The sequence below is a fragment of the Catharus ustulatus genome, chromosome 1, assembly GCF_009819885.2.
Source record: "Catharus ustulatus isolate bCatUst1 chromosome 1, bCatUst1.pri.v2, whole genome shotgun sequence".
NCBI classification, from domain to species: Eukaryota; Metazoa; Chordata; class Aves; order Passeriformes; family Turdidae; genus Catharus; species Catharus ustulatus.
Genome location: NC_046221.1, coordinates 75,249,740 through 75,383,439, shown reverse-complemented (window position 1 = coordinate 75,383,439; position 133,700 = coordinate 75,249,740). Strand labels below are relative to the sequence as shown.

At 39.4% G+C, this 133,700-nt stretch overlaps 1 protein-coding gene across 2 annotated transcripts; it reads left to right on the top strand.

Moving 5' to 3' along the window:
* The first annotated feature begins 29,178 nt into the window (after positions 1 to 29,178).
* LOC117011080 (cadherin-6) lies at positions 29,179 to 132,724 on the top strand. 2 transcript variants are annotated; one of them, XM_033086382.2, is made up of 13 exons: positions 29,179 to 29,388; positions 75,731 to 75,892; positions 81,626 to 81,981; positions 103,125 to 103,419; positions 104,815 to 104,934; positions 106,890 to 107,057; positions 108,539 to 108,726; positions 110,157 to 110,410; positions 116,078 to 116,214; positions 120,657 to 120,778; positions 121,578 to 121,695; positions 121,783 to 122,034; positions 125,581 to 132,724. In XM_033086382.2, the coding sequence occupies exons 3-13, from the start codon at positions 81,754 to 81,756 to the stop codon at positions 126,069 to 126,071; spliced, it is 2,373 nt and encodes a 790-aa protein (XP_032942273.1). In that variant the 5' UTR covers positions 29,179 to 29,388; positions 75,731 to 75,892; positions 81,626 to 81,753; the 3' UTR covers positions 126,072 to 132,724. The 2 variants fall into 2 exon arrangements, with proteins under 2 accessions (XP_032942273.1, XP_032942338.1); XM_033086447.2 differs by lacking the exon at positions 75,731 to 75,892.
* Positions 132,725 to 133,700: the final 976 nt, after the last annotated feature.

Sequence of the window (133,700 nt, the reverse complement as noted above, 5' to 3'; positions counted from 1 at the left end):
AAAAATCACTAAATATGCAATTTCTTACAAATGAGTCACTCAGATCCATTATTAATTGGACTAACTTTGGCTATTTAGTGGTTTTGATTGCTTTTGATATTGTTTATTTTATGATGTTTTAATTATTGTTGTTTATTTATTACAGTAATTGCATTTTAATTGTCTTTGGAGCAGCACCCTGACTGTCTTGGCAGGGAGTCACTAAATAAATAAAAGCATTATTATTATAAACATCATTGATGGTAATAGTTTTTCACTGTTATTGTTAACAATGCATAAAGAAAAAAAATATGTATATAATCTGTAAGAGAAACAGTAATCAGAACCTCAAGGTTATATATCCAACTCTGCCACTGATTATATCTGTGACTTTGAAAAGTCGCTTAGACTCTCTCTTATCTCAATTTATTCATCTGTGGAAGGATTATCATAACACTGTCGAATCTCCCAGGATTAGCGTAAGAATTAGCTAATGTCTTTAAAGGATTTTGATCTCCTCAAATGAAAAGTGAAAAAACCCTTTAATCTTTTAGATTATTATAGTAGAACAGAAAAACTGCTATAATCTACTAAACTGGAAAGTTATTCTAGTATTAACATTTTTATAATTGGTGCATTTATGTTGTCCATACAGTTAAAAATAAATCATTCTACTTCTAGCTACTACTAATAAAGGCAAGAACACATCCAGAAAGAAAACAAAAATGGCTTCCAAAGTTTCCAAGCTGAGGGAAAAAAAAAAAAAAATACAAACCCCTAACAATCCAAACCAAAACACACAACACTATTTTCACTATTTTTCTTAGGATACCCAAAGACAAAATTTATTTATGTAGATTCACAGAAGCAGAATGCAAAGAAATTTAAAAAAATATATATGTATAGAGGGAAAATACTGCACATTATATTTCAGACAACAAATCCAAGCTTTAAAATCAGAGTCACCCAGAAAATTTTAGGAAAAGAAAACTTTTATAAGTTGTGCAGGAGAGGGAGATTTAAAGATTTTATTGAATTTTTTTAAAGTTTCAAATATTTGAATTTAATTTTATCTGAGTAGTATTGTCCTAGGCTCTGAATCATTATGCTGGGCTCTCATTGAATTAACTGTTGTTTTTTTGGTTTTTTCCCAAGTAGCTTTTCAGAAAGTGCTGCAATTAGCGAAAGTAGCAGAAACTACAGCAGCTTACCCCCTACTTGATGGGTATTTAGCCTGTGGTGATCTATCTACTCTTCTTTCTCCATATTCCAAATTCTTACATGCCATCTTATTGTTGCAATTAACAGAGGGTTCTGCAGAAATGCAGTAAAATCTCAAAAAAAATGTATTCACTTCTGCTACGACAACGTTTGCTTGACCTCACCAAGATTCACTTTTCTTCTCACTCTAGAGGGCTGTACCCTATGATGTGATTTGTCCATGAGAGGTTTTTTTTTTAGTCCAGAAAATGCTGACCTATCTTTCACAGCTGCATGGTTTGTGTTATCCTCCCCACAACGATCTTTTCCTTGCCATGCTTCACTCGCACATCAATACTGATGCCTGTTGACAGTCAAATCCCTGTTCATACTCCTATTAATTAAAAATTTATACAGCTGATAATTTGTTAACATTGAGAATATTGCAGATATTATTAATGATATTTGGCTTCCCGTCCTTTTCTCCCTCCAGTGCTATTTGCAGTGTTATTGATGACTGCAACAGGACATCATTGAAACACTTACCAAATGAAATTCTGTTCTTTAGTAAACTGTCTTACTTGTGGCAAAAAATTACCTAAAATCTGTAAAGAATAAATTCATGCTTAGACTGTGAGCAAGAAATTAGTACTTGACACATATAGCATCTCCAATGCAAGGATTTAATATTTTTTATGTTTCATATTGAGACACCTGTGTTTGGCAGATATCACAATCGCGACTGATTTTGTACAATGAGCATAGTCACTGTAAGATGATGACAAAATTTTTAGAGAGGGCTCAGAGTACATCAGGTGAGCCAGATAAGCCTCATATGCCAGAAGTGCCAAGCCCTAGGTATCAGTCAGGGTCAATCAAAACTGCTATATCAAAGCACCTGTGAAAGTCAGACCCCAGATTATTTGAGCTGGGCATTCAAAAACCTAGGGACCCAAAATTGATGACAGTTTTCAGCAACTTGCCTGAGGTAATGGAGCAAAATCCTGGCAGAGCTAGGAATGAATCCCAGTTCCTTGCTGCTTGAATTGCTACTGTAGCTACTGTGACATCTCTCCTAAGAAAAGCCATGCTTAATGTCTCGAGCTTGTCCACCAAAGCCAGGGTCAGAGCTCTGCACACATAGAGGGATCTCACACAGAAATCCCTGCATTTGACTACTACTGATTTTCAACAACAGCTTAAGTGTGTCAGAATTCAGAGCCAGCCAAAGGATGCTACATGCAGCTACATGCAGCTGCCCAGGGTCCCATCTTGGTTCCTGTGTGTCAGCACCCTTTCTGGACAGTATCCATGGACCCCTGGTTAACCTCTCATTGCAAGATGAATTGAAAAACTCAGTTCTCCAAGATCCTACAATCACAGCATCCACATCAGTTTCCTTAATGCTTTCATGATGACAGCACACTTATTTTCCAGTCACTAGAGAGTCTGTAATCACATTTTGATATCTATGAGCTGCTGAAACTTCATACCCTCAAAAAATGGGTCTCCCTATCACATAATCAAACCCTTTACCAAACACTCCTTCCATCTCACTTGCTTACCTGAGTCTGCCCAGGTCCCTTCTCAGTCCATAGACACCTAAAGAGTTTTGCAGGGCAAGTTAAAGTATAAATTTGCAGTACATTGACCTTCTTTCTCCACATTCTTAAACTTAGACTAATGCATTGTGTTTTATGCTTTCTCTTCTTTCACAGGAGGATGAAATACCTCAGGTTACTTTACAATTACCATGGCACAAGGGTATACATGCAAAAATGTTACCATGGAGCTGCTGAAACACTGCAAATTCACAGCTTCACTTCCTCTTTAGAAACTTATTTGGGTGTCCCTACCCACAGCTTATTTGCACAAGTTCTCAGAGAGACCTGAGTCTGGCACTGAGAGAATCAAACCTCCCTGCTTATTATGGTGAATGGGAGTTGCATATGTTGGAGTCTGTGGGGCTCTTCTTGTGTGTGAATAGTTGCCATTAACATTTATGGGGGTATGCATATTGAGGAAAGAAGAGAATGGGCACCCACTGAGAAGAGAGCAGACTCCAGCAATTCTATTCTTATCACATTGTGTGCTTTAGTCTTCACTAATCTCAGCAAAGTATCCTCATGCAAGTCTTCTGAATTTATTTTTTTTCTTTTTATCTCCATGGAAATTGTATTTTTTTTAATAAGAAAGGTGACGAAGGGTTAGCTTATGCTCCAGTAAATCCACAGAGTGAAATTATCTCATTTAAATATCTATTCAACTCTCAAAACAAATATCAAAGTTCAGACTTTGCAGATTCATTCTTTGCCAGAATAAGTAGCAAACTCTCCTTTATACCTGTTCAGGCTACTTCAGAGTCTGCTTATTCCCTCATAGATACACCTGTGTTCTCTTGTAAACATTTTAACCTGTCAAAAGAAGGTCTCTTCCTTTGTCACAGGGCCAAGAGACTTTCACAATATGAGCTGTTTCTCAAAACCTCTGTGGCACTACAGCCAACAGCAGAGTTTCACCACAGGGAGGATAAGCACAGGCTAGGCAGTGACAGGATTTTTACTCTTGCTGCTCTGAGCAAGATTAAAATGCCAGCAGCTAGTCCCAGTTAGCCCCTCTGACTGTTGTTATCACCAAGAGAGGTGAATCAGTGCTGTGCAAACGCTGAGAAATCTAATGAAAAATGTTAGTGCCAGCAGAAGCACAGAGGCTTAACTGAAGTGCTGATAGAGAACACTTTGGACAGCAAGAACTGATAGTTGCATACAGAGAGAAAAAGCCTTCAGAGCTTGTCTTTTCTTCTTCAAAAGCATGTATGAAAATTTTCATTTAGCTAAGATTTAAATTAAGGTTTTGATTTTTAAAAGTTTTACTGTTCTTTCTAGTCTGCAACCAAGGAACGCTAGTGTGACTACATCAATATCAAATGAAAAAGCAAATAGTTTCTTCTCTCTACTTCACACTCACAAATGATGAAAAAAACCCTGCCTAGACTAGAACAGACTTTTCACCCTTTAATTCACAAATCCCATGTTCCTTCCCAATAATACCAACTATCAAATGGAAAAACATTTAGTGTCTCCTCAGATTTAGCTGACATTTGCATTCTTACAAACTTGGGAAACAAGTAAATCTGCAAGATTACTGTCATCTAGAAACTATTCAGCTTTCTATGAGGTTACACTAGAAAGTGTTAGCACCACATAACAAGTAATAATTGACATAGGACAAAGGACAAGGTTGAACTTCAACCATTCTTCTATAATATTCCCCCAAAATAAGTAACTGAAAGTGAGGTCCAGGAGCTTACAGAAAGTGAAAGAGATCCAACCTGGTAGGACAATATCAGTTTCTCATTTGCCTGGACCCTTGGAAGAAGTCTTCAGGAGAACAGGAAGGAGACCATTCCCTACCAAAGAACAGTCCCATAGAGATAATTTTGAGCAATGAATTGCAGCTCAAACACGCACAGTTTGGTTAGGTGGTGTGTTTAATGAGAAGACATCCAAGCACACAGAAGTGCTTGCGATGATGCAGGTGCTGCAAGGTATTGCGGATTAAGTTAACTACACTTGTGCTATTGGGTTGTTAAATCATATTCATTCTTCAGAGATCTTTCCTGCCTACCAGTCAGTGCTGCAGAAATGAGAATGAAAAGCTCTTATGGCACAGCAGTACCCTGCTCAGCAGAACAGGTGATGATGCCTAAAGCTATGACGGAGCAAAACAGAACGAAGTTTTGGAAGGAGCATTTAGTACAGTCTTCTCATTAGCAACATTTAGTCTCTTGAGAGAGTTGAGTGATATTTTTTTTCCTTTATTTTAGAATGTTAATTGTATCACAAACCACAGAACTTTAGAGGTATAGGTAAAAATTTGTAACTACTGGTTTCCTGATCCACTGTCCCCTCTAGATGAGGAAAAGCCCAAAATGGGACTTTGTATCCAGGTAATAGGAATATTGCAACCAGTTAGGGACATAAACAATTTTATCAAGCAACTTGCTCCAGCCTGTGATAAACAATGATTTTCTGTCACAGTAAGTGTTCTCTATTGTCCAGGCTCTATTGCCTGTTTCTCTTTTTATGAGTGCTGTCAATGGCTACTGCAGTCTTGCAAACCAACCAGGCACCTATGCCAAATGACACCAACTTTCTTCCACGTGTCTCATTTCCCTTCAAAATACAGGCTTTCTCCCCAGCCTACCACTGTCCTGATAGGTCCTTTTCTTTATGAAGCCCCCAAAGTGTTGTAGGTTACTGCATCTCCTCATTTCTGTACTATGCAGTTTAGTATGCAGAGCAGTTCAATACTGGCACGTCACTATAACTGAAAGCAGCTCCAGGACCTTTTTCTCAGCAGCCAAGGGCCTTAACCAGTAAGTGGCAAATAGAAGTTGCCATGCAGAAGGAACTGTAATTAGACCCAAAACAGACTGGTAACACCGACAGAGACAGATGACCTTGAGATGGATAGGTGATCAATAGATAGATAGTCTGGCTCTTTTGTTTTTAAATCATTATTGATAGTACATCTTAAATTAATCCATCATTCTGTAAATCTTCAACTCTTTTAGAACAAAAGCATTCTGGAAGTTTAATTTATCTTTTTTTTCCTCTTTTGTTTTTTTTTTTTTTTTTCAAACTAACACATACACTAAGCAGAAACTGAAAGGCAGGAAAAATCAAGTCCAGAGCAAACTAGTTGTACTCAAACATTTGTAATTAAGCATGATAGCCAATTACAGAAATACCTGGAATAGCTCCTGATTCACTCTCATATCAGAGGTTTCCTAATCAATTTGAAATAACTAGACACTGCTACAGAAAATAAGCAAGATCACAGCATTTGCTAATGAGACCCAAAAATGGATTTCACTGCATGAAAATCTTCATTGTCAGGAGAAAGCCTGTGTTCTGTGAATCTTTAGGGTCATTTCCATTTGCATTCAACTGGAGAAAAGTCCTTTGTTCTTTTCTTCCTTCTCACATCCTCTACAACTCCACACTTTTTTTCCCCTCCCTCCCTCTGTGGGTTGGTGTTTTGCATCAATGTGCTACACTAACTGCTAAAAATAAATCCTTTGTGCTGAAGTAGTTTAAATCCACTTCAATTATTACCTAATTTCTCTATGTTGCTCTGATTACCATGAATATAAATTTGGAGATGTGTGATTTCTGGAAAATTATATGGCAGCACCAGCATAACTCTGAAGCACACACCACGGTAGTGTATTATGTTATGAATAATACCACTTAAAGATTTGCAAAACGTAAAGCTTTTCTGAGCTCTTCTCCTTCCCCTGAGACTTGAACTCTTGTTGAACAAGCTGTTCAAAGCTCACCACTCTAATAAAATCCTACCCCAACAAAAGAGTGACAGTGATGGCTTTTTTCCATTCTTTTTATTATTAAATCACTGTTTCAGGTTGCCAGTTGCTTGGTCTTCCTGCAACAAAAAAAAACTCAACAGGTATCCATTTGACCTACTTGTCCCTAACCAAACAATGTTTGGAACAAGATGAAATCTGATGATAATGAACTTTTCTCGAAGAAGGAATTGCAAACTATGTCCCAGACCCTGCAATCAATTATTCATGTGAGCAACTTTGAACTCAGCAGGAGCACCCACAGGCATAAACCTTCTTACAGGGGAACAGTTGGCAGGATCAAGACCCACCTCAGGAGGAAGACACAACACAACATTTGAACCCTTTGTGACTCTTTTTATTTTATTATTTTTTCCCCTTTTTGTCCTTGTTATTGTTCAATTTCATTTTCTAGTAAATTTCCCACTTCCAGCTGGGAGTAGAAGTGAAAGATGCCAAAATAAAAAGACAAAAGCAGCTGTTATGCTCAGCTGGAAGAGAAAGTCCTAGAAATCTCTCTCAAAAAAAAAAAAATAAAAATAGGCATAGAGATTTTCAGACTAATTTTTAACTCCCCGAGAGCACCATGACAGTTCAAAGAAATTTTGTAAAATTTGTAATGGAAAGCAAAGGAAGAGAGGCAAGTACTGGCATGCTGCAATTGTCCTGCCTAACTTCCATGACCATAATTTTCTTCATCAAGACATTAACAGTCCCTACCCAGATGATGCTGCAGAGCCCTCTAGATGCAGAAAGATCCAGGTCCACATGCCATGTAACCCTCAGCCCTACAACAACAAGAGAAAAGACATCTCTTATGATCCTACTCCCAAAGAAAAGGGGCTCAAACACCCCTGGGCAGGGAACATGTCACCCTTAGAAAAATTCTCTGCTTTAAAACAAGCACTTCCTTGTCTTTGAGCTCAACAAACTCAGAGAGGGAATGAGATTATTTGCTATTGATAAAACAAAGCTTAAGTGCATAAGAGCCGTTTTTGTAAACCCAAGTCTCTTATTCCCAAATGCAGAAACTTGGACTTATAGAGTAAATTATTGAGTCAGAGGAATTAATGTCTCACTTTCAGGTTAAAGCTGGTAAGGGGAAAATTCTAAAGAAATGAAGACTTTGTGTGACAAGGTTATCAAACAAATTAGGAACAGGTAATGTTAGGATTGTTGGTGTTCCTGAAGAGTAGCAAGCATAAGACATCTCAAGCTTAAAGCCCTTGAAGTAGACATTGCATTTAATGCCACAGAGGGGGAAGCAGGACAGTACCTGCCAGATTCTGCAAGGTAATTGATCTACTAAAATACTTAAGTGCATGACTGTATGAGAATTGCTCAGAAGAGTTGGAATATGTGGTAAACTAGAAAGGGAAGACATATTCCTGTGCAGAGCTGTTTTAGGAGTGTTGGAAAACAAATATACACTATTCATGGCACTAGCCACATGTTTTTACAAGCCATGAAATGCCTCATGAAACACGTAAGCACTCTATTCAAGCTGTGTGATAGTCACTAACAGGTTCCAGTACTCAGCTCTGTCAAAATCCTCTGCTAAACAAAATCCATTATTCATACTGCTGTGGGTAAATAAGCAAGAGGATTCTATCTGAGATTAAGGTATAGGATATAGGTGTTTTGCATTGTGTGAGACCACACAATACTGTCTTGCCCAAATATCCATACTGCAGACGGATGACGCTGAATTGACAGAGGCTATGAGAAAACCTGCTTGGGTGTTTATATTCACTGAAACATGCCCTATAGTGACATGTCTTAGCCTTATAACAAGGGGATACAGGCATGATTTGATCAAAAGCAGGGGAGAACTACATGAGTTCTCTTCATAAATGCCTCTTCATTATCTAAACTTAGCAAACAAAAGCAGAAGAAAAGTCAAAGCCTTAAAGTCAAAACTAGACAAAATCCAAGCCAGCTATAAGGCAGGCTTTTTTAACAGTAAGGATAATTAACTACCAGAGTGTTGGAAATATTAGAGTGGAATCTTCATCACTGGAAGTTTCAGAGTAAGGCGGGATGTCTTTTTTTTTCTGACAAGCTCAGATGATAAGTCAATTAGGAAATTCCTGTGGCCTGCATGATTACTGAGGTCAGAAGAAATGGCTGACAGTGTTTCTTCTGGCTGTGCATTTTGCATGCTGAATGCAAGAAAAAACTCCTCCTGCAAAAGTCCACAAAGTGTATGGCTGAATGCCATCTGCAACTCTGGGTTTGTTTTCTTTTCATCCATTGTTTTCCTTTCATCTGCTGAGCATGTCCTAAAGACTGCCAGTGTTTAGGCTTTATATGATGCTTAACAGCAGTATTCCCACCATGTCCTAATTATTAGAGCTTTAGAAAATATGAAGGAGATCAGTCATTCCCACCAGCATATAGAAGTTTTGAAAAGTACTCATAACTGTACATTATTCTCATTTTAGCTCTTACGCTGGATCAAAGCAAAAAGAAACACTCAATGTCACTCTGCATCTTTGGTGCTGTGGTATCAATGGGTGTCTTTGAGATCACAACATCAGGGAGAAACCAACTCAAAAATTAGCTTGAACATTTATGGTTATATACGAGCCAAATAGAGCCATAGTCACTCCTGACAAACAAAGCATATAGACACAAGGAGGCTTACACATTCCACTAGCAGCAAGAAAACCTTTTCACTTTGGGGCCTCATTTCAACCTCTGAGAGGAGATTATCTTCTAACATATCACTAGTTACCTGAAATTGCAAATGATGTAGCAATGAAGATAATTTCAAAACCAGACTTCAAGAACAATACTGTCACTTTCTCTTATTTGGGAGGTGAGTCTCCCAGGCAGCAAGGGAAGCTAAGGCCCTGATGGTTGTGACCTGTGTGACTTTCAGCATTGATGAATGAGGGACTAAAGAAATATATAGTTTTGCATCCCTGACAACTGTTGTATTCTAAGATATTGCAAATGCTTATATGGCAGAAATATAGCATACTCTGCAGTAGCAGAAAAAAAATCTTCATAAAGGCTAGTAAAAAGTTGGCATCTGTATGTGAAACATTTAAATTTATACCAAGATCATGCCATAACAGTATCAAGAGAAAATCCTGAATCAAATGAAGTAATAGCTTAGAAAATTAATAAATTACTTTTCATTTTGCTTTAACCAAAAATTATAGAAAGCACAGAAAAGCAGATATATAAACTCATAGCATATAGATTAAAACAAAAAACCTATGTTCAGCTTTGATTTAGCCCTTCATGGCTATCCATATAAAAAACCTGCAAAGAACACCTGAGAGCATGACTACATTTCACAGAGATAGACCTAACTGTGAGAAAAATGGTAAGTCCCAAAGCAGCAATGGCTTTCCAGTGGAGTTTTATTTAAACTCTAACTAAATAACCCCCAGGCTCTCCGATGAGCTCAATGAGGCCAAAAGAGCAGTATCTCACCTCTGACCGAGCAAGAAGTAACAATGTGTGTTACTCAGGCTAAGGAAGAGAACCTGCTGACTCTGCAGGCTGGAAGCCCATTTCATTGATAAATTATGACATGATCATTCTTGCCAGAGTCTTAGTCGTCAGTTGGAAGAAGTTATGACTCAAATTATTCACGTAAATCAGGTCAGATTCATTTTATGTCGGGTTTGGACAGACCACTCCAGGCCATCCATTGAAACAAGTACAATTTCACAGCACTCACAAGAGCCTTTGGGAGCGTTTTTGTTAGATTCTTTCCTTAGATTTGGCTGGGATGTTCCCATAATTTCTTAATGGCATACAGTTTGGTGACTAGTGTTGATTAGAGTGGATGAGGCTGCTTCACACCCACTCCTCCTGCCTCTGTGCTTCCTTGCCTCGTTACAAAGGCAGGACCACTTCATCCCAACTGGTTGAGTCAGCACTGGTACCACTAAAATGAGCAGCTGTGGGGATTGGAGAGAGCAATGTAGAGGTAAAACTGACCATATAAAATGACAGCAGCAACAGACTGCTTATTTGGACCCAGCACAGACTCAATTCTTGAGCTCAGAAAGCTTAGTGCTCAAACTGTTGAACAGCTTGGCTTCTTTCCTGGATATGGGATTAAAAACAACAAGACATTTGTGGGATTTCCAATAGCTGTTTGGACTGCCAGGTGAATTTATATATCTAGGAATTACGATTTCTGGAAATTTAAAACAAATGCTTCAGCTATCATACCAATCACAGATAAATGAGCTCTATCTCCATAACATTTCATAAAATCCTACTTCAGTGAAATGGTTGCCCAGACAGATCACATGTTCAAGCAACTCCATGACTATGCTCCACAAACCACACAAACCAAAGCAGCTTTTTCTATTATAGCATGGTATTATTTTCAAATCTGTTTTCTAAAGTGCTTCTGCTGTTTTTGTGGATATTCATGTCTCCAAGAGCTTGTTCTTAGCATGACTTTTGAACTCATTGGCCAAATTTAGACAAACTGAACAAAAGGGCAGAGGCTGTGACAGTCTTAAATTCCTGTGAGTTTGATGAAAAGAGATGACAGGGTAAGAAGATCCTACTACTGAATGGATCACTGAAAGGGTGTGACCTATCCATAAGATACAATTCTCCAACCTCAAATCATCCACTTCTAAGAAAGAAGCCATGCCTCCAATGCTCATGGGCTACCTTTGTTCCCCAGAAGTCCATGTATTTGTTTTAAAGAGACTGTACCTACCAGTTGAGAATTAGCAGCTAAGATACCCAGATCTGAGACAGTATTATGGCGCCTTTGTAACTAGTTCAAAACATAGCCTTCTGAACTACTCTTAATAAAACAAAAACAATACTAGAGAGAAAAAGCTTTGTAGAATTTTGTAGATGCCAAAAATTTTGGTGAGTGTTGGGCCCTGACACTGCTCACTGCACAGAAAGCACTTGTTCCACTGAAGTCCTTCCATTGGCATTAGCAGATTTCCAAGTATGGCTTGACATTTGCAGCTTCACCCATGGCTTCAGCACAGTGTGGAGATACTTAACCAAGTCTCCCAACCCAATCAGTGTGAATACCAGGCACAATAAACTTAACACAGCATGGAGGTCAGCATGGGTTATTCATTCATCCACACTGAATTTACTCCAATCCACACTAGTCCTTTCACAATAATTTTTCAGATGTAATCAGTGCAGCAGAACTAGTAGACTAGAAGTCTTGAATAAAGTTTGAATATAAACCCACATGCTTCTATTCTCTTTCTCTGTCATCCATTATCTCTAATTCCCGAGTTTGGCAATACTGAGATGCACAACTGCAGCAAACATACCCCCACATGGGCCAACCTGCACATAATGAGCTAGCATAACCTAGAAAGGCTTCAGCAAAGCACACTTCCCACCTGTCTGGGATTAGAATACTCAGTTCATCTCAGGTGGCAACACTCTATTTTAAGCATATCTGAAAACACTCAAAATCTGCACATCTGTAGCACCATTGCAGACACACCAATGGTGCAGTCTAACCTACAGTGTCACTGCTAGACTGTTCACTGCATCCTTCTATCTCTGTCACCTGTTCTTTTTCCCTTTCCCTTTTAACTGCTAACTGCTTCTGCATTTGAAATCACTGGAAACAATGAAAATCCAAGCACTGTACAAATACATTTTACCCTTCCTCCTTTCTAATGCATAATACTTTTGTACACAAAATATGCATGTTTTGGAGTACTTAACACATAATGTAAGGAAAAAGCACAAAAATAGAAAGGAAATTGCTCCTTGGCTAAAAGTCCAGCAGTTTGTGAAACACTGAAAACTGACAGACATATATTGAAGTAACACAGTTTGCACAGAATAATTTCACAAAATCACACAACGGGTCAAGTTGAAAGGGACCACAGTGGGTCATCTGGTCAAGCAGGGTCAAGCACATGGCACAGAATCGTGTCAAGATTTTTCTTGAATATCTCCAGTAAGGGAGACAGCAAAATAGCTCTGGACAATCTGTTCAGTGCATGGTCACCCACACAGTAAAGAAGTTCTGCCTCGTGTGGTGGTGGACCTTTCTGTGTGTCAGTGCCTGCCCACTGGTTCTTTGCTTGGCACCACCGAGAAGAGCCTGGACACCCTCCCTTAGATACTGATAGACACTGATGAGCTTTCTTCCCAGTTGTGTCTTCTCAAGATTGAACAGGCTCAGCTCTCTTAGCCTTGCCTGGCAAGAGAGAGGGTCCAGTCCCTAAATCACCTTTGTCATCCTCCTCTGGACCCGCGCCCAGAGCTCCCTGTCTCTCTTGTACTGAGGAGCCCAGAACTGGACACAGCACCTCACCAGCACCTCACACTGCTGGCTCATGGACAGCTTGTTTTCCAGCAAGACCTTCAGGTCCTTCTCTGCAGAGCTGCTCCCCAGCAGGTCAGACCATGCTGGTGCATGGGATTATTGTCCTGCTGGGGCAGGACCCTACCTGTGTTGAATTTCAGAAGGTTCCACTCTGCCCATCTCTCCAACATACTGAGGTCCTTCTAAAGGCCTGCACAACCCTCTGGGGTGTCAGCCACTCTTCCCAGATTTGTGTCATCAGTGAACTTGCTTATCCAGAAGCAGTTTCTCTCATTAGAGGAGAGCTCATAAACTTTATATCATACCTATGCAATTTCCTTGAGACTTTTTCTTTTCTTCTGATTTTGTCCACACTACTGTAGTTTAAGGAAGAGTTTGTTTTAAATACTTCTAGTGTGAAAAAAATGGGAGGAAATCCATATGAGCAAGACATTTCAGGGTGTTTTACCTATATCTTTAACTGAAGAAATCTTCTAAAATCAAAATGCTCTGTAGACTTTAAACTTAATTTTGATTAGAACATAAACTAAGACAAATAACTTTCTAACATACTTGTGTAAATTTGAACCTTTTAAGGGGCAGTTACCAAAAGAAATAGTTCCATGGCAGAAGTGTTGCACACTTTCAGTGAGTCCCACTTCAGAGCAGAACACGAACTTTTCTGATGAAGTTACAGTGAACTGAGGAAATTCATAATACCTCTAAAGTGCTCAGATATTATATTAACCATGCAAATAATTAAATAGATAGATTAATTTTCTTTTTTGCAATTGAGATCCCTGTTTAGTTCACAATTCTTTTTACTTCAGTCAATAACTTTTAAACCATTTCACTTTTAGTAGTCTCTTATCCTTAAAATTTCCAATTAAATTTATAGTTGGAAATTATAGACCTGTATAAAAAAAAAGATTGTATTGTTCAGCTCACTCTACAGTATAATTCAACTGGCAGCCTCCAGCCTGATTCCTCAGAGATCCTTGGACAGGGAAACAGCTGAAGTGTTTCTCTATTCCCTGTGAATAGGTAAAGCAGAGAGATAATGGCATCTGCTGGAGTATTTTGCACTGCATTCTTTGGGCAGATGCCACTCCTGCCACTCATTCATTTTCCTACTGTGGAGCAGCACTGTCAGCTGGAAAGGGACCTGAGTAACCTTGTTGCCACTCCACCACTCTACATGCAGGAGCATGTAAAACTGCATATTCTCGACAAGAAATATTACTGCTTAAATGTGCAACTTCACCCTTTGTTCATGCACCTTGATTACTGGCAATGGCCTGAACTGGAACTAGTAAGGGCCCATGGAACTAGAGAAGTCTTGACATTCATTTAAACCTTGTTGCACAGTTGAAGTGCCCTTGATATGAATGCAGTGGCAGGGCAGGAGTGAAAACAGAGTCGTCCATGCAAATGATGGAAACCTTTCTTTGGTGATCGCTTTTCAAGGTTTTGAAACGTTTGCAATGTTTTGGAATGGGTTATTTTGCATAATTACAGATTGTTCATCCTGGTTAAATAGGAGAATAACCAAATCAGAGAATCACACAATGATAGAATGGTTGAGGCTGGAAGGGACCTCTGGAGGTTATCTACTAAAAGTCTCCTGCTTAAGCAGGATCGCCTGGACACAGTTGTTCAGGGCCACATCCACAGTACTCCTGTGTGGTCTCACAAGCACTGAAAAAAGGGGAAGGATCACATCCCTCTAAACACTGGCAATATTTTGCTGACTGTAGCCCAGCATAACATTAGTCTTCTTAGCTACTAGAGCAAATTGCTGGATCATGCACAACTTGGTGTTCAGCAGAACCTTTTGTTTTCTGAAAAGCTGCCTGCCAGCTGGGTGGCATACAGCATATATTGGTGCACAGGGTTGTTTCTCCCTAGGTCCAGGATTTTAAACTTCTCCTTGTTGAACTTTCTAAGATTTCTGTCAGCCCATTTCTCCAGCCTGTCAGGCTCCCTCTGGCTGGCAACATGACCCCCTGACCTATCAGTCACTCTTGCACTCAGTCATACCAATATCAGAAAAACACACTGGTACACTTGAACTTTCATTTAATTCATAGGTAGAGATGAAAAAAAGCAAAGTAAAATACTGTACAGATAGACTGTCATGAGCATATTATGGGGCAGAGTCAAAAATGGGATTGATAATAACTGATGCAAGTGATAATCTTTCAAACTATAATAAAAATTGCTAATAAAGAAAGCATGGTGATTATTTTACAAAGCAAGGTAGGGTTTGAGTTATGTTTTCTTGTTTGGATTTTTTTTTCTTTTAAAGACAAATCAGTTATAATATCAGTTATAATATCAGTTGGAATTAATTGACACATAGCAGGGAGATGGATTTGCACCTTATTAGTGAGTCTGTTCCAGAGAATGCACATTTCTGCAAACAGAATGTGGTGAGGTAATACAGAAAGACATACAGAAAAGGTTTTGTTCTTCACTACTAAATAGTCATGACAAGCTTTTGTTTTCTGTCATTATAAAGGCAGTAACATTAAAAAAGTGCCTAAAAAGTGCCTTGCAGCCCAAGAACACCTTGGTGGCAACAATGGATCATGGGTATGGATAGGTAGCAATGTATCTACTGCACACATAGTAACAGGGAATAAAGCACTGAAAAGGAGAGATACAGAAAGTTTGTCTACTTCCCAACTTTCTAGTCATCCAAATAAACAAGTAGAAAACATCACATTTGTGTTTCTCAGCTTTTGTCTGCTCCACACCATATCTTTCATCCCACTTCTTGGATAACTCAGTGTTTGAAAATGAAGTCTAAAAACTTGATGAGTTTCTCCTGATTAAAGGACCATGAAGATCCAACTTCAAAGCTTCATGCAAACAAAATAAAAGGAGTCACTGTGTGAGGCAACTGCCACCATGCTGGGCTTATGATCCTGGCAGCTACTTTCAGTATTAAGGAGCAGGAAACAGGATGACAGGGGCCTTTCTCTACATACCAGACAGATACTTCAAGCCTTTTGTTAACATTCAGAAGAGTTTCTCTGTGGTCTCAGAGGAGAGAACAAACAAGAATAGTATCATTCCTGTTGCAACTTACATCAGTTGATGATGATGACAGGGAAAGAGGAAGGGAAGAGTGACCTTACCTCCTCTGCCTTCTGCTCATCAGCAGTACAAAGGCCTAGAAAGGCAGAGGCAAGTATAACATGAGAAATTCACATAACGACAGTCAGATATGAAGAAATAGAGGTATCTTTTTAGTCTGTGCTCCATCAGGCAAAGTTTTATTAAGTGCTATTCATATGCACTGTATCTGAATTGTAGTATGCTAAAACAGACCAGCAAGTATGAGTACATTTATTATTCCAATTAGTTTCTGTGTCTCCCCTGGAAGATATTAATTTGAGATCTAATGAAAAAATGGGACAAACAATTCTTTTGTTGAAAAGACAATTGAAAAGACAATGAACAAGACTGGTACAAAGTTGATTAAAATAAGTAGAAACCACTGCTTTTTAGTCTGGGATTTTGGCTAATTCAGTGGGACACTGAACACCCACTTTACAATCTTTTTAGCCCCAAGCAGGAGACATGAGAGAGAAAATCCCCAGCAGGGGGTAATGTAATGTGACCTCATTGGGACGTTCCTACAGAGATGATAACAGAAGGTTTTGATCATGAGAGGGCACCCTGCAAATGTACTGGTTAGCTAGGATTTGGTAAAAATTTCATGTGGGTGGCTTTTTTTGTTATGGAAGTGCCAATATTTTATGGAGTTGTTATTGCAATACTAATGAGAGAATCATATATTTACTTGATCCCTATAATAAAAGAAACATTCATGAAATAAAAAGGGAAAAAAATCTGCCTGTAATCCTGTAATTAATTTTAAAGTAAGAAATAAGAGTTTACCACCCAAATGCCACTGAAAAGTACAAGCAGTTGGGCATCTGAGCCTTAATGTTGGCTCAATCTGACTAGGCTAAATGTTTACGTGTAGTTATATGCTCTTTTAATTGAAGAGAAACTGGAAGAGTCATGGATGAGCCTGAATCACAAATTAAATACCACAGGGATAATTTGCTCCATCTAGAGCCTTTGTTTTATTGTAAACAAACATCTTTTAGCCTACTCTATTTTAAGATGAATACTGTTCAGTGAGAAGAGGCTATTCCTAAGATACTCATACCTCTGGGAGTAGTGCTGCAAAATATACACCATATTCTTCAACTCTGACACGAAGGGATTGCCAGAGAGCTCAGAGTGGTTGGGTCAGTGCAGTTATCTGCTCTGCCTCCCACTTCACACAGCAGCCTTACCCTTCCTGATGAGCCACAGTGGCTGTTTATCTGACTGCTCTGTAAACCAGATCACTCAAACGCTTGGGGTTAAAAGTAACCCCGAGAAGTTACAGTAAAATAACTTCAGTGACCCAGCTCACTGGTTCAGCTCTCATCGAGCTGTGTCAGCAGAGTTGGAGGAGTTGGGACGGGGAACTGCAATGCAGCCTTCAGCATTTCCCAAGCATCCTTCCCAAGCATAACGTGTAATTACACCCTCCTCAGCCTCTGCAGCCCTAGAAGCTGGATGCCTCTCACCAAAAAATCCAAGAATAACAAGGCTGTGCTTTGGCAATATAGCACATTTGGCTTCAGAGTCCATCATAGATTGTGTATGTAACGTACTAATTCACTCTGCCAGTGGTGACAGGTGAATTTTTACCAGCTGGCTGTACCAGCAGTTGCCTATTGCACTATAGCCAGCATGCAACCACTGTACCAACATATCATCATTCATTACATGAATCTATCCTCTGTTCAACAACCAAAGAAAAAGCAACTGTGAGCTGGTTCTTGATCCAGGCCAGATGTCTGTTTTGCACAACCTAGCCCACAGATCCACTGCTTGGGAGTGCAGAATTACAGGGTGGGCAGACTGGTGTGAAGGCAGCCTCACTCCCACCCTGTGCCTCACGCCTGGCTTGCCCCAGCTCTGTGCTAGCAGGATGAGCCCATGCAAGGAAGCCCAGCAGCTTTCAACTGATGTCACATCAGCTCGGCCACAGGAGCTCTCAGTACTGCTATGGCAATAGATACTCTGTCATGCAAGCTTGGAAATTATTTTCATCCAGCCCTAACAACTTTAAAAATTTGCCTGCTGTGTAAGACAGTGAAAGCAGTGATGGATTGCTTTCTACCTGGCAGCTGACACAGTCGGCGACGGCCAACTGGAAAGGCCTTCTTGAGGAGGGAGAGCTGCTGTGCCATTCCAAAAGCCATTCTGGAAGGGGAACTCTTCCATAAAAGGCAATGCCGCAGCTTGGAGATTTTGCAGGGAGATGTTGCAATGTGTCTGGGGCAGCTCCTGTGACAATCAGTTCCCATTTCCAAACCAACACTGGTAACAAGCACAGCTTAAGTTCAGATGACTGGTTCAGAAGTAACAGGACAACAAATCACCTCCAAAGCCCTTTGATCATCTTGTGACACAAACTGCACTTTTGTGAGATTACTTTGTGCTTTCAGAAGCAGTATTCATTCACCTCCTTCGCGGATATGGAGCCTTTGTACATATCACTTTTCATTTCAAGATTCTGGATCTCTGAATAAAGCTCACCTGTCTTTTCTGTATGAATTTTTTTTGGTTTTTTTCTGTTGACTATGCCCCTACTCCTTGCAGATTTCAGAGAATCAAGTTTTCTCTTGCAAACTACACAAGAAAAGAAATGGAAGTGTCTTGTAAATTCCAAACCAAGCTAGCATAACCTGGTGAGTGCAAAAGACAGAAAGAACCATAGTATTCTGAAGATGAAATGCAAGAGTAAGAAAGGATTCTGTGTGTGTTCTTGCCTCCTTATGTGCATTAGAAGCTCATTGCAGCCTTTAATTGCCAGTGAGGGTGGACAAAATAGAAGGGTCGAAGAAGAAAGCCAAGGAAAAAATAATGGAAACCTGACCAGTGATAGGAGCTGATTGCTGTTGGCAGACTGTATAGGTTTCAAATTCATGCTGTGACTTAGGAAATAAGTCCTGGCTGGGATGCATTTTTCTGGAATATCCCTAAGGAATATCTATCAGTGATTCATCTAAGCAGCCACTGGATATCATTACCACTCTACCAAAAATGAGGATAAAATAACAATCTGGAAGAAATGAAAGAAACAAGTGCCCCAGATTTTCTCTCCAGCTGTAGTAAAGAGATCACAAGGGTGGGTAAAGAAAGGAGGGGGAATGAGAAAAGGGCTGAACTTTTCATCTGCATGTCCTCAGTTTGCCTTTAAGCTGTGCACATCTAGTTTACTCTTGTTAGAAGTTACCACCACTGTACTTTGTAGATCTCAAAGAAAGAGATAATTGCCTTTTTTTACAGTCACATGCTTACTAATACAGATCTCTATTTCTTTTTCCCCAGCCATACACAGTAGGCCCTCCATCACTCAAAATAGCATAAGCTTTGCTAAAGATGTTAATGCACCATCCAGAGCACATACAATGCACAGGCTTTGACAGGTTCACATTTTGAAGTTCCTTTTGAACTCACAGTTTCTCTCTTTTTTTGTCAGATGAACAGTGGCCAATTATAAATTAATGCTCTTTCCTAAAGCCCCATCCCAACAGTTCCTATGAGTTATGTTCCGACTGAGTGTGTGTTACATGATTTTATGTCTCCAGACAGTTGTTGGGCATATTCCCTGCTGTGGTGGTTAGCTAATATATAACTCCCATAATCATATGGGAGAAAATAGAAGGAAAAATTAATTCTAGTAAGAAAGAGCCTTATAAACTTTTTTTTTTTTTTTTGGTCAAGGACATGCCAAGAAACTTATTTTTATCCATAGCATCAGATACTCAGCTGGACCTCGAACAACAGTTCACTAATTTACGTCAGATGCCCATAGGGTCTATTTGATTTGCAAGTTTAAGTAGAAAACTGTTATTGAAAGTAGTGCTCTTATATATAAATATATAGCTGATCCAAAGAGAATGTAAATATCTACCACAAACCAAATTCACCCTAGATTCTCTGAGCCTTGCAGAAATTAACTGTAAGAATTACACTTTGGAGCTTTTAAAACAAGAGATAATTGCCTCTTTTTTCTATCATGGGTTTACTAATACAGAACTCTAGATTTTCCCAATCCTCCACAGTGGGACTTCCATAAGTCAAAGTAATGTAAACTGTGTGAGAGATGCTAATGTTAAGCACTACAAAAATATTCAAATAGGCTATACAGTATTTCAAGTGTGAAACAAAGCCTGTGGGTTCAGGAAATATTTCCTCACCCAGTTCAAGGAGAACATGTAAACAGGATTTTTTAACTCTTCATAGTCTGCAGTGAAGCTTTACTGTAGTGCTAATCCCCATAGTACCTTGAGCCCTGATTCAACAAAGATGGAAGGTGAACGCTCCAGACTTGGGTGGAATACTCTGGTGCCCAAAGTTTAGTCTGTTTCTATTAACTTGCAGAACTACAACCTAGGTCAATAAATTAGGATTTTCAACAAGAATCCTAAAGCAGCTACTATCTTCCCCTGCATTACCATGGGTCCCTTCTAGTATATTTGTTTTCATTCAGCTACAAGATGGCGTTTTCCTACAAGACTCCACCTGCAACATTCTAATTCCTGCTAAAAGTTTTCCTACCCTAATAGAAGGCCAGTATAATAAAAGGTTAGAAGAAAAATCTAGTAGAGTATGTTCAGGTTTTTCCTTTTCAGTATAGTACCTATTAACAGGATCTAGGTGTATCCCACAGTGTTGCAGTTCCTGAAATAGCTACAGGAAAAGGAGACAGTGAAATGCAGAAGGCAATGTATTAATTCTCTTGTGAATTGCTATCACAGTTTGGTACTAATTGAGAAAGTAAATAAAAAAGGTCCGGACAATATGTTCTTTCCTAGTGGGGACTATTCTCATTAAATGCAAAATAAAAGGCTGCTGCTTCTCTTTCTGACTGGAAATCCTTAACAGAGGCAAGAATACTTCTCTTAAGGAAAAATGGCCCAAAATTACATTAATACCAGGTTGAGTAGCCAGCTGCATTATGCAGTTTCAATATTTCCTTTACATTTCATAGCAACCATTAGTGAGCTGCCTCATCCTTAGGGACTTTACTTCTAATGTCCCACATAGGGTAGTTGTGCAACTCCATTTGAAGAAAGTCATTAAAAATTCTGCCAAGAGTTTGGCTCCTGGTTTCTACAAGTTCCTTAGAAATGCCAGGGCTTGAGGATCCCGGATACAGGATAACTGGGCAACTATGTAAATAACCCTGGAGGATTAGGATAAGGGGTTACAAGTTACCAGCATGGAAGCAGATGAGGTGGAAATCTTCTAAATTTTGCAGACTTCTAAGAAAAGTTTATGTATTTACAGGAACTGTAAATGGACATTTGTACATTTTCAGCTGCAATCACACCTTCATTTGAAATTCAGGCATCCACTTAAATGCAAAATACCCCTGCCTTCTTATGATGCACACTGAGATTAGCGTCACTCTCCTACAGTAACAAGTGTTAAAGTCACAAGAGACAGGGACAAAAGTTACGAAAATATCCTGGTCACTGGATTTCATAAACTGAAATCACAAAGTTTATCAGGTGGCTTCAAAGAAAGGCATAAGGAGCTGCAATTTCCACTCTTCAGATGAAGGCTTTTGTGACAAAGCAGATGCGAGGAATTCCAAAAAGAAAAGGGAAGGGGATAAAAAATACCTTTTGTAGGGAAGAATAAAATGGTCCATGTGGAATGTCATTTAAAAAATTCTCTAGGCCCCTGCCTTTAGCCAAACATCAGAAAGAGCAAATTATGTTCTTAGGTAAAGCAAATAGCATAAAAATAACCCACAAAGATGTGGTGCAAAGAGTGTTTGCTTCTTCTGGGATGACAATATCAGTTGTCAAGTCGAAAGGCATCAGCAGATTCACTGATTAGCTCAAGTAAATGCTAATACAAAACTCTAGATCACTTCAAATTCTGTATACAGCTACAGAAAGATCTTTCACAAGTGTCCTGGGGATTTTTCATCATTTTTATTACTCTGCTGCTACACAACTTCTCCTGAAAAGGGAATGTATCTCTTAATGTGCAGTATGACAGTACATTTTTTCCAGTGACACAGCCATTTAAGAAATTTCCTCCAACCACCACTCTCCTACAACCACACTCTCCCACAAACACAGAGGTACAGTAGTTCATGATCCACTCAGATTTACCACTGCAACAGGTGACTCAAATAGTCCAAATTACAAAACTAACTTTGTCAAGAATCATTTGTAACCATATTGATTTCTGTGACCAGGTTACAGCACATCCCATTGATGGCTTTGATGACAAATTTGGAGAGAGGTGAGTGGGGGCAGAGGCAGGAGTGATGAGCCCACAGGTAGAGGAAGGGGAAATTACTTAAACTGCTTTGTCAAGAAAAATGCAATGTGCATTTGCAGCCTTAGTGTAAGGGAGGTTTGTGGGTGGGTGTCGGTGTGCGGCAGAATTCAGTGCTGGTGAAACCCCACAGGTCACTGGAGCCACACAAGGAACATACTTGGGACTATACGAATCAAAAAGTGGAGGAGATGGGGGAGAGAAAAGCACCACTTTTTAGAACACTACTCAAAAATTATCTACTATTCATTGTGTAAATGACCTAGCCTAACAGATAGAAAAGTGTATGTGTCAACATTGTTATCAGGAAAGATGAAGATTTGGACTAAATCCTAATCCTGAGAAGGAGGAGCTGATCAGCCTGGGGGGAAAGAGTGACCGGTGGTTCTCAGCAATACTTATGTGAAAAATTAGAAAGATAGACCTGGACTCTGAATAAGAGGACAAAACATTGGTTTGTGCTAGAGCAGAGTAGGAGCCAGGTTTGATTTTTACCCCCCGATCTAAACTGACCCACTGCATGAATCCTAACTCACTTCATCTCTGCATTTTCCTTTTTAGCATTTGCCTTTCATCTCTATTTAGGTGACAAATCCTTTGGGCCAGGAAATCTGCAAATGGATGTGCGTATGTGTGCACTACTGAAAAATACACTGTGATTTTGATGTATTAATTATTTGCATGACTTTTTTAGTGCTTTATCTCCCATTGCAGTAGGTACTGTGCAAACTGACATGAATAGACAGTTATTTCTCCAGAAGTTATTAAAATACGAAGTATGCTCATGTCAGACTCACAAGCAAGTTATTACTGCACAGTGAGTAGCCTACATCAGATGAGGCATAGTACCTGTTCATAGAGGCACTCTTCGCCAGGAATAAATGGAAGATAATTCTTTTTAGCCCAGTCCACAGTGAAAAGGGATTGACAAAATCAAATTATATGGTGTTCTCTACCATCTGAGAGTACATACAGACAGTCACTGTGGCTCAGGTAGTGAGAAGTAACTGGTTAAACCATGGTAAATTACACAGAAACTCTGAGCCCTTAGAGAAGAGAGAATCGATGGATACAAGCAGACAGGGGACTGGCAAGAATGTTAGCTTCACACAAATAAATAATAGGTTTCATGGCCAAAGTTAGGCTTTGTGACAATAAATGCAATCACCTAGAAGATTTCTGCAGGTTATACAATAAATTAAAGGATATTTTTAACAGAAAATTAAGTATTTCTTGTAAAATGTTTATATGCATCTTGTAAAATATTCCCAAAGCATCCAAAACTTTGACCAATATGGAAAGATGCATTACCTTCTACTTATGCCACAATAACATTGGATGTGGAAAAGGGTAATATCTCTAGATGCTGACTAGGGCTTATGACTAACAACTCCTACAACAGTGGCATCAGATTATCACTGATAACCTTTTGTATCAGTTCCAGGGAAGCTATCAAGATTCTGACAGAAGCTGGATGATGTAGAGTGAAATTTGGTCATGAAGTTATTCTATTGTATAATGATTATTCAGCTAGAGGGATAGAATCTGATTTTTCATTTGCTGCCATCCCATGTATGCAGATGTATGTTGGCTCCTCATTTATCCTAATGATGTAAGCTTTCATTTTTAAAGACTATACTGGTTAAGGTTTAGTTGATCTCCATGGTGTTTTGTATAGAAGAAGTCTCTGTCCTTTCAGACCATTTCTATGGCAAGTTGAAGTGCTGGCTGCTTGTAGGAATGCTGATTAGTGCAATTATAACTTCATGTACCTGTTGAGGCAATGAAACTCCCCAGGCATTAGCTGCTATTTACCCATCTTATTTGTTGCGCTGACATTTTTATGCTTCTGTCAGGAATGATCAATCCGACATATCAGGAATGCAAAAGGTGAAGGAAGCTGTTACATTATTTTTTAACAGCACAGTTTCTTGTTTGCTTGCCATGAGTGAGGGGTGAACCCTGAAATACAAAGGTTTGTTTCAGCTGAACCTGTTTAAAGTACCTGTGTGTGAAACTTACCTGCCACCCTTCAGCTTGTTACCTTCATAACACAATTCTGTAATTACTGACTCCACAAGCAACATAACAACAGCTGTTCTTATGATATTTTAATATCACTGGAATTAGGAGAGCTAAGATATTCAGAGGTGTATGACAGTTTTGAAAATAGCTGTTTCAGTATGAGTTCAATCCAAAATGAAATTGTTTTTGCCATACCTAGGCAAAAAAGGCATGGACAAAACACTGAAGGAAAAACTGGTGAGGGACCATGATGGTCAGGTTTATTCAACTCAGAAATAAAGGTAGTCACTAAAGAAAATCTGTGTTTCTTTGAAACAGTTTACATGTACCCAGAGAAGTAGAGGAATAGCTACCATGGTAGTTGACTGGAAAATCTAATTTCTGGAATAGTTTTGAAAATAAATTTTCATCTTCAACTTAGACAAGAAGACTGAAGTTCCAGTTTGTTCAGAGGAACTGCACTATTAATGAATAAATTCAACTACTTCAAGGAAAAACCAAAAATGTTATAATTACTATTTTCTGATTCCCATAATTCCCTGGCTTTCACCACTGACATGAGGAAAGACACTCAAGAAACCATGAAACTGCAAGAATTTGCAGTATCAGGTTCCCTACTTGGGAAGCAGCTGAGAAGTTCGTAGAGCAAGCTAAGAAAAAACAGGCAGATTTCATAATGTTTCCACAAAATCAGCAAGCTCTGATTCACGTTTTGCTTCTTTGTTCTTTTGTATCTCGCAGTAGGAGTCTTTTTCACCCTAAAAAACCTATGGAATAGGCAGAAATGGAGTAGTTCCTCATGTGGTTTAAGAAGGAGCAAATCAAACCATCTGCTGCTTTTCTTCATCACTTCTAGAAGAGGCTAAAACATGTAACAAACTGAATTTAGAACAAGGCATTCAGATTCATTGGAATAACCTCCTTCTACAATTTTGGCAGCCTCAGTGGGAGAAGACATGGACAAAGAACAAAACTATTTAGAGATTGAGAACAAATATACTATGCAGGGCTACATGAAATCACTGGGATCCATTGGGCAAACCATTAGTATTCCAGTGGTCAAATGGACCAGGAGGAATTGACAGAAGATGGGAAAGTGTTTCATGCTACCCTGTTTCTTAGGTATTCGCAAGAGACTAGGACTAGGAAGACTCCAGGGCTGTTTCAGTGCTATGAGAAGTACATCTTGCTCAAAGAATGGTAAAATGTGACGTTATCTCAGCCCTCACAATTGCCTGGCTAATCTTTGATCACTATGTATAGATCTACAGGACTGGGTTTAAAGACTTGAAAGATGTGCCATTCAACCATTCAAACTTAAGAAAACAAAGATCCCCACCTTTAGGGAAAAAAAAAAAAAAGCAGGAAAGAGTGAAGAGAAATTCTCTTAGACTGAGTTTTCCCCTTTATAAATTCAGAGTAAGGTCCCTCTTTATTTTTGGAAGAGGTTGAGCAAACTCTGAAGTATGGAGTTACAAAGTGAGACATTCAGATTGTTTCATAGATACTGCAGCTTGTAGTGAAACATAAGTGGCTGTTTAGTCTTTAAATCCCACATACGCATTTTCTATTGTTTGGAAATAGTATTTCACCTAAATAGCTTAGAGAATATTGCCATATATTCCTAGCTCACAGTGTATTTCGGTTTTTTGATGGTTCATGGACATTTGAGGCACAGTCGGAAAAGTTTGGGCATTCCACAGAGACGGCAGAGGCAGAAGTTGCCACTTGGGATCTTTGTTCTTTGCTAATTCTTGCCAGTCCACGGGCAGGAATGCTTGCTTAAGAGAAAAGGCACAGACAAGATAGGTGTTGAGATAAGTATGTTTTACCTTGAGTAGTCATTCTGATTTCCAAATATGAGATTGGTTCAAGAGTTGCAAACAATGTTTGTCTCCTTTCTAGTCTTGGAGTCTTAGACCTTCTTACATTCTCCACCTCATGGTAGGGAAGTTGTTTTCAGCAATCTTGATAAATTTTCACAATCCTAGCTGAGCCTTTCACTCAGCTAATGCATCAGGTATACAGGACTCTTCATTGGTTAATGATGCGATCTAATCTGCTAATTCTATTATCATTATAGCTGCCAATAGAAGAGGGCTGAGGAAGAAGAGTGTCATCCTGACAATATCTCTCAAAAATGAAAGAAGTCTTCTTCACACAGCTATGGACTTCAAATTGTAAACCACTAATTCATATAATTGATTAGAAGATAAATATCGTATGCACGTATTATGGAGAACACAACAGTTCCTGCACTAACTTTTCCTTTTTAACAAAAATACAGAACTCCTTGGATATTACAAATTCCATTCTGGTTGAAATTAAAATTTAAATTTAAAAATGAATAAATAAATAAAATAAAATAAAATAATAAAAGTAGCCTTACTAAAGCTAATCAGAGTATGATACATCTAGGAATGAATAATGCCCAAGGAGACCTCAGGGTTAGAGTGGGCAGTGAATTGACAATGCAATATGGCAGGGAACAAGAAAGCCTGCAAATGTGATCTGTCATAAAGAGAGATAGACTGTGTCCAGAAAGCTCCTGTGGGAATGCTCTGCAAATAGTCACTGAGTTCCTGACCTGTCATTGCTGAAAAAAAAAGAAAATAATGAGGAAGCTAGGGGAAGTTCAAAGAAGAGCAACCAGAATGATCTGCAGGCTGGGACAACTCAGCTGTGGAAAGACTAAAATGGTCAGATAATGGCAGTGGTACCTAAGCGGGTTTTCAGGGTGATTTGCTTGAGTTCACAAATATATGCAAAGCAGAATCCAGCTTCTTTACATTGTTTTGCCTTTTTTATTATTATACAGAGTCCTTAAAAAAGAATACTACCTACACAGTGGCTGTGGGATATAGCCTGAAGGCTTTCTTAAAGAGCCTGTTGTCCACAAAAATTGGATTCGCTACCTGGTGTGCAACAAACCAATAATTACACAGTCATGAGAGACATTGATTATTTATTTCACAGTTGCACAAGCCTGGGTGCTTGGTGGTATTCCACAAATCAAGCTATCAAATTTTCACTGTTTATGCATTTCAGCAAACAAAGGAATTAGTGGTAACAAGTTGCATAGTTCTGTATTAGCTAGTATCCTATCTTCTATTGGTTAATGATTCTCTTGCTTCTCATGCTAGTTAATCTTTATGCTCAATCTTTCTCTTGAGTTGTTGGGTTTCTTCGGTCGATGGTCTGTGAGTCGGCATTCATGATCTCTCCCTGCCAGAACTGCCTTTTACCCAGTTGGAGCTCATTTCAGCACAATTGCTGAGTTAGCTTTATTAGTTTCTTCCTTACCTTGGGAGTTCTGCCAGTTGTCCTTGTGGCTCACAAATTCTGCATTCTTTGCGTCCACTATCAATGAAACATCCTTCTTCCCAAGCTCTGATAACTTCACCCTAGGTCTGAGATCACTGCAGCATGTCAGGCCCTAACCCTTAACAAGGCAATTCTACCAACAAGTAATTTATTTTTCTAACACCTGGACATCACTTACAGTGTGCTTGTTAGCTGTGTTTCATGGATTAAATCTCCCTTCTTGTTGACTAATGTTGAGAGTACACAAAGACACAACATTAGAGAACATTATTCCTTAAGAAAATATTACATATTCCACATTTTGCAACAAGCCCAGCAGCAGTTTCAGCTATGTTATGGACATGGTGCTGCAGCACTGTAGAAATTACAGCACAAGCAGCAAGATTGTTACCTGAATTCCTGGTGCTCAGGGTATTTAAATTATACTTATGCCTTGAAATAGTCCAGGAACAGGACACAAAGATGGCTTAGAGCCAGCACAAACCCATCCTTAAGACATACAGCATGCAGAAATTGTGAAAGGTGAGTAGGACAAAGGGAAGAAAAAAGGAATAGAAAAAGAAAGAAAAATAAGATGACTTTAGATTTACTAGCATGGCAAAAACCATAAAGGTCAAATCCAAGATTGTGGAGATGCGAGAGGCAAATGACAGAAAGCTTCACTTCTTGCAACATTTGCTATGAATCTTAAGGGGACACCATGCAGTTGAATTGGAGTGGACTCTTGTCAGGTAAATAATAAACTGGTTGGCAATTTCCATCTTGTAATTTAATATATAGATTAGGAAAATGTAAAGCCTTATTCCGGGCTGTATTTAGGCGGTTTGGGGCGGGGGAGGGCGGGGGGTTGGAGCTTGTACAAAATGCATGTGTTCAGAGGGGATCCAGGAGTCCCACGGGAAAAGCTGAGATTTCAGTCCGTTCTGCATTGATTAGTCATAACCTCCTGAGTGGGAAGCCCTCTGGGAAGAGAGGGACCAAGCAAAGGCAGGTACCTGGAAAATCCCCCTCCGCTGCTTTCCATTCACATAGAAACCGCCACATGCGACCACGAAGTGTCATCTCCATTAATAATTCACCGGAATATCTTGATTCATCAAGTCCAGGAACTTCCTGGGAAGTGTGGGAAAAGACCAGCGGGGCATCTCAGATGTCGAGAGAAGGACTTAAGAGCAGCTCGGAGGCTGAGAAACCGCACAGCACAAATACACGGCTCACAACAGAGGAGCGTGCCTCTGCCTCCTCTTTATCCCCCCTCCCCCGATTTTATTCCGCTTTAGCTATCGCTACCAAACGATTGGGAAGAAGCTGGCTGCTCTCGGCGGGGAAGGGGGGCTCCCTGGCACAACCCTCCCCCTCTGCCCTCCCACCGCATTCAGTTGCAAATCCCTGCCCGCCCGGAGGAATCGGCTCCGCGCCCGCTGCGCGCCCCCCCGGCCCCAGTGCGGCAGCTCCGCCGGCCCCGGCAGCCGCAGCGCCGGCGCCAGGGGTGCGGGTGCGCGTATGTGCGGGTGTGTGTGCGCGCCTGCCAGGGAGCCAAGCCGAGAGGGAGGAGTTTGGCTTTTTTTTTTTTTTTTCCCCCCCCCACCTTCTTTTTTTTTTTTTTTTTCTTTTTTTTTTTTTATTAATCAGGAGCAGTGAATGGAAACCAATCAGATAGAGAGCCCCCTCGGCTCGGGCTGCCTGCATGCCGGAGTTAAAAAGTGCTGCTGGCCAAGCGGGAGCCCTAGTGCGAGGCGGGGAGGTTGAGCGGCGGGAGAACGGGCCGGGGAGCTGCGCTGCTGCCGCCGACCCGGGCGAGGCTCGGCCGCGTCGTCCCTGCGTGCCGGTAAGGAGATGCTGCACCTCTGGAGGGGCAAGTCGGAGCTCTCACCAGCCAGCCGCCTTCTGCTTTTTTTTTTTCTTTTTCCTTTCTTTCTTATTCTTTCTGCCGTGCTTAGTGGGAATACTAATTAAGGGGGGCGGGGGGATGGAGGAGGGGGACAGCACTTATTTTGCAAAGTTGGCAGCTGCCTTGCGGAGGGCTCTGCCCCCGCCGCCGCTCCGGGGTGACCTCCCCGGGGCTCCGCGCCCTGCCCGACGCTCAGGGGCGTGCGGGGACCGCGTTTGCTGGCGTTGTAAGTCAGCAGAAGGGATGCGGCGTTTTCCTGGGGATTGTCATGACCAGCAAGACACTTTGGGCCAGGAGAGGTGGTGAGAGCGGGAGAAGGGTCGTGTGTGCTTGGAAGAGAATAGCAGTAATAATTAATAATAACAGCAGCAAAAGGATGAATAACTAGAAAATAATATTTTTTTAAGTCTGTCTCGGTTTCTTGATACTGTCTAGTTGCTGTGAAATAAATACAGGGCAAAACCCTTCAGATCATGAGCGAAATCTGAGGCAAAGTGCAGAACTGAATGTAGAGCACAGTTGAAATGAGACGCTTCCTCAGTGAAAAGAAGGGGGCAGAGCGAGCAGATCTGGGGACGTTACAGGAATTGACAAATGTGAAGTCTTTTATTTGATAAAAGAACGGCTTGGGGAGTGCTGGAGGAGGTGGAAGTAAGAGGGTAGGCGTATAGGCATTTTTGCAGGAAAGAAGTTGGGTAACTGCAGAAAGCAAGCACTGAATTTGGTAGTGTAGTAAATGTTTCTAAGGAGCCGGTAACACACTTTCTCTGTCAGCTAGGTTGAACTATTTATGTATTCATATATATGTAACACCTACTTACACACACACTTAGGGAAAACGGTTTGCATACTACATCTGTGTATTCCAGTTCGAAAGGTTGAGTCAAGAGATAAGCAATAGCAGTAGAGGTCAGTGGCTGTGCAAAGGAGTCCTGTCATTGCTGCAATAAAATCCATATTTTACGGAGAGTTAAATGCAGCACTTTTTAAGTGCAAGTGGATGGTCACCTAAGTAATTCCTGATGACATTCAAGGTTCGAGAAGTTTAACGACCAAAATTACTCCCAGCATGATAGCACAGCTACTACTTTTATACAAATCTAGAAGATAGGGTACCTTTTTCCTTTTACTTGTGTGTGGTGTGGTGTTTTAAAGTTCTGTTAGCAGTGCATGAGAGATTGAGTAGCACAAATTATTTACAGAGTGTAAGGTCAGTCCTTTCTCCAAATTTCTAGCGCAGCTGGAATGGAGAGTACAGTTCTGTCTATTCAAGAATCTCTGAGGATGGAATGTACACCCTACATGTGTACCTCATGAGCTCCATGCATTAACATTTGTGCAAGGAGAACATTACAATCAAGAACAAGGTTGTTCCCATTCCCTTTTCTCACAGGACTGTGTGTAGCATCATTCTGGAAATGACAATTCCAAGGGAATAAAATTACTTGATCTTGCAGACCTCTTTGGTTTTAATCAAAATAGACATAGCTCTCCCAGTCAAGATAAGGGCTTATCTCCTGTATTTGCTGGGCTGAAATCTCTATTATGCAGACAGTTCTTTGCAAAAGTACTTGCATGTTACTTAAAACATTCCATAAAATTGATTAACATCTGTTCCTGAGCAATATAATGCTATGGGTAATGGTGCATCCCTATTAATTTCTTTTTTCCTGATTCCTGTTTAAAGGCAATAAGTTTGCATGTCACAGGAGAGTCGGGTAGGGCTTGGAGGCTTGTGTTCAAGATTAAGTAGATTCCTTTATCGTGGGTATATTCAGTTTTAAAGGCCTGGCAGCAATGACACAATTGGATAGCTCCTTTAAAGAGCCCAAACATGCTAATAAAGACTGCAAAGCTGAATCTCTTTTTCCTGTCCTCTCAGATATTATCTGACACAGCACCAGTAAATATATAATCTCATATGCTTCCGTCTTTTAGCTGCACCATAATCTTTCTGGACATATTTCTAGTGGTTTGCAGTTGACTTTTGAGCTGGGGGAGGGAAGAGGAACGCAGCCAGTCTTTTCAGAATAACGTAATCAGAGCACCAATAGGTTTTTTTTTCTTTTACTTTTTTTTTTTTTTTTCCCAGGGAAAATGGCATTGATTCAGTCCTGTTGTAGCTCTCTGCAATTATCCTTTGCAGCCATTAAAGTAACTGGGGTCCCTGCAGGGACTTATTAGTCCCTCTAGGTATTTTAGTTTTCACACCAATTCCCAGCTCTTGCATATCTCCATGCCGGCACACCAAAGATTACATTTATAGACATGGTCATCATTTTCTAACCAAGTTGTTCAGCTAGAAATGTGCATCTTAACTTCAGACTCTTCTCTCTCTGTCTCTCACTCTCCTTCCCTTCTTTCCTTGCATAGCTCTTCCATGCAAACAAGTAACCTGCCGCTCAAAGCAGCCTTCCCTTTCACAAAGTTTGCATTTTGCCATCTGCTGTTTCAATAATATTTAGTTGAGAGACTTCCTTCAAAGCAAAACATACGCAGGTTAAAAAATGTGGGATTTTCTTTCCCCAGCTTTCTGCAGACGATCTCAAAACTAATGTGAACTTCATAGAAGTTAGAAATGCGCCTGTGCTCTCACCAGCTGAGCTCTTCTCTAAATGAGCAACCCTCTTCTCAAGGGCACGCTGGGTTCCTCTGGGCAGGAGCCTCCCTCCAGACCACTGTCCCCTCAAGTGTGCTACGTCATTTTTACTTTGACTGGAAGCTTTTTGCACTCTGATATGCTGCTTATTAATAGAATCTTGCAGTATTTTGGGGTTTGGAAAGAACCACTGTTAGTTTTTCTGGTGGATGCCTGTGTGCTGTGTGGTGGTCAAGCAACATTTATCTGTTGTTAAATGAAATGGTGGTCTCTGTCTCATGCTTAACTGAACTTTTCAATGTGTCACCTGCCCTTTGTTGACTACTTTTAAATTATGTTACCTTTCTAGTGCAATCTTGCAGCATTATGGCTCAAGATGTGCAGGAAATTACTTCCGGATCTCCTTGGAAATGGTAGCTAATTATTGAAATCAAAGGTAGCTGAAATCTATAAAAAAGAGTGGGTAGAATGTATTTGAAGCATCAGGCCCCACTGTGATGGTACCTCATCTTACATAATGGTTACAATTCCTCTAGTGGCTCTGCTGCAATTATACCAGAATGAAGTAGAATTGGTTTTCAGTATCTTTTGATTATCATAAGCATGTGGGAAAGGCTTTGCCTTGGAAGCTGGGTGTTAGGGAGACTTCTTCATTAACCCCTTGAAGACCTAGTTAGCTGCGGTAACTGTTCCTGTGTCTTCAAAGGCTTTGCATTAGTTGGGATTTACTTCTTGTTTCCTTTCTCTTTTTCCTATATAACTTCTTGGGTTCATAGCTCTTAGAACCAGGATTGATTAACTCAGTTGTGGTCATCCTGACTGCCATGGTGAGGCCAAATTCAGGATCTTTTCAATGTAAATCTTTAAAGTGAGTCCCCCATCCTAGGTACAAAGTGAAGAGTTCTGTGGCACACGGAGGGAATCTCTTCTGCTGACTCTATGCAGGATTCAGTTTGCAGTATAAACACCATTCTCAAGTTTAAATGTGTTCTGGTTGAGATAAAAATCCAGTAGCAGCTGGTGTGCTCATGCTGCATGCTTAGTCATGGCAGACCTTTCCAAGGGATCTGAAAAAACTATGCTGCGTGAGGAGAAAGGTATGGCGTTTTGCCTTGCTTCATTTGAGATAGGGAGACATAGGATGTAGTGTGAACATTTAGTATTAAATGCAGCTTTTAGTTGTCTTTATTGCTTAACAAAAAGTACAGGACAGATTATTAATTGCTGTTTTAAAAACACCCTTGAAGAATGCATAATTAATACAAAACATCAGCAGTAAAAGTTATCCTCTCTGGGTCGTGCTATGAGTGTTGGTGCACTGGAATTAGGTGGGGAAAGTGCTGGATAAAAGCATTTTTAAAGTTTGAGCATATTTCATATTCAGTTGGGCTTTCTGTGCCATAAATCTCAGCTTGAGTCGCTTTTTGGTTCTTCCCCAATGACTAGCTGGTATGCGTTGGGAGTCCATCCAGGCTCAGGTTCCTAAGCTTCTCTAGGGCACTGCCGTGTGTCCTAATCCTGATCACCCATCAGCTACTTCCCCACCCCATTTCAGGCAGGCTTATCCCTTTTTGTACCCGTGACCATCTCCCTATTCCAGGTGGGGCTGATTACCACCATTGTCTTCCACTTTATTTATTTTCCTGGTTGTGCATTTGGCACTGAAAGGCCCAAACAAAGACTGTAAATATTTGAAATTATGCTTTTGTTTGTTTGTTAATAGGAGCATTCCCAGAAGAAAATAGGATAACTGAATTTCAGGAGTGTTTATAGAATGGTGCAAATTAATGTTATTCCTTGGCACATCCACTCTGCTCCTTGAGTATTTTTCTCTCTCAAAACAAACCAGAAAGGATAGTTTCCTCCACAGCTGCAACCCTCTGAGGAGCAGTGAGGACCGATGCTGATGGGGAAGGGTGAGCCTGTGTGCTCTGTCAGGATGGAAGAGGCTCAACTGCCATGGTGTCCTTCCTGAGTTAGAATGTTGGACCTCCAAAAAGAATCTTTAAGTAAAGAAGTCATTGCTTAACTGTAATGATGCCAGAGCACTTGATAGCACCAAGCTAAAACATCCAAGATGGAGTGATAGCGCATTATCTTTTTCACACCCAGCAGCAAGACACCCTCTCCATACCCTCCTCTGCACCAGGCACATAGACAAAAAGTGTGTATACATTTCCAACTGGTATCGTTTGAGAACACTGCCAGCCTTGCTATGTTTTAAGTAACCAGTTCAATAATGGCTTTATTCTGGCCTTGTGGGCAAATATTTTGTGGGTTAATTAGCCGTCTTGTCAGGATATGCATATATATTTATATAGTCAGCAAATGCTTAATTCTAGTGAGAATGTGACTATTAGGTTTCATTTGCAACATAAATACCTATTGTAACCCCTCAGCTCTTTCCTAGTGACACACTGCAATGCACAGAAGAGAGCACTTTATGAATGAGATCCATCCTGTACTATCTGGGTACCGTAATTCCTCTCAGCTAAACTAATTTCATTATTGTGCTGTAATGTTTACAGCAGCCTCTGAGATAATAGGCAGTGCATCTTTCCAGCGTCCCCACTTCTGCATCTAATCGCAGAGCCAGAGCAGGAGGACCTAGGAGAAGGGTCAGCAGGAACTGAAAATTAGCACAAAAATTAAACACTAGTCAAGTTTCCCCTGGTACTGCAGGTTCGTGCCTGTCTGGTGGAAAGCAGAGCTGCCTGTTCCCTCATTACAACTGGCAGCTAATAGCTTCTATAAGTACAAAGGCTGCTTAATCAACACGATCATTAGCATGTAGCTCTGCTTTGTTGTGAGGGTAACACCAAACTCAAAGAGAACACTTTCCTCTGATTGTTACTCCACTTAGCATTGAAGGTTATGGTGATCCAGACTTGGATGAGAGGCTTTGGATTGGTGGGAGAACCACTTGTGCCTGTGGCCTCAGCTGGGGTTCTGATGCTGTGGCACTGGGGCCAGCCTTCCTACTGACAGTCTCACTCCAGGGAAAACCCTCTCTCTTAGAAAGATGTGTCCTTCTCCCTCATCCTCTTAGATCCAATACCATAGCAAAAATAATTAAAAGCACAGTTGCTTTTAGTTTTGCCCTGAGGATTCAGGTGAAATCTGTTTCCTCACTGAATTGATTCGCTTTGAGTGCTTGTTGGTTTGTAACTTTAGGGTGTCATTAGTCTGGCAATCATTATTTTACAAAAGTATCTTCATGGACAAGAAGAAAATTACATAGTTTATAGCAGTCTGCAAACCCCCCACCGCCCCCAAGAAACCACAGATACTCTGTGTACATTTTTCAAGTAAGAGACAAGGTTTTGTTCATTGACATGAAGCCTTCATTCAAAAGCTGTTCAAGTATTCCAGAATTCCACATCTTCACCACATGGACCCACTGTGAGACTGGCCTGTATAATTGGCTGTGTTTTACAGCAGGGGAAGCAAATCACCACGGAGGTGAGTGACTTGCCCAAGGTCACAGGAGGAGATCATAACACAGCAGGGATGCTGAACCAGGCTCTTATAGCAAGTACAGCTTGCACTCAACCTGCCTGCCTCTCTCCTGCTGCCTTTAGTGGTTGTAGCTGATCAAAGAATGGATGGGGGGAAGGAGTCAGATTTGGGTCTCTGTTTTTCATCCAAAAGAAAGCCAATTATTTTCCTAAAGGACTCCTTGCATCTGCTTTGACATTCTCTCCCCAAAGGATTTTCTGGATGGTTTTTGCTTGCTTGTTCAGCCATGTTTTCTGTGGTGGGGAAGGGGGAAGCTGGGTAGCTCCAGAGCTGCCTGAGACAAGACTGAGTATCTTATTCCCAGGAGAAAGTAATCTGAGCTGTCCCCAAGCAAGGTGGCAATGACCTTACTCTCTGCATTGGCCGAATTGGACTGGTCAGAGTTTCTTTACCATTCCCTGTCTCATACATTCCCACCTACTTATGCCTGTGAGAGAGAAGGGGATAAAAAAAAGTCTCATAAAAGGCTGCCTATTCTGCATGCTGCTCCCTGTGGTTTGGGGCAGCCAGAGGTCATACCACACTATCTCTTTGCTCATGTCCATGCCTGCATGAATTCATTTCAAAGCACCCCTGCTTTGTAAACATCTAAGAAGTAGTATTCCTAGCACATAGATATGAAGGTGAGTCAAAGGGAAGTTACTTGAATAAGGACATGGTGTACACCAATACCCCTGACACGGGTATTGATCTTAGTGTAAACAAAATAGAGGGAGAAGCAGAAAAAGACACATACAATCGACACATTAAACAAGTTATGTGGGCAGTTTAGATCAAAGTACTACCAGGTCCTGAGCTCTGTACCACCTACTATGACCTAATGCTTTTGGAGCTGGCCTGACAAACTGATCAAAATCCAGAAGAATTCAAGAGAACCTATTTCCTCACTTTGATAGAGTGAAGAGTGTCCTGGCAGATCACAGAGAAGGAATATATAGAGGTAGAATCTCTTTCAGGGAGAAAATTTCTTTTGTGAAATTGGTGCTCAATTTAGCTGTCAGGGCTGAAAGGGAAAAAGATGCAGAAGCAACTCTTAAGTCCACCAGCCACATCTCTTTAAGTAATTCATGCTGTGCCAACCAGTTTTATAAAACCCTGTATTTCATCTAAATTCCATTTAAGTCTAAATAATATGAATGCTCTGCTATGCTATTTCCCTCCTCACTGCTGATAATTACCAAGTTATTTCTGCCATAAACAAAGAAAGCATGTTCTTCTCTCTGACTTATCATACCTGGTCCCAGAGCAGCTGGCTTTCAAAAATACCAATAAACTGCACTGAAGTCCACAAAGCTGTTAGAATACTTAAGTGTTGTTCTGGACCAAGTAGTTAGGGTTTGTAATGAAGTGTTTACAACTTTGCAATTATTTTCATGGTGCCCACAACGTGGTCGCTAAATGTTTGTATAATTTTTATCCCTAAATAATGTCTATGCAAGATAGGGATGGAAAGAAAAGCTGTGTAAGGAATAACCATCATTTTACATTGACACTCCTTCAACAATACAGCCCTGGATCATCTGTGCAGCATGGAGAAGGATTCTTTGCTGTCTGTCAGGTCCCATCAGCAGTTGCAGAGGGGATAGAGAGGACTGGATGGAGATTTTTACTTCCTGTCTGTTTCTACTGGCATGTAATGGAAATATCCTTCCTTTGTGCAAGTGTCACTGTGCGTTGCATCTCTAAAACCAATTCTTAGCTCAGATTCTTCCTCCTGTGCCTGTGTCTTCAGGTCATCTGCACTTAAGAGGAAGCAGGGAATAAGCATCTGAAGAAAAAAGCTGGCCCAGTGTATCATATTTATTAATATTTACAGCCATCAGCACAATTCTGCAGACAATCTAATCTCAAGCAGCTCTGAAATTCAGTGCTTTTCAGAGCATTTTTTCCCATCAGAATCAGAAGTGTACACTCTGATTTATAGGAAGGATTTCTGTTCCTCTTGGAAAAAAAAAAAACCCACAACAAAACAACACAAAACCAGGCACATAATTTATACTGCTATTAAATGAAATGTATTACTATATTGTAACATGTAAGGATCACTTTTGCAGGATTTCTGAAGCAACTCCTCATTAATCCATTGTAATTCATTTGTCAGGTATCTCAAAGCTACTTGATATCTGAGTTACACTAAAGTATGACAGAGTTTTTCTTAGCAGCAGGTTGTAATTTCAACCAGGCTGGTAAATGTGAGGTCAGAGGCTGGCTGCTGCAAATCTAGAAGGTTAAAATATGCTGCACATCCTTCTTCCCTGTTGCATTAACATCCTGAGTCCTGGATGAGCAAAAGTAAATACTGGAATTATTTAGGAAAACAGCTTTCATCCTCTTGGAACGGTCACTTAATATTGTGTGTTTTGTGTCTATTACAAAAGTATTTATATTTGTCAACCTGGCATTAAAACCTTCATGTGATGCAGACACCTCAAGCTCAGATTTAGTTTCGAGCCCTGACCCCAGCAAGTATCTGTTACGTCTCGGAAGCTGTGGGTCTCTACGGACAGAGCTGGAGCCATGGTGGTGCCTGGGGGGGTTGCGGTGTGAACCAGAGGCATCCTGACATGGGCGGGCAGGCATCCCAGCACTAGGAGCAGCCAGAAAACTAACTCCTGAAGTCTGAACCGAGCAAGGCAAGTGCAGAGACTAGCACACATGAGCAACTGCAGATTCAGTAAGTGTTTGACTGGGGCCAGCTTGGTGCAATCCAAAACACCAGAGGTTTTTGTTAAATCCCAGAGTTAGTGTGCTTTGCTATTGGTGAGAGAAAATACCAGATTATGGCAGTGACAGCGGTTTCCAGCTCTGGGAATGGTAGATTCAGCATAAGCAGGAGATATTCAATAAGGTGATGTAATGGAATGTTTGATATGTTTTTATATACACTACTGATGGTAGTGCAGGACTCATGCTTATCGCAGCTTTATTTCCAGGATATGTTGCATAAAGGTCAATGAGGACATGCTTTCAGATACTTCCCAACTTTTCATAGTCTCCTTTCCTTACAGATTTCTCTTCTTCCATGGGAATGTTTAATACTCATCTGTTGTTTTATAAGATAATGATTCTTTTCTCCACTCTGTGCTTATTCTAATCATAGAATATTTTAGGTTAGAAAAGATGCTAAGATGACCAAGTCCAAGAGTTAACCCATCACTGTCAATTCCATCACTAAACCATGTCTCTAAGTGCCATGTTGCCTGAGGAAGGACAAGGTACACCAGGAAGCCAAAAGTTCAGAAGATTTCAGTGTGTTAGAAGTAGGTGTTTGTCCTCACATAGTGGGTTCATCACAAAGCTGGATGAGCTGGTTCTTGCAATTGCTGTTTTACCACCATTGACTCCAAGCTGCCCAAAACAAGCAAAGCGACCAAGCAGAATTCATCTGCAAACTGGGACAGGATGAATTATCACAGGATATTCTGAGTTGGAAGGCATCCATAACGGTCTTCAAGTCCAGCTCTTAAGTGAATGGCCCGTACAGGGATTGAACCTGCAACCTTGGCATTATTAACACCGTGCTCCAACCAAATAATTGAACTGAGCCATTAGAAATAAGTTGCTAATGTAAGCAAGATTAACTTGATGTGCTGCCTGAAATGAGATGTTAGAGATGATAGGGAAGAGAGAAAACTTTTCATTTAGATGGAAACAGGACTGATTAATTAAGCAGTAATGAACAGGGAACCTTGCCTTGAATGGATATGAGGCTTGCAGTGCTAATTTAACACAAAATACAGCTCCCAATTTGTTATTAAATTAAAATGGCTTTTAAAATAGTTTATTTTTTTTTTTCCTTTTCTGCTTCTGTGTGGCAAAATGATTATTCTGGCTAGTTAGGGAAACCAATCAGAGCAGCAGAAAGTGTAGGTTGAAAGAGGAAAGATTGTTCTGTTGTGTAATTAAGAAATATACACTAATATCCATGACATCATGAATAAGCACTTCAAAGTAGTAAGTATGCTCTGTATTGCATATTAAATGAAACAATTAGTATGCTAACAAGCTGCTCTGGACATACACTAAAAAGACATCACACTTCAGGAAATAAATGTTTCTTATTTTTTACTCTAAAGATCTGCTCACCTGACTGACAAATAGTATCAAGAAATAATGAGGAAGAAAAATTCTTCCTTTTCATCCTTTCCCCTTTTCTTGCAGTTTTCAAAGCAGTTTTAATTTCAACGACTTTGTGGTTACTCCAAACAAAGCAACTTTTTCTACCCTGATCAAATTATATGGTGGAAGTGTGAGAGATTGTGTGTGACAGACAACTCCTATGCAACAAGAGGGAAAACAACCTTGTAGCGACATTGCTTTTTTTAGTCTCAAACAAAATACACTCTTGACAGGAATGATTCCTTGTAATTTATTGTAGGATAGCTCAACAGTAGCAATTTGTCATGCGTAGTTATGTAATTTGATGGGTTCATTTCTTAAATGAATTATGGATTATGGATTACCTCTGTATATCAACAACAGAGCTGTATCTTTTATGTAAATATTCCCTCAACTTTTCCTTCCTCTTCCAATCCATTTCCCTTCATACAGAGATGACTTTTTTCCATCTAATCTTTCAACTAATAAGGTGTTTAATAATTTAGCAACCTAAAAAATGAGCATATTTCAAAGGAGTTAGTATCAATGGTAGTGTAAGAGCCTCAGGCTGCAAAAAAGTGGATGAGGTTACCAAAGTTTTAGAGTCAGGATCCCAACTGTCTTCCTGCTTCAGGCAGCTATTTTATTAAAGTTGGTATTAAACAACACTGCCTAAGGTCTGATTAACAATTTATGACTTCCTAAGAAGGATTAACAGAAGCCTATCATTTTTATATTTAAATCTTGATTTGCATGTAAGAGAAACCATACCCAGGTTTATATTTTCATTATTTATTATTTTTATTATTATTGCTGCCTCTGAATTGTGGCTTATATGAATATTGTAGGCACCAATATGTGCTGATTTGTTGGTACCTCATCCTCTCATATGTGTCAGAGGGACAACTTGCATCCTGTGATGGGCTTGATCCTGCAATGAGCTTCTGTCTCATGCTGGGCTCAGTAGCTCTTCTCTATCCCTGAAATCCATTGGGACAGAGGGTGATCTGCAGTTGGCAGTTCAGGCTGAGATCTGCAAGAGCAGGAGCTGAATTTTGTCCAGGTAGCATTACTTTAGGGAGTAAAATCCAGATGTACAGGACCAAGGCTTGCCTGACATACCTTCCCAGAGGGGAATTTTCCTGTTTGACATTTACTTTGTGCAACCACTAGCAATTCCATCCCACTGTCTCAGTTTGTTACAAGCCTCCCAGTCCTGCTTATGAGGTTGCTTCTGGGCCGCCTCTGGTAGGAGAGGAGCTGAGGGTGATTCTGCTGCTGTGTTCTGGGATGCAACAGAGCAGGAGCTATTGCTCTTTGCTCTTACAGAGGCAGCCCAGAAAGAAGCATGCTACCAGGTGGGAAGAGGATGAGGAGTAGATACCTAAATCTGCTGGCCAAACTTTGCTCACTCTTCTGTACAAGGAATCAGGCCAAAGACATGTAGCTTAGTGAAACAGAGAGGCATTGATTCTACTTCTGGCAAAGATATTTTTTGATTATTTTTGTTTTAATGTTCAAATAGAAAATAACAACAATAGCCTGTTCTTTTACCACTTTTTAAATTGTCCTAATTCTCCCATGGACTGTCTTTTCCAAATTCAGCTGCTTTAGAAAATTGTGTGGCTTTTTTTTTTTGCTTTTTTTTTTCCCCTTTTGTATTTCTATTTCTGATACCCTTCAGTGAATTTAACACTCATTTCAATAAGGGCTGGATATGGTGGTCATAGCATGTAGAGCTAAGGGAAAAGATTGTCAGCTAGGGGCTATGAGCTCCACTGGCTCACAGCAAGGGAGACATTATTTTGGCTTTTCTGAGCTTCTCTAGTCAGTAAGACACTAAAAGGATCTGAAGTAATGTTGATATTTAAGGATTTTCATTACTTCATTTGAACTCTCATCATGTCCATGGTTTTCTTTATAATCAATAGCATGGTTTTTGTCTTGGTCTTAAGGGCTTTTAAGTTTTAAAATACTAGAGCCATAATCTGAAAACTGCTGGTTTTTCAGAGCAAAAATAAGCATTATCACATTCAGAGAAAGATTTCTCATTTTCCTGGCTTTTCAGGATGTGCTAAACTGAATTTAAGTTCTAGGGTTGCATTCATATTTCAATAATCTGCTGTTAGAAAGACTCCAAGAACCGCAGTCAGAATATTTTCTTGTGACTCTTGCCTTTAGCCTGTGTTTGTGGGTCATTATTGACAGAGGGATTTAAACAAATGCTCAAAAGGTTATGCTGAATCAGGGAGCAGTACCTGTGAGGAATAAGCCCCTTAGATGCTGGGTTAACAACACTCAAGATTTCTAGCTTACTCTTCCATTCTAAAATTTTATCCAGTCATATTCTCAAGAAAAAGAGGACAAATGAATATTATTCCATTGACTTACAAGGAGCTGTAATGATAAATATGAGCTGAAAAACCAGACCAAGGAAGCAGAAGAAAATGTATGAATAAATTATCAGTAGTGGACATGCCCAGGAACTTAGAGCAGTCAGCTCTCCCCACTTTCTCTTCTCGTTCAACTATTAAAAAATCCTCAGCTATGTAGCCAGAGAGCAGGAGCAATATCATGGGACTTCTGTGGCCAGAGACACAGAAATCAACAGTGCGAGTGGATAGTTCATACTTAATCTTTTCAGTGAATTAGTTATCAAAACTATTCTACAGCAACACATATTTATTTGTATGACATTAATGTCCACGGGTCCTAATTGTTGGAAGCAGTGCTCTAACTTAATAGAGTCCCAGCTGGCAAATATATTCAGAGAAATCAGTCTTTGCTGCAGGATTATTTGACCGAAATATGGCTAACTTCACAGGAAATCATATTAGAAGAGAGTGGTTAAATGAGTTCTACCCTGTAATAGATGTGTAGTTAAACATGTCAGCTAAACTTTTGTCCAATTAAAGCATACTTATTAAAAAAGATAGCTGAATACCTGCTACATTGTGATTCATTCTGTAGCCACTGGAATGGTGTTAAAGTCTTCTGTGCACAGAATTTGCAGGTGAGATCAGTGTGATTTTTCACTCACAAAAATGGTTTCCTGGTTCCCTTAAATTAATCAGAAATAGAAGAAAAAACAGGTCTGACCATAACACACAAGAATGTCTTATGTGTAAGAACAGCATGGTATCAGGCATAACAGAATATCACAATTCTTTAAAGAAAATAACAGAAAGAAGTAAGAAATAAAAAATGAGGTACGAAACATTTGCTGGGAGTCATGGGAGACCATACTGTGTGACTTCAGTTGTCTTCAGGATAAATTTTGCTCTGAGAATGACACATCTTTCCCCTGTATTTGTGGGTAGGACTGTTGCCAGGAAAATTACCTCTTCTTTGAGCTTTGATTTTCATTTTATTCTGTGACTACATTGTCAGAACTATATAAGCTGTTCAACCTTGGTCAGTAGCTATTTTGTGGTTATTCCAGGTTGCTTTCTGCAGCAAGGTTAACAGAGTTTGGAGGGAAAGGTTGTCTGTGTCATCACAGTTTGCAGATACAGATATGGTGTATCCATATAAAGAACTGCTAGATGAAAACAGTCTGTCAGTACCTGGTTTGTAAACATCTCTCAACATCTGCTTTTGGATGCTCATTACTAGTTGATTTCCACCACACAACAGTGCTCTAAAATGCTTTCATGTGGACATCCTTTCCAGGAGAACATGTGGATATCAGCTTGCAGCGGAGTGTCAGCTAGCCTGAATCCAAACATAAAGCCAAGTACCTTCCTGTTTTGCAAGTTTCACAAATGGTCTCTTCTTGACATGACTAAATGAGGGAAATATGTAAAGTTGTCATCTCTTAACACCTTCTCCTGCCCTATTTTCTGAATCTCTTCAGAACATGCAGACACACAACCCTGCATTCACACATCCAGCTTTAAATGGGTTACTGGTGGTATTCTGCACTTTGCTGCTTGAGTCTTGCTGCGGCTTCAACCCAGCTCTGAAATGTGTCCCTCCAGGTTAGCTTGCATAAACATAAAGCCCCAAATTAGCATCGCAAGCAACCATTGCCCTCAAAACCAGTAGTTTTTCCGTGCTCAGTGCATGTTTGCCATCTGCTAATGCATTAAAAAAAGAAAAAAAAATCTCGGCCAAGTCCTTAATTTGGAATAAATCCATGTCTAACTCGAGCAACTTTAAGGAACTGTCATTGCCTTTAGCAGCTAATGAACAGGCCTCTGCGACTGCAAAGCAGAGAATGCTTCGGAGCATTTGGGCTATGCATTGTTTCTGCCTGCCTGAAAGGATGCCAAAAAGATGGAATACGTTTTCATGGAGGCAGCTTCTGGTTGTTGTCCACTGTGCAGAACGGGGCATGTACCTATACACTGCAAGTCTTCTGTACTGCTTGGCTCTAGGCACAGCTCACATACCTATGTGATATAAATACTCAGTTTTGCTTTCTCAGCTCTAACCCTTCCCATGCAAAGTCAGAAGCGTGGACACTTTGCCAAAAATAGGATGCTGAATCCTAGTTCCTTGCAGAAATGATCTCTTTAAAAGCCACAAGCAAATAGTGAAAATTATCTGGAACCATCTCACACCATAAACGATATTTTGGTTGTCTAGTGGATTTTTTTCTTCTATTTGGCAAAAAAATAAAACCAAAACCCAAACACAATTAAAAGATTAAAACTATAACACCAGTTCTTGTAGACACGGGAATGAGCATTTTACTCAGAGTCCTGCTTAGGAGAAGTAGTGTGTGACTGTCTGGCTAATGCTACACCATTATTATTCAGGCCACTGGCACTGGAAAAAATACACAACGTCAACACAAGAAATGTAGAAGGGTAAGAATTTGTACAGAATATGATTGTATTTTGCATCTAAAATTCTGTCTATTTTCAAAAAGAAAAAGAGAGACTCCTAGAATTTTTTTTCCCCCACAGTATAGTGGATTGATAAATCACTTTGGGGGAGTGACATTTTTGGTCAGAATAAAATACTCTCCAAAAGTTTTTAAATAATGCTACCTGGACAAAATAGCTCAGTAAGTGTTTGAAAAGGCCTCACAAGAAATTACACATCTTTATTTCACAGCTCACCCTCACATGCCTGCCTCTTTCAATGAAGTGTTACTTTCCCATTGAGAGTACCTGGCGTGCTGACTGGTGTCACATATCTTTCAGTATGTTGATACCGATGTAGTTGTTATTCCTCAGGGGCTTGGCAAGCAAACGGGTGTTTGAAAGCCCCTACTCGAACCCCATCTAGAGCAGATGCCAGCAGTCAAAAGCACCATTAGTACCACCTAATGGCTCTTCACAGGACTGTGTAAGCAAAACAAGTATTTTATTCCCTTTCATACAGAAAGAAAGATAAATAGTAGTGGGTTGTACTAATAGCATCATCTGTTGAGAACTTCAGTGGCACTGGCCCGTGAACCAGAAGCAGAAGTGGCATGGAGGATGGCACTGCCAAATGTTCTCTAGGCTCCTTGGTGAGGTGGGCTGAATTAACTCTCATTGCTGCTGTTTACCCATTATCTGTTCTATGGACAAATAAACCCTAAGCGTCTGAAGCTGACAGTGTCTACACTGCAGAAACATTGCACCAATAAAAGGATTCAAAAGAGGGGGGGAGGGGGGAAAGCACATTCTAAGGTAGCTGATTTATCATGGGAAAATGTCCTATACTTTTGAGCCCTCAAATTGCTCAAAGAGCCTGTGGCCTGTGTTTTCTCATATTTGCAGTAAACTGCAGGGGAGTCTCTAATCTCAGGGTGTCTCACATTCTAGTCATACAGTGAAAGAGCTGCAGAATATAAATATATACCTGCTGCATTTAGGCTACATTTTTAAATTGTAGAACTTTGACTTGTGATATCTCCTCTGATGGAGAAGGAACAGGAAAGGAGCACAAAAGATACAGTTTTGCAACCACCCATTAGAGACCACTTTTTAAAGAAGGAATTGTATAAGTCGAAGTTTGAGTGTCAGTGCCCTTCCTTTCATGAGTGATCTCATGCTGAGTTCAATTTTTTTTTTCCTAAAGTGCATTTTATCACTGCCTTTTATAGTCTTTATACCCCAGAGCAGATCACTTGCAAGTTTACAATGGAAAATTATTTCATGAAGCTGGTGATGACTCATGGGAATAGGTATTTGCAAACCTGGGGTTTGAAGATCCTCTGAGGGCGCAAGCTTTTTAGATATGCACTCTAACAGAAGCACAGGCATGTAAAAAAAAGACTACATGGCATGCAATTGTAAGTAGAACTGATTCTTGCACTCACACAAATAGATGTATATGCACCTAGAATGCATGTATGTGTTCATTCCATACAGACGTCTTTTTCTTCCACTTAAATCCAAGTCAGATCTAAAACTCAGCCTTAAGTTTCAGTTAATCAGACAGGCACATCACTATTCTTCCAAGGAAAAAGCAAAGCCAAACCCAATGGAATTTCTAAAAGGACATGATCCTGTTTTCTGTCATTTAGACTGCCTGGCCAAATGACAGGACCTACAATCAATCTTAGTTAAATCAAATTGGTGGTCCTCCCTCTCTGCTGGAGATCCTGGTGACATTTTCAGTGGACTTCTATGAATTTCCAAGGTTGAGATATTAACTCATAGATTTTAAGGACTAGAATAGATTTTTATGTGACTAGAATTAATTAATATTTTATATTTTAGGGTTTTAGTAGAGTTTGTTTCTTCTGAAAATTTATTGTGTATGCCACTCCTTGTTGTCCACTCTTAGCATTGATTGTTGTCCACTCTTAGCATTGATTCTTTAAAACTCTGACCTGTTAAGGTAAGGATGTTATTATACATGAATTTTACTAAAAAAATTAAATCTGTAGCTCTTGCATGTGAAGAAGGCCTTGAAAACATGTAGTCTACTTAAGGAAAAAACATAAAAGAACAATCTTAATTTATTTTTAAGTCAGTCTATCTTACTATTAATTTGGGGTTGACAATACAGTACATTTAATTGCAAACTTTTATAACTTCCTTGCTAACTGCCAGCGTACTTATCTCTCAGCTTTCTGGAGCGAGGCATATTTCTGGACTCCGCTTTTCCATTCCTGTGGTCTCACTAGTTCACCCTGGTGCAGCCTGGCCAAAGGCATGCAGATGCCTTGGTCACAAGTAGCTAAATAAAACAGAAATTTATTAAGTAAAGGTGAATGATAATGACTGTAACACTTAACACTTGCATGTTCCTCTGTGTCCAAGTGCTTCACAAGCAGGAACTAATTAAATACATTCAGTAATAATGGTATGCTCAAAGAGATGCTAAACTGGGCTCTTCTTGAAAATAAACTGCTGTGCTGGGAAAGGAAATCACTAGATTACAAAATAGAAGGCAGCATCTTTTGGATAATCCCTCTGTAACCTCACCCACCCATGTCCCTCCTATGAGATGACACACATTTCCCCACTACCACCTATGGGAGAGGTGTCTGCATTGCCTTTTCTTCAGTTTTGTTGGTTCAAAGTCTACAGGGCTGCAGGAACTTCTGCCTTTGTCTATTTGTGATAGGACACAGGAAAAAGGTTGGGAAAACATCTTTTAATGGCCATGGCTTTAAAGAAAGCTGACTAACCCCTAAAGCATTTTCAGTTACATATTGCAGAGCAAGACAAAAAAAAATCTCTTTGCTGCTCTGCTGTATGGCTGTAGCAGAGTCATCCTGTGTTTTCTCCTTGAAGTATGTGATGTCACCAAAAATTGATTACTTGGGCAAAAATAAATGGGATTGCAGGGAAAAAGCAGATTTGTTATATTAACCTGATTATAGCTTCAGGTAATAGATAACCTTATGCTTTATCTTGTGAGAAAAAAAAGATAGCTTTTTTAAACACTTAAAAAATTTCCCATTTCTAATGAGGTGTCTAGAAACAAAGTAAAAAGCATCAACCTTTTTTTTTCCCCTGCATTTGCATTTGCATTTACATTTGCTTAAAAAACCTTCAAGGGACAATTCACATTTCAATAAAATCTTTTTTTAACTTTAGCCAGTAACCCTTTCCAGGAATTAAGTCCATTGCATGGGAGAAGTGGTGGCAGATACTTTCTAACAAGTAACTAAGTTGTGCATGTTGTGCTTTCTCAGTACTGAACTCCAGGCTTTGTGCAGCTGCCCTGGAGCTGCTCCTTGGGGGTGCCAGGACATGGTGATGCAAGTGCTGCGGCCCCTCAGGGACCAAAGTCATCCTGGATAAGAGGGATCATACAAAGTTTTAGGCATTAAATGAACTTTGGAAATGAGCAGGAGTTTCTGTTGTCCTGGCCATGCTTCCAAACAACATGTTTGCGGCATTTCTGAGCTTGCCCAGCACACATCGCTGCAGGCAATTTTGCCTTTCCTTGTAAGGGATGGTGTGGAGATGAGCTTTGCTATCCATGGATGCTTCAGGCATGGATGTTCTTAAAAATATATACAGCCACTAAACAGCAGTGGTGGATATCTTAGTTACTGGAAATGTTCAGGGTTATAGAAGAACACCCACCCCCAACTTTAGTTTCTTGACATTAAAAATTGATCTTGAGACACCAGCCCTGTAAAACCCTGTAAAATCCATTGATTACTCCTTCTAATGCAAGAGATAAGGCATGCTGAACCTCTTCAGTGTTTATAATATAGATTTAATGAAGGTGGATGTTGCAAGTTTCATAGGTGGTAACAGCTTGGGTTGTATTCTTTCTGCTTCTTGTTCTTAAAGCAGCATTTAATGGCAGTTTCCCCAGGCTATGATGCTGAATGTCTTTTTCTCCTCTCAACTTTCTAAAAATTAAGTGTAATTCAACTCCTGTGAATGATAGCCTGCAGATAAAAACCTAGCCAAAATTCCAACTGGAGCTCATTTAAAGAGGTCATTATTCCTTTTAATTAAATAAAAAATAGGAAGTTGGTCCTTTCTTATTGGCGAGGAGTATGAATACTTTTCTCATCGATCTATGTTCAGTAAATCCTATAACTTACATGAATTCTAAAAGCCATTTTTAAAGGTACTACAGCACAATTTTTTCACAAATAGCATACATGCTGAAACCTTATCCCCTTTTTTTTTCTTTCTTTTTTCCCAAAACCTTCTGAAACCAGTATCTATTTGACCTAAGCTTTCACAGTTATCAAAGCACTGAAAACATGGAAGTTATTAGATTATTGGCAGAGCTAGCATAGCTCATGATCTATTTAACTAGAAGTTAATTTTCTAAAATGCTGATTTAAGAAAACAACAGCAAACAGAAGGTGTTTACACTCAGATGAGAGTAATACATTAAAAAGAAAAGAAAAAAAAAAAACAAACAAAGAAGGGTCAAAAGCAAATAAACAAAAAAATCCCCAGCTACTCAAATAGACTATGGAAAATGGAAATGATTTAAAAAAAATCTCTGATCAAAAAAAACATCTGCATGCTAATCCTGGTTTTTTCAAGTGGAACAACAGAGTAAGAGGAAAAAACCCACACATTTAAAAAGAAATGTGAGAAGCAAACAAAAATATAATGATGAATGGAAAAATAAGACCAAGTCAGAAAAATTCAGAGAAAGAAACAGATTGAATCTGCGTGTTCTTTCACAATAGAGCTTCTGCTGGTGTGACTGCATATTCAGCAGTGTGAATATTATAATTAAAGAATGTCAGCTCAAGCAAAATGTTTTAAAACCTTCCTATTAATAAGCAGATAAACTCCTTAAAAATACTGATTACATTAGGAATAAAAGGAAGTGTTTGGGTTTTATGTTTCCATTCCTTTCATCTGCTAGAATACATTTAAATAGCAGATGTCTCTCCCAGGCAGTGTTTGATAGCGGCAGCGTTTGATTTTGATGCCGAGGTGATAAGACCATCTTTGTGGAGGGGCTCGGTGCTGTGCTGCAGGTCCCGGCGCTGGCTGGTACCAGCAGGGGCCAGGTCCGGCGCCAGGCAGAGATCCCAGAGGAGTAGCAGCCGCAGCCCATCAGCAGGATGGATGAGGTGCTGCTCCGGCGGGAGCGCTGGGGGCTCTCCGCAGCGCGCTTGGCTGCGCCGCCCTGCGGGCTCGCCCTTACGAGCGCTGCAGGCAAAGAGCGCGGCTCCTCGGGATGCCAGGCAGCGCCTTATCCCGGCTTGGGACCGGAGCAGGGATGCGTGACAGCGAGCTCCCGGCGCTGGGAGGTGTGCATGAGAGGTCAATGCAAATCTCTCTCATCTCGGGAGTTTGGAGTTTTTCTCCACCCGCGTTGCAATTCAAGTCGCTGCTTCTTTTTGTACTGGCAAGAAAAAGCTATGAATGTGCTGGACGAGTGCAAAAAACCATTTAAGCTAGAATGAGAATTAACTCTGGTGCCTGCAAGTTAGACTGGATAAGCCCAATCTTGCAAATAGTTACACACATGGATAATTTTGGAGACACAGATAGTCTGAAGCCTTTACATGTATAGCCAGTTGCTTATCATTCAGATATTTTGGGAAGATCTAATCATTCCATACATCTCAAGGAAGATCATCATGACAATGTAGCTTAAACCCATACCTTTTTATGTCTCTTTAAGACATTGTTCCAACACAAATAATTCAAAGTTGGGTGAAGTGTGAAAAAAATCGTAGTTGAAAAATAACTGTTGATGTATATATTCATTCTAGGCTCAAAGGAAAACATTTGTCATTCGAAAAGTCACTCTGAGATTGCTTTCTTAGCACCCAAAAGTATCAGAGTATCTTAAGGTTTTTGTCAGGCTCTACATGTGAGGCTGCAATGCACTCTTTTCCCCATTGTGACCAAGCTCTGTGCTGTGAACAAGACAGTTTACCTGAGGTGTCATTACAAAGCGTGAGAAAATTGTCATCATAAATCATCAATGTGAAAATAAAGACAGCCTCTGGGATTGCAGTACTTCTTCCAAATTCTTCCCCTAGCTATGAGGACAACTGTAAGCTAGCACTAGATTTCAGTCCTTTTTAGTTGCTGAAGTGCTGATCTGAATTTCCAGGTTTCCAGAGAGTCACCATGGCAGTTACACTGTTAACCCAACCTTGAAGAGCAAACAACAGCACCAGCAACAGCCTGGTTATGAGTCTGTAACCATTACCTCATCCATTTCAGAGAAATTTTAATTCTCTTCTCCATTCCAATGACATACAAACTGCCCACTGCAGTGTCAACTGTTTAGAGAACAAAAACTATTAAACTTTACAAAAATTAATTTTAAAAAATGCTGAGTAATAAAAATGCACATAATCACAGCCTGGTGACACCCTGATTAGGCACTTTTTGAGTCAAAGACAAAAACTAAATAAATGTTTCTTACTGTATACTGTATTTTGTAACTTTCTTTTGTATAGAAATCTCAGCAAAAGTGACGGAAGTTTGGAGTTTGGCAGATGAGCAGAAAGGAATGCATTCTGCCACACAATTGTGTAGCAGAGCTATGTGATGCAATGTGATGCACGTCTAGATGAACAAAAGCTTCCACTTAACGGATAGGATTTGGAGAGAACATTGTTTAGTAATGTCAGTTCTGAGCGTAATTTTCCCTCCTCATTCTTTCATCCAGTTGTTACCTTTCCATGCTGTAGTAGTTTTATGGTTTTGTATCAGAAATTTATTTACCTCATGCTCACGGCCAGTCTCTCTTCCTTCCACAGTCTGGGCATCACTGTTTGGCCACTATTTCTTGCTGTGTGCTGTTCTGTTGTAGGCTGCCTACTCAGAAATGGTTAATTAGCGCCAGTGTCTTACGTCAAGGAAAATAGCAATCTTTTAACTGTATTAAGCTCCCACAAATATTTCACTTCATGCTAATTTCCCTGCTTCCAGCTGAGCTGTTTTAAATACTAAAAAAAAAAAAAAAATAAAAAACAACAACCAAAAAAAAACCCCACCTTTTTTTGTCACAGGTAGTTTACTAGGAATCGGTGTAAGGATTAGCTAGCTGCTTGTAGTTTGCAATGTGTATCAGTGAAGAAGATTTTTTTTGTTTTTTCGGTTTTTTGTTTTGTTTTGTTTGTTTGTTTGTTTTAACGCTTGCGATCCTTTCCCTTTTACTCCTGAATTATTCGCCGATCGGAGCACCGGTGTAAGTGTTTTGTGCGGAATCCCGGCGGGTCGGGCCTGGGGCCCGCTCGGTCCCGGGCCGCTGCAGGCCTGGAGCTCCCCCGCGTGGCGGCCGGGCCCGAGCGGGGCCGGGGCCCGCGCCTCCCTCCCGCCGGGAATGCCGCACCCGCCGGCCAGAATCCCGGCCTGCCATCAAATGCCAACATTAGAAGTGCACCGAAGCACCGCTTTTAATTTTTTTTTTTTTTTTAAATTCAAAAAAACTTATCTTTTCGTTGTTTCCGCTATGCCTCGTTTTGCAAGGTTTTCTCCTAGGACAGTGAGGAAGGGGAACTACTCCAGAGCGTAGTGCAGTCACACTTCGGAGCCTGAGCATCCCCTTGGGCTGTGCCTGCAGCCCCAGAGGCTCCGGGTACCGCAGCCCGTAGTGTGACCCAGGGAAAGCCGGTGCCATGGCACTTGTAAGGTCACATCCCTAACAGAAGAGGAGCCTCCGTGCAGGGAGAGCTGGCGGAGCTAACACAGCGCAGGCAGGTGGTGAGGGGCTGAAAATACCCCATTGTTCCATTGAGCATGAGCAGGGGAGACAGCCATGGGACAGGACAGCACCATGGAAAGGCTGAAAAGGTTTTTGACACCAGCTGAATGTCACCACGCTGCTGCTATCAGCCATTGCAAGTATTAGAGCACAGTATTAAGTTTGGTGCCTGGACAAACTCAAACTATTCTCCACTGACTTGCAAATGAAGTGTGCTTTGTGGCTCAGTGGCACCTGTGTGGACCTCTCTGCATTTGAGTGTGGGGTCAAAGACTTTTCTGTCTGAGGTCCTGTATCTGACCTGGTGTGAGCCTGCAGAGATGCTTCCACCATCTGACTACAGCCCTTACCTGAGCGAGCTCCAGAGCCAATGAGTTGGATCAGCCTGTGCACACCTTGAGGAGTGAAGAGGGTAGGTTTGGCCCTTCTTCACCACTTATATTAGGAATGTGCAGGCCATGGAAGATGAATTTTAATTTTTTCTTTTTTTTTGGTCAAGTGCAAAAAACAAGCAAGTTAACAAGCACTAGTAGTCACAAGAGCTGATACCATCAAACTCTTCATCAAGTTTTTCAGTGTTATTTTTTCAATACATATAACAAGGCAGCGTACTTTTACCTGAACACACTGCTGCTTCTCTCAGCTTCAATTTACAGCTGTCTAGTGTCATTTCAAAATCCTGGCTTTTGAATCACACATACAGCTCAGAGCTTAGAGATTTTCCCTCAAAAATCCCAGCTTTTCTCTGCTTTTTACTAGTCTCAGTAAGAGTATTGAAGGAGCACTATATCATGCTCAGTACATTATGCCCATGTTCAGAGTCAAAGTGCAGTAATATGGACACAATTTTGCCTATCCATTTCAACATGATGGTTCCTTTAACAGTTTGTTAAAGCACTGATGCAATTCAGTTGCATTAACCAGGACTGAGAATGGGTTAACTTAACAGTTTAATGAATGAAAAATCAAATACAAAAAAAAAAAAAAAAAGCCCAGCCTCCAGCCAACTAGGTCTGAAATATCAATCTTTGGCTTTAAGTGATTCTTCTATTGTTATTCTCTTTCCACATTCAGACCCTGTTTGCATTACTGTAGATTTGCACCATTCATCTAGTATAAATCTGCCCTCACTCAGCCCTAGAAGGAAGGCTTATCCCGAAATAGGTGAATTCTCAGACTGAGTAGAGCATTCCTAGCAATTTTTGTATTACCTCCCTGCAGAGAATATAAGTCAGGGCTTGGTCTAAAATGTCTTTTATCACTCTGTTGAATCCCTGCTGTGTTTAGCAGCTGGCACAATTTAAAATAGCCTTCAGACTACTCTAAATATTGCTGAATTTCTAGAGTACTTTCTAGTGCTATGTTCCCATAGCACTAGAAGGAATCATTTGGGACACTGAAGCCAGCTCTTCCATAAGCACAAGTCCCCACATAATACATATCTAGTTTGTGGGAGCGCGCAGCACTGTTCACCCTTCACTACATCCTGTAACCCACTTGAGACCTGAAGTACAAGATGCAGAAGCAGTTTAAAAATGGCAGAAACATTGCAGTAAACAAAAGGAAGTGATCAAGGGTATGACCTGGCAGAAACTTACAGAGAACTTGTAGTATATAAGGATGTCATAAAGCCACCTTTAACCTTACCTTTGCTCCCCAAACTGCTGTTAACCCACAGTTTGGCATGAGTCAGGCTCCCCTATGCTGCTTTTGTGCAGTGCTAACTTTATAATCTTTTCTAGAAGTCTGAGGCATTGACAAAAAGATTTGTGGGACTCATTTTAAAGCCAAAGTGCTTTGCAACCATGTAGGAGTTTGTACCGTGTGGTTTCTGCTGAATCATGTAATGTTGTACTAGTGAGCTGAAAAATGCATGATAAAATAAGTTGGTTTGATACTGGCTGAAAGCAAGATCTTCCTTACCATGGTTAGGTACTACCCAAGTCTTACATCCCTATCAAGCTACCCCCTTCTGAAATAAAGGAAATACATTGTTCTGAAATCTTTGGCATGACAATAATGACTTAGGAGTGCATTCCCTCAAACTGTACCTATACTTTTCCTGCTTTCTTGCACATTTCCACTAAAAAAACCCAACACCACAGACATAGTTAATATCTGATTAATTTTAGGGCCGACTGAGAAGGATTGGGATCCTTTCAGTCTTCCTGGTTTCTTTTAATGAATAATTAAATATGTGAATGTGAAATGGATTTAGAAATTATTTTCAGGAGCTTGAATTTTACTTACCAGCTTTTGCGTTGCTTATTAGTTCGATTGACAATGACATGTTATTGCTCACCCAATAAACTTCTATGCAATACTGACACAGTGGCAGTGTTTTTTTCATTTTTCATTTTTCCCAAGAAAGGAGCAGTACAAAGGCAATAACAATTTATCTTCTTCAGAAGTCTAGTTGTTTGCAAAAGTCTGGAAAAGTTTATGTCCTCATTTAGCAGTATGCCTACATCTTTGTGTTGCAGTGTAGCCAAAAGAGGCAAAAGACGCAAACATGTTTAAGAGCACTAATAGGAATATGCCCAAAAAATAGTCTCATCAGGGCACATATAGCTGTTAGAATCAGTGATAACAAGGGAAGGATCTTGAAATTTTCTACTATATGAAATACAGCAACCAGAAGGTCTTAAGGAAAGACTGAAAAAAAACCCTGTTAACAGTATCTGCAACATGCAGGAATCCTTCCCCCGCTTCCATTTCCTTCTCTCCCTCATGTGCTTGCAATATGTTGTAAGGGTGCAAGTGTGAAAAAGAACACATGCAGAGTTACTTGTAGGCAGTGCAGAGACACTTGTGGTTTTTCTTGGTGTGTGTCTTTATTTTTGATGGCCAAACATCACAGTTTCGCCATTTTCATGAAGTTAATTGGGCAATAGAGTTTGCATCTGACATGATGGTTTTTTTCCCTAAATCTTGCGAAGGTATTAGAAGTTATGGTCTCACTCGAGGTGGATCACTGGGACCTAATTTTCCCTGTGATTTCAATATGCTTTACACTGAAAGCCCTCTTTATTCACATATTAATATACCCATACACTGCCCCCATTCACTCAAATAAAACCTTGTAAAAATTAGTTTTATATAAGAATATGGGTAATTTCCATATGGATATGGATTTTTTTACTTTTAAAACAAATCAAAGTCTTGTACTGCTTTTTTTCCTGGACAGGGACTGAGTAGTGTGGTAGGGTTTTGTTTGGAGTGTTCTGACAAGTGCATATTGTTTCACATGTTGTACGGGCTCGGCTTGTCTTCTATGTTTGTGCAACTGTGTGGGATCAGCAGAGACAAGCGTAGTTTGTCAGGTATCTGTGTTTCACTGGTTCTCATTCACATTGTTGTTATAATTCCTGCTGCATTCTACTCTTAGAGCTGCTTTGCAGAGCCTTCCAAGCTTTATGGCCCCATCCCTAAATGTATAAATTCAGACTATAGGAAATGTGGGGGTTTTTTTCATCTAACAGGAATATGTACAGCAGGAACCCCTGTTACACATAATCCTGTTAAACCTGACTTCACTAGTGTCTGAAAAGGTGTGTGTATGTGGACAAACAGTAAACTGGGAATGGGAATTCCTCAGGGTCCCCATAACTATTTTTGGAAAGTGAATACTACCTCAGATTTTTGGAGCTGAAAGAATTCTATAGCTCTACCACATGAGGCTGCCCATGTGGAAAGCGGATTATCCCCATAACAGCCTATTGCTGGGATCTTTGAACATTCTTCTAAATGCAGATCATCCACCAGGTGCTGGCCACCTTTAGAGAAGAGGCACCAGACTCCATCTGCCCTGTGCTCATTCTCACACTGCACAGCAGCTTCAGTCCTATATTCAATATATCTTTTTCAGTGCTTCAGGAGTTCAAATTCTGACTCAGGTTGAACTCTGCTATAATAAAATAGCCATGGCCTGGAAGTGTTCTGATAATCAATCTTTTAACAAACCAGGTAGAAGAGACAGAAGAGCACAGATGTAGCAAATGCCACTGCACAGTGTGCTCTCCCATTACCTGGAGGTGTTAGGCTGTACAGAAGCATAATGTCAGCAAGCACTTGGTTAATTCAGCTCCTCCTCATCCTCAGTACCACCTTGGTAAGAGGTATAATAGAGCTCTTATTTCTGTTCTTTTCAGATTTTGTTGCTATGTATTTTTGTAAAGTCAAACAAATAGGAAAATTAATGACAGCATGTGAATACGCCACAGAATAATGCTACTTAGGGACTGCTGTGCCCTTGTTTCCAATTAACCTTAGTGTTCATCATAGGTTGCAGCCACCTGCATTTATCACAGTTACTTGGGTTGGGGGAAAACATCCATCATTATTACAGCCACACAGGTATATACGGTATTTTTCTAAAGCATCATAATCCTCCACTTAGCCAAAGAGGGCCTGGGATAGCTGGGAGGAAATGAAGCTCAATTTTCCCTCACATCTGCTTCAGACTTTGGTATAATCAGCACCACATGCAGTAGGCAAGGTCACAAACTTTGGCAGTGTTCATCACAATGTGCAATTTCTCCATTCCAGTGCCATTAACTGCTCAGCAACCTCTCTTTCTCCATCCCACTGTTTTTAATCTGCTAGAGCACTTCAGAGCAGGAATGGGAGAGCTTGCCTCACAGACCTGTTTCCAAGATCACTGCCACAAACCACACTTTGAGAAAGAGTCGGCAGTGAACCAGTACCTCATTTGTTTCAGTGGAATAGGGAAAAGAACATGACAGTGGGATGCAATTTCAAGTTTGCTGGCCAGCACCTGAATCTGAAAAGAGATTCTGATGGTACCAGCATTACAGACATTGCAGTGTCTCCATTGAGTAACATCCTGATAGTTTGTAGGGACCTGTAGCTGACATGTGGAGACAATGTGACCAAAAGCATATTTTTTTCCTTTTATTTTTAAAAGGATAGAGTCATTGTTTTTATTGCCCTCTGTTACAAAGCTGGTTATTTGCAGGATGGTGCAGTCAATGATGCACTATTTCTTAAAGCCTCTTTGCTTAACCTGCATTGTTTTAGCCAAGTCTTTGTTCAAAGCCTGTAGTTTTTTTGAAGCAGAAATGAATGCAAAGCATATGTCACTTGAGAAAGGGATAGTAGGTTCTTGCGAATCTTGCCTAATACTATTTCATATGGTGCTTTTTGTGCTGCAGTTGCTTCCTTCATAAATACAAACCTTTCCCAAGCTACCTCCCTGTAGATGCCATGGGTTAGATGCATTCCCAGGCTTTGCTGACTACCTCTTTCCCAGACGTTCACTGTACTCTCCTTCCCTAGAGGGCTCTCCCTCCCTATCACACAAGACAACACCTCCATACCACACTGCCTCCCTGCCCCTGGGTAAAGGTTTGTTGTGCCCAAGGGTCAGAGCACCCAAAAGCCTGCCACTCACTTTGAAGTTGCCCTTAGCTCAAAGAAGGGGATGAAAAAGTGAGTGGAAGCATTATGAAATAGGCAAGATAGGCCACAGGTGCACAGAAGTGAAAAGATAACCAAGTCCCTGTCTTCCAAGCAGCAACATCAGCTCTAAATAGCTCTCTCTGTATGTATCCAGCTGATGAGCTGACAGATACTTCACAACCCTCTGGCTGAGGATTTAGTTCTTATGCAAACCTATGACTTCAGATTGCATTCATGCAAGAGGATCTGGGATTTTTATAGAACCAGATGCATCTTTTGGCAGGAGGTGTATAAGCCTGTGTGTGGAGGGGAGCGCATTCAAATTCAAATTCTCCACTCCTTTCTCTGTAAGGGAAATTGTTAACCAGGGAAGACATTTATGTTCCCAGAACATTGTTTGCTTTTCCTAGTTTCAGAAATACTACTGTACTTAGCAAATGGTGTGCTGGTCTCCAGCACAGAGGATAAACAGATATCCTACTCCTGGTTTGCCAACATGTAAAACAAAATGTGTCACTGGAGAAAAACTAAGGCTGCTCTGAACTTGCAGGACAATCAGAAGAGTTCATTCACCTTTGTTCCTACCTGACTCAAAAACAAAATGCCTGTTTGGAAAGAATAAGTTAAATAAACTTGCTGGAAACATAAAACCATTTGTTTCAATGAGTGAGAGATAAGATGCAGAAACCCATTCCTCACCTGTAATCCCTACTGTTTTTATGTGCACTGAAAAAGTACTTCTATCAGCATGATGCCAGCCCATCATTTCTTAGATAATGATCAACATTTTCTCTGTTATACTCTCCTTTTTAGGCCCCGATTCAGCAAAGCATTCAGGTACATCTTTGTCTTTAGGTCCTCTAGCAGCCTCCAGTAAAAGCATACAGTTTGAAAGTAAAGTGCTCTGCTAAATTGGGTCTTTCACAGAACTAAAGAGAAAGCTCACACAAGAGCAAAGCAGCTTTGCTTTCCTTCCAGTCACACTTGGTTTATTCACTTGCTCTTGCTGTGTACAGCTGTGGATTGCTGGCAGTGTGCTTGGATGGAATTTACAGGATTCACAGCTTCAAAAATGAGATGTGCCAGCCTTTAGAACAAGCTTGTACAAACACGGGAAACCAAAGCCTCCATGTAAACAAAGGGAGGTAATACATATATTCACACCTGAGCAAACAGACACACTCGTACATGCAGCAGCAGCAATGCTCCAGCAGGTTCTACAGCATTCACTGTATTAGCAGACACAGCTCTCATTTCTGCTATTGCTTTTCTCTTGGCTTCATGATCAGAGAAGCGCTGGGGCCAAGCCTGCTAGTTTTGCAGCACACTGTAAAATGTATGAAGAGTCTCATCTGACAGGGTTTCGTCTATACTGAGCTAGCTTTATAGTTGTGCTCAGGGGGGTGCAGTACTCTACATTGAATTCCTACTTTATTTTTTGTTGTCCATGTACTTTTTGTGTTTTCTGTAATTTTTGCCTGTAAGCGTGGATTTGCAAGCTGTCTTGCTGAAATCTTGGAGGTAAGGAGATGTTGTTTGATTTTTGAGGAGACAATGAAATTTTAAAATATATGCTGTAATTTGAAATACATGCTTTAGAGACTAAACCACTAAGTGATGTGTAATCACAGAGACCAGAAGAAGAAAAACAACTTAGCATCACAAATATTGAACATTTCTGAACCTGGGCACAAAAGACCTGCCAGGTATCTCAAGACTTCAGAAGAAGCAGGTTGCTTCATTGTAGTCTTCACTGCCTCAGTGCCTTCCCTGCTCTGCCACTACCTACACCAAGGAGCCCTACCTCATTGCTGGTGTAAGATGAGCTAGACTGTATCTCCTGCTCCATTACAGAGTGGCATGTGCAAGTTACCCCAGATGTGACTTAGTCTTTTGCAGGCCACCCAAGACTACCTCAGTACCAGGTAAATATTGGTCCTGAACACATGGTCAGAACATGTGGAGTCTTTCATCTCTAAGCACACTTGGCCAGCTAGTGTGGCAGGCTTCTGGATTACCCAGGCTCACTGTCATCTTCTAAGGGTTGGATAGGCTGACCTCTTGTATAGCCACAAGTCCAATTTACTACTGTGAGAGGTAGAAACATTCAATCATAATCACAGCTGGCTCAGACTTGACATAGTCTTCGGTATAAGATTTACAAAGATCTAAAGTTACTTCAAGAGACTTGGAAAAGTCCCTGAGGGAGTTCATTCACAGGAGTTAGAGTCCTTCATGGGATGCATTGAAGTCAGATGGGTACCTAATTCCCATTAAGTTAACTTGCACAAGTATTTTTATAAGTCCCTCTCGGCACTATTCCCTCTTGGCTTCCCTTCCCTCTTCTCCTTCCCCCTTCAATCTTTTAAATAAAGATAGCACTTAGCATAAAGATGTATTGCAAGGCTCTTGTCAATGCCTATAAAGTGGTTTTAAACTCTGGCAGGAGTGCCTAAGTGTACAATGTTCAGTGAAACTGAAAACAGTGGGGATTTTTATGGAGATGTTGTGCAAGCTCTGTTCTATCTGATACATTCATCTCAAATTTCCCAGGTGTCAACGTCAGAAGGCTTGAAAGATGGTGCTGATTCCCCAGGGCTCTCCCTGTCTTTTGGCACTGCAATTAAATCCCCTAAGTCTGATTCCCATTTCATCTATTTCTGCATGACTGAAGCAGGAGTGGTGGTTTTAACCAGCAACATAAGAGGAGATATTTTAGCTAAAGCTATGTAGCTAAGTCTTAGTTATACTTTTTTATCTTCAAAGAAAAGACAGATAATATACGACCAACTGCATTACAAACAAAAAACACAGCAAGAAAGTAGGGAAGGGTGGAAGCAGACAACTGACAAACCAGTAATTTCTTAACAGGGAGATGAAATGCAATAACAGATTTGTTTATCAGACCATTCTATTAACCTCTAATGGAACATTTCATTATTTATAATTAAGCTTTCCATTTTGTTATTAGACCTTAATAGCTAAATTGGCATCTTGCAGACTAGGCCAGAAAATACAAGCAAGCACAGGAGGAGTTCAGGCACAATTCAGTCCCTTCACAATTCTCCTCAGAAGCTGCATCAGCCCTCATTTTCCTATGTGGCTGATGTCTTGTTCCTATATCCTCTTCTGGCTATGCTGTGCTGGTGAAGGAAACATCCTCACTCCTCCACCTGCAGGCCACCTTCCCAGAACTGCTCACAAAGACCCTCTTCCTGGGAGCCCTCCCCACCTCCTTTGTGTTGACTGTATAGGTTTGCTTTGAGATCTGCAAGCTACAATGAGTTTATTTCAACTGAGATTGGTTAAGGCATTGTGCATCTTAACAGCCTTCTCTCCTGGCAGGGTGTACAGATGAGCATTTGGTGACAAAAACTAAGCCAACACAGCTGCAGCTGAGAGAGAGCATGTGGACAAGACTTTGCTTCTCCATCTGAGCCCATTCAGTTGTGTAAGGTAGAGCTGCAGACCTCTTTATCTCCATCCATTTAGGCAGGAGCAGGGAAAAGGAAAACAGACAGGAGACAGAACTTGAGCCAAAACTTTCCCTTTGCTACCACGCCAAAGAAAGGATGGAGAAGGGTCTCAGATGTGGTGGTTGTGCAAGTCAGATAGGCAGCCTGGGTGCTGTAAATATTAGAGTGTGCTACTCAGCTTTAGCACAACCCGGCTGGAAAGGATTTTGCTCTGAGGGCCCCACCAGATCACAGTGGCTGGAGGTGGGCAATGGACTTGCATGCCGTTCCAATTTGGTCGACACAGTCTGATGTCCCAGCTGAGGCTCCTGAGGGGAAATAGGAAGACGAGGGTCTAGCTTGTGAATCATGCCAAGTGTTAGCTGCCACATTGCCTGCCTGCATCAGATTTGCATAATTTTCCCCTTTCTCAATAGCAGAAGTGCACCCACCTGGAGGGCTTTGATGACAGAAGTACAAGTGCCTGGGGAATTCTGGCACCACCAGGGTCAGCTGGCAGCTGAGAAAAGGTTCAAAGGCTCTAAATACTGAGCCTCAGGATCCAAATTCTCTGCCCAGGAACACTGATCATATTGGCTGTTTTATTTCAGTGGTTGGACAAATACTAGTTCCATAATCTGAAAAGTTACTTTTGCACTTTGAGGAAACCGCTTTTTTCATCAAATGTCACTAATCCATTAAAAATCCCACATAACAGCCACTCTTACTCCATCCCTTTATCTCGTTCTTCCTGACGTGCTCATCCTTTTAAAAACTGACAAATTAATAAAGCTTGTTCCTAAAACTCTGCCAATTATGTAAGTAGAGACTGTTATCAGCCATGTTTGGAAGTCAAAAAGGCATAAATTACCTAATGCCAGGGCAGATACTATGTAAAACTGGTGTGTTTTAACCAATGATTCTATCCAACAAATGAGGTCACTCCATGACTGTCTTCCATCAGTTTGTGGCAGGTTTTATGAGGTAGGGAAGGAAGAAAGTACAATTTGCTAATTGGAAATGGATTCCAACCTACTCCTCTTGAAGCCCATGTAAGAAATCCTATGAATTTGAGTAGACATAAGAAAAAGGTAAAATCCAATTAGTAATAAAATGTTATTTTCTGGCCAGTAGGAGGCTTTTGTTATACTATTGAGTAGTAAAAAACAAACATGAAAGCTGCAGAACTGCACTTGACATGAATGTCTTTTTAAAAATAAACAGACATGTTTGATTATTTGTAATCCAGTATAATCCACTGTGTAATATTAAATATTTTCAGAGAATTTTTCTTCCATTTGTTCTCAGCATGGTTGGCCCGAAGCCAAAATCTTGTTATTTTTAAAGGCAACCCTCCACTAAGGGTTTTGAATTTCTTTCATGTTGGCTCTTTTTATGGCATTTTGAAATTGATTGTGCATAGCAGATTTATAAGACGGGAAAAAAAACAAAACCCACAAACAAACTATGGCAGCATATTCCTCTCATGTAGTTAAACTCCAGGTCTTGTTCCCCAGGTTTCTGCAGCAGGAGAGACTCTACAAAGTAGTTGCTAGGAGAAATAAACCTTTAAGTATGGAAGAAAGGTTAAAATCCTGCTTCCATAAAGCCACTTCCCTAAACCACTACCAGAGAAGAAGAAGCAGATGCCTTTCTTAAAACCTTTCAGAGCTGAGAGTGCCAGTGGTGAAAGAGCTTGCCTGAGCCTCAGCCAGATAGAGGTCTGGGGAGAATACAGACCTTGTCTACAGACTGAAACCAGGACCTTCATGTCATACCGTTTTGAATTCACTGTTTAATGGCATTTTGGTGCCAAAAGATCGCATAAATCAGTCTCTGCAAGAAACTGGATTCTACAGTAGAAGGTGACAGAGCAATTTTTCTCTGATAGCATTTCACTCCCTGGCAGAAAGCGTGCTTTTGCTCTGTCCTGGATGTACACCTAACAGATCGAGTTTGCTACGACTGTTCTGTTCCTCCTGGTCACAAAAGGTATTTTGTACCCCTACCACATCCTTCTTCCCATGACAGCCTCTTCCATCTGCCATTCTCAATCTCAGCACAATTCAGGTCTTGAATTTGAACATCCATTATTAGCCATGCTACATTTGAAAGTCTAGGACCCAGCCCCAATGTGTATTAATTTGGCTTTCCACTCAAGAGGTATTTTGTCTCAAACAATGAAAACGCATTGTACATTCAGATTAGCTTTCATTGCATTTGAGCCAAGCTAGCAGGCTAGGACACAGGTTATATTTCCAAATATTGTTTGGCAAACATCAGACTAGAAACATGCTTTCCTAAAAGAAAATGGAATTTCTCCAACATTAACCCATCTCCAAGAGCTGGGACTTTAATTAAAATAACAATTACTGCAAGACTTGTAATCAAATTGCTAGTCTGATCATCTCGCAATCCTGCCCTACTCAGGCTTCTAAGGTGACATCTCTTTCTTCCTAAAACTTCCTGCAATGTAAAAAACGACCTGCATGAGCAGCCCAATTCTCTAGTAAGATATCTGTATAGGCCTATAACCTCTTTTGGGGATTTCTTCTTAATTTGTATTCATTCGCAACCAGCAGAGAGAATGAAAAGTGTGGCAGGGAGAAACTCATTCCAGCAGTTCTGCAGCACCCTGCAGCTTAGCAAAGGTAATTTGTGTAGTTACAGCTCTGCTTTTATTGAACACATCTGCAGCAGTCATTGGATTGGGATGTTTCCTTTATGCCTCCTTGAGAGCTAGTACATGTCCTGAGTGGAAGGCTGAATTTGAGAAATGTTCATATAGCCTGTGACCGGCTATGAGAAAAGTCAGATGACTTTGATCCTATTAAACCACAGAGATACTATAACACACACATACACACAAAAGAGAAACAATAGAAAGGACTCCTGGGTAAACAGCTATTTATTTGTTATGATCTCACCCTAAAGATTTTCACGTTAAGGCTTAATGTGGTTTGGTACAGAGGTGAGCTGGGGCATGAGGTTGGAGATCAAGCTTGTAAATAACAGTAAGTATAAAAAACACTTTGAAATTTTGTTCAGATCATTTTTTCCTTGTCTAAAATAGAATTTATGGATTTTGCCCTTCTACTATTAGGATGAAAATAAAGTAGGATAAAACAGCCTTTAAGTGCAATTAGAAGCAATTCAGGGTAAAAAGCTAATCATGACTAAACAAGTGCAGCTGCAGGCAAAAGGCAGAAGAGGACTGACCCACAGCCACAAGGCTGATTTTACCCAGCCAAGGGGATGAGGAGTAGGGTTAGATACGTGGACTGTTCATGGGCTACCATCCCCTCAGAGTGGGTGAAGGAGATGCAATGGAAGCACGCACTCCCATTTAAATCCAGAAGGAAATTCTCTTTGACCAAACCAAAGTTGTCTGCCATCCCTTTCCCATCTCTCCCAGGCTCTGAAATGTTCAGAAGCAAAATAGTGACCCATTCTACTTCTGATTTTCTTCCTGCAGTTTTGCATTTTAATATCATTCCTGCTACACCTAGCACTACAAGTATTGTCTTCACATATACCCAGAGAAAGAAAAAGACATTTAAAAAGTGTAGATTCCTCACTACACTACATAGAAATCTGTCAAAATTTTGCACAATAGACCAACTGACAATTAATCTTCCTTTCACCCCCAGCCACAAGCTGTGCTTACATCTCTCCATATCAGAAAAAGCACATTCATCCATTATCTGCCTCTTTCTCATCCCACTCACCAAACAGCTGTAATAAAAAATCCCACCTTATAAATTACTTCAGAACACAAAGGGAAATCTCTCAATTTTGTAACAACTTGGCTAATTTAAAATGGAATGGGGATTCTTTTTCCCTCATGTTTTATGCTAGCGTATACTTTCTAGGACATCATATCTTGTTATCAATTTACAGCAAGTATTCATCCAGATTACTACAGGGTCCTCCAGCAAATGCAGAAACAAATTGACATTAAGAAGCCACACATTTTCTATAGGGAGTCACCTTCTGCAAACCTTGCCTGCCCATAAGTATGCATAAAAATGCAGCTTCTGGGAAAAAAAAAAAGATTGAATTCTTATCTTGGGGGAATGGAGCAGGGAAGCTGCATTATTAATAAATTCAAATGTTAGGCTTAAAAAATTATGCAGAATTTAAGCAGGGGTGATATATTGTACTCCCCCATCTGAGAAGGAATGGCAAGGCAGGCCAGACACTGCCATTTTTTCCTTGAAGACAACTCATTTTCTTTCATATGCTTATTCAGGACTCATGACTTGAGTGCCTTTTAAGTGGGAGTCCCCACAGGAACTGCATCCTGGCCCTTTCCCCACCATGTCAGTTCAATGGGTGTGCAATTCCACTGAAGTGAAATGCTCTTTTTCCCTGTTTATCTTTCAAGAGCAGTGAGGCATGTTACTTTTTATTTTTTTATGACTGAAGAAACCAACTTGTCTGTCACACCTTTTGCTGCAATTCGATATGAATAGGGATCCAGCCATCACTGCCAGATTCCCTGTATTTACCAGAGGGTCTGTTTGAGGAGCTGATAAAGGAACTTTAGAAGCCCCAGATACCATCAGGAAGGACACATTCCTTCTGACTTCATTGCACAGGAACTAAATTTCAGCAGCTCTGCTCACATACTTTATCATCCATGGGTCCAAGGATGGACTTGGATTTGGAGAGTGGAGTCTAAACGTCTAAATCCAGGCTGGTGTGGTGACTGCAGAGGTCCTTAGGACTGCCTAGGCTTTGTCAGAAGCCACTTCAGGCCTCAGAGCATGGCAGAAAGCAAGGCTGCCTAAAGTCACCCTCATCCACATTTCCCTCAGGCATCCATACGGACTGCACCTCTGAGATGTGGCTCCAAATTTCAGTCAGCCTTGACTAATGAATTGACGCTGTCTGTTTTGGCATGGGGCTTGTCCCTGCAGTGCAAAACTGCTGAGAATAGGGGCTGCTTCAAGAGCAAAAATTATCTTGTGACCAAGAGAGCAATCACAGCCCTCATGACTGCACACAGTGCCCTTCCTTCAGTGCTGCTCTGAGAGGATGGCACAGGGGAGGGACACCCACTCAAATAATTTGCTGGGCTGGAACCCAACTGCTGCATTGATGGTTGGCATGACAGAGTGCTGCTGGCATGAAATTAATATAAATGCATGAAAAGGTACATCTGAGGGGTGTGCCCTGAGTCTTCCTTGCTGGCTGCATCCCAGGATCACAGCTGGATAACCAGCTGTGTCCCAGCTCTGAAGCGCTGCCAAGCTGGAAGCCTCTTTGCTGCCACTCCTCTTTCTCCTTGCTGCTACTTATTATTTTCCCTTTTCCCATACTTCTGCTGCATAAAAATTGCCCATCTGACAAAGAGCATTACAGTCAAAATCCTGTTATAGGCACAGGAGGACACAGCTTTTATGCAGAGCTGACAATTAGAGTATATTGTTAGTCTAATTATTATTTCAACAGTAAAATCAAAATTAACTGAACAGTAATTCCAAGTCCAGTTACAATGATGCTAATATTTATAGTTCATATTATCTAATTATTGTTAATTCCCATTAATAGTACAACTCAGTTTGTTACTCACAAACTTCCTGGTATCTACCTCTTTTTGTTATATCACACTCACCTTTCTTATGAGTGGCAACAGCAAATAATTAGCACTTTAAATTCTTCACTGGGAGGAATATCTTTGTTGTGGCTACTTGAGTTTTTTATGCAGTCTGCTAATACCACTTTTTTAATTGGTCCCCAACTTTAGTTACCAGTTACTTACTTAAGAGATGTTGGAGCAACATGCATACTGTAATTTCTTCAGGGTAAAACCGTGAAATTTTACAGAGTGAAGATAACACCCAAAATAAGTTGGATATTAACCATCTGTTGGGCAAATGCTGATTCAGCCAAAACAAGCTAATGTAAGCTCAGGACCAGGAAAAGCCTAAAGTGCCCTGTGTTAAGGTAAAACAAAATCTGCAATTTTTTGGTACCAATGGTAACATCTTATTTCCTAAGGTGTGGAGCTATAAAAGCTGTGCTCACACTGGTACTACTGATGCAGTCTTGTACATGCCAATTACATCAATGCTTGTGCCAGTAAAACTCTTCTTACCTGTTCTTTTTCCAACTACAGCCAAATAAACCATAGTCGAAGTGTTCCATGTTATTCCTCCAAACACCTGAGGTTTTCTTTCAAGCTGTTCACATCTGATAGAGTCACATTCCATTTCAAGGAACAGTGAGTTGTAGTTTTAAGCCTTCATCCTATTCTGGATACTAACATCTAGGAATCACTTGAGCTATTCAGCACTGAAATTAAAGTTCATTTCCTACTGACAATAGTAGGATTAAAATAGTGGTTATCATTTTAGGTAGTAGTGTATAGCACACAGGTACAGGCTTAAATATATATATATATTTAAATATATATACACACATGTAAGCTCAACACTTGGAATATGGTACTAAGTGACAATATATCACATTTCCGACAAACATCAGCATTTATAAACAGAAAGCAATGAACATCTAAAACCATAAATCTTAGACTGAAGTAGATTGAATCTTGTTTTTCCATAGACAGACTGAATCTTGGGTAATCCCTACTGCTTTACAAGTGCCCATACTTGGAAAACAGTCATATTACCACCTACAAGCTAAAACAACTTGCAGTAAATCAGAAGAAAGGGGTATTGGTCAGTGATTATGTGAAGGGAGAAGAGGCAGATAACGCTGGGAAATAATTCCCTTCACATTACCTGTGTGTACCCAACACCTGTGTGGTGGCTAAGTTGGAAGGGTTTTAAGTAGGAGAAAGAATCTAATTTCTGGTTTAAAACAGAAAAAATATGGATTTGTTATGCAACTGAAGAAACAACATTTTGTCACAAGACAATTCAATAAATAATGTGTAGATAGAGCTGATAAACTGCTGGTGTAACCTCAATTTTGTTTTTAAACTTGTCTTCATCCAGCAGGCAAGAAACATCATAAAACTGTAAATGACTTACAGCTTCTTTAAGAAGAGATCATTAAAAGCAAAGCTGTCAAGACTTATGTAGAAAATCTTAACTCTTACAGAGTAATGAAAAAGAAACTTATATGTATTTATGAGTCTATCCATGTTCAGTTTATAATGATTTCTCGGATGTTTTTTGGTGTCCATATAGTCTTCTGTTTCTGCATTAGGTCTAAAATGCCAGGGTATAAGATGCTAAAATGCCATTGACTTGATTGCAGTAAGAGTTAGGTTTTTAAATATCTTTGAAGGTCTGGTCTTTGCATTCACTTTCTATGTTCAGGAATGATAGCTTTACAATTCTCACAGAACTACACTGAGAATAAATAAGCAAAGATGATTAAGTGATCAAACTCCTTGGTAATTGAGACTATGTGGGTACCTTAGGTGAATAAACACTCATGTTTGCAGGGCAATTTGACAATTTTCGGCTTACATCAGTTTGCCCGTAAATAGAGTTGAGAAGCAAACAGGAAAGCAGAAATTCAGAGGACTTTAGGATCAAAGTTAAGTGACCTTGACAGGAAGAAGGCCTTTATCTCTCCAGAATGAAGCAGCTCAAGCTGATGACAATCAAAATGTGCTAGAAGTGCATGTAATATTTAAGATACTGAAGTGGAACATACTATTAGTGCAAATAAGTCCAATTTTTAAAAATGTTTGAGATTTAATTAATTGCATTCTTTGTTGCAAAAGCATGGATTTCTCTGGATATAACAGCAAACATTTGATCACTTCAAGTCAAACAAAAATTGAAAGAGGCAATAGTAAAATCAAGAAACATTTTTGAAAAATTAGGAGTGACTTGCTGGCTCTACTGACACAAAATTCTTAACAGTTTCAACAAGACTGAGGCTGATGGTTTCTGTTCACTGCTTTCTGTAAGAGTATCAGAGAAGTTTAGATTTGGCTCAAGAAAATACTTAAGATACATGGAGTCTTTCCATTAATGGAAGAACAGATGATTTACCCCTGTCTGATGTGAAGCATCAGAGATTGTACTGGCACCTTAGGTGGTCATGTTTCTTTTCTTACTGTAAATAATTTTCTTGAGCATTAACTGCTATGAGGAATGCCTGATGAAAAGGATTTCTGAAACAGAAGTAAGTCTCTATTATCCAGATTAGTATCTCCTTGTTTTTTTAAACAGGGACATCTGTTTACAGGCATAACAGCTCAAAATATGCTTTTTTTTTAAAAAATTCTAGACTACTTCTTCAGTGTTTTTGATCTTGACTATCAATCCTGGCAACTCCACGGAATTAATTCAGAATCAAAATCAAAAACTCTGGTGAGCAAAGGCCAATTTTGCTGTCTTCATTGGCTTGCACAGAGCAATGTTCCACTGAATCCTGGACTGAGAACAACCACTTGAATCATACATTCTGTATTTTTAGGATTAGCTCCTTCAATTGTCTAAAACATAAAAGCAGAGCTGTCCTAGAAGCTTCTAATCCCCAATTTGCTGCGTATGATGCTTACATAGTTATTTAGCATTGAAAATATAGTTAAGAGTTGCAGGATGGCTCCAGTTCCCTTACATGGAAAACAATAGAGAAGAGTCTGTCTGGAACAGATTTTAAAAATAAAGCACCATATTAAAGTCTCTGTTACACAAGGGTAAAATTTCAATAATTCCATTATAAACTCCACTCGCAAAAAACCCAAACTCTCTATATCCCAAAGAGATTCCACATATAATCACAAAGAATTTAGCAATACCAGAAACACCAATTGTTTTAAGTCAGATTGCAGTCTTTCGTGACTTTTGTTGGTGTTGTTTTTTGGTTTTTTTCCATTCCTAAGAAGAAATATTTTTACAGGGATTTAATCACATACATGTTATTGGATTCAATGCCTAGAGAAAGGCAGAAGGAGTATGGTTTAACAGTACAAGTAAAGGGGTTAGTCACCTGTAGAGTATTTGATTTTCATAATGTATGTACACAGAACTGTATGAACCGAGAGGAAAAAAAAAATTGTGCCGTTCAAATTTCCACAGTATTTCTAATTAATCAATTCATAAAGGTTTTTCAAAGACATAGTGTCATAAGTGGCATTATGAAATACTTCAGAAGCTATTCAGTCACAAGTAACATTATTCTTTTATACATTTTCATATCCTGAGAAACATAAAATTACTAGCAAAAATATATTAAAAGGCCCTTCTCAAAGAAGAAAGCCACCTCTCAGATTAAAGATTTGAAAAGCAAGTATGCATGTTTCCTATTCAAAAAACTTCAAGAGTTTCAGAACCATCACTCACTGTTCACAAAACCACAGTTAAATAATGAGTCATCACACTGAAGTGGTAAAGTTTATCGCCTCACCTGAAGTTACAGGTTGAGTGTAGCTGCTTCTGCCATGCATTTGAACAATGAATAAATATCATCCTTCTGGAAACAGAATGTCCTATTTGTCAAATTCCTAGAACATCCCTGCCAGCATGGCATGGTATTTATTCACCCCAAATGAACCACAAGCATGCCTTATTCCCATTTTAATACTCATTATTCAGTCCTAATAACTCTGAAGTCACTCAGCTGCTGCAGCTGCTTCCTCATGCTGGTCTTCCTGGGCTATCCTTGTGGCTATCTCAACCCTCTGCCATCCAGTCTAGCCCTGCTTGAGAAGATCTCCTAGATCCTTAACAGGATCAAAAGTAGGATCGAAAGATCTAAGAAGGGAGGCCAGCCCGTCTTCATTAGCTCTCTCTTAAGCTACAGCTTCTTAGGCTGTGTAGTTAATAAGGGTAACATTAAGAAGCTTTTAGAGAATCTATAGTGTTTTAGTGTAGCCAGTTACTATCATGATCAAAGAAATAACAGACCTTTTCATCAAAAAAGAGACATGACCTCATAATCTACAGTTCTTTTAATAGCATATTCATAATGAAATCAGTCTTCATGGGTATCTCTGTATTTTCTAGTTGACTTCTCCTATTGGAACATATTTGCACAAATGGAGTTTGCTGGCCCACAAGGAGCTGAGACTTGCAGGCATTTCTGATTGGGTAGCACTCTGCACCCATTTCACATTGGTAAATGGCCAAGAAAGTCTCTGAGAGATAAGAAAGCTCCTGACAATCAAATGCAAAGTCAAAGTTTCTATAGCTATTTCTATCATGCCCAGATTCCAGTACCTTATGTCCCACCTCATTTGTTTTCACCTAAGTTCAGAGTGGGAAATTAGCATATGTTTCTGTCAAGAAGTCAGGAAAAATGTACTGAGCACTGAGCCTCTAGCAGAGGGGAAGATGCAAGCAGCAGCTTGTGAATAGAAAACTGCTTAAGAAAGACAACTGCTTTGCTCTACCACAGATGAAAAGGGCACACTGGGAGTAGGGGTAGTGAGGAAAGGCAGTGTAGCAGGAAACTATGAAACATAGGCAAAAAATATATTAGGGTGACTAAAAGGAAAAAAAGAAAATAAGACAGCAGCCATCCCATTTGGCATCATGGCTATCCTAGAAATGTGAAGTTACAGACAGTTGTAAAGAAAAATAGAAAAGAATACAGTAATTTCACAATTATAAGCCACACCATTTTGACTAAAATTTTGCTCCCAAACCGGAAGTGCAACTTACACTCAGTAGTGGCCAATATATGAACAAATTTTGGAAATTTCCCAACCTGGAAGTCCGAGCCAGCAGCAGCCCCGAGCCGAGCCAGAGCCCTCCCTGCCCCAGGCAGCGGGGCAGTGGCGGTGCAGCGGGATTGCTGCCTGGCCCGGGGGGTCATGGCAAGTGGCCGGGCACGCCGCTCTCCCTCTTCTAGGCGGCAGCAGCAAGCAGGGCCGAGCCAGTAAACCTCGCGATCCCGCAATTCTGTTACTAATTGGCAACTTTGTGAAAGTTGCACGTGGATCCTTGCTGCAAACGAAAGTGCGGCTAATAATCCGGCGCGGCTTATGTATGGACAAAGACCTAAACGTTGCCAACACCTGGAACTGCAGCTTATAATCAGGTGCAGCTTGTAATTGTGAAATTACTGTAATATCTTTTGTACACAAAAAAACGGGTAAGTTCTAACATGCCTAAATTAGAACTGAGAGAACTCTGCTTACCTGTTTGCCCTCACTTGCTAAAATGGTTCTGTTATTAGAGTATCTGGGTTTCTTCTGAAGGAAATAAATCAGGATTTTAGCAATTAATATCATATTTTTCAACAACATACACTCTGCCCAAAGCACATCCAAAACACCCCTGTCAAAGAATTTTCTTTTGCTTGTGTCTGTTATTGAACTGCCAAATTGCTACTGTCAAAAATAGTCAGTCTGTGATGAGAAGACATGCCTGTGCCTGTTGAAAAAGACGCCTTACCTCCTCCTTTCTTTTATTCCTGGCTATGCATCTAGCAGTATAGCCTCTGCCTTCATTATCACACTACAATACTTGAGGGAGAACTGCAATACCACTAAAGCATCTGCAAGCCCAGATTTCTCTCCTGTGTTTGGAGAGTATTGCTGACACTTTGGCTTTGAGTAATTGCTGATCAGCACTGAAAGGATCTGTTGCCTGTGATTCTGTCTTATTTATGGGAGTTTGTGGATAATTTTCCTCAGATGGCATGAGGGTGGATACCTAATAAATTGTTGGCTGAGTGTGTGTGGAATAAAGCAAAACAGGGCGAGGGAAGCAGTTTTAAGGGAGAAGCTGACCAGGATTTTTCTTTAATGTAACCAAAGATTTTTAACAGTTTTCTTATCAGATATTTTTTGAGTGGTGGCATCCCATACATTTCTCAGACTAGAGCCTTGTTTAAAATAGCTCTATTTTTTGTACAATGAGAAGCCTAAAATGTCACTGATCACTTCTAAGAGCCTGTCTAGGAGACTTCCAAATTCCAATGTCTAAACAGAAATAAAACAGCAGGTATTCAGACCACATAGCTTTTTCACTGGGAGACAAAGCACTTTAAATTAGGCCCTTGATGGTCACCTAAGAGTGTTTCTATTATCTGGATAGGAAGGCTAGGCTCCTTTTCTGACATCAAATTTTGATGCATAGTGTTGACTGAATTTCTTTGTGACAACACACCCAAACATCCTGTTTGGAAGTGCCTGCTAGTTCTCTATTCTAACATACCTAAATAAATAAATAAAAAGGGTTAGAGAAAACCACAACCTTATAATTTGCTAGTAGCATGTCTGAGAAAAACAATAACTTGCACAACACGATTACAACACTGTGGATGACTTAAATCAAGTACTGCAACAAGAAATAAGATTTTCCTACAGCATTTTCATGGCTTCAGGGTTACTTTGAGTACTGCTGGAAACTCTGGCTGTAGTTCCATGCACATCTGCTACTCTCTGCCATTAAAGTACTCATCAAGAATAAAAAATACACATATCAGATATGTATAGCAGTAGGAGCACTACTGATTTGTTCTTCTACTAAACATAGTTGATTGCTTGTCTGCTTTAGTCTTCTATCAAGGAACAGCTTAAATGTAATTTACAGTATTAGTCTGTACTATCTGCTAGTCACATACCTGTCCCTGGTTTAGATTAGAACACTGCATTACCAGGGTTCTTCCTGATGCAGGGGGACATTGAAATGCTGTGGTGGCCTGTCCCCGCATCACCTGCAAAAGGCAGAAGACGCTGGAAGCAAGACCAGCTCCTGCTCCATGTTAGTGCCACCCAGAGGTAGCTCACAAAGAGGACAGGATCAGCTCGCCTGTGTCTGTCCTTCCTCTCCCATATCACTCTTCACGGAGGTGACCTGTGATACCTACCTAAGGCTGCTGGTCTTGCCTTCACACCCAGGGAATGTCAGATCCTTTTCCAGGTGCTCTAGCTACAGTGTCCATGTACCTTCCAGCTCACACCAATGTCCAGCACTGTGCAGCAACGTTGCTCGTGGTGCTTAAAGCACAGGTAGGATGACTTGGACTTCCATCAGAAAGGAAGAGTAACCTGGTGATTACAATACCGCTGTGAGCCTCAAGAATCTAGGTGCAGGTTCCACTCTTCTACAGATGTTCTTGAATGACCACAGAAATGTCACTTAATGGAGCCATACAATGAAAACAAGATTTCCTTTTCTGTGCCATTCCTCTGTCTTGTGGGTTGAGACTGTTTTTGAATTGGTGATGAAAGATACATTCCCAGTGTGGCTAACTACAGAGACTGAGAGTGGGCATCTCTGGAAAAAGATGACCCTAAGGCTTCTTTCAAATACCAGGTGAAAAAAAAAAAAATCAAAATCTGTGGGAACAGACAAATACCATCATCAGTTCACTCACCAGCTATGAAATAAATTTGTACATCATCCTTTGCCATGGCCGTTCATGAACTTAAGAAAGACATACACTTCTCTCTTTCCCTCTTTTGTCAGTGTGTGCTTTTGTGAGGCCTGATGCTCTCACTAGGTCCACTGGGATTAAATCAACTGTATTGTGCAAAACCTCCATGTTAATAGCTCCCAGTGCAGGATGGAGGTAGTAGTTATCTTAGTATTTCTGCTGCATTTAGTTATTTTTATAGTTCTGCACCTTTTTTCCTGCTGAGGGAACAGAATAAAAAAAATGACTTTGAAAGACATTATAATCAACGGCTGCTAGCTGCAATTACATTGTGTACCTGATGTCTTCATAAAGCACCTCTAGCTTAAACCCACAAATCTTTCAGTTTGAATTCTCTCTTGGCTCTGTTCTGTTTTGTTATTTCAATGGTGTATTTGCAGGAACGATCACTAGAGTGTATGGGTTTATGTAACAAAGATACAAAAAGGTTATCAGAAGATTAAAATTTCATCAGCTGTCTGTACACTGGAAAAAGGGGCATTTTGTTCCATTTATGACTGGTATTTATAAAGGCAAGCCTTGTGGACAATAGAGGAAAAAAAAACATTTGCGTTTCAGAGCTGTAAAAGCTTATTCACACTTGAGAAAATTATTAGATGAAGACTTTCAGATTTAAATGGTCATAAGAGAGACATAATTGTAAAGTAAGCTCAAACTTAACAAAGGCGTTTTAAGTCCAAGTCAATTATGGACAAGTCTGCAGTGTTATAGCTTCTGAGCACATGAAACTTAGCTATCACTGAAAATATCCAGCCAGAGATTCTTTGCTATATATGAAAATGCATTAATATGATTTATTAAAATATATTAATATGACACTGAAAATAAGTGAATATGATAAATTTGGAAGCTTCTATTTTTTGAAGTTAGCTGGAATACAATTTTTTTTTTTGGGCAACTAATGTCACTTTAACCTTTCCCCCTCCATGGCAAGAAAGTAATGTTTTTGCAGATTTTCCTTAAAGACTTAATAATTTCCTTGCAGTTTTGTCTCCAGGCTGGCAGAATCACATTCCTCACATTAGATAGGACAGCCCCAAGGACACCCTAGGGTCCTGGCTTCTCTGACTCATTAAAATTCTCCTAGAGACTTGGATATTGCTCCTTTGTCTTGCAATACGGTAAAAATCCAAGCAGCAGATCACCAGATCCTTACATAGAATGCCTCAATCCATACCCCAGATTCTTACATCTGAGGCTGTAAGTGCAGAAGTCACTATTTAGCCATTTTGCTCCTCCCCCATTAATGCTTTCTTTGCCTTTGGTTCCTCAGACTTTGACAACGGGTTGTTGATGTTTTCTTCTGTTGCAGACCTGAGATTTAACACTTGCACATGATGTTTGAGCCAGGGGGGAGTCCTTCCAGCAAGACTGCATGAGTACAGAGAGTTCCTCTTGCTGCAGGGTCTCGCTGGGGGACTAGGAAGTGGCTCTCCTGCATAGGGAAGCTGTGAATCCAGAGCCTTCAGTCCAGGTACTGTCCCTGCCAGTTGGCTCTGTAGAATTGTTTGGGATTTAAGCAGGCTCAGTTTGCCTGGCAGACTTTATTGGTGCTGGTTGGGAAAGCATCTAGAAAATGATGTCAGAATATTTCTAATGTGTTCCCACATCATCTACAAAATAAAATATAAATTAGAGCTTCCAAGGTAGAACCCTTCTTTTCTTCCAAACATACTGCTGGTGAACACTTCATATGATGATGAAGCCAGGGAGTAGTTTGTATCTTTCTAGCAACAACCCTAAATTAGACCTGATTTGGGGACAGTAAAGGTACATTTACTTATGCATTCACAGTGTAATCTGCTAGAAAGAGAGAGTAGGGTCTATTCTCTGTCTTTTTGCATCTTTCTCTAAGAACCTAAGCAAACTCCATAAGGATAGAGTCAATCTGTTGTGTCACAGAAATAAATAAATAAGCATGCCTCAAGCCCTAAAGCATTTCCCAGTTCAGTTTCCTATATGCTATGCCAAAACGAATACTAACTTTCAACCTCCTCCTTCAGTTCCTATGTGAGAATAGCAGTACATTACCAGTTCTTCAAAACACAGTTATGTTCATTCCAGTGTACCAATGGACCTTAATCCAAATCTGCAAAGCTTTTTATGCAGTACTTGAACAATGAAACTGTACCCCGATGACCAGGGAAAAAGGATCTATTAAACTAACACTTCTGTTTGAATAAAGGTTGAATCAGAGACTTTAGAGACAGTGATGGTTTCTAGCCTATTTAGAAGCTTTTTAAAATCTAATTATCAGCAGCCCATAACATCCAGGATGTATAAATTCATAAAGAAACATAATGGAATGCATGGATTCAGAAGAGAAATCATCCTGAAGTCCAGACTCTAGTAGACTTTAGAAAGCATATTCCTTTGAGAGTCTGCTGATGGAATGAGTACTATGGGGCTGAACAGAAAGCAATGAGGAAAAGCTCTTTTCCCTCTCCTTGCTGATGCCTCTCATGGGAAGGGTGTTTTCTAGTCTGGTTTATTTAACAACCAGCTGAGAAGTCCATTACAACCTGCAGTGCTGAACAGGAGCAGAGGTGGAACCTCTTTGGGGCTCCTCATGTCAGGAATCACTGTGCCAGAAAGCCATCTCCAGGGCAGGGCTCCCTGACTCGTTGTAGTAACTCCAATAGATGCATTTCATTTTTGATTTATAGTTTAAATACTTGGATATTGCTCTGGAAGGATGTAAATTTGCACTGAATTCTCACATTAAGACATTACATTAATGAATAGAAAGGCTGACTATGACTACCATCACCTAGGGAAATAATTTTGAAATTGATATTTATAGTGATTAAGCAATTGTCTGAGGTTTAAATCTTTCAAAGAGGCATGAACATAAACTTCAGATCTGCAACTTGTCTCACTGAAGAAAGTCCTGTGGCTGCAGGTGACATTGCTTTTATCTTTACAATGACCATAGCCAAAGTTACACTGGGATTTTTTTTAAGCTTCATTTCTTGTAAAAAGCCCAGAATTGCTATATATTTGAATTGGCAGAGCTAAGCCAGTTGTCTGAGGCTGTTGTACACCAAAATTGTTTTTCACTCCTGACAGTTGATTACACAGCAAGTTCCCCAGCCGCCTGACCAGCTGATGGGTGAGAGAAGTGCAGTGTTTAAAGTGCCTCTTTTTACCTGTCTTTGTGCAATGTGAAGAAAACCAATTTTAGCCCCCTTCCCTGGGTCCCATCAGTTATATTTTCACATCTACATTTAAAGAAAATAAAATCTCCCTGGTGAATGACCTGTTTTCAGAATAAAGAGAGATTGCACAAGAAAAACTATTCCATTGCAGAGACCTCTCTGGAGCATGAGACCCTGGAACTGGAGCAAAAATGGCATTTAAGAGCCACAAGAGCTCGCTCTACTAAAGGCTCAGCTCAGAGTGTAGTGCTCTGTCCTTTTTATTCTCTCTACTGAATTTATCACTACAACTCATAGAGGAGTAATCAGCACCAACAGGGTAGAGACACCCTGGATGTAGTTGGTACTTACCCCAGTTGCACACTTAAGCCAGGGTCTGTAAAGGTGTGTCTCCGATCTTGCCACTCACAGGGAAGCTGCTGAGCTGCTCTGCTGCATCATGAAGGCTATGCAGTCAAGAAAGACATTACAGGATCATGCCCTTATTTCAGCATTTTGGACACATCTCTGCGGGCAAGAGTAAAGGGCTGTATTTCACAGCTATGATATCATTCTTGTAAGCTATAATTCAACATGAGCTACTATAAAACCTTTCCCATGACATCAGAGCTGTGAAATATAGCTGACTTCAAGTGCAGAAAATTCCCCCACAGGAATAATTGTTTCCTGGCAATTGGTGTTTGAAGGACTGATCCTTTAAAAGGCTGGCACAAGTCCCATCTATGTAATGCTGCTCCAGACAGCACTTCTTAGGAAATGTTATGTGCAGGAGCAGAGGTATGGAGCCCCACCACAAGATCTGGCCATAGAAGTGGTGGTATGAGCACTAGAGGAATCTGTCAGGTGATGATTTTCACTCCCTTATGCCTCAACAATTCATGCAGACCTTGCTAACAGAAAAGTAGTAGGTTTGCTCATGTGCTGCATTCCCTGCCTCAGACCCTGCCTCCCCAGTAAGGGAAGACACATGTGCACAGCCAGAACCACTGTCTAATCCATCTTTCCACATCTGCCCTTCAAACACAGATGGTACATCCATCCTGATACATGGCAGGTCACCAGGTCTGCCCCTGCTTGGGGCAGTACTTAACTCACCTAAGCAAGTCCCCACCTCTCCCGACAGCAACCTGGCAAGAAAACGGAAGTCAAAAATGTTGTGTGAGACACAATTTCCATTTCCCTATCGCATGAAGGAAGGTGTTCACTTGAATACAGTCCAATGACAGCCAGGGTAATAATCCATGTTGGCAGAGCCATAAAGGACAAAAGTTTACACGGGTCAGAAGGGTACAGAAGGAGGAGAAAAGAGACTATAGACATGGAGAGGGATAAAGCCACCTCAGCTCTCCCTGTCATGGTGCCTGAATCTGCTGAATCTGCTGCTGGTGTCCTGTTCTAGCAACCTGCACACTAGTTTGTCACTGCTCCATCAGCTGCACTGAAAGCAATTGTTAAACACATTGAAAAGCTTAGTCATGCCAGCTTTTTCTGTTCCTCCTCTGGGAAGGTCTTGTTGTGAAGGCAGCTCTGTTCTTGCTGTTCCTTCTGTGTGTATGGTTACATATCTGTGTGAATATATCCAGCAGTTTGTGTCTCTCTCACAAACTCTCAAAGCTGTGTGTCGACACGGCTCCCATGACCTGCAGGACAGAGTTGTCTTTCCCTGGCTAATAAGAAAGCTAACTACAACCCTTTCCTCTTCTCCAGACAGAAGTACACTATGTCAGAATCATTTACAGTAATTCCACGACTATAAGCCACACCATTTTGACTAAAATTTCACTTCCAAACCGGAAGTGCAGCTTACATTCAGGAGTGGTTTATATATGAACAAATTTTGGAAATTTCCCAACCCGGAAGTCTGAGTTAGCAGCAGCCCCGAGCCAAGACGGAGCCCGCCCGACCCCAGGCAGCGGGGCAGTGGCGGCGCAGTGGCAGCGCTGCCCAGCCCCAGGGGGCACGGTGGTGGCACCAGCGGGGCATGCCCCTCTCCCTCTTCTTGGCGGTACTGGCCGGGCAAGGCTCTCTCCCTCCTCCAGGTGGTACCAGCCAGACATGCCCTTCTCCTGCTTCCTGGCGGCACCAGCCCGGCACGCCGCTCCCCTGCCTCCTGGCAACAGCGGCAAGCGGAGCTGGGGCCACTCCCTGGCAGCTGCCCTGAGCAGGGCCGAGCCAGTAAACCCCGCCATCCTGCGATTCTGTTGCTAATTGGCAACTTTGTGAAAGTTGCACGCGGATCCTTGCTACAAGCAAAAGTGCAGCTAATAATCCGGTGCAGCTTATATATGGACAAAGAATGAAAAGTTGCAGACACCCCGACCTGCGGCTTATAATCAGGTGCAGCTTGTAATCGTGAAATTACAGTACATTCTTCCTCTTAATTCTGAAAATCTTACTCCTTCTAACACAGAAGTTACCTCTTAACAGTATTTTATCTTTTGAAACAGCAAAATAATGTTTTTGAATAATCCTGTTCCCTTATCTGCCATTCATATAAAAGTCAAGTGGTATTTCTTTATAGAAAATTATTTACTTACAGGAGCTCTACGAGACTTGAGGTTACTTCATACAATTTATTACCAAGAGCAACGGCAGCCAGAAGGTAGCTAACCCAAGGCATTGCAGCTGCTGTATAGCACAGCGTAGCTCAAAGGCTAAATTCTATCTAATGTACACCTTTAAATAGACAAACACATATTATAAGAGAAAAAATGATCTTTGATGTAGAATATGATCCAAGTATTGTTTCATGAAACACACTGATACAAACAAAAACTTTTCAGTTTCATAGAGTCCGTTTGTCATTCCCCAGTCTTTGTTTACAAATACTGAGAGATGCTGTATTGAATTTTGAGCTGGTTCATAATGATTTATTGGGTTATGGTCAGAATACTAAAAAAAACCCTCCAAACTTTTTTGAAAAAGCATCAGTGAGAAAGCAAATGAAAATTAATCAAATTATCCTTCTCTGAGGATATAGATTTGTTTGAACTAAAAATTTAATCAAGTGTTTGCAATAAAAATATATGTTGTGAAATGTTTCTGTCAACTAATTCTGATTTCTTCACATTATAAAGTGTTCCAAAGCTGTTCATTAGGTGTTTTGTATGGTTAGTTACTTGAGACACATAGTATATTTTCTTCCTTTTAAATAGAAGCTTTCAACTTTTTTAAAAACAGAAGAGCTGTCTACAGTATGCTGGGGTACTGTATCTGTAGCTTTTTGGATGTAAAAAATTATGCAGTATTCAGAGATAGAGATTACTTTTGTAATTATTTTGTAGGTGCACTGATATTTAGTATTAATAATAGTAGGAAGCAGCAACTAGTAAAAACTCACAGGTAGCAATGAACTAGTGCTGGCTTGTTTTCTATTTTTAGAAGTTATTAGTGAAATCATTTGCATATATAACTATGTATTTAAAGATTCAAAACTCTGGCAGTAGATAATGAGAAAACCAAAACGTCCACTTCATTTTCTATGCAATAACAAGCAGTTCTATTATGTGTGAGATATTGACAGATACAGACATTTATTTCACTAACCTGTTAAGCCAGGCCTTTCTAAATGGAGTCAAAGGCAAAACTCCTTAAATGTGAGGGGAAAATTCTGGAGTTAAGTCCAGTCTCTTCAATCCATAACGCTAACAACAGAATGCCTCCTGGGAAGATAGCATGCAGTTTTGCGAGCACTTTTTTAATGTAATATGGTAATCTCATCAAGATCCCCAATCAGAAAGTAATCAGTGTCAGCCCAAAGTTCAGGCAGTAAAAAGAGAAATATCTGACTTGCCTTTATCAGCAAAGGGAAGCAAATAGGGTTAAAGGGGACCCACATAAACCCTAAATCCAAACACCATGACTCCTTCCCCATACTTGATACAGATTCACTCAGATCATTTGAAGGACCATTTGCAAAATTTTGAACCCGAAATAGGCCAGGTTTTCAACAGTCATTATTATCCATCTACTTTGTGAACTTAGTTGCTGCAGTGATGACAGTAAAATACCTTTGGAAATACTAAAACAATTGTTATTTTTCTTTTCAGAGATCCTTTGAGACGGCAAAGACTATTTAAAGAAGGAAGACGGCATGAGATTGGATTTAGTGCAGTAAAGTAGGTTAATTTGAGGACAAGACAAAAAATCATTATTTAGACCTTCTTGTGTTGCCGTGATGAGAACTTACCATTGCTTCTGGCTGCTGTTTTGGGCTGGTCAGTCCCACCAAAGTTTCTTAACTCCATTATCCAAAAGGACTAGTGGTTTTCCAGAAAAGGGAAAGGTTTTGGTGTTGTCTGGAAACAACAGGCAAGACCTCCATCGTTCCAAAAGGAGCTGGATGTGGAATCAGTTCTTTTTATTGGAGGAATACACAGGAACTGACTACCAATATGTTGGCAAGGTAAGTTTCTTTCATATGCATGTATGTTTTGATCTTAGAAACACTGGAAAGCCAGCAGTAGCAAGTGGGGAAGAACATTGCCTGCTACAACTTTTAGTTTGTGTTCCTGTGTGCCCAGCTTCTGATGAGGAGTAATTCAGCGGAAAGGTTAGTGTGCTTCAGCTTCAGATTGTAATCAACAAGTCTTCATTTAACCAGAAAGTCCCATGGCAAATCATTCTCGATTCTGCTAAAGATTTTGCATTTTATTTTGTGTCTGGAAAAAATGCAGTGCAATTATAGGCCGAATTTTTAGCTTTAAACTGAGATATGTGTTTTCCCTCACTAATTTTGCTGCAGTCACACTATATAAAGCAGGAGAAGTTTAGATCTAAGGATTCATGGTACCTACATTTTTGGTGAGGGTTCTCTCTACTCAGCAAAAGGTAATTGTTTCCCTTTTTATTACCCACTGCCCACAACAAAGCTGCAGCCATTTTCTGACGAGGTTTCGTGGTGCCACTGAGGACTGTGTGACATGATCATCACATCACCAGCCATGGTACTACAAGGCGTGTTTGAAGCACACTGTGCAAATATACTGAGAAGCAACAGGCAGCTGAAATTTTCTAATCTCAAAGCATGTTGTCAGTTGGGAAAGGGTTAAAAATAAATTTTAATATGAAAAGTCACAGCTTAATTCTGAGAACATCTGCCTCCCTGAGCAGCAGACCCCCATGTAGGTAACAAACTTTATGGAGCTGTAGAGTTAATGCACCTGTGTTAAGAGCCTAAAGAGAGTTGATACTGCCTGATGTGCCACAGTCTATAGGAATATGTCTTGCAGAATGCAGAAATTATGCTACTAATTATGACATTCAAAGCAGAAACAATACAGCAGCTTGGTTTTCCAAACTAAAATGGGATTGTATCTGATCTGGTTTGATCCCTCAAGCCTCTTAGCAAAGGCTGCAGATCACAGTGGTTTGACATTTTATCTCCCTCTGCAAGCTTCTGAGCATTCCCATGAGAGATGGTGGCTGCTTTTCTTGCCTGCCAGTCAGCTGTCAGTCAAAGCTGGGTGCGACACTCCTTTCCTGCTAAATGGCTGAAAGGCATAATTCAAATGAAGAGCTACTCAGCTGGTGTAATACTCATAGAACTCCAGACAGGATAATCAGCATTCATGAAAGGTACCTTGAACGCAATCTACTGGTGAAGGCCAAAGGCAGAGAGTCCTCAGAGAGGAGAAGTAGAGAAGGAAGATAAGAGGGTTAGGAAGAGATACCAAAACAGAAGAGAGTAAGAGGAATGAATTAGAAAGACAGACATGGAAGGAATGGAAGGTTTACAAAGAGGAATCAAGAGGGCAAGGAGGGAGAAATGACATTAAATGGGGGTAGAGGATGAGTTGGGAGAAAATTTACAAAAAGAGAGCAAAAACGAAAACAGAAGATGAGACTGTGAAGGAAAAAATTACAGGTATGAAACATGGAGTCAAGGACGACAAAAAGGGCAAAAAATTGAAAGACACCAGTCCTCACACACTCTCCTGAGTCTGCTGAGGGTGGCCAGGGTCATGGGGATCTTTTTGTTTAAAAATAAACTGTATGGTCCTGAGGTGATCCTACAGCTTCTCGTTGTCACTGTGAATTTTGACATTAAACCTGGTCAGCCCCCTATTCTTTCCACTGCAGAATTAGAGTAAAAGCTATTGACTTCAGAGGGACTGATGGGGAAGTAAATATTCCTGCAGGATAAGTTTGCTGAGAGACAGGTAAAAGATGGTCTTGTTGGACCAGAAAAGCAAGTAAGTTTCAACAGTAGTCAGAGAGAGAAAAAAATGTACGTTATTTTTAAAAGTTGTTCTTCCATCTATTTGTACTTTATTACACTTTCTGTTGTAAGGCATAGAAACAACACATAATATATAAATGTCATTGATTCTGTGTTCCTAAGCCATTCACAAGTGGCCTTTCGCACATCTTTCAAATGCCAGAACTGCTCACACTCCTGTAACTGAACAATTAGCCAAGAGGCATGGAAGAGCAGCCTTTTATTATTAAAGTTGAGGATTGGTGTGAAGGGAAATGATAGAAACATCTAAATGTCTCCAAATTGAGGTAACCAGGCAATTTAACTGAGCAATTAAACTTGATTGATGTGGGCAAATGAGGATCATGAACATTTTTATGAAGCATGTTTTTTCTTCTCAGAGGACAAAATGTTAACCTTAAATATGGACTTAAAAATTGTAGGAATATAAAAAAGAAATGTGAACAGAAAATATTTTATAACAATAGCAATATATGTATATAAAAGGGAATTGTGCATACTATACAAACAGGCAGACATGAATCTTCTGGGGTTTTTGTGTTTAGGGGTTAAAGCTGGTGGGCCTTAACATCATAACCATAAAAAGAAAAGATTTTATATAAAATTGAAAAAAGTTGAAAAAAACCCAACCTTTTACTCACGCTGGTTTCGCTTTTGCCTCATCATTTTTTTAGCATCTGTTCAATCCAAACATCTACATCAAAATTTGAGATGTAAGAAGTCTGTTGTGAAAGATTCTAAAAACCAGCATTATTTGTATAAGCCGCCCAAATTACAGTTGTAAAATTCTGTAACTGTTTAAACTATGAAAAACACATCAAAATAATTTTAAAGAGTAGGAAAAAAACAGTGAAAGAGAATGCATTCAGGTTTGGGATAATAAAAGAGAAAGGTAGTTTCTCTGAAGACAGAGCTCAAGGCAGTTCTGAAGACAATGCTGTGGCATCATCTGAGTCACAGACCAGAGCACCAGTGCACTGTTGTCTATACCCTGTTTACCCTTTATTCATTGAACCCAGAGCTTTCCATCCTTCAGAAGTTAATTGTCCAAGAACAAACCCTTTTTTTTTTTTTTTTTTTTTTTTTTTTTTTTTTTTTTTTTTTGTAGCCATGGGTACTGTCAGCTATTAAAAAGTGCTCCCTAGTTTTGTATGCACACTTCATTGTCAGCCCAATCATGCAGTTGTATCTCACTGGACAAGGATGTGCAGCTGCCAACAAGGCGCTTGCAGTGTTATAAACACAAGCTGATGTTTGCTGTGGTGCTGGCACCAGATCGATCACTTTATTACCCATCCTGGTATTCCTGAATTTCATACCTGTATATTTGTGAAATAAAGTCTTTTTAAAAAGAGTTGAAATTTATGCCTCCAGTCACTCTAGTCTCAGACCTAATAATAGAGAACTTGAAGAAAAGTTCTAGACTGGAATTATTCATTGCACTGCTGAATAACTTGTGAGCTATAGCTATGCATTGAAGTGTGACTGATGGGCACACTGACATTTTAACCTGAAGATATCTTTTCTTCTGGTTCAGAAATTATAGCACTTGGCAGGGACTCAATCCAAAAATAAAATAAAATAATTACATGAGCATCAAAGTAGAGAAGTGTCTAGCACTACTACCTAGCCAAAATTTGCAACATGGTAGTTGGGTTTTAGAAGAGATCTAGTTGTACATGTGGCTGCTTAGTACAATTTGAAAAGGCTGAGGTGAATGCAGCTTTAAAACATAGGTAAACAATGAAGTGGGAGTGCAAGTGTATATAAAAAAAATACACTTTTTCCTAGAGATCTTCAGATATTTGGGGTGGGGCGGGGTGGGTGGGGAAGAAAAAGGAAACATCTGACCTGTTCCAAGATTATACTCACAGGTACAGTTACTATTTGTATACACTTGACAACTTTGACATGGCAGTCCCACTGCCTACATAAAATCCATGTACTGGCATCCATCACTGAGTTTAGAACACAAACCTAGAATGATTGTTACATAAAGGGATAGGATTCCTCTTTCTTTACGACTAAAGAAAGATCTGAACAACTCTTAAATCTTACTCATTAACCCAGGAACAGCTTCCGGCAGTCTGCAATGGAAAGGACCAGCTTGCTTTCCTGGTAACAAGGGACAGCTGTGGAATGGTTTTGTAACTCTCTGGCTGGCTGGCACTAACAGGAGACTTCCAGACATACTTTTCATTTTTGCTGTGTCTTATTGATGTTCATATAGTTCAAGCAGTATGCTCGCCTGGAAGCTATCTGATGCTACTACCTGTTCAACCCATCATAAACAATCAACCTCTGCTGACAACTCAATTTTTTCAAGAAAGATAAAGTCAAATTCCTGCTGGTATGTGGCTTGGCAAAGCAAAAAGGAAACTGTATTACTGTAGGCAAACTCAGAATCTTTTTGTTTGGTGTTGAAAGAACCTCTTGGAAAGATGAATTCCCCTCTGTCAAGGAATGATTTAAGGTACTGTTGACCCTGCTTTTGAGGAGGGGATGAACTAAATTTTATCACAGTATAGTTTCAGCAGTGTTTTTCTTTCTTTTGTCTGATTTTACTTCTGGCTACAACTATTCTTAAGGCAAGCACAGCAGTGTATTTCAGCAGAAGCAAATGAAACAAAAGGCAGAATTTCTCCAAGCCACTGCAACAAACCGAGGCAAAATTATCTGGCTGTGAGCACACAGAAGGGGCTACTAAAACGAAGAAAACTACTGTCATGTAATACAGTCCATGCCTTTTCAGCATTTTGGGAAGCAATGGGTAACATTACTCCAATGGTTAAAAGGTATCATGTCTTAATTGGATGGCTTGATAACTAGCAAGAGAAATCTTCACTTTCTTTCAGATTTTAGTGTGCTAGTGTTCTGTACTTACCTTTAAAAATTTTGTTCCCCCAAAAAAGCAAAGATATGAAAAGTCACACTAAAATGGCTCCCCCATCTGCACTTTTAACATCCTTTATGCAGCTTTATTGGCAGACACTTGCTCAGTATTTGTTTTCTTTGCCTTGTCTATGATACATGCTTGATGCCTTCAGTTTTCTGTTCCAAACACTGTGACTGTTTGATATTTTTGCGATGCCTAAAGTTAAAAGTTACCCTTGTAACTTCTGTTTATACAGAAAGTATCTCAAAGCAATTTTCCATTCATTTTTTATTATTAGAATAGCCTCTCTCAGATTCTAGATTTTCCATTCTGCATCCAGAAGAACTGTTAGCATTAAGACCAGCCTTTTTGCATGTGACAAAACTGATGTACAGGGAGGTTAAGTGTCCTTCTGCACAGCTAAAAGTCAGGAATTTAAAAACAGAGGTTGGAAAACAAAAAAAAAAATCAGTCCTTAGCCCCTTCCTCCCCCTACCCAGTTTCTATGATTAGGTCACCTGCCTCCCTCTTCTATAGGCCAACTATTTGTCATTTTCTTAAAAAGTAGAACAAATGCTGTGGCACATCTGCACTTCCATTATTCCTCATCCATCAGTCATATTTTATGTTCCACCACTTGACTTTCCCAAGTGCCCTTCATTTCTATATTGAATTGCACACACATACACACACTTGTCTTGTATTCCTCTTTGAAAGATTTACTGGCGCTGATAAAAGTTCTCTGTGCTGTCAGTCTCTGTGGAATAGAGATAACTCTGTAATGAGGGACAGCTGAGAGGTTAGAGGCCCAGGACAACAATCCAGAAACAGCTTGCAGGTTTTGAACCATCATATGGAGGCTAAGAAAGGAGATAATGAGCAATGGGTGGGATGGGCAAGGATGCTATTCAGAAATTGAAAAGGCAGGAAATACAGCATGGTTAATGTTTACGATCATCATAATTGTGAATCTACTTGGCATCAACCTTGTATCCAAATATATTACACAAAAAAAGAGCCTTACAACCATCTGTTTCAAACAAACCACATTTCCTACATTATGGCACATGATGGTACTTATGTATAAAGATACAGAACCTCCTCCCCTTCTTCCCATTCCACCTACAGAAGGAAGCAAATCCTGGGACCCTCAAGGCAATATTTATGTTAATTCTTATTTTTCATTTTTGTGTCCCAAACAAAACAATTTTGTTTTCCACATGCTAATTACCCACTCATACCAGTTCTTACATTTTGGATCACATCTTTTCCAGATTATCTGTTCTACTCTTGTTAGCAGTCTGCACATAGCCCTGAATTGCATGTCCCTAGACTTCCAGCTATTGAAAAACAGTTGAACATATTAATCTTCCTCTCTAGGGAGAGACTGCATGTGAAGTTCATGCTTAATTATGGATTATTTAGATCACTGTTATTTGGATTTTTTTTTTTTAATAGCACAGTAGCATTCTATCTATGAAGCTGCAGCATCATAAATTTTGAAGGCTAGGGATAGCTAAAAAAAAATCTCTCTTTAGGCCTAGGACAACCATTGTTACTCTACCCCTTACTGTTTACAGCTGGTTTACCAAATATAGTAAACCATAAAGCTTAGAGAAATCTCTTTATTAAATTAAACATATTGTCTGTGCCTCCCTTTTCTTTTGCTGCCATTTCCCTCACTGGTGAACATCAGTTCACAGTGGGGCAGCAGCAGGTTGAGAGCTGTGGCCAGTCAGCGTAACATTTCAAAACACAAACTGAAAATGTGTTGTGATGTGAAGGCCTACTGTTGATCCGTATGCACTAATGCAGACTGTGGCTTGCTTTCACCATTAACGGAGTGAAAGAAACTGCAGCATGCACTTGCAAGTACTTCAGGATGCAGTGAAGCTTGTAGTTGTCATGAAAGTCAGAGGTGGCAGATGAAGAAATGGAAAGAATTGCCCTCTGGAAGGAAAAGAGAAGGGGAAAAAATATCAGTCCTTTCTCTCCTGTCTTCTAATTTCATTAAAAAATGATCCCAAAACAGAAAAACAAAGGCTGTTAAGAAATAAAATACTGAGTGTGCTGGGAGTTAAAAACTTGCAGTAAAGAACAAGGGGAAAACATTAGCAAATGCTTCTGTTAGAATTACAATTCCCACTGTTTTCTCAACAGAGTTGTTTATTTTGGAGTTGTATCATTTGAGGAAGACTGCAGTCCTTCTATTCCCAGCTTGTTTATGCCATGTGGTACAGGGCAGGTCTCCTGGAGAGCTCAGCTGAAATGGACTCTCTTTATAGGAATATTGTCCCTCTGGCGTTATTTCATACTTTGTCTCTTTGAGAAACATCAAATGATGTTTCACATTAGATGTCTGCTGGAACAAAGGAGGTTTTAATGTGTTGCACAGGCTCTCATAATGATCATTTAATCATCTTTAGCATATTGGTCATCTCTGCCTATTCTGTATCTTCATGTTGGAAGGCAACATCAAGTTCAGTCAAGTCAATTGTATAACTTTTTGTTTAGCATCATGTTGTCATTAGTGGAAGGTCATGTTCTCCCCAAAAGACAGAACCAAACAACATATGTGTACCTTGGGCTCTTTAACATACTTCCTTGTACCTAAAAGCCCTTGCAATCAAGCTGATTGGGGCACTGGCGAAGGATTTAAAGGACATCCAAACTGACATGTCAGAGCATTTATTCATAGTTCTTTTCCAGTTCGTGTAGTTTTACACATTTCAGGTCAGTTGCTTAAAGCACAGTTAATGCTGTTTACTACAGCTAAAATTACTCAGAGAATGGGAATAACATCATTCCTACATCTTGGGAATAACAACTGCCAAGGGGGTGGCAGGCAAAGAGTTAATGCCTGTGGAAGAAAACTCTTGCATGTATATTTGTGGTATTTGTAAATTCAGGTAAGCTTGACCCTCATGCTACTTTCAGGTAGATCCTGTCAGGATCTACACCATTCACCTTATAAGTATCTGTTATTTTACCTACAGAAATATTTTATGAACAATTTCCTTTAGAATTTTGAGATTGATGATATCACAGCAATTATATGTGCTTCAGAGAGAATTCTTTCCTTTCATGAATGCTAGATATTGTATAATTAGGAGAGCATAGACACAAGTATTCTCACCAAAAGAATTACAGGTTCGCCAGTCAAAATTACTATGCAATCCTAGATAGGCTATGTTGGATCTTGAACCTGGATTGGTGTGACTTTCTCTATTTTCAGAATTTAGGTACCTTCCCCAAAGACTATGGCTTTTCAGACATTATAGAAAGAAACATTTCATCACTGTCACCATCCTTAGATACATCCAGTTTTTTCTTTTTATGGAACTGAGTGTGCCCAATTTACTTAAAAGGCTCCTGATTTATTGGTTTTTCTCTGCTGTGGATAATGCTTCACTCTACCAGAATGTTCTGCCTGACTCAAGGCTCTTTGGGGCCAGTGGGCAAAGTGCCGTTCCATATCCCTGAGCAGTTCTCCTTTATTCATGATGAATGGGTCCAGCATAACACAGCCTCTGGTCAGCTCATCAATCACCTGGATGAAGAAGTTGTCTTAGGACATTCTGCAGAAACCTGGGTTGCTTGCACACAGACATATTGCCCTTCCAGCAAACATAAGAATGATTAAAGTCCCCCAAGAGTACTATGACCAGCAATCACAGGGTTTCCTCCATCTGTCTAAAGAAGGCTGCATCTGCTTCATCTCTTTGAGCAGACAGTCTGTAGCAGATACCTAATGTGATGTCCTGTGTTGGCTTGTCTTCTTGTCCTCAAGATCTCAACTGATTTGTCACCTGTTTCAAAGCAAAGCTCTGCCTACATGTGCTGATTATTTGCTCATGCACCTCCTTGCCTTCCTGACCTGGCCTCTGTAAGGGTCTGCATTCTGCTGCTGCATTCAGGTCACATGAGCTGTCCCTTCACAGCCTCACTAATGGCACTTTGAGGAATACTTAATTGAAAGAAGAATGTACTCAATGCCAGACTTGCCTAACATAAAATAACATAAAATAGCATAAACATTTTTCCCATAAACATTTTTCTAGTTGAGGAGTCCTGGGTCCTGTTGAGAGATAGATTGTGGCCTTTCACATTGCATCTACTGTCTCACAAACCCTTGATTATCTGGTTATATAACACAAACTTCTGTTTAGAAACAAAGGTGGAGAACATGACAGAATTGAAGTATTTCTCCTTTTCCCAGCTTCTGACCTATAGAACTAAATTACAGGGGAATGAAAACAGATTAATGACTCAATTAAACTTGTGGATATGCATTAATATCCTTTTTGTTAAGTCTCCATTTAAATCTGAATGTGAATTCTCATTTGTTTTAACATTTGTCTGTATCCTCCCTTCTCCATCCCCCTTCTTCCTCCCTGACACACACCAGTTTTATACAGCATATAAAATTCATACACACATTTCAGGGTTTGATTGTCAGCATCAAGCACTCAGAATATCAAAGGGTCACCTTTGTCAGTAAGCAAAGGATGAGCATTTGCTTTCAAGCGCATCCATCAGGGAGTAGTCAGAAGCTGTTACTTGCCGAAGAAGCCTGATGTTTTATTCAACTATGTCCCAGTAAAAACATTTCTGGATATTAGGCCAAAGGTTTTTTGGGTTTTGTGTTTTGTTTTGTTTTGTTTTGTTTTGCTGTTCATCTTTCAGATAGATTCTCCCTTACTCCCATGAGGGAATAGAGGTTTTCATAGAATTAGAAATGGATGTGCTGATATACCTTAATTAAGGTGCCGTATTTGCTTACAATTTAATTATGAAGCATTTTTGAAAGTTCATGATTCCAAAGAAAATATTTTGTCAGTGATTAAATAGATAATTCTGACCACTGATAAAGAGTAATCAACTGCGTCTGGGCAAATTCCCAGAGAAATCAAAGATAAGTAAAGCTAGATATATAATACAGACCTATTTCACTAACTATACACGTCACATAATTTAAAGACTAAGGGACATACACTGAAATTATTATTGAAGTTCATGTTTGCTGAATGTACTCTTAAAAAAATATTTTCTCCTAATCTCAACAGAATACCTGCTGCCATCTTCTACTATATGAATTCCCTTTTCTAATTGACTAATTGAATACAGGATAGAAGTCCCGTTATAGTCAGTGGAAGGATATGAGGATACTGGAATTCATTTCCTCTGGCTTGGAAAAACGCTGTAAAGAAAGTTGGTGCTCTTGAATTGTAGGCACAGTTCTAATTGAAAAATAGGGTTTAGGCATGAATCCCTTTATGAACTCACTGTATTCCCATTGAATGTCATCACAAGTCAGGCACTTCATTTCCTTTAATCTCTCTTATGAAAGCACACATATTCCTTTTCAAGGAATTGTTAAGATATTTCAAAATTCTACTTTAGCTAACGTAGCCAACCTTGGAATGCAGAAACCCCCACTATCTACCCATTCAAACCTTTGGTGACAGTAACCTTCAGCTGGGGGATGATAACAAAAACTTGAGAACAACTGGATTTTCTACCATTGCAGCTGCATTAAGAACGGCCATCTGCCCCACCCTCTAAATACAGCAAGCTGTGGTAAAGCCCCAGTATTGCTATTCTGGATTCCAGTTAAATGATATTCAGTCTTTCCATGAACACAGAACAAATTAGAACCAAGCTTCTCAAATCATGTTATAATCAGTACATATAGAACTGGACATTATTAACATTTTACTGCAGGGAGAAGCATCAAATAGTGATCTGTCTAAGATCAGACAGAAAGACTGTGACAAAGGCCATATTAAAACTTGACAGTGTATTTGCGGCTACAAGCCTGTCTTTCCCTTGCATATCTTGTGTTTCTGTCAGAAATACTCTTAAAGGTGCTTCACGCCTTGTTTGTGTTTTTTCGCATATCAAGAAGATCGTCAGTCATGTCTCAAACTAAGTCCCCCGTTTAGTCTTTAAGACTCAATGCTTGAAGTCAATGTCTGACTATCCAGTTAATGTTGTAGATTTGTAGTACTAGCAGTGTCTGTCTCCTAAAATTACTCGTACTGCTCTTTCAAGAATTCAGAGGCTTGAATTTTTATTCCTGATCACTGAATTGTATACACTAGATAAAATAATTTTTAAAATCTATTTTAATATTCTGCTCAGCTATTCAAGAGCTATTCCTAGCTAAGGCTAAGAAATGGCCAAGCCATTTATACTTTTTAGTAAGTTAATACTCATATCTCAACTAAAGCAAATCCTCATGTCTACCAGGTCTTTTTGCTACCCCACAGTTTGAAAACACTGTCAAGAAGAAATAATTCTTACTTTGACAAAGAAATCCAGATGTTTAAATAGATGGACCAAAAGCATAAAACAGGGATTTTAAACTGCTTTGGCCTTCCTTGAGAGAAGAACAAGATCTTTGCGCTTTTGTGAGGGTAATTGCAGAAGTCTGTATAATGCTCTATTGTTACTATCACTGGTGTTTAGCTGAAGAGAGCTCTTTGATCTTTCAAAGGCATAATGAAACCCAACTGCGCTAAGTAAAACAGGGAAAATTCAGTATATAACCATGGAGTTTTAATTTTTTTTATTTAAAGTAAGAGGTCAGTTATTACTCAGAGTTAGAATTGTTTTGAGTTCCTTAGAGTCTGAAAGGAAGACTGCTTCTTTCTAGTGTTATACAGTAGTTCAAAGAAAAGCAAGAAGTTTGATAAAAGGGCATGAAACTCAAGGGCCCATATGTATAGAGATCAGACTTGACTCCATGGTCTCTTGTTCATTACAAATTAAAGACCTATTTGTCTTTGTAAGGGCAAACTTTGTAAATTCCTGCTGTAATTTGGCTTAGAGATAATAGGAAGAGGAACAAATAAAGTGCATTACCACAGAAGTGCTAAGCAGCACTCAGCTCAAGAGAACATGGAGATACCTTTACCTAGTTTTCAGCTTTGCCAGATATTCATTAAGATCTGATAATCAGCTGCCCCTAGAGAAAAGGGCTGTCAGAATAAGACACCTTGCTAGTTTGGTGTACTGCAGAGCAGGACAAAAGCTCTTGTGCCACTGTCCCTGTTTAATCACAATGAAGAGCAGAAGCAGCTGGGAACCCAAGGGGGAGAAGACTTGAGAGGTCCACGGCACTGTTGAAAGGATTGACATATTCCAGTTGATTTTTTGCAAAGCTGATTAACTGTGCCTGCATGTTTGCACTTCAGGTTAGAAAATCCTTTTTTTTTTTTGAAGGGTGTGTAATAAAGGTGTGAATAAGCAGAGTATGGATGTTTATTCTTAGCTCCATACACTTAGAGGAACAGGTTCCCAACTCACTTTGGGCAGCCTATTCCTTAAACCAAGGATCCCAACATTAGCCAAACTGTAGTCCCTGTCTCTCTCAGGCAATGTTGCCTCCCATATGGCCCTCACAGAAAGAGACTTCCAGCCTGCCTGAAGGGTGTGAGCCTGAGGATCCAAAGTGAGAGAACATATTACATCTTGTCTCTGATCTAATGAAAAATTCTTATTCCATTGCCCTTTATATATCTTATTATTTTAATTTTTTTTTTCACTCCATCACCCTCTATTCTTATTATAGTGACTCTTCAGTGTTCTATTTGTTTTGAAATCAAATGCCACCATCTTTTATATTCAGTTTGCCTTTTGAGTACCTGGTTGCTTCTGAATCTTGAAATAAGGTTAGTGCTTTTTCATCTGTTTGTTTTCTGAATTTGTTCATCTCTACAAAACTTGTATTAGCCTCTCTTGATGTCATTCATTTACAGGGAACAGATTGTCTCTGCTACTTTTGCAAATGAATGAGAAAGTCCACTGACATTTTGATACTCTCAAGAAACAGAAAGACAGCCTCACCATTATTTTTTTTTTAATTCTCCTGCAATTTTTAATATCAGGACGATATGTTTTGCAGAAGATAGTCCTGTTGGCTGAGTGCTTATAGTTTTTTTCTCTATTAGCAGTGGGTGCAATTTTAGCTTTTTTATTGTTGTTCTTGGACCTCATGGCTGCTTTCTTTTTTGTTTTCTTTTAAAAAACCAGCACTTAGGTTAAAGGTTACCGTTAGAGGATATTTTTGTTTTATCCTTTGCATATTATGCACTGAGGTGATTATCTTAATAAAACATTTGACTTATGTTTAATAGTTCAAGTATTGAATTCTGATATCCTTTCCCATTTTCTATTATTTCAATATTTACTGAGTTTTTCTGCTAATCTGCCTGTTTGAATGCAACCAGGATCGATATGCTTTTTGTAAACAAGATATCTTGCAGATATCTTCTTTCTATAAAAACACAACCTACTATTTATTATTATATTAACAGGATTCTGCAGCTGAATGAGTCATGTTTTTGAGATATTCTTGGTTTTGCTATACTAACTCTTATGGATCAAAAATGTGAGCACACTCAAGTAGACATAGTATATTTTTCAATAACTCCAAAGAAACCAACTCACTAATTGCAGGAATCTCCTATAACCTCAGTAATTCTTGACTGCTCTATTACATTAATTTTTTTGTAGATTGAATATTTTCGATCAGGATTTGGACTACTCAATGATCCTGTTAAATCCCTTCCAACTCAACATATTTAGTGATTCTATGATTCTTGATTTCAGTCTTATCCTTTATTATGAGAACATACTACAGAAGAAAAAGAGAGCTATTGAAAATGAAAGAAATAGAAACAGGAAAAAATGCAATGTTCATGAAATGGGAGTTATTAAGAAAAAAATCCAATAGACAATACATGGTCATAAAATGGAAGGAAAAGGAACAAAAGAAAGAGAAAAAACAGAGTGTTTTAGTCTGGAAGAACTAGTTTGATATAGCAATGAAAATTTGTACTCATTTCTAATGCAGATAGGAAAATATTAACGTTGTTCCAGGATCTATGTCCATTTGTACAGAAGGAGGGCCAACTGAAACGCAGCAATTACAGAAAACCAGCTAGGAGCATCAGCCCTTCATATCTGGCCTTTTCTTCACTGACTCTTTTTGGAATCCACTTGACCACTGGACTTGAAAACAAGATACTGAGATTGTAAACAGTTTTTCAGCTAAGGACTCAGAAGTGCTTTGCTTTTGCAAGCAAAGGCTGTATATAGGCAGGGAGACTAGGAAAAAAACAAAGAAAACACCAGAAAAAATCAACCACAAAACAAAACAAGAGCGTATGGAATTATTATCTGTAAATGCAGGACGAGGAAGAATTTATGTGTGTGGGAGGAGGCTCTTAGAAACAGAAACATAATGCTGTCACAAGAACATTATATCTAGTTTGGGAAACAAGATATATTCTACTCTCCAGAACAGCTATTTCTTTGAAAAGGAACTGTGAACCTGTTGCACCTTTTTCTTTGCTAGGTATGGTGAGAGCCAAGCAAGATAGAGCTACATTAATAAAATCGAACACCCAGGAATCAGTCACACTGAACTATATTCAGGTTTACTATATTAGCTATGATATAGGAGCTATACTTACTGTACTAAACCAATCACTGACTAGTTAACCAGCTCAGTTACTCTATAAACTGTGACATCTGTAAGGGCAAGAAAGTGATGAAAATTGAAGAGTGCTTATGGCCTAGGACAGCAAATCTCAGGTTAGTGAGGAGATACAAGAGTGTGAATCTACTTTAAGTACCTATGGTAACATTTTAAACACAGCCCCTGTGTGAAAGCGTTGGTCCTGACAGCTTTACATCAGGCATCATGGTGCTGTGATTTGCTAGCACAACGTCTCTTTGCCTTTATTTTTAATCTTGTCAATTTTTTATATTGTTTTACTTTCTTTGAAAATGGCAGTGTTTGAATCTTACTTCGAAGTCTGTCTCTTGATTTTGGAGGCTATAGAGTATAGATCTTACTATAATCTTCAAATTGCTTTATATGATAATGGAAAGGAATCATGTCTTCTAGTTTCTGTAAGCACCAAGATTTGGAATCACTGCAGAATCTTTCTCCCATTGTTTTCAAAATTATTTTGAAGCATCTAATCATCATGTTCAGCAGTCTAGCCTCTCTATCTCTGCCCATTGGCCGCCTCTACATAGCTCTATAGTCCATTAACGTATTCGAGTTTAATTTTATAGAGGAATAAAGGTGTCAAAAATCACTAATCTCATGTACAGGTTGAAGAACAGTAACTACATCAGGCAGTAACTACATCTTTTTGCCTTGACTGGCTGGTCAGGTGGCTATTCCATAGATACACATATAAACTACCAACAACTGTGGCCCATGGTGGTTCTTCTCCAGGAAGTATGTAAGGGACTTGGGAAGTAGCACCATTTTGCAGCTTCTAGAGGATTTAAGGACAAGGGCCAGAGCAGGAAGTATCCAGCACCATGCAGTGAGGTGAGTGATATGAGGGAGACAGGAGGCTTTGGCTTAGGCCTGAGTTAGATAGGTTATGTGGTGTATGGAAGGATCCAGAACTTAGCATGAATGTGACCAAAAAAACATGGCACACACATCCATAGGAAATGTGGCATTTCTGGTGGTGCTGGATCTCTTTGTGGACCTTCTGGAATTTCTTCTGAAAGAAAGGATTTTTTATGTCTTGAAATAAATTATTTGTTGTTTACCCTGATGATACGTGATATATTTTGTGTATATGGAGCCCCTATGTAGTGTTTTGGAGTTATGTTTGGGCATTGGAAAGAAGTGTGTACCTAAACCTCATCAAAACTCATATAAATACTTATTACCTAATGTGCAAAACCAGTGACATTTTCCTTTTGAAACAGAGTCACCAAATAGAATGAAAAATCTGGTGCTGATTATTTGATGATACTAAAGGAGTTAGTTATTATAGAAATTGAGGGGTTTTGTTGATGCTGTAGGGGTAAAGAGCACCAGGAGAGCCAAGGAAGAGTGCAAGGTTGCTACTTTTACTATTACAGTATTAGCAGTCCCTTTTTGCATACTTTGTTTTTTTCTAGATGTTTCAGTATTGCACCATGTAACTTTAAACAATACATGTAGTTAAATTTGTTCATTACTAGACAGTGTTTCGGTGTTTGGATATAGTAAATTTGGTGCTAAATCATGTGCTATGAATATTCCTAGGAGTAAAACCATGATTCTTCTCGTTAGCTAACTGCCAACTCTTTGCTTACTATTTTAATAGTTGGTCTCTATAACATTAATCTGTTAGGAGACAAAAATAGGACCACACCAACCCCAGAATATAAGTCACTCTTAAAAACATGAAAAAAATAAGACTCAACAGACAGCTGATTTGTGCATAATTGTAGGTTGATGGTTCGGTGTGAACATCCCAAGGTCAATTGACTTTGATCTTTGCAGAGATTCAGTAACTGTTCTGAAATTCAGTGATGAGCATGCAATATTCACAAAAGGGAAAGGAACTTGGTCTGTAGGGTGAATAGAAAACCATTTTACCCACTGAATTGCCAGGTATCGTAACCAGCAATATGATATTAGTGGGAGCTAAACTGCAATTTACAGCTGTCTTTCATAACCTAAAGCCACTTCATAAATGAGATTAACTATGCTGTTTAAATCAGTGTTACAGAATGAGGTAGAGGAGGGGTGTTATTTAACTCTGGAGAATAGTCATGGCCTGCAATTTCAATTTTTTGGAATTTAATTACCACAGCTATAAAAGTACATTTTCAGTACAACCTTGTTACAAATATCCATGCTAGAAAGCTGCTTCTCTCTGGTGTATTCCCTTTAAACACACAAAAAAGTTAGTGGTTAGTTTTATCCTATTGAAACATATGAGATCTCACTTCGATTATTCAGTTTTGGTCCTGATGTTTCATACAGTTTCACATCAAGGTGAATTCACCATGTTGAGAAAAGGGCCCTGAGTTCACCCCCCAGGCCTGACTGTCCCTGTCCTCCTGCCGGGAGGCCAAGACCCCAGGTCAGCCACATGGCCCTGCCCCAGAAACACCACAGTAGGGTCAGTCTCCAGCTCCTGACAGCCCTGCCCAGCCATCACCATTCCCAGGAGGTTCCTAGAACCCAGCACCGGGGCTCTCCTGGTCACCTGTGGCTGCCCTGCTCCTGTCTGGGGTGGTGGGACAGAGAAGGGCTACCAGGTCCTGCCGTTGCCCACCTGGGGAGACACTATTCCCTGCACCACAGTGGTTTTCCAAGGGCAAAAGCACTTGGAAGATGCCCTCTAATTCTTCCCGTATCCTTTGTTGAAGGAATTCCTTCCTGAGTGTGTAGAATGGATCCAACTTAATTCTTAAAATCCCAGTAAAATTTCCTGGAGTATTACTTTAAAATGAAGCAATACTATCTGTTAGAGATGAACACATGCTATCAATATATTCACTCCAGAAATAAATTAAAAACTAAAATGTTTGTGTAAAAATACTTTGAGCAGAGATTTCACTTCCCTTTTCTTTGGTGCTGTGCTGAAGACAGTCCATTACCACTACCCTTGGATATTTTGGAAGTCTCTGCCAGAGATACTGTGGAGAGCAAGGCTGCTCTGGATTGTAGCTAATTTTAAGAGAGGAAAAAAAAACCAAAAAAATAAAAAACAGCTCTCACTTTCATATAATTGTGTATATGACAACAAGCAGGATGTCCAATCCAAGGGGCTATTGCAGCAATCCTGAGTGCACTTTAAACACCTCTTCTGTCAGGAGGAATGCAGCCTTCCCCATGTCCAGGCAGATGCATTTGAATGGTTTGGGCCAGGACATTTGGGAGGAACAGAAGAAAGATAGAGGCTGCAGAGTTTTTATCTGACTGTAAGTCATTAAAATCAAACCAGATGGTTCACTTTACAGTGGTATTAAAGTAAAATGAGTGAAAGTATGCCTAGGGCATAGTAAAATCTTTAATTTGTCGTTCATCCTCAACCTTAGCCAGTGATTGATGGACAATGTCAGAAGAGTGTCCAAATTAGATTCTGAATGAATCAATTTGTTATAATATTAATACAGTGCAATTGCTGATGCATTTACCTTTTATTGCATAGACTTAGTTCTTCACCACTTTGCTTACCTTTGGGGTATTGCTCAGTTCAGCCACCAACTGAAAAGAATGCAGGTGGGTTCCAAGGAAAGTAAAATATCTGTCCTAGAGTGATGTACTTAAAAAATTGGCTGCACAATTTTGTCTTGAGGAATGGTTACATGATACAGCCCAGATTATATGAGGGCTGTGTCCCAGACATTTTATTCTATCCCGTGACTATCTGACATGGCCCTTTTATTTGACTAAGTTTATGCAGAGGATAATGAGCACCTTTTTGCAATATGGGCAAGTAAACAGAGTGAATCTAAAATATCTTGTATTGGCTAGCAACAGTCCTGCTAAAAGCATCTGCAGTATAATTTATGCACATACTTCATTACAGCAAACTTTCTTTGCGATGAGGTGTCAGGGTAGTGAAAAATAACATCAACTTAAAAGTTGAAAGTGGGGTTGTTATTACCATTCATTTCATCCTCATAACCTCACAATGGTGTTAAGTTTTATATGCAACCCACCAGCTGTATTTTTAAGTACATCTCATCTTCAGGCCTTTCTTCAGGACTCAATTTGCACTCTTTTTTGTCCTTTAATTTTATTTGAAAATTTATTTTTTAACCTGGTAATAGTAGAAATTTCCCTCTTCGTATAAGTCACACAAACAAAATATTACTTCCAAGATAAACTGACACTTAACAAAAAGAAAAAAAAATACTTGCCTGGGTAGAATTTTTCTACCAAGCAACAGTCAAGTACAGATAAAGCAATTTTTTTTTTTTTTCCCCTTACAAGGGAATGTTGCATATTTGTCACCTGTGAGAAACTTTGGGATCTGCTTGGCTTTTTTGAGTTTTTGTTCGTTTGGGGGTTTTTTTGGGTTTTTTTTCTGAATAAAAGGGAATGGAATCCAGGCTATTTAACTATTTTGAACTATTTTGGTAATACAGTTATTGTCCCACCAATTATGCAGGTGGTGTGATACAGGTCTATCCCACATAAACCCTGTGATGAGAGCTGTCCTCCTTTACTGAAATCAAATACTTTTAGAGACGCTTTGTGAACCAGGTTGATGAGGCCACATGTAATGATATGCAGTACAGTCATTGTTGGTTTGAAGAGCAAGTATTCAGCCAGCCTTAGCTCTCTGCAATATACATGTAGGACATGACCTCCTGCAGGTGAGACTCTCAGTAAATAGTCCACATACAGCCTGGCTACCCGAGCTCTTAGTTTGTTCTGTCATGTCTTAGAAAAGTTGTAAAACTAAAGATGTTGAAACTGGAAAGGATTTTGTCAGAAGGAGCATTTTTTTTCAAAAGATTGTGATTTAGGTGGAGGTATAAAGATTGAGCCATGGATGAGGATCACCTCATTCTCGGTGTTGATGACACTGAGATGTACTTTGTCTTGGTATCCAGCATTATAATGGATTTTAAACAGGTGGGTTAATTTTGGAGGAGAAGTGGAAATTTAATAAACAATTGACGTGAAAAAATCATGTAAGGTTCCAGTTTTAGTTTTTTAAATAGTCTAAGCTAGCTATAGAGCATTATGGAAAACTATTCCCAATGCTTCCAACACCTTTTTTATCTTGACCTTTTTTTGCAACTTTGTTCGTGGAAACCAAGTTTAATTAAAATGATGATAAAAATGAGCTTGGGAGTTCAGCCTTTACCAAGTCTCCAAACAGCACTATTCCATGACTCACCCGAATTAATGATAGTCTCTTACTGAGGGCTGGTTTTGTCCCATTCTGATACAGACAAAGTTAAACAGGCTTTCAAGGCAAGCAGAAGTTGAATTTTTGATGCAAAAAAATAATAAAAATACACGGTTTTCAAACAAAATTATTTTCATGCCTTTTCTGTTGCAGGTTGCCTTTGAGGAAAGTTCTATTCAAATAACCTATTGAAATTACTTCCAGCAGTAGATTTCTAGTCTGACTACTTAACAAGCTGGCCTGATAGATGTTTCTTAGAGTCTGAAGTTATGTCTATTAAATAATATAATTCCTCTAGGCCCCCTGACCAAGGAAATTGGCCAACTAAATAGTACTCAAGAGACCTAAATTCTATTCCAAATTTCAAGACTAACCTTCTGGGAAACTTTGTTATCCAAAAAACAGAGCAAATGGTATTGACTGCTTTTGTGAAGGGATGTAAAATCTGTTTATGAAAAATTCTGCACAGAACCTACTTATTGCTATTCTTTTTATCAAGAGGAAGGGCTCCATACAAAATCACACAAAATACCCAATTTTATCCCTGAAGGAGAAAATTAAGAGGAGTGCTTCAGCATGTCTGCTAATGATTAACCATGCCACAGTTATGATATTTTGTATTATTGGACAGTCTTGGAATGTGTGGTGACAGACAGTTTTGCCCTTAAAGGCAGACTTTTTTGCACAGACTATGCTTTCTCTAGAGAGCATTGGCATATGCACACACAGTGGAGCACTGTGCCACCAAGTGTGTTGTGTGTGAGTTTCTGATTTGAGCAGAAAGTTGGAGGAAGCCCAAAACATTGACCATATGGTCATGCTGGAGGCTTCCCTTCCAGCATGGTAGGGGCATAGCCAGGCACAGCTGTAATCTATGCCAAGATTCTTTAAATCTACAAATCTTACTGCCCTCTGCATGCCATCCAGCAATGCTAAGTGGTTTGCAAAACACTCAACCAGGGTTGAGTTTTTTCCCCTAACTCTTACTCAGGGAAAGATAAGCAAAGAGCTGGTTGAGAAAATCCAGCTCTCCTGACTCACAAACACGTTTTCTCTGTGAAAGAAATTATTTTCAGGAATCTGCTACCTAACAGATTTTTTTTCCCCCATTAACTTCATTACCTATGCTCTCACACTGGAAGCCATATTAATGTTTAATTTTTAAAATTTTTATTTTCTCTAAAGTAACAATAAAATAAGTCATAGCCAGATCTGTGAATGCATATATTTATCTGTTGTTTGTGTATATATTTGGTAGGTTATTTTATTGTGCACTATATGATATATTACATAATGTCCATGGGGCATGAGAGCCAAGCACCTAGAATTCAAACTCAAGAAGTGGCTTGACTGGCCACTTTTAAATTTTTTGCTTTCTGGAATTCCCAAACCCACTGTTTTTTTACTGTAGGATATCATTGCCCTATATATTCCTAGGATTCCACTTAAGCCACTAGCATTTGGATTTGATTGATGAATATTTAGCTTGGGAAAGTGATCTGCAGCTTCAGTTCATGGTTATCCTCAGGCAATTTCTTATAATATTGCAGACCATTTCAATTCTGCCATCAAGACACAACTCAATCTATTCACTGCTCCTACTGTAGTACCAACTCATTTCCCAAAAGCAGTGTACAGCCTTCTGGATGAGTATTACTGATAGGAAAGCATATATCATGGTATCAGTTAAAGTATCTAGAATTGTGTCCCAAATATTTATTTATTTTCCCTTTTTTTTTTTTTTTTTATTCCCATTTCACCACCAGCTGCATTCAGACCAGGATAAAGGAGATGGATCACTTAAATACATCCTTTCTGGAGATGGAGCAGGAGACCTCTTCATTATCAATGAAAACACTGGTGACATCCAGGCCACAAAGAGACTAGACAGGGAAGAAAAGCCTGTATACATACTCCGTGCCCAGGCTATAAACAGAAGGACTGGAAGACCAGTGGAACCAGAATCTGAGTTCATCATAAAGATCCATGATATCAATGACAATGAACCAATGTTTACAAAGGATGTTTACAATGCCAGCATTCCCGAAATGTCAGATGTTGGTAGGTGCTAACTAATAACTGGTTTCAGTGTCTGGTCTGGCTTCTTTCTGTGGAGTTTTTGAAGGGTCCAGAGTTTACAGGTGTTGAATAGAGACATCTGTTTGAGTCTGGTCTAAAAGCATCTGAGACATTAAAAAAAAAAAAAAAAAATCCAGGAAAATAGCTTCTGGAATCGGAGGTGTCAGCTGATTGAAACATGCTCCTGCTGTTGTACCACAAAAAAAAAAATACAAGTTAATACCATCTGGTTTAATGTCAATGAAAGTGAGTTGAACTCTGTTACATAATACCTGAGTTTAATACATGTTACTGATGTGGTGTTTCACGGTCATCTGTGTCAATACCACTCCTACATCTGTTCAGCAACCGTTATTTAGTTCAGGAAGGTAAACAAAATGGAAAAGGGCAGGAACAGAAGGAGTTGTACACATTTCTGTCACCTACTGGTTCTGAGATTTGCCATTAACTTCCTATGATCTTTGTTGTTTCCATGCAAAAGAAAAGAACTCCAAAGTCCCTTGAAGTCCACTGAAACCTTGCTATTGATTTAAAATATATTGAGCTGTAAAAAAAAAACCGAAAAAAAACCCCCTCAACTACTTCCTTGGAAAATTATTTTGAGATCTTTTCCTGAGAAGTTGACAGGTTTTGATTCTTTGATTCTTAGGGAGGTCATTTTGATTTCTTTGTCAGAGTGCAATGGATGGTTGAATTCCAAGAAGCACATTTCTAATTTGAAATAATATCTGGAGAGAGAAGCACTAATTAATCATGATCAAGAATGAGATTAAAATAAAGCTCAAACAATATGAAAATAAAGACTTTGGGGCATACGTTCTCCCCTCATTCATAGCACTTGTCACATAAATGAAAACTCATCTGGTGAAGTGAGAACCTAATATTCACATTTTAATATGCAAACACTTTATTCACAAATGGTTTAAATGCCAGAATCTAAGCTAATTTTTTATGTTTCTTAACCCTTTATGTAAGATTCAACACCATTTCTTTCTCTAGAAGACACGTGAAGAACCATATTCACATTCCCATGTCAAATACCTTAGGAGCATGAATAGATTTGGAAAAGTATATTCTTGACCGAGACTCAAATTCTGAATGCTTACAATGTCTGGAGAGGGATGCATTTCTGTTTCCAACATGAGGAAGGATCCACATACCCAATCAATAATTGTGTTTGAATTTGTTGAGAATAAGACAGGTATAATTTTGAGTTTATGTCCTTCATGAACAGAGAAAATTCTACAAAATAAGAATATGTCTAACTTCCTGCCAGAAGTCCAACCTGAACATGAATTATCTTTTTCTCTACATCATAAACTGTCTCAACCATGAAAAAAAGTAATGATTTTTGTTTTCTTTAATTTTTCATTGCAGGTACCTTTGTCGTGCAAGTCACTGCAACTGATGCGGATGATCCTACATATGGGAACAGTGCTAAAGTTGTCTACAGCATTCTCCAGGGACAACCATATTTCTCTGTCGAATCTGAGACAGGTCAGGGGACCTTATCTGTCATTCTGGGACAATGTCTGTAATTCAAAGTGATGCACTAAACCAAGCTAGGATTTATTACTAAAAAAACTTTGAATAGATTACATTTTACTCAGTGCAAAATCTGACAAATTTAATAGAGCAATACATCTGTAAACGTGACACCTACATTATTTTAATCTTACCAGTAAAGTCTAATAAATACAATTAGTACTGGATGTGAACCAGTTTTCAATCATTTTTAACAAGCAGTGGGTACAGAGTCTGCAGTGGATGCTTAAATTAAACCAAATAGGTTGACTTTTAGATGAGAGAGAGAAACAGGTGGGTGTGGAAAAAAGTGCTTAATCCTCATAGATCTTCATAATGGCTAAATTAAGACTGAGGGTTTGTTCAGGTGAGTTTTTTTTCTCCGTCTGCTTCTTCAAAACTTGTTTAAAGTAATTATAATTTCTGTACATCTGCAACATATCACTTTAATGCTAATTTTATGAAAGAAAGCTTAATTAAGAGTAATGATAGAAGAGGTAAAATTGACTGTTGCGCTAAAGTAGAAGATCACAAATAGAATCCCAAAGTTCTGAGTTCTGTTTTTGGAAGATGTTTAAATTATACACAGTGACTGGAATTTTTAATGGTCTGACTAACGGACAGCTTTGGAAGCTGTGCACGTACAACATATGCATTCTGTCTGACTGAATCTGGTGTACCGCTGACTACCTGGCTACATAGATAGTGTGGTCCTTAGCTTGTGGACTAAGTTTTCCGAAAAGAAACAAACTATCTCAAGATCCACATCCACTGTGTTGCCTTGCAGGAAGGTAGGGAAATCAGTTAGGGAAATCAGTTCTCCTCAGCATCCTTACAGGAAAGAAATAGATTATCCCAGACAATTCATCAGGTTTAGGATTGTTTCTTACATAAATCTTACAGACTCAGGCAGCGAAAAGGAAGGAGAGACTATATGTCTCAAAGTGAAACCCGAGTTGAAAGGGTGTACACAATTCTGAAAAGTGGGAGAGCCAAGATCAAAGGGAGCTTCCCTTTAAAGCATAAGATATTAGATAACAGAAGCCAGGATTTTTGCACTGAAGCACTCTCTCTGACTTGGACAGTACAGTATGTGCTCTTATAATGAGGATAAAGCAGCTGGGAGTTCACCAGTAATAAACTTCTATCAAGAGGTTTGTGTGGGGGATGGGAAGCTAAGTAAACCACAGTCTTGATCTTCCTGCCATGGAAATCAATTGCAGAACTCCTAGAGTGAAACATGTCTCTTTCAAAGCCTCTGTGAATTTTGTCATGGATTTCAGTACTTGAATTTCACCCCTTTTGCCTACAAAGGAGTCAGTTCTTTCCTTGAGAGGCCCAGTGAGAATGCAAACATTTTGTTTCATGGTAAATCTGAGTGATTGAATTTCGGTAGCTGGCCTTATAACTGGTATTTGTGCCTTTGAAGAAGGAAGTAACTGGCAAATCATTTCAATCAATGTATAAATAGAAGTATATATACTCAGGCATGTTTTGGTGCTCATAATTTTCTTAATTTCTCTTCTTCCATTTAATGTTGCTACACTCTTTAATGGTGTCTTGCTGAAGTTAGCTTTTCTCTTTTTTTTACCACATCTGTCAAAACAATGAACAAAGAGCCTTTTTCCAGTTCAGTGAGAGATTTTAGCATGGAACTGAAAGAGGGTAAATAGTTATGTAAAATAGCATGGCTCACAAATAAGTAGAACATCTTTCTGTGGGTAGCACTTATACTGTGTCTGTCACATAGGCAGGAGCCTGAGATGTGACATGACAAGTCTGTAATTTAATGAACCATCTCGTAACAGTAAATATTTGTACTGGGCAAAGTTTACTTACTACACAGGGATTATTTTGTTCTTTTAATAAGAATTTCCATCAAAGTCACTACCTGTGAACTCTTCACTCTTTAATTTTCATGTTTGCAGGCATTATTAAAACTGCTTTATTGAACATGGACCGTGAAAATAGGGAGCAATACCAAGTGGTCATCCAGGCTAAAGACATGGGAGGCCAGATGGGCGGATTATCAGGAACCACCACCGTGAACATCACGTTGACTGACGTAAATGACAATCCACCTCGCTTCCCCCAGAGTATGGAATATTTACACTCTATATTCTAACACTAAAATGGTCAAAAATGTTTTGTTTTGTTTTGTTTTGTTTTGTTTTGTTGTTCACATTAGATATTGTTTCTTCTCTTGTGAATTTACTGAGTATCAAACTTACTTTAGGAAAGCAAAAGAGAACACATAATTAAGCAATAGCATCGTACCAATGATTACAATAGCTGGAAAATTAATATTTAATATTTTTACTCCAGTTGCAGTTGGCAGTCTGATTTTCCTACCTATCAAATAACTGATCAATGTAATCTGTATTTCTTATTCACTAATATTTCTATCTGACTTTGTGATTGATTGCATGTTAAGGTATCTATTGTACTCTAATATATTGAAATTTTGAAACAAATTCATTTAAGTATGCAAAAATATCCCAAAAAGGAATGCTATAGAAATTAGCATTTATAACCAGAAAGAATTTGCTACAATGAACTTTCCTGTATTCTTTGCTGCAGAAACAAAAGCACGTACATAAACACACCAGGTATTTCTGCCTATTTACTTCCCTTATCTCAAATAGTTTGGTAGATATCTGTGTGATGCTTATGGAAATCAATTGCACAAGCTCTCTTAGAAAGTAATTTCTATTAATGACCATTCATTGTCATAAGGGAATCAAAGTGATTCAGCTTTTATCCTCTTCTCTTTCCCTCTGTCTTTCTCTCTCACTATTTTTTCCCTTTTTCACTTTGTCTAACCACTGCTCTCTGTGTGATGTGTGTGTATCAGAGTGTCAGTGTATGTCAAAGTCAAGAGCAGCTGTTACAGAAAATAATTGCAGATACTATCAGACAAATCAGTGAGCTTTGGCAGTTAAGTCATTGGGAAAGTTATTGGAAGCAACTTGTCATTTAGGTTCAAAGTCTATTCTTAGCTGTGGGCAAAGAGTTTCCATCTAAATTAGAGCAACTTAAGAAAAAATATAACACTCTGCACCCAATGAGTTAGTTATACTTCTCTGGATATAAGTGTCTTCAATGCAAAAGCCAAAGATACAGCTTCATAATGCCAACACTTGAAAAGTAGAGGTTTTTTTCCAACAAAAGTTCAATGTAGTACATTTTTAATAGGTATTTGAGCTGGATTCAGCTTTAGTGTTACTAAGCTGCGCTAGCTTCTGACAATTCTTAATATTTGCCCTTTGGCCTCAAGACATTTTTCATACATATTCTGATACAGCCAACAGAGACCATGAGAACATCCAGCAAGGGACATCTGTTGCTAAAATTACATGTTTGTAACAAAGCAAAATGCCCATTCTAACAGACAGAAAAGTAAGTAACTTTTACCCACGTGAAAGTGCGGCAGAAGCTGAAGGCTTTTGCCCCAGGAAGGCGTGTACTCCCAGTGGTCGCTAACTCACCTGCACATGCCCAGCATGGACAGTGGACTGAGAGATGGTGTCCAAAGCACCTTCATGACTAACCAGACTTCCCTCTCTGTCTGCTGTAGGCACATACCAGTTCAGGGCTCCTGAGTCTACGCCACTCGACTCCCCGGTTGGCAGGATAAAAGCTAATGATGCTGACGTGGATGAAAATGCAGAGATTGAATACAGCATCACTGAGGGGGATGGATATGACATGTTTGGAATTACCACGGACAAGGACACACAGGAAGGAATTATAACTGTGAAAAAGGTACACATCTTAACACACTTAATCCCAGCCTCTGAAACACAGTCAAACCTTTATCTAGCATATATTTGTTTTTCATTTCGTGTGCAACCAGTATGTTTTTGTTAATTTGAATTCTATCTGTTATGTATGTCTACAAATGTAAAGTTTCTTTTATACAAGCAATTGATATCCTTCTTCTTATACCTCCTTCACTAAACCAATGCACAAACTTTGGAGGACCTGACAGAGTAAATTACCTAAGGAGTGGGTTGCAACTCAGAAAAATTTCCACAGCCTGAATATACTCACAGAAAAACTCAAGGAAGCTCCACCATCCAACTGTGATTTTCTCCCAATGGTGCTTACAGGTTTTGCTCACTTAGTGGAGGATACTGTATTAAAACCACAGAAATTATGAGTATCACATTGCCTATTTTTCATTATAGGAGAATGTTGATTCTGCAGCTATAATATATTAAAATACATAGACAAATTTCTTTTGATTCACATTTTGTAAAAGTTTAATACATCTATCAAGACGTTTTTGCTTTAGAAAAAAACAAAAATCAGTGCCTTGTGAGATCATAGTGGACATCATCTACTAGGTTGCACATTGGTTGTCAGAAAAGGTTTGAGAAATATTGTTTACAGTGGGTTATCAGGCAAACTTGATAAGGTTACAGATATCATCCTTCATCAACTCAAGTTCAGTTATCACTAGATAGACATTGTGTAGATTTTCCGAACATGCACTCGCTTGTTGATATCAGTGCGACACCTGTCATTACTTGTTTTTTAGGAGATGCCTTCCAGGGTCTGATTATGATATCAGTCTAACTCCGTTTGCATTTCTGTCTGTTGCTGACAGAAGCTGTGAATTTTCTACAATCTAATGGCAAAACGGGGTGACTTGTCTGTCCCCACATTTCTTCAAGTAGTAACAAAGAGTCTCTAAATGCTGTTTCTTTGTAGTTTTAACAGTTTGTGCTATAGACATAGCCTGTCACAAAATGGTATTTGGCTTTGTGGCTGGTCCAGGATATCCAGACACTAGATGCCACAGTGTTTCATTTTGGTGATGGAATGCTGAACAACAGCATCTAAACAAGCAACACCTAGAAAAATCTTCCCTCCTTTAGTGTGTGATGCTTATGGGCAAAAAATACGTAAGAAGTCATCAAAATGCCAAAAATGACAGAATATCAGACATGAAAAGTTAAGGCTGTATGAGAAAACTGCTTGGTTTCAGGCATAGAATTCCTTGTAAAAATGGTTTTCTTCCTAATGTATTATCTGGGCATAGAGCACTTTCTGTTGGAATTTTAATTCCAGTTCAAGCTCCTGTTATCTAGCATAGGCCTCTCCATGACCTCCCACCATTCATCCTACTCATCTGGCTGAGAATCACAGCAATCCCCACAGACTTCTTAAACTTTATGTTTCCTTCCCAGGCCTTGGATTTCGAAAGTAAAAACTTATATATTCTCAAAGTGGAAGCTACAAATACTCATGTGGACCCTCGATTCCTGTACTTGGGGCCATTCAAGGACTCAGCTACAGTCAGAATTCAGGTGGAGGATGTAGATGAACCCCCCATGTTCAGCAGACCAGCATACATAATGGAAGTGAAAGAAGATGTTCCATTAAACACTGTAATAGGAACAGTAACTGCTCAGGATCCGGATGCTGCCAAGAACCCTGTCAAGTAAGCATATACTACTTCAGCTTGCCTGTAAATTTTTTACAGCTTTGATTTTGTTTTTATCTTGTCAGCACGCACAAAAAAAATCCTCACTTGTAACAATGTGAATTGTAGGGCATGCTTGAATATGGAGTATTGTATATGGTAAATGATCTCTCACGCTTGAGCATATTTAGGTATGTGTGAATGTGTTTGCATGGCTTTTGCATCTTGAATAATATCCTAATGCCTTCAGTAACTAATGTATGTGGTAATTTCTACCATGAAAAAATTCACTGCAAAAAGACCACTGAGAAAAATCTCAGTGTTTTCCTTCCACCTTTAACATTTTCCAGTGCAGCAAGGTACATCCTCTTGGCTATATGAGAGGGGAGTGATACAGCAGCCCTTTCTTCTTCCATCTGTCTAGGCCTGCTTAACAGAGGCCACATTCATCTTTTCTAAATCACAAGTAGAAATGCCTCAAAATCAGCTCATGTGCACACCCAGGCTCTGATCTCACCTGTGTCAGTGCAAAGCTTGTAAGATATGAGCTTCATAAATTAAATTTTCCATGAATCAATAAACTGGTCTTAGAGGAAGTAGAGAAAATGTTAAGGTTGGAGTAGCTATACCTATGTCTTCTTTTTTTGTAAATTGTGTATTGTTTCAGTGCGTACTGGTGCACTTAAGTCATACTGGATAGAGTATTAAAGAACTTTTAAATAGTTGTGCTCTTTAATTAAAGTTCATTGCTACTGACAAGGCAGCAAGAGGAGGATTTGAAAAGTGCAGCAATATTAAATCCAGGTCAATTTTCAGCAGGTTTCTGAGTTGGGCACCTTGGAAATTCAATAGTAGTCTTTGATCAATATAGAACAGTGCAGGTTTAATAAAAATCTAGTCCATCAATACTTTACACTTCTGTAAACAATTATGTTTCATCAAGATTTCTTACAGCAATGAGTTTTAAGCTTGTGAGAACAGTAAATAGTATAATTGTATAATTTTAATTTCCTAGATGAACAAGCTAAATCTAAAATGTTTCTGGCAGAAACTATCTTCAGTTTGCATTGCATGCCCTACACATGAATTCTTGTGCAAGACTAAGCCTTCTAAATTTAATTAAAGTTTTCTTAAGTTTGTATCATGACATCCAGCAATTCTCTGGGATTCTGGGCCAGTAGAGCACAGACACTTCAATAGCAGTATAATGTTTTGCTGACTTTGGTGAAGCCCCAGGACAGAATGAACATCTTTTGTAGCACATTTTCATGGGCATGGTAGCATGAAGATGAAAAATTGGTTGGGGTGACACCAAGGCCCCTTGCAGTCTTTGTAGGAACCTGCTTTTTTATATCTAATGTCACTGCAGAGTAAAGGGAGTGCTTCCATCCTTCCCTGTGGTGATAACTACAACCATTTGCATTTCACACCAGCACCAGCTCCTAATTATAAGTGATTTACAGTGGATAGGGACTAGGCTGTTCATTGTTGAGTACTGCCTACCGGCTCTTTGCTATTAATTGAATGTGTGTGCTAAAACTTATCCAACTTTCAAAGGGCAGTTCTTTAATACCATATAAGTACTTTGCATATTTTAGTATCAGGTAGTTATTGAGCAATATTTAGTAGAAGTGTCAAAACTGATGCAGTGCAGCAGAAAGCTTGTCTACCTTTTACCTTAATAGCATGCAACAGCCAAGTGCAAGGAGATGAAAAATAAAAATCAAGAAAAGATTTGAGTGATAGAAATAAACATATCAATAAAAAAACATGAAAATCAGTAAGAGAAAAAGGAAATCAGCAGAGAGCAGTGACCTGAGAGATGTTAACTTGCAATAAATGTAATTTTATGGTGCTAATATCTTGGGTATCTGCTAGAATTTAGGGGCATGGGTTGAGTCTGCATCTTTTTGACAGGGTAATTTTTTTTTTTCTATCATGCAATAGAGATGCTAAATCCAATTTTCACTCTGAGCTTTGGGGAAGATGCAATTAGGCTGTATATATATGACTTGTCACTTGCTTGTCAATTTTTTTGACAGTTAAAAATAAAATCTTTAGACACTTGATATTACAATGAAAACCTTCCATTTTCTCCACTCCTCGAGTGAAGATTTCTCCTCTTAAACAAACTGAGCCCTAACTCTGTTAGATGAAAGCCCCTTTGATCTTCCATTAAAGGAAACCTTCACAATATCATTATGAAAATGCATTATGAAAAATTCACACACACATCCCTTCCTGACCCACAAATCTTCCTGACTTGTGGTTACATTAGACAGCAAGCTGCTGAGCGTCAGAAGACCATGAAGCGGTAGCAAAATATGAAGCAGATATCTGCCCTGGTTGTAAGGCTGCATAACCATTTGTGACCTGTGTAATGATAGAGCTAAATTGCATCAGTCTAAGCCTTATAAGTAAATTTTGCTCTGATATGATGTTGAGAAAATACAAAAATACACCAATACATGTTTGGCTATATTTGAATATGTGTCCAAGTGTAGTAACATTAGGATGTTCCCAAGTAGCACTTTACAGTCCAGGGATGTTATAAAAAAAAAGTTTTGCATTCTACTTGTATTTGATCTACACAGAAATAATATGAATCTCTGCATACTGATAAAAAAAACAATGCTGAAACTGGCGCTGCTGTATTGTACATCAGATCTTTTTAAATTGCTAGCTGAGTTTTTTTGCTATAGTAACTCCTCAGAGGCATAATGAAGTTCATCAGTCACTGGAACTGTCTTCCTGCTGTGATTTGATTTACTAAAGTACCCCAGATGAAAATGATCTGCAAACAAATGTAAGGCTAAATTTTGTTTGTGTACTTTACTGACAATATATTTGCATGTGTTAGATTCTCTGTTTTATCCTTCCCTTCTTCCTGTTATGTACAAGGAGAGACTGGAGTCTACTTTTTAAGTTCCTAGCTTGTCAATTCCTCAAAGCTTGAAAGCGATGAAGTCCTGAAGTGTGACAAATACACACCCTTAATTTCATTAAATAAATGTAAAAATTAGTTTGATGTTGTCTACTTAATTCTTACTAGGTTGTGATCCAGAAGTCAGAATCAGCACCAATTCAACATAATTAAAAATCTTTGATCAAAAGAGACTGGATTATGCAAACTGAGAACAGAAGTGACAGTCTAGCTTATTAAAATCATCCTTCTAGACCAGATTTAATGGTATAATTGGAATATACTTTAAATGCACTGACCTTGTATGTATTTTCTTTGGGATATGAAGAAATAAAATTAACATTCCATTAAGAAACTGTCTCTGCTGGTTTTATTTTTATGAGTTTGAGTTTCCACTTTACAAATGACTGGATATACATATGGCTTTACATATACTTGTGCTTTAAAATCCTTAATGTCTTGAAGAAGAAGCTCTCAATATTACAGCCCTGGTAATCTAAGAAAAAGACCAGAAACTTTTTTTTTTTTCCTTCCAGATACTGTACCACAGATTGAATTTGGGAAATCTTACAAAGATAGTGATTGCAATACACCAAGGCATTAAAATGTGCTAAGACAGTAAGATATTTAAAGTCCATTCAAAATATGAAGCTGGAGTGAAAGTAAAATTGAAGAAAAAAACCTCCAATGAACAGATAGCTCATGCCTAAAACTAGTTGCTTATTTAAATGTCTTGCTGAATAAGAGTCTGAAACATAGTATTACAGTTAGCTGGAACAGCTAATCTATGAGAAATCCTGATATTTCATTTCAAAGAAGAATACAGAATCCAGATTTAACTGCAAAATGGAAATACCAAAGTATTTCAACTGAAAGGTGTGGAAATGAGCTACATAATATCTGAAAATAATTGAATTCACAAGATACCAACATAATATCATATAAAAGCCCATATGAATGAAAGTTAAAATGAAATGTTTTCCATATCAAATACTTACTTTGTCAAAATATAAGAGTCAGACCAGTTTGTATAAATTTATTCCCATTAAGCATTTCAGCAAAGTCAACAGTTTCACACGTGCTGTTTAGATTTGGACAAGGCAGCGCTTTTCAAGCAGATGTTAACGTCACAGTGCTGCATAAAGGAACTAAGTATGTGACACCACAGCTGACTTCCTGCAGCAAAATTTCAGTACTCTCAGTGAAGTGACAGTGATGAATAAAAACTAAATCTGAACTTCTGAAGAATTAGCAAAGTGTGCCCATGCAAGTCCTGCCAAAACATGCTGGCTTGTTGTGCTAGTACCTTTGAATGTCATTTGGGTGTCCTAGGAATTCAGTTTAGTGTAAATAATGAATACTTGCCATTGTTGTTTTTGTTTTTGTTTTTTTTTTTAAGAAAGGTAGGCATCATTTAAATTCTTATTTTGGAATAAGATGTAATAATTTTAATTTGCTGTAGGCATTATATCCCACTTTTTTATTTGCAAAGAAGAAAAAAAAAATCACAATATAATTAGCAAGTTAGTTCTTTTTAAAATTTTGGCAGAACCATATTTCAGCTAGTTTCTTACTTTCCTTCCTTCTTTCATAAAAGGTCTTTCTCAGAATTTAAGAGACACTGCACAGGCTCTAGGAAATCTGTGCAGAATAGAGGATGTGCCTTGCGGCTGCTTCAGGGCAGAGCAAGGGAAAGAAATTTCTCTTCAGCCTCTGCATTCCCCTGAATTCTGTGGTGGCAGTAAACTCTGCCAGTCATACTCCTGGCCCAGTTTTCATCTGACTGCTCACCAGCAGCAGCTGCCTTGTCTCCATCAACATGGCCTGCAAGGGGGCCAAGGGAGCACACTGGGCTTCCTAAGGATCTGTCCTGCCCTGTACATGAGCACACAGTTGGGCTGGAAACAAGAACAGAATAATGCACTTGCAGTCTTGCTTTGGCAACATCAGAGACATATTTCTGTCAAAAAACTCCATAATTTATGCAAGAATTTTCTCTTCAGGAAAGATGAAACCAAGTCACAGCATTTGGATCAAGGTGGTAACACTCTCTGGGGCATTGGAGAGTTCTGCTTTTAAACTTGGATTTAGTTCAGCTGAAAAAGCAAAAGATCAGATTGAAAATTTGAATCTGTATTTAGACTCTGAGCTCATCCAGAGCTTGTTAGCATCCCTTTTCACATATAGATACCATCAAGCAGGGCTGAGAATGTTAGTTTTAATGAGTTACAACAAACCTTTGTGTGATATATACCGTGGGATAATGAATCTCTGTTCCGTGCTGACTTGGTTTGGGCGGGCAGCCTTTTTAAATGCGGGGAAGTGAAAGGTACAAATGCACCCCAGCTGTCAAATTTTGTACCAGAAATTATTTGAAACAGTCGAGATATCAAACCATAAAAAGAAGGTTTTGTAAAGGAAAAGCCAACTCAGCCTTAAAATAAACTTCATATCTTTCAGGACACAGACTTCACATTTTTCACTAAAAACAAAGCTTTGATGATTCTCAGAGGTATGTAAATTCTGCAGCAATTCATTTATTCAGTGACAATACTCCACCTTCTAACTCAAACCTCCAATGTGTCATTATCCAGTAGCTCAGAACTAGCTCTTTGTGTGAATACATAAAGACTCCAAAGCCTGTGCTGAAAACAAAAGGAAACCCATTTACTAGCTGTTTGATGTCTAGTCTTAGAAAATGGTTTCAGAACATAGAAATTAGAAGGAAAGCATTCCTCTAACCCCTGTCTCTGTATTTGCAGGTATTCTGTAGATCGTCACACCGATATGGACAGAGTATTCAACATTAATTCAGGAAATGGTTCAATATTCACTTCAAAACCCCTTGACCGGGAAACGCTGCTGTGGCACAACATTACAGTAATAGCAGCAGAGATCAGTAAGTTAAACCCAAATACGACTCCTGTCCCTGATGTAATGAATTTACCATCTAGCTGAGTGTGTGGAAAGCACAGCTGGGCACATGTCAGGTTTATGGATAGCCCACTCAATACTAATGAAGAAGCAGTAACTCTGCAAGAGGTCGTCCTCAGTTCTGTGTTTATTAGGGACACAGTTCATGAAGAGGTAACTTAACAGGGAGAAAAGGTGGCGGTTCTGTGTTCTCTGAGCAGTTACAGCCACTTTAAATTTTGAACATGGCTGTTGAATTCTGAAACTAGCACGCAGCAAAACAGATGTTTTAAAGCCAAACTGCATTCCTTGGCTGAGTTCAGTCTCATTCAGACTAGATGTTTTTAAATAAGTCTAAAGTGGCTGGGCTGAGCTGGGTGCCGAAGTCTTAGTCAGTTTTATCTTCGTTTTTTTACTTGAGTGCATCCTTTGAAATTACAAGCTGCAGCTACAAATCAGTCTGTCACTTAGTTTAGGATTGTTCCTAAATAATCTGGTGATAATATAGACATGCTGATTTTAGAAGTCAAAATGACAAGGGTAAGATGGCAATAATAAACAATCCACTTTGTTTTAATACATTATCTATAAGTACATCACATGCTTGAATATTAGGGAATGCAATTCTATTTGCTCTTGCAGAGTCACAGAGCCTATGTTTATGGTGCAATGGTAGATAAGTTCAATATAAACATCAGTTCTGTGATTGTCGCAATGTCTCTCTGTAACTCAGATGCTCAAGAGCTTTCCATTTTTCTGAGACAGTGTAAGGTCTACTTTCTTTTTTTTGTATGTGTATGTATGGCTCAATTACCTGCTTAACAGTGAGAATAGTGTAAAAAGCTCAAGACTACTTGACTCGACTTTCTTTATTGTGTAAGTCTTCTTTAAAACTGAAAACCAATGTAAAATAATGCTACTGAGGCAAGCAAATGGGGTTATATGTAGGAGTATTGGGCATGAGCCTATAGGAATGACAGGCCTTTAATGGTTTTCTCTCTCTCATGAAAGTTTGCACCTTTTAGTGCTAGGTATGGGATTTCAGCATACCAAACACTGAATGTTGGTCATGTGGCTGTGTTTCTATAAAGTTCTTGAAGGTGGGCTCCAGGGTCAAAAATTGTACACGTTAGGTAGTTCTTGGGTAGAGTGGAAAGGAAAAATAAATGCCTAAAAAGGAAAGACTAGCAAGAACATTTAGCATTTGACAATAGCAAGAACACTTGCATTGACCCCAGCTGGTCTGAAATAGCATGCAGTATAGAAAACTGTCTGAAAGCCAGCTTATCATCTATAAGAAGTACACATTTGGTTTCTTTCTTCCTCCCCTAAGCCCAGACCTTCTACTGCACCAAACCCTCTCAACTTAACCTCTTGTATCTGACACAGGCTTCTCTCTTAATTACCATTCGTCTTTAGTCTGAATCCTTTCAGACTGCAACAAACTGCTTCCCAGGGTGTGCTTTACTAAGCCTAGACCAAATTTTGAGTAACTAGGATAGATGTCTTCCAAAGGCAATCTTTTTTGATTGAAATGTACTTTTCTGATCCAGGACACTTCACTAATTTTAGTCTAAAGGGACTAGACTGGAAAGTACCACTGCTTATTATTCCTGGCAAACCCAGAGATTTCTAGCAAGGCTACTTTAAGTCCCATTCCACTAAATTCCATGGAATCACTTATTACTCTCAGGGACATTATCTCATCAAGCTCCAAGTATATTTCACTGAAGTAATCTGAAAAAAATCCGGTCAGGTGACATGCAGAATACATCTTCAAATGGGTGGGTGCTCCCTTTGATATAGAAAAAAAATTATAAAGTCATAAAGAGACACACCTTTCAGGGATGACTGCTCTTGATTTTGTTTTACAGTAAAAAAAAAAAAAAAAAAACAGAAGTTGTTTTGCCTTTGTCTAGAATTGTCAGTAAGTGTAGATTGCTCTATTTCTAAATGTTCTTGTTTTTCACCAGTATGAGCTGCAATTGCTCAGCAGCCCAGAGAATCAATCACGTTGTGACTGCTGCACATAAATAGTTGGTGAAATACCAGGTCAGTACATCTGCCACAGTCAGACAGCAAACTGGCATTAAAACACGGGACACAGGTCTAGTGAGTCACAGCTGCAGAATTACAGCTGATTTACCAAAGACAATTCCCAGAGTGTTTTTAAATATTTGTGCTTAACACTTATGGGTAAGTCAAACCTTGGCAGGACTTTGAGGCTGTATTCTGGAAAAAAACACCACTTTAACAGTTTTGTTGCTGGCTCAGCAGAAAATATATCTCCATACAGAGAAATAGATTTAAGCAGTTGTTGAGTCTGTGGAGATGCAACCCAGCAGTAATTAAAGGATAATGCAAACAAATGAATCTACATGAATTAATTTGCACAAATAATTTGAAAGATGATGACACAGAATATCCAAAAATGAAAAAAAATACTTGAAGTTGTATATTAATTTCCATTAAATCAAAGAAAAGGCATATGTTCACAGAGCCTAGAGTTTATATGAAGCTTCTGTTTATTAGAGTATGATTTTAAATTGAGAGGACCTTAAGCACCTAGAAGTAAAATGAAAATATGTAGGTTTAGGCTTAAAAAGCAGAAAATAAAATAATTCTCCTTCTTCAGAGGAGAAGAAACATGTTTGTCAATATATTTGAATGTATTTGTTAGAAAAGTATGCCCTACAAAATAGTCTTGCCAATAGTCCTGTGACTTCAAATGAAAAACTTTGATTTCTGCCTGTTATAAAAATTCAACTCTTTTATTGATGCATTTTAGCAAAGAATTCAGCCTAGTCCATATCATACATAAACTGTTATTTTATACATCAAATGAATTTAGCCCAATGGCTGATATTGGAAACAGGTTTATGCCTAATGGAATCGTATTAACTTCAATGGGACTGTGGAGCCTTAAAGCACAATATTTTGTCCAAATGACTGAGCTCTGCAATACAAATAAGCAGTGCCAATTTTGAAGAAGGCATTTTCACATTTACAAAATGATGATAAACACATTAATAGGACTTTTATTAAAGTCAACAAGCTACTATAATGAATAAATAGAAGCTATTATAATGAATAAATATAATAATAAAACCAACAAGCTACTATAATGAATACTTGTAGAAGAATATAGAGTCTTAGATCTGCTATATTTTATTGCACTGTTTTTTCACTTGAATGATAGGTTAAAATGCAATGATAAAGTATATTAACGTGGGTAGAAAATCAACATGGGAAAATTCAGTGTGAGCCCTCATGTACGAAAGGGGAAGGTATTTATTTTAAATGAAACTAATCTCAGTCACACTCATTCCGTCAGATTTCTCTCTCACATTCCCATACCCACATACTCCTAGGTGGATATTGTGTGATATGGAGCACAAAAGAGACAGATCAACAGCAGTGTCTCTGGGTTTCTTTTGATTAGTGATGACAAATTTCTTTGGGACCAGATCTTGTACGTTTTAGGAATCAGTGGCTGTTGTGTTGTGACTTTTTGCCTCAGAATCTTGCCTATTTCACCATGCATGGCTCTAGGCAAGGTTACTGCCACTGCTTTTCTTCCTTATTCTGTGTATCATTTTGACCATAGCCTGCTTCCTCCCAGGAGGAAAAGGAGTGGTCTATACAGTATGCTGCACTTCGGAATGTTTCTTTGGGTTTTTTTTTATCTAGAAAGGTAACGGTATTTTCATTAATATTCTATGCTTAGGAATATCTTTGTCAATTTCAATCTCTTGGCATTATGCAGTCCTTATAGGGGAAAAAAAGAAAAAAGCTTGTTTACATAGGGGCATCTGCAGGTTCTATATAGTGCTTATGTTTTTCAGCTGATACACTTCAGTATTTATTCTCGAACATCCGACAAAACATTTCACAACAGGTTAGAAAGCATCTGTGATCACAGCTGCAGTTACTATTTCTGTAAAATAATGATAATCATGATAGCTTAAAAAACTGTGCCACAAGATTTGTAGGGCACAGAGTATTATATTTAACAAGTGGAGAAGAAAAAATCCGCTCAATCTCATCCTCATGACTCTTCCTGTTAGACAGCTAAAGAAGGGAATACGTTCTAGATACTTCACTGCCACCAAACAGTATCAGTCAGGCTAATAAATATATTTAATTTAGTTTCAGTATTATATTTACATTTATCACACATACATTTATAATCAAAATTGGAATAATCAAAGGAATTTTTAAATCCTGGACTCCTACTCCACCTTAACACTTTAGTTTACATGAATTAGAGTAATGATACTGCATTCACCGTAAATCAACAGAAAGTAAGTGAAGTGCTCTGAGTGAGAAAAAATAAGGCAATGAGCCTCCAAGTCTGTCCTTTTCTTCCACTGCACTGTGTTAGTAACTGGGCTAAATAAAATCTCCATTCTGGTTTTGTCATTTCAGACAACCCAAAACAAAGCAGCCGTGTCCCAGTGTTTATTAAAGTTTTGGATGTAAATGACAATGCTCCAGAATTTGCCATGTTTTACGAGACCTTCGTCTGTGAAAACGCAAAGGCAGAACAGGTGTGTTGTCTGCTCGTACTAAGAAAATATTCCAAATTAAATGAGTTTTGCTACTACTCTTGCATTACCTCATCAAGCAGTGTACTTTGCATTGCAACAAACTTAATTGCAAAATTAAACAGTGGCTGCACAGTAACTGATTTCACTCAGCATTCTTCCAGCTGACATGATGGTATGTTTTTGAATGCTCTTTTCTGTACTGCACCTTGTTGCCCCTGATTCATTTTCATTCTTTCATCCTTTGCTTTATTCAGGCACCTTTACTGTCTCCTTCAAAAACAATTTAATGTCTGTAAATATTACAGGTCCTTTCTGTGGTACAACTATATCCTGCTAGATTACTTTCAGACTACTACTCCTATTGTGAAATAGTTCAAAGTTGCAGATGATTCGGAAGATTCAGCCAAATAATTTCTGTGACATGAGACTGGGGTAGATAAATATAAATTCAGCTTGGACTGTCTCACCTTTCATCTCTATTCCTTGTCACATGCAAAGGTTTCCTATCCATCTGCAGTGGCATTAACCCAAGCCTTCTGGTGAAATCAACATGATTTTCCTGCCAACTCTCAAATTCATTATGTCGCTCCCTGATGGTATAGGATATAATAGTATGGTGACCCTAAACAGCATCAGCAGCATGTGGATGACTTTTCTTAAGCTCACCATAGCAACATCATCTCCCTTGAAGCAGAAGAAAAAAATTAATACAAAAAATTGCTTTTACAATTTTTTTAGAGTACATAAATAAACATAAAGTTCACTGACCTAGGAGATAATTTTGTTCTTATTGTTTCAGCTGATACAAACATTAAGTGCTGTTGATAAAGATGACTCTTACAATGGACATCAGTTTTCATTCTCCTTAGCTCCTGAGGCAGCCAGCAGCTCAAACTTTACACTACAGGACAACAGAGGTGAATTTCTAGGAAGACCTTTCTTTATTATCTTATCCTTGCTTTGAGTCTTCAGATGAAGATCTAATGCACGCTTTGTGTTTCCAGACAACACAGCAGGGATTTTCACTCGAAAAACCAGATATAACCGGCATGAAACAAGTACCTACTTCTTGCCAGTGGTAATATCAGACAATGATTACCCCATCCAGAGCAGCACTGAAACAGTGACTATTCGGGTGTGTGCTTGTGACCATCGAGGAAAGATGCTATCCTGTAATGCAGAAGCCTTGATTCATCCTACTGGTCTCAGCACTGGGGCTCTTATTGCCATTCTTCTCTGCATCATCATATTACTTGGTAAGTAGCTTCGGAGAATTTTATTCCTTTCATAGTTATTTTGGATTGCTATAATGATTATTCCAAGACTAGAACAAAGGAAACGTAAAGACATGATTACCTTGCCCTGTACATATATTATTGTATTTCCTCCTCTGTGGGCTGCTACAGAATGGAAAGAGACGCCTGTAGACATCATCCCATCCCATCCCATCCCATCCCATCCCATCCCATCCCATCCCATCCCATCCCATCCCATCCCATCCCATCCTTTATTGATGTCTGAGGAGGACCAGACTCATTATTCATAGCCATCTGCAGGTGTCCATCCCTTTCTGTTGACCATAGAAAGAGGGCAGATAGCTTGGTTTTGAAGAATTAACTTCCCACTTCTAAACTGAGGGGAAACAAATCTCAGTGCTTATTTTCTGTTAGAAAAGGATGCTGAATGATACCAAGGACCTCTCAAGGGCTGCAGGGTCCTCCATTTCAGCCACCTGTGATTAGAAAGAGGTTGGATCCTGAGTGTGGAGGATGTGCAGAGCTCTGGCTATGGTACTTACAGGTGGCCAACTTTTGTTATATAAATGAGGACAGTTTGCAACATCTCTCACACACCCATCAGGTCCCACACCTCTTGTACAGCAAACAGAGACAGGTGGTCACTCCACCATTATCTGTACATGTTCATTTGGGGACAACTGTAAAATACAACATAGGTTGCTCTCTAGGGGATGTTATTAGGATGTTAGGAGGAAAGAAGGGAGTCAGACCAATTTTACAGCAGTAGGGTCAGACAGGGGAGAAAATGTTTTTTTCATGATTCTACTTCTTTTTACCATACTACTATCTTCCTTGGACATGCTTATCACCACTGCAGAGTTGTCCTGATCTTTACTTTTAACAAAATTTCATTCTCCAGTAATGAGTCGAAGATGAGGTTATGGTTCAATATAGTCATGGCTTGCTCAAATAAGCTCCATCCTATTTTCAGAAAAGATTCCCACAATAACAATCTGATCTTTAACTCACCATAAAATTCATTTTTCAAAACATGGTATCATTGCCCCTAAGGGCTGAGCTCACTTTGTATTAAGTTCCTTACCAGAAAAAGTAATGTAATGCTGCAGGTAGTCTTGCACTCGTTAGTACAACTGTGCTCATTAATATCAATCTGACATTAAACGATTTCCTGTTTTATGTCAATCGAAAATAATTGATTTTGTGTGCTAAGCAGCACTTTATGTCAATTACTGCTCATGCCACCATGCACCATAAGCAGATTTTCAATTAACTCAGCTATATAATTTTCTATTTTCAGGTTGGTTGCAGGGTTTGAATGTGCAGCCACTACTGAGTGAAAAACAATACTCTGGGCAGACCTGAACCACAACTCAAAGTTTAGCAGCAACAAAAAGTGACTGTAAATTGCTAGGTTAATATGCAGTTTGAGTAAGTTTAGCATCTTATCAGGAGGATTTCAGATACTGCTGAACACAGACATGCAAATAAAGGTGATGTACTTCAACACGTAGCTTATGATGGGCTCTTTTTCTGTAAGTTCAGCACAAAGCAGTAAAAACCACGGATCAGATATGAGATGTATGTATCAAAGTCTCATCCTTGCATGTTCTGTGTAACACTGCTTTTGTAATAAGATACTTCAGCAACTCTTTGATACAAAATCTATCATTCTTATGCTTTCTCAGACCATTCTGTCATCACTGTTCCAGAAGCCCATTCCAAATTTACATTGTGTTTTTCAAGTTCTCCAAAATGTTCTCCAGCTCTCTTTCATACACACCTTTCACCAGTCCTTGAAAATAGTACCACAGCTTTTTCCTCTTGAGGAAGACAATTGTCTCTAACTGCATTTTTGCACAGCAGCACAAAGAGGCATCACTCAAACTAGCACCCTTCTGTGATACCATAAGTAAATACTCATCATTAGGCTGTGATCCTAATGCAATCTGAACCACCTCTCCTAATCTTTCAACTTCACCATCCATTTTCTTTCAACTCATATTGACAGATGTTCTTCCGTATTCACAGTATTCCTGTGGTAAGACACATTTTCCTACTTTATCCTGTCTTTTTGGTGACCTTCCATAGTCAATCTACAAGATGCTGAGACACGCCTACAGACAGTATTTTGCTCTAAGCAATCCTGCAGGGGAACTCAAAAAAACAACCAATCAAATTGTAAAAACAAACAAAAAAGCAAAAATAAACTAAAAACAACCACCTTCCCTGACCAAATAAAAAACCTACCAGAATTTGTCTGTCAAAGGAAACTAAGAATTATAAGGTTCAATTTAAGAAAGTTTTGGGTTGGGACACCCTTAGTCCTTGATGTTGACCTTGAAAGGTTACAACTGAGGAAAGGACTGAAAAAAATTTCTTTAACAGTTAAAGTGCTTGACTCATGCCATTTTAGATGCGAAGCTGACATGAAGAATCATTGCAATCCACCTTATCATCTCACATCAATGAGTTTAGGCATTTCTGCTTTGCTTTGCTGTGAAAAAACTGTAAAGACAGCAAGATGTGTCCTTCCTTGGAGTTTTCATAGCAGAGCTGGAATGCTGGACACTGCAGACCTCAGACTACTAAGGCAACACTGACAGCAGAAATACATCCCCGTTCCTTGCTATTGTTCATTTGTCAATATTCAGCCATTTACATCTTAATGTAGGATCCAGCTAAGAAATATGGAACTAGCTTCTATAGAAAAGTGTTGACCATTTCCCTTTCCACGCTCTGTGTCCACTTCTCCATCACTATGGAAAATCATTACTGAGTAAAAGTATTAAAATGTGTATCAGGGTCATGGAAAGAATTCCTTCCCTACAAATAAATGAAAAATATATGCATGCAAACACACACTTTAAAATGAAAGACAAAAAATATGTTCTAGAAATCTGCCTTTGTCAGATTAAAAAACACTTTTCTCATATCTCATCAGTCCATTATTTAATTTGTGTGCTTTTGAAGGTGATGTACCTTGTAAAAACATTACAGGGAAGTTAATAAAACTCAGACTTTTTGCCAGCTGAAAATCCACTCCATATTCCATGGCTTTTTTCCCAGAGGATAGATTTAGTTATCTTGAAATTCAGCTTTGCTAAACTCAGTAGATACTGTCCTTGTCCATAGCAGAAGTTCCATATGGTCCAAGGGGTTCAACATAAATAACATCTGATGGTACTTATTTTGGAGAAAGTGTTTCTTCCTTCCCAGGTCTCATGAAACTAGTTCTGTTTTCAAGGTGACAAAATTAGTGTATGGCTCTGGGTAACAAAGTGCCTCCTGGCAAAAAGACACTCTGCTTGGCTTCCTGCAAGCTTGACATCTCCTTTCCTCTGTGTATCCATGACATTTCATCTCCCAAGGAACTCACAGGCAGAGCAAGTGCAGCCTGAAAATCTGATGTGCTCATTTTCAGTTTCCCAAAACATCGTCTCAAACTTCAAACTCAAGCAGAGGCGCTGCATTTCTTCTAGGCTTTAATGGAGTTGGGGATTAACCTTCTTTCCCTTTCTCTTTCGCTGTTGTTTTTGTTTGCAGTTACCGTGGTGCTGTTTGCAGCACTGAGACGGCAGCGGAAAAAAGAGCCTTTGATAATTTCCAAAGAAGACATCAGAGACAACATTGTCAGTTATAATGATGAAGGTGGTGGAGAGGAAGACACGCAGGCATTTGATATTGGCACGCTGAGGAATCCCGAAGCCATAGATGACAACAAATTACGCAGAGACATTGTGCCGGAAACACTTTTTATGCCACGGAGGACTGCAACAGCGCGAGATAACACGGATGTCAGAGATTTCATTAACCAAAGGTTAAAGGAAAATGATACAGATCCAACAGCACCCCCGTATGACTCATTAGCAACCTACGCGTATGAAGGTAATGGTTCTGTGGCCGAGTCCCTCAGCTCCTTGGAGTCGGTGACTACAGACGGAGACCAGGACTATGATTACCTCAGTGACTGGGGACCTCGGTTTAAAAAGCTGGCAGATATGTATGGCTCGATGGACAGTGACAAAGACTCTTAATATGTTGTCTTTTTTTTTTTTTTTCCTCTCTCTTTTTTCTCTTCCTCATTCTCAGAAAGAGAACTGGGATATGTGAAGTGGCTATTTCTTTCTGTTTCTCCACAGCGGTTTGAAAGGGTTCTCTCTTCTACCCATTTGAATTGTCTAATGACTGCAGTCTGTGTGGGTTAGCCATCAGAAAACTTTCTCTGATATCATTTTATGAGCTTCCAAGAGGAAAAATCCTTATTTTTTGAGTGCATCCAGTTTATCAAGCCAATCTTACAGGCACAGCAGTAGTGGAGGGAAAAAGAAGGATCAGATGGGGAGCAATATTTTTAGTTCAGCTTATAATGTAAATTGGAGTATATTACTATTTAAGCTCACTTGCTTTTTACTTGTATTCAGACTATTCAGCTCAGACAACTGCTCTGTTGATCGTGTATTGCACATCCCAATGTAATGAGGTACCCTAGTTTACCCTATGTATTATAGTCAAAAGTAGTGGTGATGGAATGAAGGTTTATTATACAAGTAGAGTAAGCTGAGAAAAGAACATCAGACACACATTTTACTCATGAGGAGGGTAGAGAGGCTTCATGGTCATTTAAACCTGAGCAATTCTCTAGAACTCATCATTGCCCCATTGCACTGAATCATACTTACACACACATATATATAGTTCATTGACTGCTCTGTATATATTCTTTGGACCTAGCATTGCTGGAGAGATGTGTGTGTGTGCACGTGTGTGTGGTCAGTAGCCCCAGCAAATAATTCTTAGATGGTTTCCCCGTTCTAACCCAGGCTCGCTTTGCGATACAGGGAAAGGCATCAAGTCCAGTTCCAAATTAGGTCACGACTTGGAGGAAGAAACAGCTCATAGCTGTGCTTTTGTTTGCACTTCCTCAGTCAGCCTCCACCTGCACATCAGTTCAGTGATGGCCACTCTCCTGGGCTCGTTGGAGTCAGGATGTTCATGTCCAGCTACTCCTGCCTGTTCTCGTGTGGAGGTGGGGAGGAGTGACCTCAAGGTGACTGCCATCCTCTGGGGCAAAAGGAGCAACTGCAGAGGAGGAAAGTGCTTTTCTTGTCCTGACCTTCTCTGCCTGGATGTCCAGGGTGGATTCCTGACTGACTCTCTGCCCAGTTTTGCTATCTGTAAAATGGGGAAATAATGCCTACCTCATCAGGATGTTGCAAGAAATATGTAAGACATTTGGAAAATACTTTAGAAATGGAAAACGCTGGCATTCTTCCAGAGGAAGTAACTTTTCGTGCTTTTGGGTAGTTGTTTCTATTTTTTCTTCCAGACTCAAGCCCTGAATGAACAAATAAGTGAGAATCAATGGTCATTCTAGTGGCCTGAAAAGGGGGGTTTATAACTATAACTCATTTTTTAAAATAAACTCAACCAGGGTTGTTAAAGACTTCGCCAAAAGGTAAACTTTTAACCACAAGTTTCTCTGTGTGTGTTTATCTGCTTTGCCAAGCTAAGTAATTTTTTCCAGGTATGGGGTGGGGGAAGTTGCCATAACCTTGGGCCAAAACAGTTTTCTTTATAGCTTGCACACCACTCAATACTTCAGTTAGTTGTTCAAACGTATAGTGGCTGCTCTTCAAATCCAGCCATCTAGGAAAGGCTCTCTGGAGAAAACCCTAAGGAGCTGCCATGGGGCATATCCCATTCCAGGAGTTAAATGCTGCCCTGTGTCCCAAAGCAGGGAACCAGCCCATGGCACTGTGCCAAGGAAATAATGAATTATTAAAATACCTCAGGTGTAACTATTCTCATTTATTTCATGAAACAGTATTTAATACCAGAATTACAGGAATGGATCTATTTTTGTCCTACTCCAAATTTTAAGGGAATCATTTTGAAAATTAAACAGCTCTAATTTACTCCAGAAATAAAGTGAGATGAGAAAAAAATTCATAAACAGATAACTAAAAGTAATTAAAAATTAATCTGTGGAATTCATTACTCTTTTTGATTTAAAGAGAGCAGTAAGAGTCCCAAGTATTAAACTTTTACAATGAAAAAATTTTAGGTTTTGTAGACAGAGGGCAGAGGATGAGCCAGCAATGCTGCAGCCCTGGCTGGGCTGGAAAGGACTCGTTGAGCAATCACTGCACACCTGTAGGGGTAGGGCTTGCAGATGCCCAGCACTATAGATTGGATGCTCTCAGGGCAGAGGAGCCCAGAGTTTGCAAGGGTCCAGAGCCCTCAGCCTCCCTGATGGAGGCGTTTCAGAGTGTTCAAGTCCAACGGAGTGTGGTTCCAAACTCCATCACTTAGTAGGGGCTCAGCTGTTGCACCCATCATAATGGCGATGGCACGGCTAGAGTCTTATTATGTCTTTTTCAGGGCTCCTAAGTAATTCAAGATGCTAAAAGTCTAGCTCTTTCTTCTATGGCTTCCTAGAAAGTGGAACTTCTAGGAAGCAATCTGTCCAAAAGCTCGCTCTGGCAGACAGGAGAGACCATCTGGATTTCAGATCTGTGGAGGAGCAGCAGATGCTCAGCACCACCTGCCGCAGGTGCCTCCCTTCAGGCTGCTGCCCTCACACAGTCAGTGAGGCCAGCACATCCCTCCAGGGGCTGTCCCCAGCCACTTCCTAACACATCCCTCTCTCACCCCTCACTCTGGGGTTGCTTCCAGCAAATAGCCCTAAGCTCAGAATCCAGCTGGATGCCCAAAGTGAGCCAGTGTACTGTCCCTTCCCTTCCTTAAGCCTCAAGGAAACACTGGTGTGTGGAGGGGATCCAGAGGTGGCTGTGAAGCCACACAGGTGTTCAGCTCTGCATGCCACCTCCAGCTCACTGGGAAGAGGGAGGGAGTTGATGGTGCTTGGCTGAAGAGAGCCCTGGTGCCCTGAAGGGGCTGGGCCACGCTGCAAGTCAGCCTGCATTAGTCATTTCTTGAGTGGGATACTGAGACAGGAGGATCAGTGAACTCCTTGTAACTATTTTCCTATGTTTGTACAGTGATTTTGTCTGATTTATTGGTTGTTAGTAGCAGCCCAAGTGCAAATTTTGAGTTAGTTTGGGGTTTTATTCCTTTTAAATCATGCTGGTTTTATCTTGTCTATTGAGTGACACAGTAAAATAGAGAGTGGCTACTCGTGCCTGTTATGTAAATATATTATATATATAAAATTATGTTATGCCACCACAAATATGGTGCCTGAATAGAAAATGCATTCTTCTAAGAAAATTTGAGGCAAATTTGCATCCAAATTATTATTTATGCATCTAGGTTTTAAGGTCTATTTCTTTCCTGCAAATGAAACAGATTTAGTATCTCACACAGCAAGGAGAGTTCAATTCTTTCTTTTCTTCTTGCTTGGCAGTACCACAAAGTGCAATTTATAAAATCAGTACTGCATTTTAAATATTGAAAGTGCCATATTGCAGTGAATACAAACCTTTGCAGTAGTATTTCTTTGCACTTTGTTGCATGGTGGTGTGCTAGATGATAGAAATGAGTATTTAATAATGCTTTCACACAGTGCTACAATTGTCATTTTTAGATAACCAATTGTTGGACGATGAGCTATGAAGTGGCTTTCGAGGCTGTTTTAAGCCTGCTCTTCTTACAATCACGCCTATTTTAGAAGAAGAAATATTATTAGGCAATTTAGCAAAGCCAGGTAGAGAGATAAAAATGCAGTTGGCTTTTAATTTGGAACAGCATCTGACCTAACAACAGGAAACATATTAAAAGATGCCAAGGAATTCAGTGGAGTCAACATGAAGGAGGGAACTGGGAGTCTATTCCAGCCATGTTACTGCAGAAAATAACATCTCTACACTTGAATGTGAATAAGGTTTCTGCAGTAATTGTTTCATCTCAACTCCCAAAGAGAGTCACTTTACGCCAGAAAATTGGTGGGGAGTTGTTTTTGTTTTGTGTTTGCTGCTTTTTTTTAACCCCAGGAGAACTACTTCAGGTTAAACCCAATTCTATCCCACAGCAGCACCAATGTGGGGAGGCACAGCAGCCCGTGCCCCCAGTGCAGCTGTGCCAGGACATCTCTCTGTGCAGACAAGTGCTTGGAAGAGAGCTGAGGCAAAGACTTGCAGAGAGCTCTGCACAAGGCTCTACCAGCAGTGTCACAGGACTGAGATGTGTTCCCAAACCTGACACAGATGGAGTTGTGTCTAACCACGAGAAAACCAAATTGTCTCTATTTATCAGTTATTTCTGTTAAAAATGTGCTGCAAAATATAGGTAGTAGAAGAATATTTCACCTGTACAAACAGAAATATTTTCTAAATTTTTCCTAAGGAACAGATATATTTTTTCTGGTCTTGCTTCATTCTGTGGACAGCTTTTACTTCACTGTTAAATGTGGATGGAAGAGGCAACCTTCAAATAATCCACTTTAGGAAGTAGCAGTCTACACTACAAGTTACAGCTTTTCCATTTCTCTGTTACAGAAACAAAAAAAATTATCCCACAAAACCCAGAAAATTAATATCTGCAGTACTATAAAAAAACCCAAAACAGTCATAAAGAAGTATAGCAGAGAGGAATGGCTTTCAAAATGTGTTTCTACACATTTACAGTTTCAAAACCACAAATTACCCATGTTGAGCAGAACCAAGAGTGGACTTCTAACACTTTCAGATTTACTGACACACCAGTGGGAGATCCGCATGGATAAGGAGAAAAACATCTCTTTTAGACCAAGCAACTTAAAGCCAGGCCATTTCCATGTAGATCTCTCGGAAAGAAAGGCACATGTTAAATTTCTGCAGGGTGAATTCCTGACAGTGGTTCTGTCAGAGCAGGTAACTGCAGCCAACCCTGTGTTAGCTCTCCCTGCCACCACCTGTTAGAGAGGTCTCTCCATGTTTCCTTTGGCTGTGAGAAGTATTGAAGTGTTTCAGGAGGCATCTGTCCCAAATGGATGCTGCCATCCCCTGCCCATTTGCATTTCAATATCTCTGCAATGTGAGCTTCCTCATCAAATGAGAGCTGAAAAGTAGCAGTCATGCTGCTTCCAGTAAGTATGAATTATGTCATAAGCTGTGAAGGGCAGAATTTTTCCAACCCATCTACACCTGTGGAATAGCAGCCTTGTCCAATAAATGTCAAAGTCACAATATTTTTTGTTTTCAGTCTTTGAAAGAGTTCTTTTCTCAGAGATTGTTTCTGTACTTAAAGAGGAACAAAAACATATTTAATGTCTACAGACTCATGCATTGCTCCAGAAAGAGAAAAACACAGAACTCCAACACAATGCTTTAATACCACTCTTGCCCTCAGCAGTTTTAATTAAGCCAGCAGAAACAATGTTCATCCTGCCCATCATTTTGCAATGTTACACTTCTGAGCCTGGACTTGTGTTTGTCATACACTAAACCAGTTTCCTGCACAGTTCATAAAATTCAGTGGTAGGTGTCCAAAAGCCATGGCTGGGGTTAGAGGAAGTACAAGTGTCAGAGAACTGAGCATTTCAGGAAGAACAGCAGATGAATTGCATGGGGGGGTGAGGGCAGGTAGTCAGGGAGATGCAAAGCAGGCCCATGGCACTTAAAAGCCACAAAGCTATCATCTTGTGTGTAGAGTTACTGGATTTCAAAGGAGTTTTTACAGAACCTGCCCTTATCCTTTTTTCTTCTTGTATCTTTTGCTTTCTTTAAAAATAAATTTAAGAAAAAAGAAAAAATAAAAAGGAGCTGCTATATTTAAATTTCTCCTACCACAACACTGATATGACAAATAAGGCATAAATCCAGCAATTCTTTCCATTCCCATGAGCTTTTGACTTTTCCTATGAGACTGCACTATTTATGTAAATATACTTGGAGACACTTTCTATAAGCTTTTAGTTTTCTATGATCTATTACTTTAGTGTTTATTAAAGCTACAAACTTATAGAACTATTAAGCATCAGGTGAATATAACAAAGAAGAAACACTAAAAACGAAATTGTTTTGGATTTTGGCACAAACAACTCTTCAGAATCACTGTACTGTTTTAATTCTGTGATTACTTTCATTGCTTTGAAAAAATTAAACTTAAAAGAAAGGCCTTATAATAAATGCTATGTGCATCTTAACTGTGTTACAGAGCGAAATCAATCTGGCTAACACCTATTGCGATTTGTGATTTTTTAAACCCTTTAAAATAAATGCTTTTTGGTATGGATTTTTTTTTAATTAAAAATACTTCCAAACATAAATTGAAAATGATGATGCCTTTACCTGAGAAGATTTACTTGCTGGCATGCTCCAGCCACACAGTCTCTCATGATGTCATTCCCTGGTTGTGCCAAGGGGGCCTCAGTGTTGAATGGATCTGGTCATTGCTCAGCAGGGAGGGGCATTTGTGGGGGACAATTTTGTCACCCAAGAGGTTTTCACTAGAATTTCCCTGTGTTGCAAAGGGACCCATGCTGGAATTATTATCTTTTCTGCAGCGTGGATGGGCAATTTGTTTTAGTCAGATGGAAAGTGTGCACTCTCTCCCTTATATTTCCTGTTCACTGTACTGGCTTCTTTTTTGAGGGGGTTGGGGGGCAGTGGGAAATGAAATTTAAGGATTTGATGAGAAACCAATTTGAACAACAATTTCTCACAGACAGAGTGAATTTGCCTTTTTGCAAATTGATTTTTGTAACAAGTTATTTATATGATAATACTTAATAAATTGTTTTTTCTAACTTGCTTTTTTTTCTAATTCTCTCAATCTATGTTATGTATTTACAACACTATCATAAAGATAAACCTTTGAAAGGATTCTTCAATGACTTTGAGACAAAGGGCTAAATTGACTCAGTCTTTGAAATTCCATACTTAAGTGTCTGGCTTGCACCATGCTACAAAAGCAGCAGGATCACTATTCTGTGATCATTGAGGCCTCCTAGAGTGGTGCAATTCCAGAAGGTATCACTTAGTGATGCTTACTACAAGGAGGATATTAGTCTATGATCACAAGCCTAATTTTGACTAGCCAAGGTTTGACAGGAAGGCTGCAGAAGGTTTGTCAAGGTAAAGCATGCAGAATGCCTTTATTTAAGCATATAAAGATCACATAATTTGTAATGGCACTGTTATTTGTCTTTCATCCTGTGCGATTAAAAAAAAATTAGTCTCATACACTTATGGGGAGCCCAAATGTCATTTGCAGTATATTTTTACATAAGAAGAACAACCTCCAGAGAAAATTCTTCATTTTAATATCTCTTAGTAAAAGAACTGTCTATATCTCCAGAAATTCCATCATATTTAAAGGACAAGGACAAGGACAAAGAAAAGAGTGGCAAAGGTCACAGCAAAGTAGTACTTCATTAAAAGCATTAGAATGAAGCACAAAATCAAACAGTTTAGCACTGAAACCCATATGGAGTTTAGGAAAGGTCTAAGTTCTGCAGCTGATGAGAAATTAGCCCAAATATCCACCTGCAATCTCTGGTGGACCTCTGGAAGAAAACCTCTATATGAATAGTTAAAAAAACCCCCAGCTTTTAAAAACAACAGAAGGTCACAAGGATGTACAGTAAATTCACGAATACAAGCCGCACTGAGTATAAGCCACATGGCCGGGTGTTGGCAAACATTTTGTTTTTTGTCCATAAATAAGCTGCACCCAATTACAAGCCACTCTGTCGTTCGCAGCGAGGATCCACGTGCAACAAA

What these genes read in the sequence shown, in the direction of transcription:
- LOC117011080 (XM_033086447.2), top strand. Translation starts at nt 81,754, where the DNA reads ATGAGAACTTACCATTGCTTCTGGCTGCTGTTTTGGGCTGGTCAGTCC. An exon ending in CTCTGTCGAATCTGAGACAG is followed by an intron (nt 104,935 to 106,889) that starts GTCAGGGGACCT and finishes TCATGTTTGCAG; the next exon opens with GCATTATTAAAACTGCTTTA. An exon ending in GAATTATAACTGTGAAAAAG is followed by an intron (nt 108,727 to 110,156) that starts GTACACATCTTA and finishes TTTCCTTCCCAG; the next exon opens with GCCTTGGATTTCGAAAGTAA.